General features: G+C 38.4%; 4 protein-coding genes across 5 annotated transcripts; 2 read left to right on the top strand and 2 right to left on the bottom strand.

Moving 5' to 3' along the window:
* Positions 1–25418: 25418 nt before the first annotated feature.
* On the bottom strand, positions 25419–30283 carry inab (internexin neuronal intermediate filament protein, alpha b). Its single transcript, XM_041984161.1, has 3 exons — positions 28837–30283; positions 28157–28281; positions 25419–28025 (listed from the first exon to the last, which is right to left on the bottom strand). Exons 1-3 carry the CDS (start codon positions 29944–29946, stop codon positions 27755–27757), a joined length of 1506 nt encoding a protein of 501 aa, XP_041840095.1. The 5' UTR covers positions 29947–30283; the 3' UTR covers positions 25419–27754.
* Positions 30284–35353: 5070 nt separating this feature from the next.
* On the top strand, positions 35354–60699 carry nt5c2b (5'-nucleotidase, cytosolic IIb). Its single transcript, XM_041984158.1, has 18 exons — positions 35354–35574; positions 36868–36987; positions 42114–42187; positions 49644–49761; positions 50081–50176; positions 50267–50358; positions 50486–50543; positions 51150–51243; positions 51774–51827; positions 51950–52033; positions 52173–52214; positions 52313–52420; positions 53560–53626; positions 53746–53916; positions 55118–55169; positions 55516–55576; positions 55878–56054; positions 57735–60699. Exons 2-18 carry the CDS (start codon positions 36887–36889, stop codon positions 57972–57974), a joined length of 1689 nt encoding a protein of 562 aa, XP_041840092.1. The 5' UTR covers positions 35354–35574; positions 36868–36886; the 3' UTR covers positions 57975–60699.
* A 1943-nt stretch (positions 60700–62642) lies between these two features.
* On the bottom strand, positions 62643–137447 carry cnnm2b (cyclin and CBS domain divalent metal cation transport mediator 2b). 2 transcript variants are annotated; one of them, XM_041984149.1, is made up of 8 exons: positions 135823–137447; positions 95690–95833; positions 92704–92841; positions 78419–78588; positions 74064–74157; positions 70702–70764; positions 67401–67579; positions 62643–65911 (listed from the first exon to the last, which is right to left on the bottom strand). In XM_041984149.1, the coding sequence occupies exons 1-8, from the start codon at positions 137318–137320 to the stop codon at positions 65624–65626; spliced, it is 2574 nt and encodes an 857-aa protein (XP_041840083.1). In that variant the 5' UTR covers positions 137321–137447; the 3' UTR covers positions 62643–65623. The 2 variants fall into 2 exon arrangements, with proteins under 2 accessions (XP_041840083.1, XP_041840084.1); XM_041984150.1 differs by lacking the exon at positions 70702–70764.
* Positions 82218–84764, top strand: LOC121639018. The gene is made up of 2 exons (XM_041984166.1): positions 82218–83983; positions 84695–84764. Exons 1-2 carry the CDS (start codon positions 82792–82794, stop codon positions 84739–84741), a joined length of 1239 nt encoding a protein of 412 aa, XP_041840100.1. The 5' UTR covers positions 82218–82791; the 3' UTR covers positions 84742–84764.
* Positions 137448–138906: the final 1459 nt, after the last annotated feature.

Raw genomic sequence — 138906 nt, 5'->3', positions numbered from 1 at the left:
CAAAGAGTACTGTTCAAGACCATTGTTTAAACACAAGAAACTCTTTCAAACATCAGCACATACAATACATCAAAGCCGCACAAGAGAAAAAGCTTAAAATAAAGAAATACAGGCCATAACAGCAACACCAGCATTGAGAAATAGATAATAAATAATGCACATGCAAGAAGTTGTGCAAAGGAAATTCTGTTTTTAGTAGACTTTTGGGGGCATTCAAAGAGAGTTTTTAAGTTAAGTTTTATTTTAGAGCTAATAGTTAAACCTCTCTTAGTGCACACTGGGGATTGATAGAACCATTTAAGTGGTTGGTTATGCTAAAGTTAATTGAGATGATGCTTGGGAAAAAAATGTGTACATTTGCGTTTGGTAAAGATCTTAAATGAGTAATAATAATAATAATAATAATAATAATAATAATAATGCACATCTGAAGGGCTGTTTTCCTTATTTTTAAATAAGTGGAATAAAAGCCCAGTTTATCTAAAGCATTTTAGAAATAAGTGACTTCATATGGGATTAAAATAGCTTTCTTATTGAAAAAAATCTCTGGTTTTCAAAAGAAAAAAGTGTACTATATTTTAATACATATACATATATTTAGTCTTATCCAAGCAAGAGTCCAAAGATACTGACTAGAATAAATTTTCATAAATATCATAAAGCAGAACCTCTAACCTTTTACAAGTGAAACCAACAAAGGTTTCACATATTAGCATGACAAAATTAGACAGCTAACCAAAATAGATTTTCATCAATCAATTAAATTATCAGTATATTGATCTAATAAAGTAAAACTGAACTGGATGTAATCCCACAGATATTTTCTTGTACATATGCTTTTTTTCCCCCTATTTTTATAAATGTACTTTTTTGTACCACATGGTGGCACTTTGTTCCCACTCATTCCTTTAATAGTTGGGTGTAGAATAAAACAATGTGTTTTTATAAATCAGATAAATAAATCTAAAATCTAATGTATCACCTGTAAAAGGCAGATAAGTAAACAAATTATAGTCTCTAAAGACTCACTCTACTCACTGTTCTATGATTACCAAATTTGTGAAGAAGTAACAACTTTTATTGTATTTTATATTAGTTGTATATTGCAGTTAGATGTGCTTCTTCTGTGTAAATGAACAGTGACTGTGGTCAGTTAACCAACAGAGAGCTATGATTTATTAAAACAGTCAAACAGCCTCCTCCCACACACACCCACTAACACCATGAGTGCAGTGGGGTAATGGCAGTCCCCATTAAACACAGACATCTATGTCTAAAATGGTGCTCTGTTCCCAAGATGATGCAGTATTAAAAAAATAAATAAACTGCTTTTAAAACAGAGTGCATTCACAACGTAACTGGTATGAGCAGAAGTTTTAAATGTGTTTGTTCATTTTCTTACAGTGAAATTTTTTGCCGATATTTTGAGTCACTTAGATAAAAAGTTCCACAAAGCTATAGTAATGCTTTCATAGAACCACGACTAATACAATTTCCTACAAAACATTTCGGGGTCACTTCATATGGAGGCTTTAGGAAGCAAACAGGGGAAAACATGAAGCAAAGATACTCAGCAAGAACTGATCCAAGGACAGGGGGGTTACTGTGACTTTGAGCTCATCCAGTTATTCACAAAACAACCCAGAAGCAGATACAGTTTTACAGTATTTCTAACTGAACTTGTCCTCTAATTCCTGCTTTTCAGGCAAAAATCTTTTCATTTCTGATTGATCTCGTCTTCATTTAAGTTTCTCTGGTTCATCAGATCTCTTAATGCCAGCATGAGATTTGATAAGGTGAGGCGTGTATATGATCTTTCCAACTTTTGTCTTTCAAAATAAACAGAAGCACTTGGGAATTTTTATACTTTCAGCTCGTAGCAGAGAAGAACCACATGAGTGACAGAAACCATGTTAAAGGTATTAAAGGTGTTGACTTTGCATTCTGCTGAAGGTGGATTTCTGGCTGTACAGAATAACACGCCTCCCTACCTCTGTGAACATGCTGTCAGACACACTTCTGCACTGCTGACTGAGCATATCTCAGGTCAGGACTGCATCTCTTTTCATTTCAAGGAGGCCATCAGCAGAAAATAAAATAAACTAAGCCAGGTTTTTATCAAAGTTTCCAATATTCTTTTTAAATGAAAACTTGTTGTATGTACAATCATATAAGGTTGCAATTTAGTTGTATGTACAAGACATTCATACACTCAAATATGTATTTTCCGATAGAACCACTTCTCACAAACTCAGGTGAACATGGATCAGCTCATCTGCTCTGTCATGACAGTGATAATTCAGCTGGTTGATGCTGACGGTGGAATAAAAGACACAGAAGCAGCAGGACGTTGTATAACACTGCGGCTACGCTGCTCCATGTGAAGGAGAGGTGGGGGTGGTGCTTGTTGGTGGGTGTACAGGAGACATTCACATCAGCAGCAGCAGTTCAGGGTGTGTATAACAGTGCAGGAACATTGTAAAACTGCTAATTATAGAGAAAGCATGCTCCCTCATGTGATGTGTAGACTTGACAATTTGACTCTAGATGGCTGACATCTTGTCAGCCATCGCTGCGGACAAGCAGCTGGTCAGGGCTGTAAAACATGTCAGTCAAAAAGTTGTTGATTTATATTTTTAAGAGTTAATACAGCAAGTTAAAGCCAGCTTTGCAGCATCAAATGCTCAACACCCCCACAAAGAAAACAGTGACAAGGTTTTTGTTAGTATTGGACAACTGCATTGCAAAGACAGGGAAAGTAATCTTCTCCAGGTGGCAGCTCACAAGTGCTGACATCGATTCAGTTGGACCACAGTGTGGTGGAACAAATTGTGTAGAAATGAACTTGTAGATAATCAAGTTACAGTGCAGTACAATTTTGAGGTATTGGCACAATACCACAAATTAGCTTTCTGAAAAGGTTAAAGCTTTAAGATGCACACTCTGTTTACCACCTGGGTCAACTCACATTAAACATATACAATAAATGTAGATACTTTTAATGCAATTAAATATTTTTATCTATCCCAGTGAGGGAACAGTTTATTCAGATTTTTGCTTTAAGTGCATTTGATATTAAGGGTAAATGTATATTTTATCATGTGTTACAAACAGCAAGGATCTTGTCTTTCTTTTCATGATTTTTCACTTTTCCTTTCCCTTTCATGCCCCACCCCGATTCTCCCTGATGGACTCAGAGGCCCCCACAATGCTGCCATGGCCGCACCCTGGGAGGACCCAGTAGAGGGGATGAAGAAGGTATTTCTCGTTACAACTTTTCTGAGTTGTTCTGTCAAACCGTGAGTGATTCTGTCCTTTTTCTGTCCATGTAAAGCAGCTCTTGTGCTCATCACCCTGTTAATAAAATGGGTGAGAGGGAAAGAGAAGAGAGGCGCATGTTCAGTCTCATCCTCCCTTCACACCTCGGTGATGGTTGGCTCGGTTCCTCAGTGTGTGCATGTGTCAAAGCTGGAGGACTCCCACCATCCCCTGCTCTGCTCTGACAGAAAGCAGCAGGGTGTGGCTTCCCCACAGAGGCAGGTTTGTAGGAGCACACAGAAGAAAAATAGACATTTTCTTGCTTCTTCTATAATTCCTGAAATTCCTCTTGCTGTAAAAGCACAATATGCAATTTGATTAGCAGTGTTTTAGAGGTGTGCTCTTTTTTTCCTTTAGCAATTTTCTCACAATTGTTGATGCTGTTACACTGTAATGCCTACATTTGAGTGGCACATTGCTGACATCACTGACCTGCATCAGTTATTTAAATCAAAATTATATGACTTGTTTTCACATGGTTAAAGCTCATTATGAGCAGCTGGGATGTTGTGTCCCCTCCAGCAGTTACACTTGCAGTAAAAATGGAGGGAAGGGTTGATGTGCTAATTAGAACTACTGGCACCAATGTCTGAAAAGCACAAGCAGGTTTGGCAAACTGCTCATTTAGATTAAAATTTCAGAGAGATGAGATTGTTATTTTATCGTAAAGATTTAAGGCGTAAGCCATTAAAAAGAAATGCAGCCACAGGGAATCCTGTGTGCACCCGTCCTTGTGGTGTAGTCCTGCGAGAGCAGATTTGGGTGTGGCAGATTTTTCATTGCTTTTTTTTTTTTTCCTTTCTTTCTTTCTTTCTTTTTTTTCTGTGCTTTTTCATGGCTTTGAGAAAAAATCTAGTCACGCCATGTCTGCAGGACATAATCCATTCATTCTAAGAAATTCAAAGAGAAAAATTGTTTATACTATTGAGAAATTACAATTACAGGTGGTTTTTATTTTTATTCAAACTCCAGCACAGTACCCTTGGCACTCTGCTTCCGTGAGATGTTAATCCTTCCTTGTTTTTTTTTTTTGTTTTTTTTTTACAACAGAACTCAACTGTAAATCAGTGAGAAAGCATATGAACAAGGCAATCCGTTATTTCCTGCACAATTAAAGGAAGCACCTTGTTTTGTTTGTGAGGATACGCTTCCTGCTCATTTACTGAAATGGTCAAGAAACACAGCGAAGTCCCCCAACTGAGATGTACAAGTAAATAATTCATGAGGTGCGACTCAGAAGAGGGAGAAAACGCCCTGCGAGGAAGAGAAAGGAGAGGAGAGACTGAGGAAAGGATGAAAGGAACAAAGGTTGGTGGTGGAAATGGGCATGGTGGGTGGGATGGGGAATAGGTCGGGAAGAAGAGGGGTGGGGCAGCACATTTGGGAAGTGTAAGAACAAGACAAGACTGGTACCTCAAAGTCAGAGAACATATGGTCAAAAGGAGAGGAAGGGAATCGTGCATGTGAGGGGTGACATATAGGGGTGAGAGGCAGGCGTAAAGGAAGCGGCAAAATATGTGCTGGATGAAATGAAAAGCAAATGAAACGAGGTCACAGTAAAGCAGGTGTTGTCTAGTTTAATCATCGCTGAGGTGATGTGGCAGTTAAATGAAACTGCAAGTTGTTTTTTTTTTTGTTTTTTTTTTGACAGATTTAAGCTGCTTATTTGCTGCATAATGTTTATTTTGATTCACATAATAACCACGTTTTCACCTTGCAGATTTAAGTTTAGTCCCCACTGATTCTCTATCCACATGAAGACCCTCTTTCACACCAGTAAAATCACAAAACTCTGAGATGGAATTACTTATAGCAGCCTTCAGTTCCACTTAAATCCATCATTAAGCAAAGATAATCTCCTCTAAGCTCTAAAATCAAGTTAGTTTTGTGTGCGCTTTTTTCTCTCATCCCTTGTCTTGCAGAAGCTGTTATTTGCTTTGCCCCATGCGAGCTAGTACGTGCAGAAATGCATCTAAGTGCCTTTTGCTTATCCAAGTGGAATAATGGGTGTGAAGGCAGAGATGTGGCACAAGAGATCTCCATTTTGGGGAAATGGAATGTGGCGAACCTGCATTATTCAGTACTGAGCTAACTGGAAGGCTGAATCCGTCACGCAGTTTTCAACTCAGCTGGTTTTACACGGTGGAGGTGGCTGCCCAGGCTCGTATTGTTGGTTATGGAATAATCTTTGTTAGTTTGAATTGCTTCTTGATTTTGTGTGAAACTAAACTAATGGGTAGCGTCATATCTGTTTTACCAGTATGCAATGAGTACCAGTCATTTCAGCTCTCTCTTTGCTAAAAAGTGAACAAAAAAAGTTAAATTATTCCCTCAGTAGGATCTCTCCTTTTCATTGAGCGGTTTCTTTTGCTCCATTAGTACATTAAAAAGACACCTTATCTCACCATCTTAGGACAAGAGCTAACAAAGCTATTTACAACAGAAATAAAAGAATCACGCTCAGAATCTTCATTTAAATCACTTTTTAGTGTTTAACACATATTTTTAGCGTGTTTTAAAGAAGAAGTGTATAGCCTTTGAAAATCACTGGGTGTTGCACTGAAGCTGTAAAATCTCACCCCAAAATAAAATGAGCCAAAAACAAACTGAACCGAAACTTGGAGCTCTTCTGGTCTTATCTTTCTTTGTGGGAGGCATTTTAGCCATTGAACAAACTTTATAGGCAAGGCAAGGCAGTTTATTTGTATAGCACATTTCATGTACAGGACAATTCAAAGTGCTTTACATAAAACAAAGACATTACAGATATTTAGAACAGTAAAAGGCAGCAACACATAATCAACACATAATCACAATAAAATAATAAATTACATTAAAATGATTAAAATCAGGATAAATTAAAAAAAAGTTAACATGCAGATTTCATGCATAGGCACATGAGAAAAGAAATGTTTTTAACCTGGATTTAAAAATGTCTACATTTGGGGAAAGTTTAATCTCCACTGGCAGTTTGTTCCATTTGTTTGCAGCATAACAGCTAAATGCTGCTTCTCCATGTTTAGTCTGGACTCTGGTTTGGACTAGTTGACCAGAGTCTTTGGATCTAAGAGTTCTGCTAGGTTTATATTCTCTGAACATATCACAGATGTATTCTGGGCCTAAACCATTCTGGGATTTGTAAACAAGCAGAAAGGTTTTAAAATCTATTCTGTGACTGACAGGAAGCCAGTGTAAAGATTTCAAAACTGGTGTGATGTGTTCAGATCTCTTAGTCCTGGTTAAAACTCTAGCAGCAGCGTTCTGGATGAGCTGCAGATGTTTAATGCTCTTTTTAGGAAGTCATGTTAAAAGACCATTACAGTAATCAAGCCTAATGGAGATGAATGCATGGATGGGTTTCTCTTGGTCTTTCTGGGAGACTAGACTTTTAATTCTGTTGATGTGTCTGAGCTGGTAAAAAGCTGTCTTAGTGACAGCTTTGATGTGGCTGCTGAAAATCTATCAACACTCCCAGGTTACGAACTTGGTTTGTGATTTTAAGAGCCCGAGTCTCCAGGTGTTTACTAATGCTGACCCTCTTCTCTTTGCTACCAAACAGAATAATCTCAGTTTTGTCTTCATTTAATTGTAGAAAATTCTCCTTCATCCAGGTGTTTATTTGCTCCAGACACTGACACATTAAGTCTATTGGACTGCAGTCATCTGATGACAGAGACACATAAAGTTGTGTATCATCTGCATAACTTTGATAATTAATGCTATAGTTCTGTCATATTTTACCCAAAGGGAGCATATACAAGTTGAACAGAAGAGGCCCAAGGACTGACCCCTGGGGGACTCCACAAGTCATGGCCACTCGCTCAGATTCATAGCTGCCGATCGTAACAAAATACTCCGGCCTTCTAAATAGGACCTGAACCAGTTAAGAACCGCTCCATATGTTCTTACACAGCTTACACGGCCATGTTTTCACAAAGAAAGAAGTAGAATCTTGAATATAGTGCATATTTCACCTTTCACGGTAAGGGTTAAGAAATTAACCCTTAACTGTGTGTTGTCCTGTGTATTACATTGGGTCATGCTACAGCTAAACAGAGAATACAATGCTTAACTATATAAAATACATGTATACATGCACACTGGTCACTTTATCAGGTCCACCTTCTAGTAGCTGACTGGACCCCCTTTTTCTCTCAGAAATACATTAAGTCTTGCTGCCATAAATTCAACAAGATGTTGGAAACATTTCTCAGAGATTTAGCTCCATATTGACATGATGGTCCAGTTGCTGCAGATTTGTTGTCTGCACATCCATGATGAGAGTCTCCCATTCCACCACATCCCAAAGCTGCTCTACTGGATTGAGATCTGGTGACTGTGGAGGCCATTGGAGTCCAGTAAACTCACTGGCATGTTGAAGAAACCCACTGGAGATGATCTGAGCTTTGTGACATGACGCTTTATCCTGGTGGAAGTAGCCATCAGAAGATGCTACACTGTTGTCATAAAGGTATGGACATGGTCAGCAACAATATTCAGGAAGGCTGTGCTGTTTAAATTATACCACGTTGGAACTAAGGAGCCCAAAGTGTGCCAAGAAAATATCCTCCACACCATTACAACACCAGCAGCCTCAACTAATGATGCTCTTTCCACCAAATTCTGACCCTTCCATCTGAATGTTGCAGCTGAAATGGCAATGTTTTTCCATCTTCTATTGTCCAGTGTTGGTGAGTCTGTGTGAATTGTAGCCTGAGTTTCCTGTTTTTAGCTGGCGGGAGCCACTCAGTGTAGTCTTCAGCTGCTGTAGCCCATCTGCTTCAAGGTTGGACATGTTGTGTGTCCAGAGATGATATTCTACAGACTTTGGTTGGAACCAGTGGTTATTTACATCTAGCATCAACAACCAGGCCACGTTCGGTCACTTAAAATCCCCTTTCTGATGCTGTCTTTGCAAGTCGTCTTCATCATGTCTACATAACTAAATGAGTTGCTGCCATGTGATTGGCTGATAAGAAATTTGAGTAAACAAGCAATTGAACAGATGGATCTGATACAGTGGACGGAGGGTGTATGTGTTATCCCATCATCATCTAGAAAAGACTGACTACAACCATCTGGTCCCAATCATGTGTGGAGTGCTGTAGATGTTCTGATTGATCTTATTCTAAAACTGAATTTCATATTAGGAAGTACTTTTTATTTTTCCCACTTTCCTCTTTCTCTCTGCTTGCTGTTTCTCTCTGATCCCTCCCACGCAGTCTCTGTCAGCAGAGATCTAACCAGGCACTTAAGCAGCCCCCCACTCCAGGTCCCTCACAGCACAATGTTGTGCACCACAGTTTCTTTATTACTATAAATAATGCAGACTCCATCTCAAACTAATAAGGCAGCACGACACAGTCAGGCAACATAACAAACTCCTGCAAAGACAACAGTAGAATCCTATTGAAGTATTTTGATTCAGAGTATTATTTTACTCATCTAAAACTGCTTCTCTCCATATCACGTCGTATATTACATCATCATTGTAATGGATGTTTTTGTAAGTTATCATTTGTTGTTTCTGAACATCTTCTTATTATAACATGTTGCCTTTTGTAACAAACAAGGTGCTTTGTTCTAATCAAAACCTCTTCAAAATAGCCTCTCCTGATCAATTATCTCTCTCTGCGGTCCAGTGAGTGTGTCTAAAGATTATCACACACACGTATGCACACACAGTGACTGACAGCTGCTGTTCAGATAAGATAAAGGGGCAGCTTCCAATTTGTTAAAGGTCAGTTTTCTCTACTAAAACCCCTTCTGTTGAAAGAAAGCCCACTAAATCAGCAATTACAATTTACAGCCCCTAAGAGTGAAAAATAATTTATATGTTCTTTGTTGATGTTGATACCATTTCAAGTACAGTTCGCCTTGTGTGTGTGTGCAAAGGTGAAAAAACTAAAATAGTTTAAAAGGCCACAATGAAAAACAATTTCTATATTTCTCTGAAGAAGATGCACAGTGTCCCCTGATCATCTAGAATAATTTATGAAAGATTATTACACTCCTTCTGTGAGTCACACTGGCACGGATGTTTTCAGAGGACATCCAGGTCAACAGACAGGCTGATTCAGATCCCCCTCCCCTAAGAAAGTGACCTTCAATGAATTCATGATGTCTCTTAGTGGCACCCAGACTAAATCCTAATCAGCTCTGTAAGCCTGTATATCATAAGAACATTTGTACTTTGACCAGACTTGTACATTTTCTCCTTGTTTCTTGACTATAAAGTAGCACCTATTCTTTCCTTAGGATGAAAACAAAAAGTTCATGTGGGAAATTACACACATAAACCTTGTTATTGTTAACGTCTTTGTCCTCCTTGAGGTGTGTCCGTGTTTGTGTGTGTGACAAAAAAGAAAGATGGTGGACCAGGTCTCTTTTTGTTGCCACCATTAGATGTCATCAGAAGGGGGTGGGGTGGGATGATGGCAGCATCCTTGGGGACGGAATGACCTGTGCAAACAAAACAACAGATGGATGCTAAGTGGTGCAATCACAAACTGGTACAAATACACAGAGGAGGCCACACATGGGGTCACACATGTAAATTCATATATGTGCATATTTAGATACCCAGAAAGGGACACTGCTCAGCTCCATCTGAGTGCAGGTTTGATGGGAATTTTTTATTGTGCTATGTTTGTTAAATGTGACTTCTCTTTTTCTTTTTAATAACTTTAAGTGGGATACTACAAAAATGATTTAGAGATTCTGGGTTCATTTGCATACAAGATGTTTTCTTTCATACAAGTACAAACACATATGTTAAAAAAAAACAGCACAAAAAGAAATTAAATGAGTCATATGTTTCTTTTTCATTGTTACTATGTGAATGTGTAATCATCTAATCCACCAAGAAACCAGAGTAAATACCAATAGGAGAATATTGGAGGGGATTTTGAAATCTTTTTGGGGCACTGCCCTCAGGTTTAGCTGTGTTTGATCATTCCACATGAAGCTCCTTCCTTACTTATACCTCGTTTAAAGGTGACTGGTATTATATAATGATAAAAAACTGAGTCAGAATAAATTTCTGACTTGAAATTTGAATGAATAATAATAGTTTTAAAGTGCATAACAATGAGTTTAATGGTGATATCTAAATATTAATGAAGTTTTCCAATAAAAAAAAATGCTCTCAGTGTTGAGCTCAAATCAAGTGTCAGTGCTGCTTTTCTCAGTTTTTTTTTTCTTTTTTTTTTCTCTTTCTATTAATTATTGTTTTCCTTTTGTAAGCAGCTGTTTTTCCACCATCAGAACAGCTGCTGCTGCTCTGTGTCTTCCCTCCCATCTGATTTAGAGCTTACACCATTCGGCTGTTTTCATTTTCCCCAATTTACAGATACACCGGGGTGACGTCTGATCTGTCTCTTTCATTATTTATTGACTATTGTTGGAGCTTCTTATAGCACTTAAAGTTCTATAGTTGTCGTCACCTTGAGGGACATGATCTTGGCTTTACCTGTCTGATGTGATCTATCACACACACAGGCGCAGTGCAGTAGAGGAGAGGAACTAATGTGATTATACAAAACAACAAAATGTAGAAAAACTCACTGAGCTGATTTTTTAAAGTCTAGTTTTATTTTTGCACTTTAAATTTTTATACAAAAAGTTGTTAAAACATTATAATATACTATCTCTAAAAACAAAAAAAGAATTAAAGAAAAGGCATGCTCAAAATGTTCAATTTTCATCCTATAATGTCAAAAGGTGGATATTTTGTATATTTCATCTTCAAATTCTTAAAAAGCACAGAATTTAAACTCATTTAACAATATGATGTCCTATCAGGATTATATTGCTCCAGGCAGATGGACCCTTTCCTGGTTCTGAGGGAGGTTTTCCTTCTTGTTAAACAGGGAGGTTTTCCGCTCCATTTTCTCCTCGTGCAGCTCAGGATGCAGGAGTGAATCAAAGAGAAGATTTGATGCAATCTGTTGGTTTCCTCAGCTAGGTAATTATTTTTAGGAATTAAGTTATAAAAACAGCTAAAAGTAAATTGGACTAATGTGGATCATAGAATGAATCTGTTTATATTGGACTATAATTGAAATAAAAATTAATTGGACTGAACTGGACTTTCCTGTAAAATGGTGCTGTATAAATAAAGCTGAATAGAATTATTTGTATTTTAGGTGTAGTTTAAAAAAAGCTGTTATAAATCAAAATACAACTATACTACTTTCCCTGTTGAAAGATACTGTATTTTGGCAGTTTTAATCTATTGAGTTGAAAATCATTTGGAAATTAGAAAATGAAACATAAGCAAATTATTCTTTGTAATTTATATGATGTGTCCTGAGCAATAATGGGAGCATCTTCAACCTCAGAGCCTCTAATTGTGTCGTCTCATTCAGCTGAAAAGATAAAAAGGAAAACAGTGAATGTCAGCTTGGGAGTCAATTAGAGAATCATCTGATCCACAATATAACCTCATGCCCCACATTAAAATCTCAAGTCAAAATATCCATCCAAAGACAGACTAACATATTCAGACAATTGATACATGTTCTCCCTGTCTGCACAATACCTGACCTTACAAGTCTCTAAACTGCTTTCTAATTAAAAGCTGCATTATTGATTGGTTCTCTAATTACGGGTTGTGAGCTTGCTATTGATCTGCTTTCTATAGATGCACACACACACATCTACGCAGCCACACACAAGCACATGCATTTCTTCATATCACCCAGCCTGATGTTTTTGTAGTATCCAATTCACAGACAAAAGTAAATATTTTAGCAGTTTACGATTGTCTAAATGAGTCCTCAGCCTCAAATCCCGAGAGCTCACAGCGTGCTGACGTTCTGAAATACAGTCAGCACAAGATAACGGATGCTTTTGGTGTTTTCTAACTGATCAATATCTGTTTATGTGTATGCAGTGACACAGTATATCAGCCTCTGGGCAGAATGCTAGCAGGTGGGGAATGACTCTAGTCAGCACTTTGGGAGACGAGTGAGGAGGCGGGAGGTTGGAGGGACAAACACACATGCACACACACACAGGCATGCATGCATGCATACTGTAGAATGTCTTAGAACTGCAAGTAATTCTGGGGTTAAGAGCAGCCAGGAGGGTGGAGCAAGAGATGCAGAGGTGTTCAATGGTTTATGGTTCTGAATCTCTGCTATATCTGCAAACTACAGCACTCTAGTTTCCTGAGGCAGACAAAAGGAGGAAAAAATGCTCAGGATGAGTAAAATCTAAATTGTCATTACTTTATTACTGGATTGATACAGGTGTGTGTTTAGGCTTTGTCTTTATATTTTGCTGTAGACTAAGATATTGGTGATGCCTAAAGGACAGGGGGTCAAACCCTCCATCATGGTGTGACAGTAGGTCCCTTAAAATAAATCTGATAAATAACATGTTTGATAAATGATGCTATTGATTACTGACAGTATGTGTTACTCTGACATGCACTGTAACTATGTTTTACTTAATAGGAAAACAATGGCTCTGTTAACTTTCATCTCAATGGTTCAATAGCTTGGGGAAATCATGAACACATAAGGCCATGCTTTGCTGCCCCCTAAATGGTCAAATTTTGAATTATATCTTATCATTTTCTTTCAACCACCCATGACTAGCAGTTCACAATGAACAACTCACTTCCTTAGAAATCCGCACCAGCAGTCCATCACTAATCTTAATGCCTTTTCTTCATGCTTCAAGGTTTATATAGATATTGTTTTTTGTGTGAGCTCATGGGAGTGAGGTGATGATAGCACTATTACTTTAGTACCACCCACCTAACACATAGGCTGAACAGAGAGGCGGGGGGCTGCAGCGGTAACAAGGCAATAAAATCTGGTTGCCACTTTACAGTCACTTCAAAGACAACTTCAAATGCTAACTGTAAAATAAGGAGTATATTTTATTAAGCATTTTAAACTTTAAGTAAGTGGCTTTTTAAAAATAAAAAAATAAAAAATAAAGATATAAATGTAACAGAGAACAGTCATGTCTGCTTTTCCTCTAGTGGGTAACGAGCTGGAGACTGTTAGGAACAAAGAGGGAACACAATGTGATAGCCAGTCACAGGGCTACTGTATATGCTATTAAAGGTCTTTAGATGAAGTTATCTGAGAATTTTCACATTCATTTTATGACTTACAAACATTTTAGATCGAGATTAGACAAATGTCTTAAGTTTTGATCTTTAAAGAATCACATGTTTAATAAAGTCTGATAATAATTAGTTATTAACATTCAAGCATAATGCAACTAAGCTTAAGTTAATTTAACAAAAAGACGGGACACAAAGGGAAACAAGCAGCCTGACCACTTTGAGATAATAAAAATCTCTTTGCTCAACATTGCAAAAAAAAGCAACAAAACCATCATTTAATGCTTTGCACCATCACACACTTGATTTGTATAAATGCTTGTGGCCCAACACTAGCAGGATGTGGAAAGTGAATATCATATTGTAGAGACACTGGGAGACGCAGAATGTTGACTAAAAGGAGGACATGTAAGGGAACCAGTTCTTATAGAATACAAGAATCTGGATTTGATGCAGAGATTAAGCCAGGCGGGACCTGCTGTTCTTTCTTCAGTGCATTGAGAATAACAGATATTACAACTTGGGTGGTATTAATACAAATACAAGACAATAAAAATTTATCTTAGCATTTCCATGACAGTGATGACATTCCTAGAACATTTCAGAATTACAGCGCAAATGTGATAAGAGGTCGCAGACTCTAACCCATTGCATTAAAAAGCACTTTTATATAGTTTTAATCCTGATAACAGACGGCTGCGCCCATCTCTTAGTATGGGGTATAAATCTGTTCTGCTTATAAATGGTATTGAATGTGTGCCCATTTGGAGCAAAATTGTGGTAATAAACATACCAATGCATTGTTGGTATATTCTTGATGACTGTAAGTATATAGTTCAGTCATAAAATGCCATTCTAAGTTGCTGTTGTAATATTTCAGCAGGTTTGCCTGGTTTTGACATTGGTGTTTGGCACATTACACTAACAGCATCAACAGAATGACAATTACATTATGTATCACTGAGCTCAGCATCAAGTCTCCGCAGGTCCTTTGATGATAAAAAGTAATTTATTTAAATCTTTATTAACATGAAAAGAAACACGTGTTCACATTGTATCATCTTTTGGCTTCCTCTAAACAGTTTTCTCTTGGTCTCTTTGTCAAGAGGACATGTTCAAAGATGGCTGACCTTCATGTCTTTAACGCAGTGTATATACTTTGCATTTTTATGAGCCACATGCAAGAAGAAATATAATGCCACAGTATCAGGCTTAATGTGTCTCTCCTCCAGACACTAAAGGCATTTTTGCAAATAAAGAAAGAGACCACTTGTATTGATGTACAGAAAGCAGAAATGATAGGCGGAAGATGGTTTGATCACCTTCTATACAGGTAAATGCAAACAAGCAAGTTTTCTCCACTGTCCCACAAATCTGCCAGCTGCCAGCTCTCTGTGTCCCCTACACAGCTGCCCTGTGCATGTCTGGATATCTGAAGACTACTCTGTGAGCATTTGTCAATAATATGGTGTCTGGAGGAAGGTAATCTTTGCTACTCCAACCCTACTGCTTGTAGCTCTTGTCTGAGGTGGATGATGTCCCTCTGCATCACTGTTCTGTTTTTATCCTCTACTACACATTGGTACAGAACAGCTGAGGTTGTGAGATTACAAAAGGACACTATTATTATCAAGATTAATTTATAAGTCATAAAGTGACTTTACTTTCATTTTGGTGATGGAAAATAAAGGAAAACTTTGAATATAAACTGTGATGAGTAGAGAATCAAGGATGCTTATTATTTAAGCAAAAACCTTATTAATTCTGTGAAGACCGAGTTGTTGCTGTGTTTTTTGTTACTAAAATGTCTGCTTTAAAAAGTTCTATGAGAAAATACAGTGATATACACACACCAGCATGTATGCAATACATACTGGTATGTATTGCTATTAAAGGTCCCCTGTTGTTCCTGTGACATTATAGTAACAGTAGTCTAACCTGCTTTAGAGTTGGCTTGAAATGGAAAGGTCCTGATTTTTTAGTGCAAAAATAATACCAAAACAGTTTCTTTGCTGTGGAAAAAGTAAATGAACACAGAATTTAATGATTTGCAAATGATTTCCAAAAGTAATTTTAATCCATCAAACCACAGGACAGTTTTTCAGTTTGCCTCAGAGCATTTTAGATTGACTTTGGTCCAAAGAAGTGTTTGATTTGAAGTGTTGTGACTGTGTTCACAGATGGCTTCTTGGGCAGAGGTCCCCAACCCTGGTCCTCAAGACCCACTATCCTGCAGGTCTTAGATGTCTCCCTGCTGCAACACATCTGAATTAAATTAAACGGCTCTCTGACAAGTTCTGCACAAGTCTGCTAATGAGCCATTAATTTGAATTTAAAAAACAGCTCGTTCACCAAGTATACAATAGAAAAACAATCGATTTATTTGGTTTTGGGTTTCTGTTTTTACTTTGGTGTTCTAAGCTACAATGGTTTTCACAAAAATCTGTCCGGATTGAGCAGCAGGAGAGGCAGCAAGATATCCGATACTGTGCGCTACACCGCGTCTCATGTCACTTCCTCTCTTTGGTTCACTGGATGGTCCGTTTGATTTTACACTGCGAGCAAACAGCACCAGGGTTCGGTTGAAAGTGAACCGAGACCCCAGGTTTTCAAGCAAATCAAAATTTGCTTCTTTGGTTCATACCAGAGTAAGAAACTTTCACAGTAATCCAAACAAACCGTATCTATGGAAGTGGACCAGGGTACATTTAAAGTGGGTAAAACACTTAACTCAGCTACAGGATTGTACAGCGATCTGTATTCATGAACAATGATTTCTGGAAGTGTTCCTGAGCCCATGCAGTGATTTCTTGTGGAGAATCATGTCTGTCTTTAATGCAGTGCTGCCCAAAATTCCTCTTGAATCGCTGAATCTGTAAATAGTGGGATCTTCAAAGTCCTCAGGAGCATTTTTCTGAAATTGTTCCACAAAATTTAGACTGAGTTTGCCTCAGATTGGTGGACCTCTGCTCATTTTTACATCTGAGACTCTTCCTCTCTGAAATGCTCCTTTTATACCCCCTGTATTTCCTATTTCCTTAGTTTGAAAGGAGGGAATGTAAAGTTACAATGCCATTGTGCTGGATGCAAAGTTATTGATATTTCTGGTTACTTTGAGCAGGTGTCCTGTTGTCTGTGAGTTGTTGTGAGTTTGAATGTTATGTACTTTGATAATGATAATGTTGTAATTCAGTTAATTTTGTCAAAACCCCAGAAAGAGGGAGAAATGTCAGCAGCTAATGGGGATCTAATAAAACAAACAAAGAAACCCCTTCAAAACCAGTACAGAGATCACATAAAACTAACTGAAGCCTTCTCTAAGTCGCTGTTTAATTACGTGTTGTAAAAATGGTTTGAAACATAACTGGTTTGTCTCATTGTATCAACAAATTGAAACAAACCCATCCAGTTATTTAGTCATTTCAGAAGTATTTTCCTTGTGAAGGGAATAATAAAACTATTCTATAATAACATAGATCCAAGCTACTTTTTTAAAGCAAAGGACTGAAAACAATGAAAGAGCCTAGAATATAGATTAAACTGGTATGATGGGGATGGGATCAACACAGGAGGTGCATGAGTGTAGATGATTGTAATTATTGCACCCACCTTCGTGAAGTGATTAATTTGTTTACCAATTGATTTGGGGGGGGAAAAAATATTGAAAACCACTTAACATTTAGCTACATAGCCATAAAGTAATGTTCACATTTTACTGAGAAATTAATGCTGTCTGGTTATTAATGGCCATATCCACAGGGCTTGAAGATTAATGACTGAAACACGCTCCACCTGACCTCTCAGTTTCACATCTGAGCAGCTGCAAAGGAAATTAAAACTCACTGCTGTGACCCAAATATCCTTAACATAAAGTGTTCATAAAACCATAGAGTTGATTAATACATGATTTGATATTATCTTTTGAAATATGGTTTATTCTTAAGTACAAGTGATGGAAACTATGCACCAGATTCAAGAAAGGTTTTCAAAAGTAAGGGAGCTATTTCATCACATAGGGAGCAGAGAAAAGACAGAAACTAAAACCTAGAACATGAAAAAGTCTTTTCAAACATCAGACTGTCTGTTTCTAAGCAGTAAAAAATGTAAGAAAGAGAATATTCAGCATAAAAGCACATCAGAGGCATGATCCTCACTGTAAAGCTTCTAGTTCTTTTTCAAAGACACTGACTGTTTTCACACTTACAGAGAAAAGCTTTTTTGGCATCTGATCTAGCTCAGCCTTTCGACGGTTTTCAGTATGTTCCCTTTGCTCTCAAAATGCTGTGTCATAGTGTGCAGGCTGGATACTGAAAAGACAAAAAACAAACTGGAAGGGCTCAGCTGTTCTGTCGTGGAGGCAGTGGCAGCACACAACTCTCACCTCTCAGTGCCGAGGGAACATTTTGGGACATTATGTGATCTTTAGAGACATGCAGGAAGCTAAACATTTTATGTGCTATATCAAGGAGACAAAACAGATGTGAATAACTAAAACATGTTTGCCAATTTATTCAATTTGCTGACTTTTTTTTTTTTTATTTTTATTTTTTTTTGCAGATGTTGTTGAAAAATCTAATAAAGATATAATAGAAATAAATTCAGAAGCCAAAAGATTTAGATTAAAACTGTTTACTTGATTCAAATTTGACTCAAGATTGCTTCCATTAATTCTGCAGGAGCTGCAAAGTGCTGAAAGGTTGATGGAAGTAATCATCCCACTGCGTTGACCTTGTTTTGCTGCTGCAGCCTCCATGGCCTCCTCCAAAATAACAACTCTCAGCTGAACAGTACTTCTTCAAATCAGTGGCTAAACCAGCTGAGACACTAGAAGTATGAACTGATGCTCCAAGATAACGCTGTAATTCCTCTAAATGAAGTTTATCATACAGTAGGGATACAAAGACAAAAAAAAAAAAAAACTCAGAATGCCTTATTTCCACTGGATCACAGCACTGAAGTTTCATTTAAAACTTTAACAGGAGAGGGACCTCACAGCGCTCTTTCTAGTTTTCGGTTTCATATGTTTCAAAAATCTGCTTCTCAAGCTGCCTTCCTTCTCCTCCTCCTCCTCCTCCTCCTCCCTCAACGTTTGATTAAGACAGTTGAAATCTAAAAATACCCACCTTTTAATATTTCATCTAGTTTTAGGGAGGATTTTTACATCAGACTTTTAATCACCAGAAGATCACATTTTTCTGCACCTGAAGAAAAGACTTCCACATAAACCCTAAAGTTTATGTAGGATCAAGCTTCAAAGTGACGTGTTGTAAATGGTGAATTTTACATGTGATTTCAGGCTTTCTAGGCATGAAGTCCAGAGCTTAATTTGCAGAGCAACATTGGTAAAGATACCTGAAGAATTTCTGAGCTTCAACAACCATCATGGACACAAATGTCATGGCACCATTGGACTTTCATTTATTTTTGTGGGTTGTTTTTATTTATCTGGAGTAGAATGATTGTATTACATGAAAATGGTTTGATAGATCTAATTACAGATACAACAACAACAACAAAAAAAGATTCAGAGAAGTCTATTGGAGTCAACAAATGCAAATTACAAGGTCATCACTTCCAACAAATGTATGTAAATACAAGCTACTTGGTAGATGCAGCCAAAAAGATCCAGGCTATCATACTTAGTTGAGAGAAATCTGGTTTGGTTCATTTTAAAACAACCAAGCAAGCAGCATGTGGCATCTACTAAAATACCAGGAAGTTTCACATCCCCATAAAACCAAAACCCTCATTAAACTCTGCAAGCCAAATGGATGAGGGGGAAATAAAACCTCCTTTATTAAAGTTTTATGACCTGGAGATGGAAGTAGCACCTGGGACTGTTCTGTTGAGCAGATAGAACAATGGAGGAGAATTAATGTCAAATCATCAGCGGTTAAAACTTGGACATGATGTTCTTACAAGAAAATGACCCAAAACAACAGAAACAGCAGGTTGGAATAGCTTTTCTAGCCATAAACCTTCCCAAAATGAATTAATTACTTCAGAAAAGAGCTTGTGTTGTTTTCTGGTGTTGATTAATCTGTGTATTATCCACTAAGTTCTTCTAATCATCTAACAGTTTGTGTGTCGTATCTGAATACCTTGTCAGACTGAAAATCTGTGACTGTGTTCAGGTTTTTAGTATGTGAAAGCTTAAAATAAACACTCCATCCCACCCTTTGCCATTAGTCTATTCAAATGGTGGACTTGTAACTGTGTTTTATAAACTACCCTTAGAGTCTTGACTTGATCAAACATTTTAACATGCATTCAAAAACTACAGGAAAAATGATAGAAAACTCCAAATGTTTTGTTCTGTTTATTTATTTATTGGTTTATTTATCATTAGCTTTCCACTCATTTAAACTGTGTAATAATTGACCAATATCTTTTTACAAATCTAAAATAAAAAAATGTAAAAACATAAACCTGAAATATAAATGTGGACAAAGAAAGTAGAGAGTGTGTCAATATTAGATTAAAAGTCAATTACCTTTTAATCTGTACCTCCTAAATGAAATTCTCTGTAGACATTTAAGGAACAATGGAAGCCCAGCCCACCCCATTTTCTGATTAGTGAGACAGACTTGCAGGTAATGTAATTGTATTTTTCAGGTTGAATACTCTCAGTGCCACTCAACTATCCTGACACAAGCTTAGGAGGTGTTCAGCTGAAAGTGCCTCAACCTTCCCCTTTGTTCAGGGACAAACATCCTCCTTTCCTCTGTCTGTTTGTCTGCCTGTCTGGCTCTGCTGGTTCCATCTCTGCTATAAATAGCACCAAGAAAAAAAGAAAAGAAGAAACACTGATGTCATGGTTAACACAGGGAACGCTACGTCACACAAAGGCCCTAGCTCAAAATGAATCAGCACCTTTAGAAAACAGCTAGATTTGGTTGAATCATGAAAAATACAAGACAAAAAGCTCTTTTCCTGATGGAAGTTCCTCATCACAAGGTAATATTTAGCTGCCAGAGGTTTTAAGCTGATCATCTTATATGTGGCTAAACTGCTTTCTTGAATTTGCTTTCTTAGCTTTGCTCTGTTCCTGTATGTCTAAATAAGCTTTAATCCCCTCAGACCTGTCTGGACGAGAACAAGCTTTGTGTCTGAGTTCTCTCCCCAAGGCAGCTGCAGCTCAGCAAGACGCTAGCAACAGATTCTAAGGCAACAGTAACTCACAAATTAACACTTTCTTCACTGGGATAGAGATTTAGATATGCAGGGCCACCTTGGCTGAATTATACTAACATTTAGAGTCTCTGCTCAGCACAACACAAACTAAATTAATATTCTGGAATTTTGATGGTTCAAAATGATGATCTGATGAATGTTGATTTTTCAAATCCCAGCTACCTAACCTGGATCATGTGATGTTATAAGCTAAGTCCATCATGGAAATGGCAGAAATTCATCGTAACATTTTGCTCTTACATATAACCGTGGGAACCTGTAAAAATGGTAATCATGGAGGCGACAGTCACTTTGTTAAAACAGCAAGAATCTAAGCTACAACTACATGATCCAGTTTAATTTAAACAGGAGGCTAGCAACCCTGCTAGGTGGCTTTAAAGTCAACTACAGCATGAAAATGTGGGGATATTTAGCCTGTAACCACTCTTGTTTTGCATAGGAAGATACAGTATAAGATTGAAGAGAAAGGGAGATATTTCTGATTTTTTTGTAAAGAGGAAGGACACAGATCAGGCCCAGACAGATCCCAGTCCCAATGTCAGCAGCCCTGACAGACACTAACACAGTCATTGTGGTCATTGTGGTCAGACACATCCAGACACATCCAGTCTCAGACAGTAAACCAGAACTACCAGGGAGGGTCGTGATTTCCCTACAACTACACCTCAAAACCAACTTACCTATCATGGTGTTTTTGTTAACTTATTGCAAATATTTCCACTTGGTGATCCAGATCATTATTATATAGTAATACTTCTGTCTTAACCTAAACAGTAAAAATGTTGTTTATATCTCATAGAAGCCCACAAAGCTGAAAGCAACACTATCTGTGGCTGCTCCATCTACTCAAAGGAGGTTTGGTTGGATGGAGGTGTACTTAGAGGACTTTTCAGCTTGTTAAATTGTCTTGACCATGATATAGGAGTGCTTACATGAGACATTTTCCCTCATGCTGAAATACCAGTGGTAGTTCACAGGAGGGAAAAATAAGGTTTACTGAAAATAAACAACTACTATGACATTTCGTTGGGGGACTTGCTGGTTTGATATCGGTTTCATTTGTGTGTGTCAGCTCTGTAACGTGTCAGACAATACTACATGTTGACTTTTTAAAGAAACTATTAACATCTACAAAAGCTGCTGCATCTTTGCTAACTTCGGTTTTACAACATTTAGGCCACATCTAATGGCTCCAATATTTTCTCCCACAGACTGTGTCACTTGTCAATCAGAGCCTTTAGTTTTAACTTGCTAATTAGTTGTCCAAAAGTGGGTTAAAGATGAACAATAATATGTGGAAAGTTTCTGTTATGTGGAATAGCATTTAGCTAAATTTTAAGCTTCTTTGAGTATTTAGGTATGAGGGTTGTAACATGCACATCAATTTGTCTGCAAACCTGACATTTAAGTTAGTCTAGAGTAGCGAGATGGATTTGATCTAAAGATGCTGACAAACTGGTTAAATTTGCAGCAGTGGCCTGGCCACTTTTCAGTGTGATTCTCATTTCTATCATCACAGCCTCACATAGACACTTATCACCAGACAGAACATAAACGTGCCTTTCCCTCACCATGCCTGTTATGTATTACTTTTTTCTCAAGAGCGCAGCAAGGCGAACTTGAAGTGGGTGTATTGCCACTGTGCCACCTCTAAAATGTAAAATTCTAAGAGAAAATGCAGAATGTCTACATTCTGTCATTCCGAATGTTTGCAGGATTTGTGTAATGTGTAAGTATAAATATCAATGCTTAAATTATACAGTAACATTTGTATGTTTTAGACACAGAATAAGGAAAGCATTCTGGAAAATATTTTTTGGAGGGGAAAAAAATCTGATAGTTTTTATTCATCTTTATACAACAAACAGGCAACAGAAAAATGAACCACAGGATGACAGATATTCAATCATGTGACTTTTCTAGTCTCAAATACTTCTAGTAAACAAAGTACTAAAATGGGTATTGTTATAAAGTTCCTTTGTGGAAACCTTAATAAAGTTGAGCTATGTGGTGTCATAGACCCTCATGTTATCCAAGATAGGACTGGACAAATATCTGTTCATTTCAACACTTCCTCGCGCTATCAGCTGCTTCAGACTAGCTTCAACATGGCCAAGCAGATGAAAACTCGGAAAATATTGGAAGTCTACAATTTGCTGTGTGGATGGGTGAAAGCGGTTGGGATCAAGACCCATCATGACAAATTATATTCTTGTAAGTGCGCATTTTGGAGTTTTTAATGGTAATTGTTACATTTGTTTGGTATTTTGATGTAAACAAACCGCGACGACTGTTTCACTCAAGGTTTACGTGGTGATGCTGAGACAGAAAACAGCAAAAGTTTTATTGAGTGTTGGCTTCTCATTGACATGGTAACTGAGTTTGGGCTAACAATACTGCAAAACTTTGAAAGTCCAGAGGGAAATTTTTCTTGAAATGTGTAAATGAGAACTGGAAGCTTTTGGAGATGATAATGTCCGTCATGTCATCTTCCTCCTGTTTACACCTTCAAACAGCACAACAGCAACAACAACAATGGCATACCTCCATGTTCTGCTAGTACTGGTGAATCTTTTAATAAGTTATTTGGTCTCTTAAAGCCAAACTTGTTTTTCATGGTAAATTTATGTCGTCATTGAAGATATATAGATTGCATCTGGCAGATAATCAATACACCTCTATACAAGCATGTTGAACATGTAGCACACACGTGTGGTTGCAAAGTTTTGCTGACCACTAAAGGCCTGGCATGCACATTACATTGTTTCCAGTCCTATTTGCATTTTCTGTATACGCGGAGATATTTTTCATTCTGTAAATGCAACTTTTTTTAATATGAAAAGGAAAATGTTTTGTGTTTTTGTTTGGAAACGTCATCTAAACAGGGCCCTAGATTCTTCATAGGATCCTAGTCTATGTTGTCTTCATAAATAAAATAAATTACATCCCTGTGAATGGACAGAGAAGGACTCAAACCAACTTAAATAAAGTGATTTACAAACCTTAAAGTGATCTCTGCATTTCTGACATGCTTTTAGTCAACTCATTTTGATCCCAACAAAAGATTTGCAAGCTGCTTCTCTCAGCGTGTTTTCATAAAATCTAGTTCACTTTTTTATGACTTCACGAGGGAACCAGAAATAACTTTGATCCGTTTTGCAGCCTTTGGAACAACTTCATTCTATGCACAGCTAATAAGGTGTGTGTGGCAACACGTGAATAAAAGCAGATGTATAGTTTTCATGCTGCAGGATGAAACTTGGACCAATCTAATCCCTCATGCTGGATGACGGATGAAAATCCAAACATCTAAAGTGCATGAAACTGCTGGAAAGATTTTTTTTCCCAATTTTTGGTCACACAGATAAAGCAGTGCTGCAGTTGCCGTTGCACATGTGAAATGAATAGTAAAAATAGAATTTAGGGATGCTGCTTCCATTCCCAAAAACCAGCTCTGATTAGTCCGCTCCATTGGCTTAGGAAGGTCACGCCCACTATTTCATTTTAGCCCTCATATAGAAGAATTTCCTTGGAAATGATGAATTCCAAAACACCATTCAGAACAGTTATATAACTATACTGTACAAGTATAAATATACAATTTCAATCTTTTAATTATATTTTATGCGTTCACTCGATTATAATAAAAAGAAAATATTTACATGCTCTTAAAGATTGTTGTGGTACATTTTACATGATTCAATCACCGAAAAGGCTTTTCAGAGCTTGCTGTTCTGTACACGGTGGAACGCAGTGTTATGCACCATGAACATTTTGACAACTCAGGGTGTCTGAGGTGAAACTCAAAATAGAAAGTTGAAGCACTCTTCAAGCACCATGCAAAAGGAGGGAGAGTTGTTTCATAACAGGGCTTTCACAGTGACATCTTGCTTCAAGTTTTCTGCCACACCTTCCACTCAGCAGCATTGCAGGGGTATAAATCTTTGAAGAACTGCAATCTGCGTCACAAGGGTGCATGCAGTGCCGCGACTGTCCCACCCAGTTGGTGGGGAAGAGGAGAGATAATCACAGATGACCCATGAGGCCCTAGGCTCTTAAGGTGTGGTGCTCTGTGCGAGGAGCAGGGATCGGGGTATATAGGTAACAATAAGTGCAGCAGCTTGTTATCCATCATATCTCTAAGGGCACATCTGCTCAGCGGGCCTGAGAGGCAAAAGAATTAATTATTCACTTCAAGAAAGAGGTCAAGGTGACTCTGCTTTTTGGTCTGTACTGGTCTAAAGCAACTTTTATGTTCTCTGATTAAAATAGCTAAAGGATTTTCTTATAATAAAACTAGAAGAGAAGAACTGAAACTAGCAGATTACCTAATTAGGGTTTTTTTTCTCCTGTATTTCACACGTGTTTCATATGTTTTTAATTTTTTTGGATGCATGTCACTCCAGAAATGAAAGGTACATGTGGTATGATGCATCAGATCGTAATGGGTTAACCAGTGGTGATAATCTAGGTCTTTGTGATATTTTTTTTCTTTCTTTTTTCTATCATTACTCCAAGATTTCAAAAAATCCCTTGAGTTATGGACTGAAATATAACAAACAGCTGATACATTTAATCAAGTAAAATGATATGGGAAACCTCTCAGCTGTATTTGAAAGGAGTGTTTGTCACCACATAAGTGGTGTGAAGATCTGGGCAAGTTATTTAAAGTTGCAGCGTTAATATGATGCATTAACATACAGGTATGTGTCTAAGACTATATGTGCCTGAATATGACACATTGTCTTTTATATAGTTTTCTGCTGTGCATCCATTCTCTAAAATTAGATTTTATATGTGAAAGAGACACACCACAATCATGTGCAGTTCCAGTATTGTCAAGTCTTTATTGATATGGTGTCAAACAGCAATACATAAGCAGTAGTCACATTAAAGAGAATAGCATGTCAACTACATTCAGTCACTATGCTTTTGATCTAATGGCAACTATAATAAACACTAATGAAGAGATAATGATGAAAACACCCCACTAGACTGAATCATACACATCAAACACATGGCCAGAAGCTGCTGGTGTTTTAAGGCATTTTACATCCTACAGTAGTTGTTTTACAGTATGACTGAATATTGATTGTTGATTATGGATTTGTGACATATTGTATTTTTGGAAAATGATTTTCCCATGAATGTGCACTTAGAAAATTTTGGCAGTGCTGTAAGAGTGACATTGTTATTTGGTTTACAGTGTAAGGATAAAGGCTTGACGCTGGAAATCCGTTGTAATCGTGTGCATTATAAAATGCTATTAGCATCCTTCTAAGATTTTTTTTTTCTTCTGCTTTACACTTGAGTTAAACATTCCTTGAACTAAACTGGTCGACTTTCAGAGTTTGTTGTCTTCCTTTCTATTATTACACTTATAATAGGCCACGGTGTAGAGATACAAACAAACTTAGTACAGTACTAAAACACTTGTCATAAGCTTCAGGTAAGACAACCAAATCCACAGAAGCTTGCTGTACAATCAGTAGTTTTTTTTTTTTGTTTGTTTGTTTTTTTTTTTTTTTCCATTCATAGTGTGTGTGCAGTTTGTCAGGGCTTTATTAGCCATGACCAGCAGCAAGAGGATAAAATAGCTGTGTTGGAGCTGGCAGTGCACAAGCAGAAAAATACAAGCTCATACTGAAGGATTCCTAGAAGTGATGTCAAACTACAACAGACATTTTATCCAGTCATGGCCACAGTTAAAAAGAAAGAGGTCAAGTTGTTTCAAACACATCATGGTCTGGCAGGCTTTCACTAAACTTGATGTATGTCGAAGGTTGTTGGCACTATTTTCTTCAGGCTGAGTGATATGATTCTGGGGTTCAAATGTGCTCCATGAAACATGGTGCTATGCCGTCTATGTATACAATTCATCACACCAGCAGGGATGGATGATATAGCATCTCATGCATTTGTGCTAAAGCATATTTTACATTTAAGTCTCTAATGGCCTGAAACCTCTTATTACTGTCACGTTAGCATAATTTCATCTTCTTTTAAGTATTTTTACCTTCTTACCCCTGTATTCCTCATAGAAGATTGTGCAAACTGTTTATTATTACCAGCTGGTTTTTAAGTTAAGTGCTTCAAAGAGGAGTTCTTTCCTCATCTTTATAGTATCAGTAGCTAAGAGCTGTGATCAACTGAAGTCATAGCCTTAGAGTTACAACAGTAGCTTCAAATCAAGCCCACCTGTCAGTTATGTCATTAATAGATGCTGTGCATGATGATGGAGTTTTTCTTTAACTTCAAACAACAATATCATGTTGAATGAGTAGCAGGTTGATGAATTCCATGCAAGCATGACATTTACATGCAAGTTATGCTTGATTAATACATTATGTTTTGGTGCTGCTTCAAGTCTTGATCATTTAATTAGCCAGGCACACCACTTTTGCTAATGAAACATAATTGGTAAGTCAAAGAGGGTCGGTGCTCTTCCTCTAACTGGTTGGCCGCAGTCAACCCCCGATGCACTCACTGTCAAAGGATAAATTGTGTAAGAAGTGAATTAAGCTTTCACTAAAGAGACTATGCATGATGTCTAAACAAGACTATCATTTATTATAGTTTATTTGGCCTGTTTTGTTATGTAGATGGTGTACTTCCTCTCAGAGTTGTCAGTAAGACTATTTATATTCTGTAAGTGATTGCAGACCAGTACCAGTTGATGTGTTTTGGATCTATTTTTATGTGTAAATGAGCACCATATCTATCACACACACATGCTTCCCTTGGAATGTGTTCAGAGTACCTCACAGCTTGTGGTATAAATGCATGACCAGAGTTGTAATCTACTGTGTTTCAGTCTGACATTGGTGAGAAAGACCAGCTGAATGTTAAGTTATGCTGACAAACCGTACTTTTGAACAAGATGCTACCTATGTGCTTGTTACTGTTAAATGCTGAGTTTGTGAGAGAGAGAAAGAGAGAAGAGCTGTTCTGTGTTTTCTTATAACATGATGGTTTTTAAAAGAATTATGATTCCCTTTGAGTACACCTGTGAGGGACAAAGGGGGCAAAAATAATTGCTCCAACATAAAACAAACTGGTAAATCCTAACTATGCTTTTTAGGATTGGAGGTGAACAGAGGTATGGGTTTGTTAAATAAAGGGAAAGTTAGGGATCAAGAACAGGCTTACAGTAGGCATTTAGTTTTTCTGGTGGGTGGGGATGTCCTCTTGTTGCTTCTCCATCTTCTTGGTGGAGCCCACTGTCTCCTCATACACTTCACGCTGGGACACCTTGCCACCAGACCTGCTCTGCTGCTCCTCTTCTTTGCCCTCCTTTTTGGAGCCCTTGCCAGAGCTGGTGTAGATGCGGGTTTGGTAGCTGTAGCCCTGCCCACCACTGGTGCCTATGGAAGGAGTAGGATAGGTGATACCTGTTCCGATGCGGGTCTCCTCTCCTTCCAGAAGTTTCCTGCAGAGAGAATGGTACAGGGAAGGATTTACAGAAAATAGACAACAAGTTGAAGGGATAAAGCAAGGGAAATTAATTGAAATTACGCATTTTTATCTTCTTCAGTGTCACCTCTGGGAGAATAAGCTTACCTATATGCTGCAATTTCAATATCCAGAGCCATTTTGACATTCAGCAGATCCTGATATTCCCTCAGATGACGGGCCATCTCACTCTTGGTGGTCCTCAGATCATTTTCCAGCTCTGCCATATTTTCCTGAAGCAGGAATAGTAGACCAGAGTGCAACATTTTTAGTTAAATTTTAAGTTAAAATATTATATTATATTATATTATATTATATTATATTATATTATATTATATTATATTATATTATATGTTAAAAAAAATCCCATGACCTCAATGCATAATTAAGTCTTCTGTCAATTCTGTTGTTTAAATGTGCATCATGTGATGGAGTGTTTGAGTCATTTAGGGGTGAAATGAGTAGAAATGTTTGTCTTGCAACATTTTTCAGTCAAAGGGACTGAATGAGAAGCATAGCTGGGCTGATCTGACTCATTTAGATCATTTGTATGCATCCAGTGGGCGTTGTCAGTTGAAGCTGAGCGCGCTGTCTCGGGGAAGCGCTTCAGCACCACGGACAGAGCCTCCAAAACCGCAGCGTTTCCTTTTATTTTATTTATTACTAATTAAATGTATTTCACCAAAGGAAAGCATAAAGGCATTCAACCAGTGTGAATAAACTTTTGAGTGTGGTTATAGTAATTATATTAAGCTAATTTCAGTTTTAATAATAAATCCTAATATTACCTGGTAGGTACCAATCTCCATGTTGTGCCTGTCCTCCATCTCCCGAAGCTGCTTTTCCAGAGACTCGTTCGTTCCCCTCAGACTCTCTATCTCGATGGTCTTGGACTGCAGCTGCCTCCTGAACTCGTTCATTTCTTCCCTGCTGGCGCGGATGGCCTCGTTACTCCGGTTTGCCTGCTCGGACAGGTCCGCAAACTTGCTCTTGTACCACTCTTCGGCGGATTGCAGATTTTTGGATGCCATGGACTCATACTGGCTGCGGATCTCTTTGAGAGCGGAGGTGAGATCTGGTTTGGCCACCTCCATCTCAACAGACACCTGTGCAGCCTGGATCATGTCCGTCAGCTCGGCCACCTCTTCTTCGTGCACCTTCCTGAGGAAGTTAATCTCATCCAGGAGGGACTCCACTTTCTTCTCCAGGTCCAGGCGCACCATGGTAGCATCATCCACGTCTTTCTTAAAGGCCTTGAGGGTGGCTTCCGCCTCTTCTCGGGCACGGAACTCCTCTTCGTATTTCCCCCTCAGCTTCTGCAGGTCGTCATCAATGTTATCCCTCTCGATCATCAGCTGGGATTTCTCCCCGTTCAGCTCCTCGAGCTGCGAGCGAAGTTCGCGTATCTCTTGCTGGTAAAGGTCTGCGAGGCGCGAGGGCTCCGTCTGGCGCTGACGCAGAGTGACCAGCTCCGTCTCCAGCACTTTGTTGTGCTGCTCCAAGTTGCGCACTTTTTCGATAAACATTGCAAAGCGGTCATTAAGACCCTGCATTTGTTCCTTTTCGTTAGTGCGGATGATTTTAAACTCATTGTTGAGGACACTGCTCTGAGTTAGATCGAAGGTCTCCAGCGGCATGGAGAAGGAGCGGCCAGATTTTCTGTTGTATGAGCTCAGGGATGAAATGTTTGTTCGGGATAGAGAGGAGGACCGGTAACCTCCGCGTGAGGACATGCTCATCGCTGTGCGCGATGGAGAAGACGAATAACGGGGAGAATCCCCGAAAATCCTCCGGTAGGAGGAAGCGGAGAACACTTCAGATCCGTAGCTCATCTTCGCTTGCATGGAGACAGCGCAAAGCGGTGGGCGCGTCTCCTTTATATAGGGGGATCGACCCATCACTAATTAATGCTGAATGTTAACATCCGGGCTTGGTTCGTTCCAGATACATCAGGTGGCTGCAGATGAGAAATATATATATTTATATATTTTCGCTTTGGGAAAAATTTGTCAGTATAAAAAACATGACATTAGTCCACATGTGGACCCGCGTGGTCCGGTCCTTTTTGGTGCAGTGGTGATGCACCCGTTTTATGATCCTATAAAACTGTTAAAGCAAACATGAAAATTTCTTTTCCTGTCCTTTTAGTGATGTAATTTTATTGTTCTTGAGGGAAACTATCAACAAACAGAATCGCAAAAATTTACTTGGGCCTTTTACTCTTCTTTATTCTTTCCCCCCAAAAAATAACTTTGCATTTTAGTTCTAATCTTTTTTTTTTCCTATTCTTTATTCTTCATTTTTGATAATAGGCTACATTTTTTAAAATCTATATACTTTAGCGAAAATGACTGAGTGCTTTTTATCTGTATGCAAGTGAATGGTTTAAATATCTGGAAACTAGGGCGCCTTTTTAAAAATCATATTATAAAACCATGGTCTAAATACATTTTTACAGATAACATGAACTCATAAGAGCACATGCACATCTCATACCGTGATAATTAAAAAGTCATGAGCTCACCTTGAAACTTTTGATACAGTTCACGAAAAACATTAATCACAAATGAGAACTGCATTTGAAAAAAAATATATGTACTATATGAATAAATATTAAAATAACATTAGATTTGTTCACGCGTCTGTAAAAGACTCTGTAAAAGAAGGCAAAGAAAATAAAACACTTTTCTAAATATTAAAGTTACCTTTTGCGCAGCAAAGTGATCAACAAACGAGTATTTGCTGCCCTCTAACGGGGCCACAATGCAACCGGTCTGCACTCTGAACTCTGGGAGTAAATGCACCAATTAGTTTGGGAAGGCCGCGGATGTTTGTCTGATTCTCCAATTTAAGCATCGGAAGTGACGTTTAAGTTGTCATTTTACCTCATTAAAACAAGGACAAGGCGAAATGTGTCAAATCTCACAACATCTCAGAAACAATGAGACACATACACTGTGTTGTTATCACGGTTTGATTGTCTTAACTGTTCTTCCTGCTCATAAGTTAGCTGTTTTGAATTTAACTGTATTCTAATTAGTATTTGTATGTGTTCACCGTTTGGAACAATGAGGTGAATTATATGATGATTATATTTGGGAAGAAGAAAAACTAGAGTCATAAAGTCTGAGGGCTGTGCAAGCCAACATAAACTGTTATTTTATCACAGAGAGCTTTGAGCGTAGATTCTGGCTATGTCAATAAAAATCACTTATTAACTATCATCTTTTATTTCTATCATAATCAACTCTGTGCTAAAAGCATAAATGAAATATTCATTAGATGTGGTGCAATCAGTTTAGACAGTAACATTTTTTCTGTTTTCTAAAATAAAAAGCAGATTGTTTATATTTGTGCTATTATCTGATCAAATTCATGTTTAAAACAGAGTGAAAGAATGTTGACAATTCCTACTCTTTGAATATAGATACAGTCATTAAAAATAAATCATTTATGAAAGTTGTGTCAAACCATATAAAAAACAATTACCAAAGGTTGGAGTGATCCCAAGATCACAATGGCTTTCATAAGTGTGAAAGACAGAACAGCTAGATGGAGACCTCTCACAGTAGAAGACATGTGACAGCCTGTTTTGAGTTTGTCCAAATGAAATTGCTTGATAAGACCAAAAAAAAAAAATCGTAACTGTTCACACAGAATATACCAGTAGGCATGGTGGTAGCAGCAGCATACTATGGGGGTGCTACTAAGTGGCTGACATGTCCTTAGAGAAAATGTCTACAGTGCATGCGACTTTAAAACTTGGGCAATATTGACTCTTACAACATGACTATGATCTGCCTCTTTCATCCCCGGTAAAGCAGTTTCAGTAGGGTGGCTGAGACTTTCAGAGACTCTAGAGACATCAAAGTCAGAGAAGCTGGCATAAAAACTATGTTAGGAACAACATGGGAGACCACAGCATCTTTGCCCCAAGCAGAAAGGAACTTTAAACTCAAGGAACCACTGAAGGGAAGGAGAGGATTGAGAATGTTCCCCTTCCAAAAGTGGGGAGAAGCCAGCCTAATGGAGAGAAAAGCCATGGTTCAGGCAGAGATAAGGGACCTGGAGGAAGAGTGGAGGAAAGCAAAGACTGGGGAGCTAAGACCCCAGACAGCCTGGACAAGGTGCGAGCTCCTCAAAGTAACATGGGGTGACCTTTGGAGGCTGGAGCCATTCTGAATCTCCTTCCTCCTTAGGGTTATCTATGAAACCCTCCTGATCCCTGTGAACCTTAAACAAATAGGAAATGAGAGACATCCCAATGTGCATGTTCAGCAAGAGAATACAGATTTTGATAGGATTCAAGACCGCCCTTGCCCAGGTACTGATATCTAACAGGATGGAAGAATCAGGAAACATCAAAACAACAAACTTGTCAAGGGTTAGGTGCTAAAACCATCAGGACCCAAGAAGACCGTTCCCAGATGTTGCCCACACCACTTTCACACTAGACAGTCCTTTTCTCCATAGAATGAAAGAAGAACATGCACAACTAACAAAGGAATTGGCTGAAGGTTTTCTTAAAGTTGGCTGTGATGCTCAGAGAACGTTGCCTGGATTGTTGAGATGGAAGCTTTTCTAATTGTTCCACAAACGTTCGCTGAAGGTCACAACTAACTTTCAGAGAACCTTCCTTCAACCACTGTTTCCCTTCCTCTTCTCCACGGTCCACCACAGCTCCTTCTGTCAGAGAAAAACATGCTCTGCTTGAATTGCTCTCTCCATAAGATGTTGTCCCTCCTCGGCTTCTTAGTGAGGGCTTTCCAATCAACAGATAGGTCCTTTTATTCTCCGCATCAATAATAGCAGTTTGACCTCCAGTGTGGTAACTAAGAATTTTTAACATAGTTGTGCAACCCTTGTTAAAGAAATCTGGCCTAGACGCTCTCTCTCTCTATATATATACATTCATAGTTACATACATGTTTACACATATACACATACCTCCATACATACATGCACATATAACCATACACATAACACACAAATCAATGTATCCATTTATTGCGTCTGAAAATGGTTGGGAAGAAGTAAAACTTATTTAATCTTATCCCTTCTCCAGTAACCAATAATTACCCTTTATTATCATCCTGTTTTCTCCTTAAGGTTCTGTACTTGGACCAATACTTTTCACATCATACATGCTTTAATTATGTAATATCATCAGACAACATGAACTTTCATTGCTCTGGAGATGATACTCGGATTTTCTTTTCCATGAAGGCTGATGAAAACAATCAGTTTGTTATCTTACAAAGATGTCTTAAAAGACATAAAGACCTAGATGACGCTGACTTTTCTCTTTCTAAATTCAGACATGACTGAGGTCGTTGACTTTGGACCTGAAAAACTCATGATAAACTTTCTAGCTATGTAATTAATCTGGATGACATTAATTTGGCTTCCAGTACTGCAATGAGAACCCTTGGAGTTATTTTTTTTTACCAGGATTTGTCCTTTGGCTCAAATAAAAAACAGGTTTCTAGAACCACATTCTTCCACTTGTGTACTGTTGCTAAAATTAGAAACTAGCTTTTGTTTACATACAATTTTACCCTTTTTTGTACTTTTAATATTTTATAATCTTTCTGTATATCAAGCATCTTTTTTGCACTTTTTTCTGTCCTTTCCTTTCTTTTTTAAATTATTTGACTGCCTTGAAAAAGGAGATGTTTCCCAATCTTGTTGTATACAGAATAATGACATTAATTGGCATTCTGATTCTGATTGCTACTTCAAGATTGGACTGCTGCTATTACTTATTATTGTTCTGTCTCAAATATGCCCTGAAAAGTCTGCAGCTGATCCCAAGTGCTGCAGTAAGGGTTCTGATGAGAACTAGCAGGAGAGATTATATTTCTCCAGCTTTAGCTTATCTTCATTGGCTCCCTGTTAAATCTAGGTTAGAATTTAAAGTTCTTCTCCTCACATATAAAGCTCTCCAAGACCAGGCTCTATTGTATATCAAAGATCTCATAGCTTCATATATTCCCAACACAGCCCTTCACTCTCAGACTGCAGGTTTACTTGTGGTTCCTAGTACAATGGGAGGCAGAGCATTTGGCTATCAGGCCCCTCTCTTATGGAAGCAGCTTCCTAGTTTGGGTTTAGGAGGCAGACCACATCTTTATCTTTAAAATTAGGTTTAAAACCTTCCTTTTTGATAAATTTTACAGTTAGGGGTGGTCTAACCATCCCTTAGTTATGTTGACATTGGTTTGGACTGCTGAGGGACGTTCCATGAATCACTGTGCTTCCTCCCCTTTTCACCTTTCTGCTCTTTATTTTCCATGTATTACAACAGTATTGGCATCATTACCTCATAACTTGTATTTCTTGTCTTTTAGCATTTCTCCCTGGTTAAAAGTACCTGTTGGTCTGTCTTTCTGTCCTCTCCACCCCGACTGGTTGAGGCAGATGGCTGCCTTCCCTGGGCTGGGTTTGCTGAGGTTTTTCCTTGCTGTTAAAAGGAAGTTTTGCTGTTCCACTGCTGCCTACTGCCCCGTGCATGCTCAGGATGGGGGATTAAATCGAAGTCAAGATTTGATGCAGTCTGTTGGTTTTCCTTAACTGGTCTATTATTTATTATGAATGGGTTCAAATTTATTTATCGGTAAAGTGCCCTGAGATTACATTGTTGTGAATTTGCGCTATACAAATAAAGCTGAATTAAAATGCATTGAATTTAATTCCATCTTAAAAAATAAGTCATGATGCTATAATGCAGCTGAGTAATAATAATAATAATAACAATAACAATATTATTATTATTATTATTATAACAACAATTATATTATTATTATTATTAGTAGTAGTAGTAGTAGTAGTAGTTGTAGTATAATAATAATAATAATAATAATAATAATAATAATAATAATAATAATAATAATACATGTAATATATGCAAATGTAATAATCACCTGTTACATTGCAAATGAACTTAGGCATACGTATTAAAAGTATTACAAAATGGATTTCTTATAAATCAGAAATCGGAATTTACTTTGTTTAAAAAGAGAGAGGTGAGTTATTTGACATTTATACAAGGAAATAGATTTTAACATTCACTGTTTACCTTCACGAATATAACATAATTTATATTTCATTGTCATTCTAATAACGGTGAATATGACTATAACCAGGCTCAGTGCAATGATGCATATCTAAAGTGTTATGATTTATGGGATGGATTGCTTAAATATTGCAACGGGTTGTTAGAAAGGGTCACGTGTGACTGCCACGACGACATCTAGTCCCGCCTCTTTGTTTTACACAGAGATAAACACCGCCCTCGGAACGTCTCACAACAACAGCCGGCAGCATAGACTGTAGAGAGCGTACAGAGCACGGACACTCATCTGCTGCCTGGCTTTGCAAAGTACTCACCAGCGCTTTACCTCTAGCTTAAAATAAAAAGAAGACAAAAAAAAAAAAAAAAAACCCTCTTTCTCCCACTTTCACACAGCTCACAGCGCATGCTCAGACTAACCGTCGGCGCATTTGTTTTATTCAAGAACTCAGAGGTGAGTACAGTAATGTCAGTCACAGCTGACGGCAGTGGAAGTCTGCATCGACAGTTTGTGACTTCTGTATCTTTTTCTCCTCATTAGAGACAGCTAATGTGTAAGCTTTGCCCGGACACTTCTCTTCTAGCTACCCTTCTCACTAATACCATAAGAAAAGAGCAGCGTTGAGGCTGTTGAAGCGGACTGTTAGCTAGCTTCGCAGTTCGGCAAACAAGGAAACGTTGTTTGAAAACCGTGTGAACAAGGTGTTCTCTGCTGCTGGCTCGGCTTGGGACTTCAGTCGTAGCTTATGCTAATGTTTTCATACTGGATTTGATCATGTTGTCCCAAATAATATCCTGATAACGAAAAAACATTACGTGTATTGTTGTACTGCAGACTGGACCCAAGGAAAGAAAACAAGTGAGGATTCTGATTTGATTTTTGCTTTTGTGCCAGAAGCTCCTTCAAACCTCGCTGGCCCACGGTGCCACGACGGGATTAGCAAAAGGAAACAAACAGTAAAAAGACGGAGTTATTTATTTATTTATTTATATGTTCATGCACATATAGGACAACTAAACAAACAGGCGACAACTTAGCTTTGTTCTTATGTAAAGCTGCACATTGGTGTTTTCCTTGTCAAGAGGCAGCGTTTGTAACAGTTGACAGCTCTCATTTGCATCTGCGCTGTCACTAAGAGCAAGAAAGCTGATCTGTGCCCCTCTTCCTGCAGGTTCCGCAGTCAGGGTTTAATCTTAGTGTCAATAGGGAGGAAAAATCACACTCTCACACTGGTTATTAAAACTAAAAAAACTATATGTTTACACACAACTTTCCACAGGTTTATCGTTTGTCTCTTTTTTTATCAGTTTCTTTGTAATGTGATCTGATCAATATCCTATTATTTATTACTTCTGTAACCATAATTTAATAAGACCTTTGTGTGTTAAACTTGCTCCAATTTAAATTTTCCACTCACCTGATACGTTCAACTAGAGATTAGTTTATTATCAGATGGTGATTAGATCAAGAGGATCTGTTGTGTAACCTCTTTAAAGTTATCTATCATCCACAGTTTCTCCATATTAGAACTTTGATCATCATTTATTTTGTTTCTCTAATCTAAAATGAAGAATGGCAGTTATGAATCCATGTTGTATTCCACACCACTATAGCAGCTTTAAACTGATTTTATTTATTTATTTGTTTGTTTGTTTCACTAATTTATGTGTTAATTTAGGTAATTATTTGAAGAGCACTGAAACACAGTTCAATTAAATGAATCTGTGTTGCTTCTCCTTTTTTCAGTCACTGAACAGTTTTAAAGATGACCACTTCATGGAGTGATAGACTGCAGAACTATGCAGACCTGCCTGCCAACATGGATGGCCTGATGATGAAAAAGTACAGGAGGGAACCTTACCACAGGTATGCAGCACATTTGTACACGATCGCTAAAGCAGCTAGAGGATACACAATAGGACTTTATGTTTAAAATTCTGCAGATATTTAAAAAAACATAAAATTATTATGGAAAAAGTGACAAAAAAAAATCAATGACAATGTTAACTCTGAGGGGATTGAGGAATAAAAAGTAGAGTCACAAGCTGGGCCTCGCTTAATTCCATACGGGTTGACTTCACTCCTGCTGTATAATATTTTGGTAAATACAAACATGCCATTCTTTAATTTTCTGTATTTAGGAAAATTCTAGTAAATATGTATACTTGTATATTAGCTCGGGAATTAAAATCCTGGAAAACAACATAAAAACTGGCGTAAGTTAAAACGCCCCCATTGTTTATCATGTTTTTATCAACTTTTTATATGCCAAAACGGCCAACTATCTCTATACCAGAACCTCTGTAACTTAGCTCTGTTTCACTTCAGCACCATGAATCTTTGCACAGCTTATGTCCATATGTTGATTCATGGTCATCTTGAGTTTTTTGTTTATAGCAGCAAATTTTTCTTATGCTCCATCCTTACTTACTTTAACACAATGGCATCTGTGGTGATGCTTTCACCCCTGAAGAAATCTAACAAGTGTTATCATTAAATGATTATGTTGAAAACAAGATGGTTTACAGTTTGTAATTGTAAAGAAATTCTTTTTCATTTCAATCAAGGGTTAGCACCCTTGATTGCACATTTAGTCAGTTATGTCCTAGGTGGAGTTTTCTGGCTCCTGTGCAATTTTTTTTGCCTGATGGCAAAATGTCGGCAGCACATTAAGCCTGTGGTTGCTTGTCATTACATATAATCTACACTGTGTACGGTTTAGACATTTTTGGGCGTTTTAATGACTGCTGTTGCCGATAGACACCCTTGTTTCTGTATGATGGGAAACACCCTGTAGTAAAACTGACTGATGTAAGAAAAAGTTCATTTTGTGCTGCTGTTACGTGTTAAACTCAAAAGCATGTCCACAATGGGGGCTACTGTTTGTCCATACTGTTCTATCATATGTTGTACTCTTGAGGTTTTATGAAACCATCACTAATCTCTTAGGTCTGTTTGTGGTGTGCTGTCAGGACAAAAGTCACACAGCACATGGCCCCCTCCTCCCCTTGCCTCCATTCCCCTTGCAAACATGCAAACTGCCCCTCATGCAATGCAAAATTAAAGGACTAAGTTCCTGATTAGTTGAATCATTTGTGAAGTTTATCACACAGCTGAACAAAGATCGCTCCCTTTAAAGCACAAGCTCAGATGAAACACTGCACCCTGTATGTCACATTGCAGGGGGCTGATGACTGCCCAGCACAGATAAACCCTCTATCTCACAGAGTCCAATCACTGTCTTCATGAGATTACAGGGTAATGGAAAAAATCTGCCAGATTGTTCTATGCTGCATTTAGATGAAGTAAAAGTTATTAAAGGATACCCTTGTAGGTGTGGTGGGGCCCATGTGAGTTATTTGAAGTAGCACTGATGTCAGCAGGACCAAAGTTGAGGCTGACTGCAGTAACCATGCCGCCCCCACCCATTGTTAATATGGGCTAGTTTAGGAGAGGCACAAGTTATCGTTCATGGCTGTTCTTAACCTCCCACAGGCTTCCAGCAGAAGGTTATGTTTGAAATGTCAACAGCTCAACAAAAATAGGAACGATTTAGATTTAACTATTTAGGCACCGGAGTTTTTAAAGTTTTTAAGTTATACTGTAAATGAGAAAAAATACTGAATATGAACCAGAGATTATAGATTAACTATGTGACATAGAAGACATTAACTCCACATTTTTAATAAAAGTTGCTGAAATTTGTAATTTATCCACTGGAAGTTGTATGATTATTATTTTTTAAATGTTTTGAAAATAAGATATTTACAAGGAAGAGGATAACATCTCATATTTTTAGCCTATATCTTTCTCACTTTATAGACTCAGTTCAGGTGGTCAGGATTACTACATGTACTACACAAAGGTAGAGGTATGTACACTCAAGATCACTTCTAGGTTTTGACAAATGACTCTAATCATGATGTGAAGTATTGTATTTTTCAGTTCCAGATACCTGTGAATAAATGTTTTGTGTCTTTGTAGATCTGCTGTGATTTGTAATGCAGATGAAAATGATAAACAGAGGAAAACTATAGTTGAAATTACACTTATATTCTTCAAGAAATTTCTCATATTTGCTCAAAATGTTTTGTAAAAGAATATTAACTGAATGTAAACATCTTGACAGTCTACTTGCACTTCTTTGCAGTAAAACAAAATTGAAAAAATAGGATTTTATTGCTATTTAAAGGCTATTATGCTATCATTTTACTGGTCTGACCCACTTGAGATCAAATTGTGCTTTATGTGGCCCCTGAACTAAAATGTGTTTGACACCCGGTTTTATAACTTCTTAAAAAGTGGGAAAATAAAATAAACACTTTTTTTTAGTTATACAATAGAAAATAGCAATATAAAGGATATCTTCCACATAATCTCTTAATTTCATTATTTCGAACAGCTGTTTAAACATTTTTTCATTTCCTTTCTGCAGTTGTTCCACAACCCACCTCATTTTACTGTAATTCTCTTGTATTTTGTGATTGTCAAACATCTCTGCTCCTCTGAGTTCATGATTTGTTTTGTGAAGGCATTTGAAGAATATTCTGTGGAAAACTGTGATAGAAACTATTTGGAATCCAAATAACGAAGAAAGCAAATGTTAGTGGCAGCCCAACGACTGGTGTTTATACTGAGCCTGATCTGAGTAATGTGAGCAGCTGTCGCTGTAGACTCCAGCTTGCTTGATTCTACCTGACTTGTGATTGTTCTAGATGTCTTTGAGGGCCCACAAACATCACGCTGCACAACAACAACCCAGACTGACAGCACACAACAACAGAGAATGACGCGGAATGGCCACAATCATTTTTGCAACAAGTCAGAAAATTTCTGAATGACAAGAAAGCAAAGAGAGAGGGAGGGGGGCATTGTTTGTGGGCCAGAGCTGCCCTGTGTTGCTGGAGCAGATCAGACCAACGCAGAGTCAAGTTGAGGTTTAATTTCACTCAGAATGAATTGCCAATTGTGTCCTGGACTAAGCTCTAAATGGGAACTTGTTCACTATGGATCCGCTGCCAGGTATTTCACAACTTATTTAGAGATTGGACAAGATGAGGAGGGAGTCATCACAGATTAAAGACAAGATGTTTTTTTCTGTGTTGAATCTGTTTTGAGTTAGAGTTTGAAACTTTGTCTTTACTGTACTGTATTTTTTCATGTTTCTCTTTCATTGATGTATATCTTTATTTACAGTATGGTTAAATATTAGCTTATGGTTCTGAGATTAAGGTTATAGGTTATGAGGAACTCAAATACAGACTCGGCTCAGTTGCATTTGTTGAAGGTAAGGTGTGTAGCTTTGTGCCAGCATGTGTTCTGTGTCACTTAAGCTATGTACATGTTGGCTGTTGTGATAGTTTATTAATCCTAATGAGAAATTAAGTTGCTGTGATGTGTGTATACAAGTTAAGGAAATTCAGCTTTTGGGTGAAAGTTACAGAAAATGTAAAAAAAAAAAAGTTTATGCTGCTGTATTATATCACGAATGTAGGATATTTCTTTAGAACCATGTGATGAAAATTCCTTCATCTTAAATAATTTACTGAGATTAAAGGTGACAACAGTGAATGTCAATGTGTCATTAACTAGTCATGTTTTAGGTGTCATTCTAGGTTGATGATGTCTAAATATGAACAGGATGATGAAGACGAGCTTTTAGATCATTGAACCAGAACATTTTTTGTGGTTAATCACCTTGTTAAAGAACAGCATGTTATGAAATAAGGACTTAAACACTGAAAAGTTGTACATGTGGATTTAAAAGTTCACCTGTAAAAAAACATTTTTAGGTTCATTCTGACATACAAAAAGTCAAATATCCCTATCTTTTTGTGAGTAGTGTATTATTGACAATAACACAAGTAGTCTATTAAGTGTTTTCTAATATATTTAGCTTCTTGTGCAACATTTTGTTCAGCATCAGGGTGCCCAGATGAGTCTACACCATGGAGCCAATCTTCCTTGTCAATACGATCACTTTTTATGAGTCACTGGCTCTGATTCTGCAGCTCTGACATGGTGGCTGTTTAAATAAAAGTAATCATGGCACAACATTCTGAGCATAACATGCGGATGCAAATGTGCACCTGTGATTAAAATAGTTTTAGAAAAGTTAACTGGAATTTAATATAATAATGATAACACAATGAAAATACATTAGGGTTGGGCAATATATCGAGATTTTCTAATATATCGTGACTATCAGACGCAATATAGAATGAGGGAATATAGTTTATATCAAGATAGCTTGTTTTGAGTTAAAAGCTTGTTTTCTTTTGCGTTTTTGCACAGCTGTATTTTTGTTACGGTCAATGAAAAGTATTTTTTCATTAATTTTGTTTTAGGAGCATTTAATTTAATATAAAGCTCCTTTAATTTTAGTCAACTGTTTTAATGCACAGGGGCTGCAGATCCTTAATAAAAGTCTATTTAGCACTGAAGGCTGTAAATTAGAATTGTCTCTTTGATTACTTGACAAAAAATATATTGAGATGTGTGTCGTATATCTTGATTCAGGTAAAAAATATCGAGATCTAAAATTTGGTTCATATTGTCCTAATAAAGAGGTCATTTTTCATTGGCTTCAGCTTAACCATTAGCTCGTACATGTACTCTCCTACTGTACTCAGTTCTATGGGTTGCAAACATTGTGGTCAGAAAGGATTTGCTGGATAAGCCCTGTGATGGCACTATGGTATTCCTATATCATTAGTAACATAACTTGTGCATTGTGTTGTGTGTGTAATTTATATGATTTTGATTTGAAGCAGCGTTGTTGTGCAGTTGTGTCTGAGTGGATGATCAGCCACAGTTTAGACTGTAGGGATGTTGGGTCAGTATAGTTTGTTTAAAAATCAGATCTAGTTCGGTATATCTATGTTAATATCTATGCACATGCATATGAATGCATGTAATGTTCCTGAGACTGCTGAAACTGTGGCTGATGATCACGTTGCAGCTAAAATATTTTCCTTATCTTGTTTTTTCAGAGTCTTTGTCAACAGAAGCTTGGCAATGGAGAAGATTAAATGCTTTGGCTTTGATATGGATTACACTTTAGCAGGTAACTTGAAATCATTTTTATTTGTCACTACTAGAAAAGACAGAGTTTGGAAAATTGGTAAAATTTCTAAAAAAGAATTTCTTATAGATATTTACTCATTAAAGACTGTTTCGTGTCAAAATTGCAATTTTATTTTTAGTATATTTTTATAGTTAATTGTTAACTTTTACACTTCATGATTTCTGATGTTTTTGTTTATTTTTACCGGCAGTGCTGTGAGCTGCATTGATCATTACAGCTTTTAATAGACATTCATTACTTGCTGGGTCAACCAAATTTCAGATTAGAAGTGTAACATGTGCATTTGTTATGATTAAAAGAATTATTTCCAGCAATGCACACCATCATCGTTCTTTCAGGGTTTTGGAGTGTTTTTCTGTGCTGCCATACAGACTTGTTTAAATGAGTGTGTTTCACTTTTTAAGACTAACAATCTTATAATTATATTTTGAATAATAAAATGGAGCATTTATAGACTTGAGAAGGGTTTTAACTATTGGGGTAAAGTGACTGATGTCGCTGAGTACAACTACATGTTGAATGAATGTTGGTGTGGATGTTAAAGCACAGCGTGTCTTCTTTTCTTTCCCATATCTTCTTACCTGACCATCAGCCTCTGAACTACTGGCTGTTGGCCACTATGTAGATGAGTGGTCGTGACACACTGAGCTACACCATCAGATGTAGATAACACAAGAGCAAGCATAGCTCCCTGGCTCTCAAATTCATTTGTGTGAATATGTTCTTTTCTTACTGGCCAGTAACTGGGCCAGATGTATCCTTATATTTTAAGCTACTTTGTTCTGTGACTCAGCTCCAGTTTTTGGACTCTACACGTCTAAAAATAAAACTTCTCTGACTTTGAAAATCAGGTCACATTTGTTTGTTGAGTTCAGCAGTAGTGGCTCCCCTGAGAACAGGATTGATTTGTAATTCCTGTGTGGCTCTGTACCCCCATTTGCATCCAGAGTGAAAGAGATTCTGCAGACGCTCAGCTGTTGACATGATTCACTTTATGGGAGCTCATAACCAAGTGTTAATGTTTGCTAGAAGTGTGGCTATCATGTATCTTGGAACAGTTTTCATGCTTTAGCCACAGAGAGGTGCCTCGTCACATTTTTCTAGGGGGGTAATAACTGTGCGTGATATAGAAAGAGAGGATAAAATTAACTTGGTCTTCTTGGGAAGGGTGGGCGTTGCCGTTGGGGGAGCTGGGCACCCCTATGATATAATGGTAGGGGAAACACTGGGATTTACTTAATAGCAAAATGATACACAACCTAAACTGAAAAGAAAACATTACTGTTAATCCGTTGAAAACAAAGTTGATGATACTAATAACATAGTTTAATTAGCTTGAAACCATTAGCAGATTAGCAAACTGACCATTAATCCAAAGCAGTGTTCTTTGAACGAACATAATAGACATAACACACACTGGAACATCATAATACTGGGAGATATTTGACATGTTGGTGCCTCTGTTATTTTTGGCTGGGCTTAGCTGTGCAGCCCTTCAATCAACCATAAAATGGCCAGACTCAGATGTGTGTCATCAATGTCTGTCTGTCTGTCTTCATTGCCTTTATTACTTACCACCACTCGTTTTGTTTTTATTGCATTTACAGTAAAAATTTCTGTCATTGACTCAAGTACAATCATCTTCCCTTCACATGTTTTGCCTCTGTTGTGCTCCGTTATACAACAGCGTAGAACTAACATGAATGTAAATGAGATTTTCACATGAATGATAATTATAACTTTGGTTTGTAAAACTTTAAAACAAATACATTGGTTGGTAATACTTTTCATTTGAATCTTGTGCTTGCACAACTGTTTATAAAAAACCTGGAGGATGTTTATGCTGTTTTCTCATGCATCCTTTCCTCGAAGTGAAAAATAGATTATTGCTGTACAATGTTCACCATAAAAAGATGAGATCAAGAGGGAGCCATGCAACGGCAGGAGTGATTTTTTTTTTTCAGGCTAATTGGAGAGATGCAGGAAATCCACAAATCTGTTTGATTTTAATTCTTATTCCAACAATACAGAGATTGCAACGTGTATTTGGAGATTAAATGAGTGGACATTATGGATCAAACTGTGTGTACTATCACACAGAACATTTGTAGCTCCGCTGTGCTCTGGATTTTCAACAAAAGATTGATTTCTGAATCGATTAATACAAAAGTTACATACAAATATAATTTATATCTTAGCTATATATTTAGAAGTTGTAGTAAAACAGTGACATTTTCTATTATGTTGCACAATCATAAAACTAAATAAGGACCAAACAAAGCTGAAATTCATGAAAGAAATGCCAAAAAATATTTTTTAGACTTTTAAAAATGAATAACTGGTGTTACTTCCCTGTAAGGATTTGCTGGGTGTGGTGTGATCAGACATGTCTGTGCTGGCAGCACAAGCTTTGCTTCAAATGTTAGTGAACTCGGATTGATTCTGTACATGAGTTGCTGCTAGCTTATCTTATCTTGTAAATTATCTCCGCCAAGGCGGACGTCATGTATTCAGTGGCATTGGTTTGTAGCATCCATCCGTTCATTTGTTCATTCATTCATTCATTCATTCATTTTATATTGCTTATGCGGGGTCGGGTCGCGAGGGCAGCTGCCTAACCAGGGAAACCCAGACTTCCCTCTCCCCGGCCACATTCACCAGCTCGTCTGGGGGGGTCCCAAGGCATCCCCCGGCCAGCCGAGAGATGTAGTCGTTCCAGAGTGTTCTGGGTCTTCTCTGGGGTTTCCATGCCCGGAACATCTGACCAGGGAGGCGTCCAGGAGGCATCCTGACCAGCCACCTCTTCTGGCTCCTCTCGATGTAGAGGAGCAGTGACTCCACTCTGAGCCTCTCCCGGATTACAGAGCTTCTCACCCTATCTCTAAGAGAGAGCCCGGCCACCCTGCGGAGAAAACTCATTTCAGCCGCTTGTATTCGTGATCTTGTTCTTTTGGTCACTGCCCACAGCTCGTGACCATAGGTGAGGGTAGTAACGTAGATTTCTCTCTGGTATATCGAGAGCTTTGCCTTTTGGCTCAGCTCTTTATTAACCACGACAGACTGATGCAGAGTCCGCATCACTGCAGACGCAGAAGTTTGTAGCAACATCACTCAAAAAGTAAGGGATGGGTTTTGATTAAACTTTCAGGAAATCTCAGAAATGGAAAAAGGAACAAGTGATTTGAGAGGCGATCCAGATCACCACCTGGATACAATTAATTCTTTTAATTCTTTACTATGGGGAGATAGAAATAAACTGCCATTAGAGCTTCTAACTCAAAAAAAATGGCCACAATCATTGACAAAAAAAACAAAATGACAATGGCTTGGCGAAGGTCTACACAATCTGAGTGCTTCTAGTTCAACTTTTAATCGGAGAGGATCACAGACAAAAATACAATTTTCAGAGTTTAAAATCATTAACATCTTAATGCCTGAATTTATTCACAATTGTGTAAAAACTAAATATATACTGTAAAAAATAAGGAAAAAGAAAATCAAAAGAAAAGATAAAATACAGTTGCACATTTGATAAATTAATACCAATAAATTATTTACAAATAAATGACAAATAAATCAGTATGAAAATATATGCATAAATGGTAGTAAGCAAAAAAAATCAACAAGTGAAATAAATATAATAATAAATAAATACACAAATAATTAAACATTATAAAAATAAATGCAAAAATGCTAGTTAATAAATATAAATAGAATAAATTAGATTCATACGAATGAAATAAAAATAAGCAGTTTGTTGCAATGCTGTGACAGTAGGTGTCGAGGGGTTAAAGGTATTTCCATTTCTATCAGTGTAATGATGGATGTTCCTGCTGAGCTATTTGTGTTTTTTCCAGATTTACTTTTTACCATCACAAATTTTTTTTATACTCCATGTAAAAGGAGTTATACACTTTATGTTTTTAGCTCATATTGTTTAGTTTTGTTCAACACAGGTTACGCAAAACTCAAAAGATTAGTCAACTATGAATGCCTAGTGAGCAGTTAACAAATATTTACATTTTGTAAGGCTTTGTGAGAATTTGTAAACTAAATCAATATTATGTAGGACAACATTGCTTCATCTGTTCTGCTGCTCCTAAATGGGGGCACATACTAGCCTGTAGAAAACGTTGCTTTAACACATTTAGGCCTTGATTGCACTGGGAGATAATAACAGTTTTGTCCTAGTTGTCTAACAGACTTGGGGCTGGAATGTCGCCCCCTGAGGCGATGCTGAAGTTTTCTCATTTTTCCACAATATGCCTCATAGTTTCATAAATCTGTGACAAAGGCCTACATTTGCACAGCACTGGCGACAGATGAATTATAGACACGTAAGGTTGGTCTCAGATTGTAGATGGCCTCAGGTACAGATTGCTATGTGATTATAAACTTTCCCTGAATGAGGCACATGGATTAATAGTCTATTAGAAGAAGGGTGCAGATTGTTTATATGTGAGGGGTGTGCTTTACATGATGTGACCTGGCCTATAAACTCAAACAACATCACTGCTCTGTGATTGGAGCAGAGGGAGTGTAATAATCTGGCAAAAATCCCATCAGAGATAAAACATAACATATTTTTTAAGCTAAAGTCATGTCTCGCCCTACCTCTAAGTAGATATGTGTGTATGTGTGCATAATGACAGCATGAGAAATATGAGAAGGGGCTTACAGCAGGGGAGAAACGACCCAATACAGCAGAAATACAAGAATGTGAAGGACACAATGAGTAATAATAATTCTTTTTCCTGTACACACATAAATGCTGCAAACACTAGTTTTCGATCTGCTGACATAATTTTCCTGCATGCCTCATTTACTTAAATCTTCTTTATGGTACAACGGCTGTACCAAAGTCTTCCTGTAAACAAAGTCTCAAGTGTGGATTTAATGAAAAACAGCTTCATAAATCACTCCACAATCCATGGCTCCAGTTTTCAAATATCTAAAATGGTGACATCTTAAGTTACCTTTGAAAAGGATCCACAACAGGCCATGGGTGTCGTGTGACTGTGGAGGGGGAGGCGGGGGGTTAAGGAGCAGGGAGGCTTGTTTTCCAAGTTGCAGTAAAGTAAAGAAAAATTACAGATCAATAAATGAGATAAAGAGGTTGAGTTTTGTGCAGTACTCTTATTAAATCACAACCTTGATAACGATAAAACTTTACCTTTTATTTTTTTTATATGTATATGACAGTCTAAAGTAGTTATGGTTTGAAAATATATTTAAATTTTCAGCATTTAAATGTTTTTTTTTTTTTTTTTTTTTTTTTATTGTATAGTTTCTGTTTTTTTGTTGTTTTTTTTGTGTGTAAAAATGCACCAAACAGATTTTATGTAATAATTTTGTTGGTGGTGTGACATTGGCACAGGCTTAACAAGTCTTATCCGATTACCAAAACAGCCCGCTGTATTCTACCTGACCAGCTTGATTTGCATGTCAAATAATCTGTACTGTTCTGTCATCCAATCTATCAGACTATATTTATAAAGCTTTTTTGCACAATTTTGTAACTTTTAAGTGCTTTAAAGAAATAACAGAAAAAGAAAAAAGCCACAAAGTCTATTTGTGTCCATCTCACACACACAGAAATCATCCAGTTTAAGCCCACAGTATAAACTGAACTGTGGAACACTACCAGTGAGCAGAAACAAGAGATTGGGTGAAAATAGATAGGAAATAAATGCATGAAAACAGACTAAATATTAAAATACAAATAAATATAATATAGCAGACAAAAAAAAACCACAAAGCATAAATTAGAACTAAAGATATAGTAAAATATTTAATAAAAAATATCTTAAAAAGCTAAATTATGGAAAACCTTCAAATAAAAACCAAGTTTAAAAGAGAAGTTTTAGTTTGGTTTAAAATCAATATTTCCTGCTGTCCTCAGGTCCTAAGGAAGGATTTTCCAGAAACAAGGACCAAAGGAAAAGAAAGTTCTCCTCCCATTGATTTTAGTTCTAACTTTAGAAATTATTAAAATACATGAGGAAACCTAAGAGTTTTAACAGGCTCATAATGTAAAAGCAGTTCAGATAAATACTCAGGACTAAGACCATTAAGAATCTTAAAAACCAGTAAAAGAATCTTAAAATATATTCAGAACCAGTGCAGCTGTGAGATGTGTTTTTTGTCTCCTGTGAGAGCGACCACTGCATTAATGTCCAGTGCATGTAAAAAGAGTCCACAGTGAACCAAAGACAGAAAGAGTGATGATAGTGAAGGTGACAGAGGGGAAACAGCTCTCAAAATAGGTTTCTTTGTAGCACCTCAGATGCTCAAGAAGATTATGACAAGCCAGCAAAGTGGATGTACACTGCTGCTCTGGGCAGAAAGCCCAAAGCTCGAGCTTACTGGACGAACACAGTGGGGGGTGAACTGCAAGAGGCTACGTGATTATAATGCAGAACCAGGCTTTTGCTTACAGTCAGAGTGTCCACAAAGGAACAAAGTTTTACTGAGCCCAAGATTTTCCTCTAACTCTTCTCATTCTCACGATGTGCCTCTATTTGTAACGGGATTAAACTCAAGTGCACCCACACACATTTTGTAGAGTAGTACACAGATGTTTTTCCGTTTGTCCTGCAGTGCTGTTCTCACAGCTAACTGCCCCCTTAAGAATCATAAGCCATCTTCCCCCTTCTCTGGGGTCCTCTCTAAATCCTACTGGGAGGATAGAAAGTAGGCAACAACACAAGCGCATTCTTTGTTTTGTATTTATAACTTCTGACATATTCTTTTCCCAGTCTCAGATAGCGCTTTAATCCTCTGGCAGCCTTTTCTTAGCCTAGCATCAGCCTGTGTTTATATTTCCAGAGCATGGGGGGGGGGATCTGTCAAGTTTCTGCAGGGCTCATTAGAGCTCATGATGAAAGTTGAGTGATTTTTTATCTTCACACCTGATCCCCTTTCTTTGTGGATTTGCATGCCATACATCAACATCCAGTGTAGAAGACACTGGATGACAGCGGACAGGAGAGGAGGGGAGAATATGTTGTTATTGAAGTGTTGAGACAAAACTCAGTATCAAGTGGATTATGTATCCTTGGAAAAGTCACATGTACATGTTGTACAATGTGAGTGACCTCAACAAACTCAGTGTGACCTTCAGTGTTTGCAGTGTAATCAGCTATAGGACATGCTCCAAGAATGCATATGTACAAATATTTGGGTACATTTTCTGAATTTCAAAAAAATGGTTCTACCCCAAGTAGAGATGGCTCATGCAGATTTACTTCCCCACATTTTTGATGAAATTCAATATAGTCACTGAAAAATTTGCTCTACCAAACGGTAGGGTGGACTGTAACATGCAGAGTTTTAATTGTGGGCAACACTTTTTCTGCTTCATTTGATTTCTGGAGGAAGATTGTGAAGCTGGGAAAATTCATTAAAACTAATGTTAAATGTTTTTTACTTTTAGTGTATAAATCACCTGAATATGAGTCGTTAGGATTTGAGCTGACGGTAGAACGGCTGGTTTCCATTGGTTATCCACAGGAACTGCTCAGCTTTGTCTACGATCCATCATTTCCCACCAGGTCAGACCACTCTTACACTGCTCACACATCACATGGTACCCCTGGCTATAGGATCAATGCTTCTGCTTCTTTTGCCTAATATTGCAACATTTTGCATCCTTAAATTTTACAACCTACTTTGTTAATGTTAAGCAGAGCAGAGGAACCTGGTAAAGAAAAAGCTCATTATTGTAGTTTTACTTGGTAATTAGAAGGATTAACTGTAATCACTGTGCAGCTGATAACGGTGTCAGATGTTATCAATATGTGATAAATAAAGAATGTGCACTCACCTCTATGTTGGAGGCTTATACAATCATGTCTTTCCTCTTACTTTCAGGGGCCTTGTGTTTGATACCATGTATGGAAACCTTCTGAAGGTTGATGCTTACGGTAATATCCTGGTTTGTGTCCATGGGTTCAACTTTCTTCGTGGGTAAGCTTTTTGTAATCATTCACATTTTGAAGTGCCCAAATCTCTGTGAAAGTAAGTCAAAGAAACTAGAAGCTCCCTCCCTTTTTCCAGCCCTGACATCCGTGAACGGTACCCAAACAAGTTTATTCAGAGGGATGACACAGAGCGTTTTTATATCCTTAACACACTCTTCAACCTGCCAGGTAAGGTCTGTGAACACAAAAGAGGAGACGGTGAAACTGACCTAGAAAATTTACATCAGGAAATACTAGAATATTAACCATTTGATTGAGCCGAGCGGCTGACATCATGTCTCCTGGTTTTCTGCAGAAACCTACCTCTTTGCTTGCCTTGTGGATTTCTTCTCCAACTGTGACAGATATACAAGGTAAGAAAGTTATTGTTACAATTTCAGTCGCACAACAACAAGTTTCTGAGCGCTGCATGATGACACAAAGACAGTTGCAAGCCACACGGGGCCAGAGCGAGCCCTAACGCATGTCCAGATGACTCAGCTGCTAATCTCAGCTAATTCTTTTAAAACGGTGAAGAAATGGGACTTCAGTCAACAAGCCCTTCTTTTCTACTACAATTACAGTATTTATTAATCTGTTTATAAGAAGTTGAAAAGCATGGAGTCTCATCAGACTGATATAGGGAAGTATTTGTACTCACTATTCATGGAGATTGAAATCCTGATTTAACATTTTAATCTTCTAAAAGAGAGGTTTAATGACCTGTAATTTTTTTTTTTTTTTTTTTTTTTTTGAGAATGTAATCTAGAATGGCTGCATGTCCTTTGTCCTCTGAAACCTGGTTGTTGGTCTTTTAGGGGGAGAATGCTTTCCTGTTTGGCTGGGGACCCTCCAACAAGGGAAGGCTATCCCATTTAAAAGCAAACAAAAAAACAAATGTCATGTTTCTGAAAACCCTTTGTAAAGATACGGCCTGTCCGACGGCTGTGTTCGTGTGTGTCTTTGCTCCCCTCCCTCAGCTGTGAAACTGGCTTCAAAGATGGCGACCTCTTCATGTCCTATAAGAGCATGTTCCAGGATGTCCGAGATGCCGTCGACTGGGTCCACTTCAGGGTAAACTGAAACATCCACCTCACTTTGAGGTCAAATCAGCATCATGTAGTTTGATCAAAACATATTTGCTACACATTATTTGCATAAATGCATTATAATGACATTTTACATTAACCTAAATTAAATAAGACTACACATTAGCTAAGTAATATTTTTAATGTGTTTGGATCAAGAGTTTCCTACAACATTAAAAATATATATATCTTGGTGCAAGTAAAAATTATTAAAGTAATATCTGATGAGGAACTGTGCAAAAGTAGAAGCTAAAAAACGTGAACCAGAGCAGTAGTAGCGGTATTATACAGGTACATCTCTCAGGAAGTCATTGGCTGATGTTTATGATTAACATCTATCAATGGCTAGAATCAAGGGGTAACCCCCAAATTTAACAGAATCTGCATTTTTAGTTTATCATCAGACAAATCAATATTACCGTATTAGTAAAAGCGCTGTCTTTTGTTAGGTGTTTTTCATCAGTATACTGTACTAGCCTGCTTTGATTATCTCATCTGCTGTGCTTCACATTTCAGGGAACGTTGAAGGAGAAGACTGTGGAGAACTTGGAGAAGTACGTAGTGAAAGATGTAAGTACTTTGCATTCACCAGGCTTCTGAAAGAGACAACACGCAGCTTCTCAGACTCTTAAGGCTGGTTTGAAAGGATGTTTAGAGCTTGCCTTTCTTTTCTGCTTCTCTGTTCCCATCAGGGAAAGCTGCCTCTTCTTCTTAGCCGAATGAATGAGGTGGCCAAAGTTTTCTTGGCTACTAATAGTGACTACAAATACACTGATGTAAGTATATTTGAGTAGTTCTCTGTTTATGGGAAAATGCAGACAAATTACAATCCTATGTTGGTGGATTCATCAATAAAACTTTTGGTAATTTAGATTTGCTTTTGACTTGACTGTGAATCTGTTGTTTTTCTCACAGAAAATCATGACTTACCTGTTTGACTTCCCCCATGGTCCAAAGGTAAAATCTGATTTGCCAGTAAAAGGTAGAATACATATCATAAGGTCATAAAGTATTAACTGTCTACTTGTGTTTTTGTGTATTTGCAACCTCCACAGCCTGGTACCCCCCACCGGCCCTGGCAGTCCTACTTTGATCTGATCCTGGTAGATGCCAGGAAACCGCTGTTCTTCGGGGAGGGAACTGTGCTCAGACAAGTAGACACGGTGAGCAGACACAGAGGGGCTTCCCTATAGGTCAGCTTTCGGAGGAGTTGGGGCTATGTCAGTATTTTTTTTTTGTTTTGTTTTGTTTGTTTTTTTGTAGGAGTTCCTGCTATGAGAAATGTCTCTCCTCTTCCTAGCCTGATGGCGACTCATTGCTATTGTTGTCTGTCAGAACAACTAAAACACAATAAAAGAAATAAATTAATAAGGAAGGAATTGATTTGACAAAATAACACGGCAGGTCTGATCGATCCTAGCTTGGGGGACCCTTTCTCGTCGAGCACTGGCTCATTTCCCGTTCTCAGCTCTGCTAATTTTGGATGGAATAAACCATATAATTCAATTTTATTGTTTAACTTTAGAGTTTATTTTGCTTAATGCAGATGTGACTGTGGGATTGGTGGTGATGATGATGATGATGATTATTATTGATAATAATAATAATAATAATAATAATAATAATAATAATACTATTATTAGTAATTTATTACCAGTGTTATTTGATATATGACTTTGATTTTATCATGAGGTTAATGGGTTTATTAGTATATTATTAGTATTATTATATTAATGATCGCACCTACGTTTTACACCCTCACACTCACACCAACACTTTACATATTATCTTTGACTGCTGTTGTTTTTTTCCTCATGTCTCCCTTGTTGTGCCACTTGATCACTTTTTGGTGTCCTGTCTTGCATCATCAGTGTTTTTTATTGTTTTGTTACTTTTTTCTTGTAAATAAAATAAAGACAGTGGATGCAGCTAGAAGATGAAGGGCTAAAACCTGCACTGCATGTGAACACTGGTAGACGGAGGGGAACATGTGGATTATGCTCTGTGTTGTGTTTTCAGTTCAGACAGAATTAGCGAGAGCAGCATGTTTTTACTTACATATAAGAGAAAGGAGTTTGCATATTTCAGGGAAGTAAGAACACTTGCCTCGTGTGTGTACGTGGGGAATTAAGTTGCATGTTAGGGACTCATAAAGAATTATGATTTATATTTTTACTCGTTATGTGTCATAGGTGTTTAAGTCATCATTAGGAATACAGGCCTTACTTATGTTAATGAGTCCGACTCTGTTTCATGATTTCACCGTGGTTTAATAATGAGCTGTTTTTTTTTTTTATTTCAGACAACAGGACGACTAAAGATAGGAACCTACACAGGACCTCTGCAACATGGCATAGTGTACTCAGGAGGTAAGTCTCGATTCATAGAAGTCATTCATTCTTCGACTTAGTTTCTAGTTCGCCTTACTTGTTCGAGCTGAAAGAAAATGTAAAATGTATAATTAAAATATAATCTAATCACCCCTAAGGCTCCTCAGACATTGTGTGTGACTTGCTTGGAGCCAAAGGAAAGGACATAGTGTACATTGGGGACCATATCTTTGGGGACATTCTCAAGTCCAAGAAGCGTCAAGGCTGGAGAACGTTCCTGGTTATACCGGAGCTGGCCCAGGAGCTGCATGTTTGGACCGACAAGAGCTGTAAGTGTGGTGATAAACGTGCAGAGACTAACAAAGAAAAAATAGTTTTACAATCTCTTCATCCTCTTTTTTTCTCTATTTGCTGCATGTACCATTGCTTTGGTTGGATTATTTTTATTTATTTTTTTTTGTTGCCACACAGGCTTTAGAAAACAATCCACTTTGCAGCTGCTAAGGTGTACCAAAACCAAATCAGGTTTTAAGTATTTAAGAATAACCGTGTTATTTCTGCAAAACATTTTGACACATTCATGGGACAAAAAAGTTCAAGTCAAGAGTCAGGACTTGTTGGACCTCACATTACATCACATGATTGTTTTAATGAGACTGGACTGTGCGTGATGCATCAACAAATTATTGCAAGGCTTATTCTACTTTAGTCGACATTATTGGAGTCAAACTCATTGATTTCAGTTATTAAATAGCTTGAATGATACTCTGAATTTAGCTTGCTGCAGTTTAGTGAGATTATTTATTTGGATTAATTTATTGATTGAAGTGAATACAGAGATCTCTCTGTTTATGACCAAATATGAAAATAACAAATCGGTTGTATGTGGAACGCATAGTTGGAGAAAAGTATTTCTTAACAACAATTAATCAAAGCCTGTTTAGCATATTTAGGTAAAGCACATGTTAAGAGTTGTCTCCAGCAAAGTAGCCATGTTGTTGTGTTGGTCTGTAAACAAAAACATAATAATTTCCCTGTTAACGTCTATACTGCTGATGTCACGATTTAGATTTTCTTGGGTTATTGTCAGAGAAATAATCACGATTAGTATGTGTTAATTAATGTCACACCACTATAACTGTAGAAGCACATGAACACTCCTTATAGGTCTTCAAGTTTTATTTATTTCAGATTAGCTGCTATTTGAAACAAATAATACTGGAATAGTGAAAATGAAGAAACACGACTATGTATCTGAAATTAAATATGGTTTCTTCTACAAACTATTGCACACTGACAAAAAAGCTGTCAACCCCACACTGAGTTAATTATTTGAACAACAAAACAAACATTCCTATAAAATGTAAAGTTCAGTGAATGCATCTTCAGTCCATCACCTAGATTTTGGACAATACATCATGGCTGCAAACGCATATCTTAGAGTCTGCTAAGCTAGCAAAGCTTACAGGCAGAATAAAATACATCATTCAAATAATACAGTTTGACTCTCTCTTTATGTGTGTTTTCCAGCGTTATTCGAGGAACTGCAAAGTCTGGATGTTTTCCTGGCAGAACTTTACAAGTAAGAACTGCACCCTTGAGCCCCCCCTAGTCCGCTTCACTGTGTCCCATTTTATTCTCCACACTGTCTCCTGCACCACCATCCTGCTGCACTTTGCTCTCTGCAGCCACAGCGTCTGTTTGAAGGCATGTGTGCATTTATGTGAGAGAGAACAACGGGGTCAATAGGGTAAAGTCTGGAGGGTCGGTTCATGTGGGCTGACTGATAACCAGCTTCACTGACAGTATTTATAGCCTGGTATGACTCGCTGTTGCGCCATCTCTGACACACTACCTTTCAGCAAACTGAAATCTATATCCTACCCCCCACTCCCGTTCTCATCTTCACTCTGGTTGTTTCCCTTCAGACATCTGGACAGCAGCAGTAATGAGCGGCCAGACATTAGCACTATTCAGAGAAGAGTCAAGGTACGTTCCTATGGCAACAGAAGGCCTGTACGCATGTTTTTTTTAACACCAGCTGTCAAACAGGTCATTATTATACAACATGTTTAATAATTTTCCAGTTCACTACAGTCTAACCATGAACTGTAATTCACATCTTTAAAGAGTGCATTCAGCTTTTAGATGGACCGTGTTCACCACCTGTTCTCTTTCTGGCTGCTAAAATAGCTACTGATTCAGGTGGATCAATAAACAAACACAACTCTCTTGGAAAAGATAATAAACTCTAATGTTTCTTTCTTGTCTTTTCCATCTTTCCCTTTAGAAAGTGACCCATGACATGGACATGTGCTACGGCATGATGGGAAGCCTTTTCCGCAGTGGGTCCAGACAGACTCTGTTTGCCTCCCAAGTGATGCGATACGCTGACCTGTATGCCGCCTCCTTCATTAACCTGTTGTATTACCCCTTCAGCTACCTCTTCAGAGCTGCACATGTACTGGTGAGTATCAAAGTGCACAATAAGGGAATTCTTATTCGATCACAAAACTGTAAAGTTTAGGTTCAGTTCCAAGATTTCACTGATATAGAAACCAAAGTCTCGTCTCTTTAGAGTCATAATTCATATCTTTTTTTGTTGTCCTAAAACAGGGTTTTTCATTTAAATTAGTGTTATACACTCCCTATTAAAGATGTGTGCAACTCATTTGTGGACTGCACCATATTGGAGCCAGAAATACTATTTGACCACAGGATGTGATGAGAACATGAGGACGCTTTGCCACCCCTTGTGGTAGTAGTGACAGTGCTCACCTGCCACTGAAAAAGGTCTTACCTCAGCAGAACTGAATCCAGTCTAGATCTGTATGTAAACATTTTCATACCAGACTGTAAGCATGTCCATTTCAGGTGTGCTGCTGGGTATTTACACTCAAGGGTCTAAGGAGATTGATTTGCTTCAAGGTATACTCAAGTAGCCGTTCTTGGTTGCTGTTTAAGTTTATTGGCATTCAAAGGAAATTTAACTAGTCTGGTTGGATTTAAAATTTCTTTCCATTCATTACCCAAATATTTATCAGTAATAATTAAATATGAAATTAACCTCAGTCAGCATGTTGAGTTAACCTGATGAGGCCAGGCAGCTTATTTGTATAGCACATTTCATGTACAGGACAATTCCAAGTGCTTTACATAAAACCATTACAGATATTAAGAAATAGTAAAAGGCAGCAACACATGGCAAGAATCACAATAAAACCATAAATTACATTTAAATGATTAAAAGCAAGATAAATTAAAAAGTTACCGTGCAGAATTCACGCAAAGGCGCATGAGAAAAGAAATATTTTAAACCTGGATTTAAAAGAATCTACATTTGGTGAAAGTTTAATCTCCACTGGCAGTTTGTTCCACTTGTTTGCAGCATAACAGCTAAATGCTGCTTCTCCGTGTTTGGTCTGGACTCTGGTCTGGACTAGTTTTTTGGATCAAGAGCTCTGCTAGATGTATTCTGGGCTTGAACCGTTCTGTGATTTATAAACGATCAGAAGGGTTTTAAAATCTATTCTGAGACTGACTGGAAGCCAGTGTAAAGATTTAGTTAATGTTCTGAAGACAAGTTGTCTTGGTCTCAAACAGAGAGGTAGGTGAAATACACCATGTTTCTCTCTTTTTTTTATATATCTATACCTCATTATTAACCACATGAAGGTTTTACATTGAGAAAAAGTCTTTATTCTCCATATTGACATCAACTGCTCATTCCATGTCATATATTTGGTGTTGTAGTGTGAAGAGAGTCTAAATAAACTTTGGTTTAAAAAAAAAATCCAGCTGTAGCTCAAAGGAGTAAAGTGAGAGTGACAGTACACACATGGAGGTGGCGATGCAGCTTTAACCCAGCAGAGAAAAAGCTTGTGTTACACCAGTTCTTGCCCATTTGGCCCCATTTGAATCTCCAGAAACATGACATGAGACTAAATGGTTGTAGTTTAGAGTCTAGAGTACTATTTTTTTTGTATCTTTATTTGAATATAAATGGTTTTGCACATGTACAGTGTTTTTCTCTAAAGTATCTACACTCATTTAATAAATAACAGAGTGCTGATAGCATCAGGTTCCACGTTTTTCCATTTTTTTTTTTTTTTCCTTTCATCAAATGTCATTTTTTCGTCTTCACCAGATGCCCCACGAGTCGACGGTCGAACACACCCATGTGGACATGGATACAGAGTCGCCACTGGCCACGCGCAACCGCACCCACTGCAGCGACTGTAAGGACCTGGAGTGCAAACGCAACCAGCTTACCCGCTCCTTCAGCGAGATCAAACCTCCCAACTTGTTCCCTCAGACTCCCCAGGAGATTACTCACTGCCACGATGAGGATGATGATGAGGAGGAGGAAGAAGAGGAGGAAGAGTAATAATCTGGACCTGCAGAGATGAACCGTGCTCCTGTTCCTGTCGCCTTATGTTTCCCAGTATAGCGATCGCTCTAAAAGCGAGGCAGGAAGTTAAAAGATCTCCAGTGTGTTTGTGTGTAAATATATATGTAAATATATATTTACTGTACATGTCAAATACTGTATGCACACAAACACACACACACACAACACACAAACACACACACACACTGGAGGTTTCTGAGGAAGTATAACGGACCAGTAGCAGAGGAGATCATACGACTGTCAGAAGACCACATGCATGCTCGGTCCTCAAAACAAAGAGCTCACATCTGCAATCATCAAACACTAAATTTCATCATCTTTTCTAAACTTTTCAGACCTGCTTGTGCACTGAAATGGTTGTACTCGTGTTTATAATTTGATCTATCAGATGTGGTCATTATACTGTCACTTTAACTTTAACAAGCTAACACATCAAATGAAAACAAACTTCTGTGTCAGAGCAAAACATGTTTCACATGTTGAAGCAAAGAGGTTTTTTATGCTATGTGGGAGCAACTTTTAGTTTTTTATCTGTTCTGCTGTTTTTCTGCTCATGATAATGTTGTAACACGTATGTCGGAGTGAGTAGTCGGCTCAGACTGTAGCACCTAACTGATGGTAAGGATCTGTTGGATTTAATTAACTAGCAAAAAGGACTGAAGCACAAGTTGGCATCAACCTTATCAACATGTTGGGGGATAATTTGGTTGGGAGTTTGTGTCATTTTAAATAAGTGAGGCAGTTGAGCAAATTTTTTCTTACCAAGCAACAACAAGAACAAAGTACTGTAGCTGTATTTTATCTTTTAGTCGCCATGGCAACCTTAACATACAGTAGTTGGAGTGTAAATGAGTATATTGAAAGTTGTTCTTGCTTTGCACACGTTGACAGTTTGAGGCCACAAATTTTTTCAGCTCAGTTTTGGTCTTTTTTTAAAAGAGTGTTGGCGATGGAGGGGTTTCCTCAGCTGAGCTTCTTAAAGATGTGTAAATTAATTTTTGACAGGTATTCTGTAAGAGCACGAAAATGCAAAGACATTAAGCTTCTTGTGACAACTGGTTTCAGAGCTACCTTTAGTTTCCTGTTTATCTTCTTAGTTTTAGGATGTTTTGAAAAGTAACTGAAGCAGAGATACCAGCTGCATCCATGATAGCAAACATGCTGACAGTGTTCATTTATTCCTCCGTTTGCCTCTGAACACTGTGAGCTGATCACTTCATTATACTGAAGAGTCTGGCTTTTTGCATTTACTTTGATCTTTCTAACAAAAGAAGTTTAAAACTGACAACATTTTTTAAAAATTAAAAAAAAAAAAAAAAAAAAAAAAGTTGTTCCAGTGTGTAACATTTAGGTATGCCGAACTGGCACAAATACAGCCTCTTTCAATAGTGTTGAATTTTGAAGACGATTTGTGTTTTTTGTTGCCACAGAAAGGTGGATTTGTATCTACAAGCGGCGGTGATCCTTCCCACACTCCTCAGCCTAAAACTGACCGACTAAACACTGACTACAGAAGGACTTTAACCAGCTTTGCAGCCTTTGCAGTTTCTCCTTTTTGCTTGAAGTATTTGGCTCAATGCATTCTTCGGTTTTGCCACTAGGTGTCACTAAATCATACACACTGGACTTTTGATTTTTATTAATAAAAGAGAAAAAAATTAGATACTTAAACTTTGATTCTAAACAATTCTGATTAGTGCATTTTTATTTGTGCAGGAACTACATATTTTCAGTTTATGCAAAAAAAAGGTAGAATTGGCATCAGTGTTAACGATTTGGGTCCCAACAATAGAAGGAACATGCCGTCTACTTTTTGCATAATTTTTGGTTTGGCTTGAAGTGGACTGCAGAGAAGTTTCTATTTATCTGCAGATTTCTGTGATGAGTCTTCAGAAAGATCTTTGATATTTAAAAAGTATATTAACTGTTTTTCTTTTCTGTATTTTAACATTTGTATTCTTTTCTAATTTTTGTTTTTGTTTGACCTAGAAGAACTGGATATGCTACACGAGGCAGCTGCATCGCTAGTTAGTTATAGCTAACTGCCTGCAAAACTTGCATGTACAAATAATATCCGCTCTGCCGCGTTTATTTTAGCATCTGTATTACTTCTATGTGATTTTCAGCATTTTAAAAGTTTTTTTTTTTTTTTTTTTACATTTGTCAGTGTAGTTTACACTAAGAAAAAACTGCAAACCTGTACAAAATAAAGAAATCTTAAAAGTGAAGGGAAATGTGAATAGCATGTTAAGTACTAGAACTAAAATGTTAATTGTGATCAGCACCATGAGGTTCTTATTTTTCTAAGCTAGGGTTTTTAAATGGTCTTGGTTTACAGAAGTGTAAATAGACCTTTTCATTTCCTTTTCTTATCTTTTTTCCAAAATGACTTGTTTTGTTCATTTTTATACAGAAGTCTGTCACTCAGACTTTACTTCTTACTAAAACTGGTGAGAACATTTAAATTCTTTAGAAGTTTATTATCCATTGCTGTGGTGTCCAGAATGCAAATGCATTGACGAAAAAACAAAAAAAAACGAAGCAACATTTAATTTTCTAAACTGTAATGATGTTTGTTTTTATTCTTATCAAGATGTTTCTTTGGACAGTGTTTTGTTTCTTTGTTTCCAGAATTTTTTCTTCAGATTGTACATCAAAGCAAATTCCATGAAAATCTAGAAAATAAAGATAGTTTGTAATATTTTGCTGTTTTGTTTTGATTTTTTTAAAATATTAATCCTGGTTTAATTTTCTTGGTATCCCTTAATTAATAATCTAGATTTAATCTTTTCATTATTACTTAAGTAGATGATGTGTATTTTGTGTACTTGTTTGCTACACAAACACAGAGTGGAGGAACTACTTCCTAATAGCTGACTTACATAATGCCTTGCCACAAACATCCATCCTAGAGTGCTCTGCAACCGTTCAAGGACATAGGTGCTGTAACATCACTTATTTATAAACATGAGGTCAGCTTTCCTGACTCAGCATTTTATTGCTGTTTGTCGACTCAGCAGAACTTCTACTCTAAAGTAATCCTGACCGTAAAATATTAAAACACACCAATTTCATAGATTTGATTGGTTGTTTTAAACAAAAACGTATGACATAATTTATTTAGGTTCATTTGTGTTATCCATGTTGAAGTTCCGTGTTCTGGCCTGCATCAGAGATCGCATTTTTAATGGTGTGGATCAGAGGATTATGCATTTAATTTACCAGGCCGTATTTTACAGCTCAGTCAGATAAAGGATGTAAGCATGGTTTAGCAGTGAAAACTACGCTTGCTGGCCTGGTACTCACTGCTGTGAAGGTGATGAGGAGTGAATAACAGCCCCTCCAGACGATGCTCACTCACCCATCACGTCTCCCACTCAGAATATGAGCCTTTGAGGGATAATGAGTTACCACTCTTTGGTTCTTTCTCTGTTACACTTCTAAACAAAACTGTGAGAGACAAGAGGGGAATATGCTCCAGTCCTTCCATGTGCTCTACAAAATATTATTTGTAGCTGTGATAAAAAAAAAACAAACATTGGAAACTATGTTCAACTGATTGTCTTGTTGTGACTGAAGGCAGCATTTGATTGAGGACTCATTTTCCCGGTAGAACAATTGTTTTTCATCCAGAGGTGGAGTACTAGTTCCAATCACTGACCTGATTATTTCTAGTTTGTTTTTTGTTTTTTCTCTCCTCTTTCTTAAAGGCATACTATTTATTGTATAACATACTGTAGCAAAGTCTTGGCTGAGTCTTTTTTTTTAATAAATAGAATTTCACAATTTTCACTTTCCCTTGAATGAATGAATGAATGAAAAATACTTTATTAATTTCCTGGAAATACTAATGATATAATGATAGGATAAAAAAAATTATTATAACCGTTTTCTTCTTTGTCTTCTTTTTCTCATCAGTTCTTATAATGTTGGCTGTTTGTGGAGAAACTATTTAACTGGCAAATTATTATTTTTTTTTTTAATTGCTGCTGGTCGTGGTGTAGCAGTGAAAAGTGTGTGTCTGTGGTGTTAAGTGCAAGCACACACTGAAACCTTCAGGCTTATTTGTTAATCATTCACTTTTTTATTAAACCACCAGCTGGAGGAGGCAATGGGAATGTTGTGTTCAGGTAGAAGAAGCATGTTGAACAGCACACACAGGCAGCACTGAGATGGACAAAACACCAGGTGAACACACACACCTGCATAGCATTCACACAGTCGGAGAGTGGAGCGTGCATCAAGCAAGAGAAGAGTTTCCTTTTTTTCTGCATCACAGGGAATGTAAGCATCCCAGTCAGACCACTCAGCGATGTTTCTTGTTGTGCGCATCCATTTTTTTTTTTTTTCATGCTTCCTTTATCTCCCCTCAGGCACTAAGATCCACAATATAACTTCATGACACTGGAGTGATTGTCCCCTGCAGAGCAGAGTGGGACTGCTGCATAGGAGCACTTTCAAGTAAACAATAAGCAACAGCAAGAGCAGCTGCAAACAATGCAGACGTGCTCTGTGTCTGGTTATGCAACAGGGACGCCCCTCTTGGCGGGGCAGGCAGAGGGACTGTTTGTCCATGTGTGTAGTTTTCAGATATCCAGTCAAACACACACACACACACACACACACACACACACACACACACACACACACACACACACACACACACACACAATGAATTACATGAGGAAGCAGCTACCACCAGTGGTTACAATCTGCAACTGCGTTTTTAAGACAGATTCAGCTTCAGGACACTTTTTTCGCTGCGACAAACAAACATGTGAATGAACAGACTTAGAAGTGGCATCAACATCATCTTAAAGACTAAAATCTACACCCCTATAGATGCAAAGTAAACAGTTAATCTACTCTATGCTTCTTTAAGAAAACTCTTTTCTGTCTTATGAGGTAAAATAATAAGGGCAAGAAAATTGAAAAAAAAACAAAAAAACAAACACTTTCAAGACGTAGTTCAGCATTTTGGAATATGAGCTTACTTAACTTTTTCTTCAGGTCAGGTGAGAAGATATGTGTCTGATCTGGATACTTATGCCTGTTGGGCAGCTAATTTACCACCCTATTAGGTCATTAGAGGACAAAAAAGTCCATTTCCCAAATAATGACCATAAAAAAATTACAGAGGAATTTATTTTCCAAATTTTTTTCACCCAAATCTTTTAATAAAGTTTAGTCCTAATGAACACTATCAAATATATAAATTTTCAATTTAAATGGGCGTTTAATTACATTATGTAATCATTTTTATGAGGAAAAAAAATTAAAAGTTTAGACTCATCTTAAATGTTTTAAAAATCTGTGACAATATTGGTTTTGATCTTTAAAAAAAATCTCCACCCCTCCAATATGTATTATATGAGAAATAACTTATTTAATGTATATTGTGTTTTCATAAAAAATTGGCATTTAAAGGTTTCATATAATTTGAATAATTACTTATTTGGAATTTTTGATTAGGACTGAAGTTTGTTTAGCAATTTGAGCAAATAAATAAATATTAATCCGTAATATTTAGTAGGTTTTGGCAGAGGACTTTTTTGTCCTCTAATGACCTGAATGGGTAGTAAATTTGTCCCCAGTGTCCTGTTGATCTTTAGGAAAATTTGAAATTGTAACTTCATAGTTACTTAACTAAAACACTTTCCTTACAAAATATCATCCCGTGTGGTTGACACAAGCAGAATGAGCACAAAATGATTGAGGAAAGAACTTTCTGAAAGGACAAAAAAGTCCATAAAAAAGTCCCTCCAAGGGTTAATTTGAAGCTGGTTTCAAAAATGGTTACGATCCAGACGGGTTCAGTGTCTTCTCGTCTAACTTGACAATAAAGCAAGTAAAAGTTGTCTTTCCTAAAAAAATTCCAAACTATTCTTAAAAACGTGTGCTCTTGAAAGTGCGAAAATAAACTCTACAGTGCATCTAAGATAAAAGCAGAACAATATAAATATCTCTCTTTAATAGCAGCCAGCATCTGCGAAGAACATTTTAGATTCTGATCTGAATCAACTCAAGATATTAGTAAGCTCAGGTTATAAACTACTAGAGGTGAAGGGAGCTAAAAGCAAGTACAGTCTACTGTCTTTCATACTAACTGAATACTAACTCCAAAAAGAATTGAGCTGAATGAGATGAAAACCTCCCACAGACAAACAGGAAAAAAACAAACATTCATGAACATTAATGGTGGAGAAACATATGTATTCATCATTCATGGAGACATTTAATGTCGAGGTTGTTCTTTGTGGCGTTGATGGTGCTCAACATGTTAGATGAGGTCATTAATACTGTGCAATTATCAAGTCTGATTATGCTTAAAATTAACCAAAAAAAAAAAAAAAAAAAAGACACCTTACATGCATAGATACCTTGTTGGCACTTTTTCCCCACAACCCAACCCCACCCCCTTCCAGAACTACACTGTAGTGACAAGTAAAGGCATCATTAGTCCCACATGAACTCTACGAGACATCGCTGAGGTCAAAGGATGCAAAAACATGACAGAGACAAAGACAAACTTTTAACAAAGAGACTTAAAGAAAATTAACAATCTTGCTTGTGGATGGCTGCAGTTTAGCATTTTTCAAAAACAAATGTACATAAAATACATACATACAAATAAATCTGTCAATTTATAATACAGTTAATTATCTTATTCATAATCATTTCTTAAATAAATCGTGATTCATTGCACTTTGTTAAAATAATTAATTATATGATTTCTTTTAAAGGCAATAGTGTGATTTTTTTTAAAGGTGAAAAAGATAGTGTACCATAAGCCTGATTTAGGATAATAGTAAAAATAATAAGATCTGTAATATACATACTATATATGTAAAACACCCTCACCTCCTCATATACATGAATGGATGTTCATCCCCATATATGTAGCATATTCTTCTTGTTATGACACTCATACATGCTTGAATGCCAGTTAATTTCATGTCTCCACGCATACATATATACATACAATATTATAAAATAAATAAATAGAGGAAAACATTCTGGGTTCACGGTTGAACGGTTTCTTTCAAAGCGGTTTTTGGTTCAGTCTCCAAACCGTGTTTGGGTTTGAGTCTGACGGATCCACAGTCGGCTGAAGCTCCCTGAAAGATGTGCAGGAAGAAATGGGGAGTTGCATCTGTTTTCTGTGTGGGGAAAGTAAAACTGGGAAAGATGGGAGGAGCGGGGGCGGGGACCAAAGTCTTTGGCCTGAGGAGGAAGAAGAGCGGATGGTGTTGTGTGTGTGTATGTGTGTGTGTGTGTCTGCACTCTGGCAACCTCTAGTCCGAGTCACCGCGATGAAGAGTCCGATTGTCTCAAACAGGAAGCTTAGTCACAGGTTGTGTCCGGGTCGACCCTTCGTAAGAGGGCGTAATACAGCAGGGATTCTGACAGCTTTTAGGTGGGGGTGTTCTGGGCGACACAGCGCCCGTTTTCCCCACTGCCCCCCAGTGAAAGGGTCTTACTGACTGACTGACTGGGGGCTACAGGATGGAGCATGCTCACTCCTCCTGCCTCCCCAATTTCCCTCATCTCCATCTATGTCACTGCTCCATGTGTGTCCGTGAGACAGGGTGGAGGGTCTGGGTCTCCACCGGGCTCAGCGGGGTTTAAATGGGTCCCTCATTGTGGCCGCTGTGGTTGCTCCTCATCAGGCCAACACAGTTCTGCTGCTGGTTGAGCAGGTGGGCCGTCTCGTTGGCTATGGCGATAGCCACGGAGGGGGTGGTGCTGGTGGTGCTGGTGATGCTCGCCGTGGTGAGGACAGCTGGGTTGTCCACGCCGTCGTGGAGCTCTGTCAGCGTCAGCTCGATCTTGGTGAACTCGCTGTCCGTTGACTGGGGGGTCTTATCCATCCGCGATGCCATCACAGCGTTCTGGTACTGTTGGCGCGTTACCTAAACAATAGAAGATCTCATTTGATCACAGCCAAAAAGGTTGGTTGTTTCTTAAACCAAGTCTGTAAACTATCTGCCAACCGCTGAGCATCATCACAGTAACTTAAGTAGTGTTACACATTCAGGAAAATTAAACTAAAAAACTTTCTAAAACTGACTGGGGACTTACAGCACTTTAATATGTCCAGAGGTTCAAACAAATGAAAGTGAACAAATCAATCCTAATGATAAAAAACAAATCAACCAAAGTCGCAGCAGCATAACAACACCTAGAAAAAGAAAACACTGGTGAGCTCTGCAAAAAGAACAAAGGTCTGGGTCTCCAAAGGAAGAAACAGTGGATACTTTCCATGGCAAAGAAAAGTTCCTTCATAAAATCCAGTTAAGCGAAAAACACTTTCCTAGTGGAGAGCCGCCCAGGAGTTTAAATGATAAAGAAGAGAATTTGACCATAGCTACATCTGTTACCTGATCTCTGCCCGATCCAGCTGCATCTAATTGATTGCAAATAACTTCAATAAAAGCCCAGCAAAGTATCACTGAGGAGGAAAGTCCTTCTCTGGTGATACTTGTAATTGTAGATGTCAGGTAGCTGCACAGGTTTCTTCTCCAACAGTTCAAGTTTTGGGCAACAAAAACCAAAACAATGCAGGATACTTTCCTGTAGTACCCTGGTTTCTAAGCATAAACTTATCCATAAATGTTTAGTTAGTTAAATTAAGCATTTCTAATTTTACTTACTTTATTTTTCTTTATTTTCAAACCAATGTTTTAATAACTAGTATGTGTTTATTTAATCACTAATATATTAGATATTTAAAATGTTCCATCCGTCCATCCATCCATCCATCCATCCATCCATTGCAGGGCTAAAACTTAATTTTATTTTAATTTTAATATTAATTTAATTTAATTTAATTTAATTTTTAAGCCCACATAATACCATTTCTGGTTTCAGAATTTAACCAGTTTTACAATTTAGTCAGCAAATTTGTTAAGGAAAATGTTGAGAATGATGAGAATGATATTCTTTATATACCATTTTATTATTTCTACTGTATTTGCATTGTGCATTTAGGTTAGTATGGAAAGACAAACAAGAACACTTCACAGAACTGCAGTTGCTGTAAAGTCTGTTAAACCTGTACAAGTTTACTTTTTATGTAAAAGATGGATTTAAGCAGCATAAATTCTTTAATTGAAATTTCTTTTTTTCTTTTTTTTATGAAACGATCACAAATAACATACATTTGGGAAAATGAAAAGAGGCAATAAGCCATTAGTCATTGCTCAGTTATAATAAACTACTTTCAATTAAAATCTGTTTTATTATAAATTTGTTGTCATTTCAGTCTGTATTTATGTGTAGATTTAATCCATCTCTTTATGTTTTTTCTCTAAAAACAGACATCTTTCCTGTTCGGAAACAGGGTTGTGTTATCCGAGACGTGTTCAGCCTCACCAGTTCAGCTCTCTGGCGTGTTCTCACCTTTATGTACTGCAGGTCCGATCGCGCTCTGACAGAATAATCGGGTACGTAGATGTGAAGGAAGGAGTTGAGCTGGTTGTTGCTGCTGCCCAGAGTTGGAGTAATGGCGTCTATGCGATCAGTCCTGTTCAGAGAGTCTGAGTGGTTCAGTCCAAACGGCCGTGGAGGAGACTTGTTCTCTGTAAGAAGGTAAAAGAACCGGATGATGTGAGTAAAAGGCAGACGTCCGAGACAGTTCTAGAGCATTTACAATGCTGCCATGAGGATGATGGCACTGCAGAGACCCTCGCGTGGGTCTCGTGCACTTCTGCTTTTTCTTGTTAACTGAAAACTTAGACATGCATCTTAATACTGTGCAGGCCCAAAGATGCTAAAACTTAGATAATTAAATACAGGAAAAGAAATAACTGGATTTTTGATTTTTAAATAAGTGACTCACTTATACATTAATTTACGTGTTGCTACATTACATTCATACATTTATTTAAATCTGTAGTTTTGTGTCCGTGTGGTAATAGGCCAGGTATGTCTGACTCGGGTCTAGAACTGGATTGATCGCCTTGGAGAACCAGGCAGAGGTAATTCTGACCAAACCTACATGAGACAAACCAACTATGCCAGACTTTTAACTTTTATATCCCTATTTGTATAATAAGTATAATAACAAGTACAGGTACAAATCAAATCTGTAATTACGGATTAATTCTTTAAGTTAGAAAACACACACAGTTGTCCCACATTTTACACACTTACTTAAGAACCAATCAAAATCATCTCTAATCTCTAACCAATCATAGAGAGAGCTGACCAAACCCAGTCATCATAGTGCCTTAAAGCTAATTCGGTTTATGGAAAAATAAAACATTTAAGAACCCTTAGCAGAATTAGCTACTAGTAGAGACACGCTTTCCATCTCCAGAAAGAAAACTTTGAGTATCAATAAACGGATTAATCTTTAAGAAGGCAATGACAGTCGTGATGTCCCTGGTCAGGCGGTTGTTGCGGTTTTTTCCACACAAAGTAAAGTTTTGTTGTGGACATAAAGCATCTTGGCCCTCCTCTCTCTGTGACTGGTTACGGATGAGATAAGTCTGACTGGTTTTTGGGTAGGTGCCTGGAACAGAATTTAAGTTTTGTACTTGTAAAACTGCGTTGTGTTTTCTGACATTTAATATTTACTTGAATTTTCTGACCTGCTGAATTGAACAATTAATCTATACTTGTGGATTTGATTTGTATCTATAATTCCAATCCAAGCCAATCCATTTGTAAAGCTTTTTAAAAACAACAGTCAACCAAGGTGCTGTACACTGCAAAGGTAAAAGACAGCAAATAAACACAACAAGGTAAAAACTCATTATAACACCATAGTTTAAAAAAAATAATTGAATTGAAATAGAATATTTGAAACTATACTTGTTATTACACTTTCAAACATGGAGATACACGTTACAAAACTTATGTTCCTATCTTTGCTCCATACACTGGGTGTCTAGAGGTTGTGTTATGTGGTAACAGGGATAAACTTGGCAGATTTATTTACTCTGCATAACAAAAAGACACCGTTGGCTCAGTTTAGGTTAATTACAGTAAATGAAAGAGTGACCTCAGGGATATTAACACCAAACACTTTCTGTTTTCATGTTGGTCAGCTGCCTTCTAAAGTAGATAAGCCAGTGATCTCCCACTTGAAGCCTTCGCTGGAGGCCTACGGTTACTGGAAGTTTGGCACAGCTCATTTGTTTTTTATGGATTTGGTTAGAATTACATAGCTCATACAGATCCTGTTCTAGACCAAAGTCAGAAACCCCCATTTTATTACTGTACAAACCCAGAAATAGAGCAATAAATAAACATTTCTTTACATGTTCTTCTGAGTTTTTACAGATGGAATTAAAACGTAGAGTTTACAAAAACTCTATGCACTTTGGGTGTGAGAATTTACATCTCTAATTTAATCATGGATTAATAAAATAAAGTGTCAATCATTAAAAAGCACTGGCATTTTTACCGTGACATTTACAATATTAGCAGCAATTCATGGATTTTGTGTGGAATTATGTCATCTCAGACTGTAAAACGATGTTTAAAATCAAAGTTATAATTTCTTTGTTTAAAATATTTTCCAGATCTGGGCGATAACTTCCTCTTTATGACTAACAGAGCTGCTCAGCAGCTTCAGCAGCTGTTGACGTCGTCTGTGTTGGTGACACTTTTCCAGGTCAAATGTTAGATATTAGCAAGAAAGCTTGCTGCAATGTGTGGAAATCCAATTTTTAAACAAATCTTGTAGCAAGCAGAGTCTTATATGGCAGGTAATGAGTCGGGGGTCTCCAGTGATGCTGCTTCCTTCTATGTGTTACCAGATGGAAGAGTTTTTGTTTCTGTAATTTTTAATTAAAGCCAGATTATGTTTTCCACTTCTTAACGAAGCCTAGTGGAAATCACACACAACAAAGTGGAAACGGCTTGGCCAACACTAATGCTACTACGTGGACTGGAATGTATATAATCCCATGTTGGAATATGTGTGTTTGTGTGTGTGTGTGTGTGTGTGTGTGTGTAGGCAGCCAGAGTGCAGAGGGCCAAAGACACAGCATGTGAACTCTTGAGGATTAGTACTCAACTTTCTAGGGGCTGAAGGGGCCAGGTCAACACAAAAAATGGTGGGTTGGTGTGTTAGGAATACATATTTATGTACACACTGATACACACTCAACTGCATGCACAGCACAGCAACAAACTGGATGAAAAAATAAGTATAAACCATAATGTGGGTCACTGCTAAAGTCAGAAAGAGAGTTTTTTTTTGCTCATTTGCACAAACAAGCGTATGTGTTTTTGTTTGAGTGTGTGTGCTGTGTGTCCATGTGAACATATGTATATGTCTGTCTTTGTATGTGCGCTCAGCAGTGTCCAGCAGGGGGCTGTAGCTGCAGGTCTTGTTTATGTAGTCAGAGGGTTAAAGGTTAGGGGCGAGGGGGGCGGAGCCTGGTCCCACACTGGGGCCTCCAGTTTGCAACAGCATTCAGGCACTTGACTAATGGCTCAGGGGGTGAGGGCGTTAAAGTCTCAGTCTGAATCTGCTTTCCTCTTTCTTTCTTTGTTTTCACATGCACAGGTTTCCACTGCATGCTGCATTCAGGGACAAACACACTTCAGTCAAAATGTCACAGAATGAAAAAAGCTGCTCATGCACACCAGACGGACCAAAATGTGTGAGTTTAGACAGACGATGTGGGTTAAACTGCGACATCAAAACAGTGAGATGGGATGATATAAACAGAAAAAGCCACCGTACCTGGAGATCCTGCTAATGATTCTGCTCTACTGACTGCAAATGTACGAGACAGGGACAGGGGCACTTTGGACAGAGGGGAAGGATACAACAGAAGAGAAGCAAAGAAAGAAGAAGAGTCTGTCAAAGTACAGAAAACATTTTCACATAAATGCAAATAATCAACTTGGATTAAATCTGGAAGTTTCAATCAGGAGCAACGTGTCAGTCAGCTTCAATGATTAGAGCTTTAGGGTCATCATCAAGGCATCAACATCATCAAATGTTTGATTTCTGAGCTCAGACAGCAGAGAGCCTCACACGCAACTTCCAGTGTTTCACCAGTAGGTGTCTCTCAGATCCCACCACCCCGAGAAGCAGAGAGACGCTGATGATAGTACTGTAGTTTATGAATGAACTGAGAGGATGGAGAGAATCACTAGGTGACGCTTTCTCATTTTTGTTCATGACGTTGTGATGACTCTGATACCGGGTGATGGTGGGAGTTTTGCTTCTTACATAAAGGTTTTTTTTTTTTTTTAAATATATAACATTTTACAATTTCAAAACATAAGTGTTTCCTTGTTGAGTTTTCTTTATTTTATGATTAACATGATTATGTTATGATTTCATTTTTCTTTTATTTCTGTTAACTGGGTAGTCCCTGGCTGTTCAAGGCAGTAAATTATGAGGAAAGGGGGAAAAAAGCAAATATGGTGCAGGGAAAATTCATGTCAAGCCAAAGTATAAATTAACAGAAACATTTTTAACCCCTTTTTATTTCAGTAAAATTGTCCTAAAACATTTTCAACAGCAAACCCAAAGTAAACAAAGACTGAGTCTAGAATAAAATTCAGTAAGTACTAGATACTAGCGCTAGTAATCGTTTAAACAGACTGGTGACCATTATTATTTCACTGGTGACCATTGTTTTATTTCATTTTCAACAAACTGACTAAATTAAAAGCCAATTACACAAAATCACTTCAACAGAAATTAAATGAACTGAAATAATGAAAAGGAGCTGAAAGATGTAAAAACTGATGATATCTGCAACTTTATCACATCTACATTATTTTTCATAATCAAAAATCAATCATCACTGCTGAGGTTCCTGACAGTAGAAAATTAATAAAGTGTAACCATCCAATCCACCAAGAAACTCAGAGTAAAAATCAATAGAATATTACAGGGGATTTTGGCACAATCTTGGGGGTCACCACCTGCACGTTTAGCTGTGTCGCTCATTCAACAGAAGCATGATCCTTACAAGTTCTACCTCATTGTAAATGTGACTAATCAGGCTTTCCAACAATGCATAATACAACACCAATTGCTATTATTACAGGGGAGAAGCAAACAGACATAATTCTTTAATTCTATTCTTATATACACATATATATATATATATATATATATATATATATATACTGGAACAACAAGGTATCTAAAAAAAGTTGGATTTTGTGGCTTTCTACATAAAATCAATCTTCCATCTATAATTTAATTTCTGAATCATTTAACAGCTGCAGGACTGAAAGAACCATCCCTAAGTGTGTTCACCAGCAATTCTTTGATTCATTGTCATGAATCCTCAAAGAGAGGATTTGCTAGGTAAGCTAGGTTAGCTAGGTTAGCTTGGTAAGCTAGGTTAGCTAGGTTAGCTAGGTAAGCTAGGTAAGCTACGTTAGCTACGTAATTATTTCTTAATGAACAGTTATTACAAACTGGACTAATGTAGATTTGTTTTGAACCACAGGGAATTGACTTGAATTTGTTTATGTCTGTAAAGCTCCTTGAGATGAATCTGTTGTGACCATTTATGATGCCAAAATAAGTTATCAACTTTTTAACTTGGTAATTTATCAGTGATTTAAGTACTTCTGATCAAAGCTGAGAATTTAACAATCACATTGTTTTACTCTGAAGAGTCTCTACTTCGCAATGAGGAAAAAACACAGATAGCTTTTCACATTTATTTATGAAACTAGACCCAAATTAAACATATTAATGACAGACTCAGCTACGATATCTGCTTCCACTTCTTAAAAGTAAGGATCCAACTGTCTGGTAAACTTAAGCATATGAAAAAGACGTTGAATCAAATAAATCCGGATTAACATCTGTTAAGAATTTAGGAGTGTTAGGAATGGCAGAACGTGAAACTGAACTCAGAAAGATCAAATGCAGACCAAGTATTGATGAAGAGTTTATTAAAATGGCTAATAATAGCAGCTTTGTCAATTAAATATTTAATTTGAACCGGATTATGACAGTTTCAGAGGTTATCACAATTCTCTGTGCAATTAGTGACTCATATAATACTTATATTTGGGTTTTTCAGTCATTAAAGTAAGTACATTAGTCCTAGTATACTCTACAAGTCTCACTTGGGCATGTAATTTCTTTCCTTTACAAATAACTTCTGAAAAACTGTCTGTGAGCCAGGGATTTTCCCTTTTAATAGGAACATGATTATTCCAAATAGACAAGAAAATATTCCCATGAAATCAGATTAGATCTGCTAAAGTCATCAGTTTAACAGGGTATTTATTTCTGAGTAGTTCCTAGTGATCAAAGCTGTCACTGAAAATGAAACAGCTCAGTGTATTTGTGGTTGAACTGTTCCAATCAGATGAAATAAAGTTTGAGTTGTGCAAGGTTTGACAAAAATTCCTTTAAAACAATCTGAGCTCTCAGGTCATGTCAACCAGTATGGTCACTGTACTCTGAAATTGATTTTAAAGCATCCTTTAGTAGATAATGAGTGTCTATAACACTCAACCACAGTAATAAAAGAGTTCATTGATACACCTACTTTGGATAACATGGTAACTTTACTTTCTTTACTGACCCAGTCTGCATGATTTTATAGCCATCAACAGAAATTAAATCATCGTTTATAAAGTTTCTGATAGAATCATTCTGTCAGCATTTGTCTTTTTGCCAAGACTGCAATTATATTCATTTTAGAAACAAGACAAAAAGCATTTTGGTGTTTTCAAACCAGGGACTGCTTTAGTCTCGGACTGCACACTGTGAGTTCACTCTGAAAATGAGCTTTGCAAAACAAATAACAAAAAAAGGGGCTAAATAATTATTTTAATGAGAAACTGTCTGCTCTAAAAATAAAGAGTAAAGAAACATTCAGCACCACCATCAGTACTTGATAAAAATATGAATATTTATCATGTAGCCTCCTGTGTAACCTTTTCTCATTTATATTATGTAAAATATTTCTGATGGTAAACGGCTTACACTGACTTACAAAACTGAATTTTAAAAGTGTTTTTTTTTTTTTTTTTTATAATATTTTCCTCCAGATTTTTAGAAACACTGAGAAGCTGGATGATCACTTTATCTTGAGTCAGAGGCCAATATCTTACCAGGAGACACAGTCAGAGACATCATCCCGTAGAAGGAGAATGGTCCTGCTTCAAACTTCATCCCTTCTTTTCCCGCCTCCACCTCCACTTTCCCCTGCGATCAAGAAAGACAACCAAGACTTACTCCAAGAAAACAAAAATTCATACAGTATATCTTTACAGGTGAGAGTTATGTAATTTTTTACAGGGACCTGCGGCCGTCCTCTAAATGTCAGGCTTGAACACTATCAGAAACTTTATAAATAAGGAGGATAATGTGGTTTTTGGTGTATTATGTTAAAGTCAGTCTGAATGACAGCACAAAAAAAAGAAAATCCTTGTTTGCTCTTAGATCAAGTCCAGTGTGTCTAGTCCGAGACTGGTCAGGAAACCATCATGAATTCATAGTTGTGACAGAAAATCACAGAAAAATTTAAGTATTTAAGACTGAATGAGTGAAAAAGGTGAAGAAAAGATTATAGTTATAGAGGCATCTTTAAAGCACTTAAGAAAAGTCTCAGGCGAGGGCCAAAAGAAAAGCAAAAGAACATGATGATTCTGCCATGTATGTTGCATGACTTGAACCTAAGAGATAACCTGCAGGGTATATGAAGGGATGCAGTGCGACACAACTTATACAGTAAAGAGCTGATGAAGAATTTCCAGAAGGGCAGAGTTTCTTTCTAGAAATCCTGAGGAGGATTGAGTATCATGTGAATCTCTTGAAGTTCAGAAAGGTGCACTATGTCCCCTACGGAAAGCTTTATTAAAGTCTGAATTTCTTTACAATTATACTCTGCTCAAAAAAGATAAAGGGAACACTTAAACAACACAATGTAACCCAAGTTAATCAAACTTCTGTGAAATCAAACTGTCCACTTAGGAAGCAACACTGACTGACAATCAATTTCACATGCTGTTGTGCAGATGAAACAGACAACAGGTGGAAATTATAGGCAATTAGCAAGACACCCCCAATAAAGGAGTGGTTCTGCAGGTGGTGACCACAGACCACTTCTCAGTTCCTGCTTTCTGGTTGATGTTTTGGTCACTTTTGATGCTGGCGGTGCTTTCACTCTAGTGGTAGCATGAGACGGAGTCTACAACCCACACAAGTGGCTCAGGTAGTGCAGCTCATCCAGGATGGCACATCAATACGAGCTGTGGCAGGAAGGTTTGCTGTGTCTGTCAGCGTAGTGTCCAGAGCATGGAGGCACTACCAGGAGACAGGCCAGTACATCAGGAGATGTGGAGGATGCCGTAGGAGAGCAACAACCCAACACAGCAGGACCGCTACCTCCGCCTTTGTGCAAGGAGGAACAGGAAGAGCCCTGCAACATGACCTCCAGCAGGCCACAAATGTGCATGTTTCTGCTCAAACAGTCAGAAACAGAATCCATGAGGGTGGTATGAGGGCTGACGTCCACAGGTGGGGGTTGTGCTTACAGCCCAACACCTTGCAGAATGTTTGGCATTTGCCAGAGAACACCAAGATTGGCAACTTCGCCACTGGCGCCCTGTGCCCTTCACAGATGAAAGCAGGTTCACACTGAGCACATGTGACAGATGTGAGCCTGGAGACGCTGTGGAGAACGTTCTGCTGCCGGCAACATCCTCCAGCATGACTGGGTTTGGCAGTGGGTCAGTAATGGTGTGGGGTGGCATTTCTTTGGGGGGGGCTGCACAGCCCTCCATGTGCTTGCCAGAGGTAGCCTGACTGCCATTAGGTACCAAGATGAGATCCTCAGACCCCTTGTGAGACCATATGCTGGTGCGGTTGGCCCTGGGTTCCTCCTAATGCAAGACAATGTTAGACCTCATGTGGCTGGAATGTGTCAGCAGTTCCTGCAAGACGAAGGCATTGATGCTATGGACTGGCCCGCCCATTCCCCAGACCTGAATCCAATTGAGCACATCTGGGACATCATGTCTCGCTCCATCCACCAACGGCACGTTGCACCACAGACTGTCCAGGAGTTGGTGGATGCTTTAGTCCAGGCCTGGGAGGAGATCCCTCAGGAGACCATCTGCCACCTCATCCGGAGCATGCCCAGGTGTTGTAGGGAGGTCACACAGGCACGTGGAGGCCACACACACTACTGAGCCTCATTTTGACTTGTTTTAAGGACATTACATCAAAGTTGGCCTGTAGTGTGTTTTTCCACTTTAATTTTGAGTGTGGCTCCAAATCCAGACCTCCATGGGTTGATAAATTTGATTTCCATTGATAATTTTTGTGTGATTTTGTTGTCAGCACATTCAGCTATGTAAAGAACAAAGTGTTTAATAAGAAAATTTAATTCATTCAGATCTAGGATGTTATTTTAGTGTTCCCTTTATTTTTTGAGAAGTGTATAAAACTAAAATAAATACAGTAAAGAATAAGAAAAAAAGACAAAACTGGAATAAAATAAAATACAATTATGTATTAATTTTTTTATTTTTACTTCCAATTTTTTTTAAAAATGCCACCATCAGTAATTCTTTCAAAGTGTGGCGAACAACAATAAATTAACAAAGGAATCCCACAGGGCTCTGTTCTGAAGCCACTTGTTTTGTCCTTAAGATGGTTTGTTTCCATATACATGGATATGAAATTTCTTGGCAATTTATGTTTTAAAGTATGACCTGATACGGCCACTAAAATCAAAACCAAAAGTGAAACTTGAAGATTTCACTATCACAGAAAGATCAGAGCAACATGGACTCAGCTTTTAGCCATCTCTTTGCTAAAGTTTTTATTCCAAAGAGGAAAATCTGGAAGTATGCTTGCCCTGTGCTTCACTTCAAGGACTCACATCCACAAACACGTACACATGGCTGAACCAGCTGCCACAATACAGAACACAGAAGATTAGATTGCAAAGCACACGCAGAGGGTGAGAGACGAGGCTCTCTGCTAAGAATATCAACACACAGCTATGTTTTCACAAAGATCTATTATTAAGTCTTATGGAGGTTGCTAAATGCTCTGATACTTTCAGCAGTGTCCTGCAGAGCTGTGATCTCATCACCATCATGAAGTCATTCTGGGATTACATGAAGACTGGAAAATGCCAAACTTGACAGAAGTGTGGTAAATTCTCTCTGACGCTTGAAGCAACCAACCTGCCAAGTTTTTCTATCAAGATGAATTGGTTTCTACACATCTGTTGGATCACTTAAAGTCCACACCTAAAGGATCTGAAAACTCAAGTTTAAGAGTAATGTGTCAGTTTAGATTTCTTCCACTGCTCAGTTGTTGTTGGTAGGTAGTTAGTCAAACAGATAGTTTACTTTATAATTTATTTAAGAAGTTTAAGAAATCTGATTCCTACCTAAAGTCTGAGAAAAATGTTTAAACTATGAGCAAACATGCACATAATGATGCCTTCTAAGATGCTTTTTAACAGTAAAGTTTTCAGTGCTTTGTGAATCATATATAAGCAGTATCGACAATAAGCGGGCCTTTTATATAGACCAGCGATCTCCAGCTTCGGTCCTCCAGGGCCACTGTCCTGCAGGTTTTAGACATTTTCCTGCTTCAGTGGGTCACAGAAATCAAGCTGCTGGATTCATTTAATTTGAATCAGGTGTGCTGTAGAAGATCCCAGATTTATAATACAGGCACAATTTGGCTAATAAATATTAACATCTACGTGGGGGTGGGAGAGGCTGCAGGAGGAGTGCTGCTTTCTTTTCTGGTTGAGTTTTAATATCTTTATATGATTTTTGTCAAGGCTGACTTTTAATCTATTTATCGACACCATTTATTAAATGTTTTTTATGTTAAATGAACCCAGACTGAATACCTGAATAACTGATTTCCTAAGGTTACCAGGAGCCTTTTATTTGGTTAAGATTATATTTCTTACACTTTGTGGATCTTTAAGACTTGTTTGAACAACTGTTGCAAATTAGCTCAGGCTATTAATCCTGTGTTATGTGGCATTGGTACTTTAACGTGTTGCGTCTTTAAATTCAGACATATTTTAATCACTAATTATCTGATTACCTTGTCTATTATTTCTATTACAAGGCAAACTGAAGTACAATCATACATGTTGAGGATGACTAAACTGTGGAAAACTGAGATCAGTGAAAAGAACAGCTTGTAGTGCTAACATGTAGTGCAACATCTTTAGTATGATTATACAGAGTAGTGCTGTTTGTGACATGAGAAATATTTTATTTTTGTAGAAGTCACAAAAAGTATTAATAGTAATAGTAATAGGATTTATTTATTCTGTAGTTACAAGATACTTTCTTAATGTAAATGACAGAATAAATACTGTCTAATAATAGTTTTTTTTAATGTTTTTATTATTTGTTATGCAGAAATTCAAGGAGTTGGGAGATTCTTTCATTGCTGTGTCCTCCTTTTTGTTTCCACACACCTGTAGAATGAGAATGAAATAATCCACGGGTTTGTTCCTGTGGAAGAGGTAGTGCTCTGGTGCCCGCTTGTTCTTCTCATCATATTTCAGCTCCTGAATGACGTTTGGATGCTTCAACAAGCGCAGCAGAATCTTTTCTGACATCTGCACCGGTGCAAATGGCTCAACCTCTAAAAAGACACAGAAAGAGACAAACAGTTGATTTGTGATGAGTTCTTCAATGTTTTCTGACTTTTTAGAAATTAAATCATAAAAAGCATTTTATTTTTAAACTGGCAAGAGATTTCATGATCAAAATGCACAATAACTTAATAATTAAGATTCATGATCAGATTTATTCTTGAAAAAGCCGTTTCATGCAGGATCTGGACAGCTGTGTGGGGGTTGAAAGAAATGTGAAATTCTTTCACCAAAATGCCACAAGACATGTTAAAATGTGAACCAATGCATTTATATTCACCACAGTCACACATTTTCCCTCTTTCGGAGAGGATGAGTATATAGAACAAAGATTAACAGATGTTAACCACCTGTTGTACACCTACAGGTACATTTTTTTTTTTAGCTTCAGGAAAAACAAGTTTACAGGTTTTAAAACAGAAGCCATTTATTGTAGAAGTGAACCTAATTTTCAATGGCTGATATTATTATTATTATTTTTATTATTATTATTTTGTGCATAAAAAAGCCAATAACTGTTTATTGGCTAATGACCAACTACCCCTTCCAACAGCAACAGCCTCGCAGTTTAGGAATAATGCTTATTTTGTTCATATAAATTTAGCAGTGGCAGAGCTAGACTTTAATACATGAGGGGGCCAGAGGATCCAGAGAGTGGGAAAGAGATAATTTGGGGGCTTTACCAAAGTCAGGCACATCTCCCTTTCTCTTCATTCTTATTTATATCTTCCCATACAAAATAAGGCTGGTTACGGGCTATATTTCTCTGCATTTTAAAGCTATTGCTTACTTTAAAATCAGTTAGCAGCCTTGCGAGTCTACTGTATAAATTAAACTGAATCATGTAGCTCTAGCTTACTTATTGCTAAGCTATGTGGATATTGAGGTCCTCATTGAGCATTTTCAGCTCCAATGCGAAAACTTAACTGAATTGATGTGTAGTCCCCAAACACACTCACTGAAAACTAAATATGACACGGTTTCCTTATTATTTTAAAAAAATCTAGTGCTAACGTATAACTAGGTTAGCACTGCTACGTAGCTTCAGGCTAACATCAAGTTAATGTCCTTATACAACATTAACAGTGGTACTTGCACAGGGAAAATATGCAGCCAAGTCCATATTTTAAAGGATGACTAATTTGGGAACTACTTCAAAATTTGCATGCACACACACCTACACACACACACACCCACACACACACAAAAAGAAACTGGTGATCCATACATGCGTGCAAAGACATTTTTGTCCTCCTCTCTTAGTGACCTGTCAAACACCTGAGGTGGTACCTGGAGTCTCCAATCGGATTTCAGAGGCAGCCAGTGCATGCACTCTTGTGCATGTTTAAATGTATGTTTAGTATTGCTGTAAACAGCCTGTAAGTACACTAATCAGCCATAAGATTTTCCATCATACTGAGTACAGCAGATCCTCCCCATGGTACCAGAGTAGCTCCGACCTGTTTGATAAAGTCAAATAACTCCTGTAGTCTGTAGTCACGTCTGATACCAGGCTGCTGATTGGTCTCTGAACATGTGTAAAGAGGTGCCATTTGTTACACCACAAGCTGCATTACTTGGTGCAAATAAGTTTAAGTGTAGTTTGAAAAATGCAAATAGATATGCGAATTAGCAATGTGATTAGCTTTTCCTTAAAGAGGTGTGTAAATGGTGCCTATGGTGTTTAAGTCGTCATTCATTTTCTGTACCGCTTAGTCCAATTAAGGTCGCGGGCAAGCTGGAGTCTATCCCAGCAATTAACAGGTGAGAGGCAGAGTACACTTTGGACAGGTCGCTGTCCATCACAGGGCCAACACAAAGCACAAACAGCCATTCACACTAACTCCTAGGGAGAATTTCATGTGACCAGTAAACCTAACATGCATGTCTTTGGACAGTGGGAGTACCCGGAGAGAACCCACGCATACACGGTGAGAACATGCAAACAGAAAGGCCACTGTTTAAAACTTCCCCCAGCCGAAAAAGCAACCTTAATGCTGAGAGGCTGTGGTGCTAACCACTGCACCACCATGTAGCCTGCGTTTAAGCTTTAATATTTAATATTTACAGCTGTTATATTTTATAGAAGCCAAAAAAATATTTAACTATATAACCTCATCTTATGTATGAAACCTTGTGCAAAACTGTGACACGGTCTGTGTCTTACTAGGTCCGTTTCCATTACCCCTTGAACTGTGCAAAAACTAAATATCACAATAACAAGCAGTTATGGAAACACCTACATTTCGAAAAACCTCTAAAATGTTTTTACGCTCTCATGAGGAGGTTTTTTCAGACGTGTCGATGTAGAAGTTTATCGCAAAAGTGTAATGGAAACACTTTTTTCACATTTACACGTCCCTGGACAGATGCAAGGGGTCACGTGACCAGTTCATGTCAAACAAAGATGGCGGAGTATGAGTAGACGTGGGAGGAGACGGAAATCTTTTTACAAACAAAGAAAAATTAAACTGTCATCCTCGACTGCAAACAACAGTGAAATGCAAGAGTTTTACAAAGAATTAGAAATGTCCTTCCCCCTCAAAGTGGAGTCTTGCGGGACGAGATTTTACAAAAAATAACTGCTAATGCGCTAAACACCATTTAATGGAAACACCTGCAAATTGCAAATATGCTTTGTGTAAATTTTAGAAATATCACTTTTATTTTGCAAAATACTGACAGATAGTGAAGAGAAAAAACAAATTCTAATACTTTGAGCCTTAAAAATGAAGAGTTTACCCTTCTTCTGTAAGTTTCACACCAGTCTCTTCTAAAACATTCTGTTCTAACTTCTGTCTCTTTAAGCCCTGAAAGGCTATGTCTGCTATGTTTGCAAGCTGGAGTACATGTCAGCAGCCCATTTTTTACTAGCTGCAGTAAGATTGGCTCAGAAACTGGTACGAAGTGAGAAGAATGCTGTGCTGTTGTAGCTGAGTAAATTTGCTATATAAATTTAATAATCATTTAATTGTATGAACGTTCTCAAAACCTGTATCCTTTATTGTGAAGTTATTATTGTCATGTAGATAGCATTTGCTTGTTTGGTACTGTTGCCAAGGTTCCTAGTTGGCTGTTGTAGCAAGGGGGGGGCTTAATTAGCGACGCACCGTAGCAGTATGTGTGACGTTTTTCAGCCTCGCGGCAAAAGCTGGAAGACCATTGTGCGGGTAAGACGTGTTGAAACACTGTCTCTCTCTTTGTAAGCTAATTACTTGAAAAAGCAGCTTATTTTGGTTTAAACTCCTTATAAAAGTTATTAAATAGCTGCCGAACTGTATTTTGAGTTCTTTTCTTTGCATTAAGTTTTGTTAATGTTATTAAATCCGTCTGGAACTTTCCCTCGCTGCTTTCTGGCCTGCTGTAGGGAATGAGGGGAGACCGTGTTGATGTCTGACCGTGCTGCTGTTTGTATCTAACTGCCCCTCCTGCTATTTGCAGGTGTGTGTTTTATAAAACTGTTATTTTTTTAAATGTTAGCTTACTTGTTGTATTGTGGACTGCACTCTAACCGGAGCTAAATATTTGCGTGGAGAATTAAGAGGTTAACAGGGATCTTCATCTGACCCAAAAATACTAACTATCATTGTATGTTAAGAGGAAAATAAGTACATATTTCTTTTTGTATAACATTTTGATTTACGTCCATATTGACATTTGTTTATGATGGATTAATTAACATTGTTTAAAGTGTACTGACAACTTGAAAGCCATTTTTTTATTGTAGTTTTATTTGTAAAAAAAAAAAAGAAAAAGCTGGAAGACCATTGTGCGGGGAATGAGGGGAGACCGTGTTGATGTCTGACCGTGCTGCTGTTTGTATCTAACTGCCCCTCCTGCTATTTGCAGGTGTGTGTCTTTAATAAAAGTGCAGATCCTGATCCCTGCTGTAACATCATTCGTCAGCAACCATTCAAGAGCCGCTACATAAACTGGTGCCGTGACCCGGATTCATTGGTCAGCCGCTGCCGATCTCCGAGGGCTCAGCTGTGTGCTTGTGACGTCTGGGATGCCAAGTTGGTCGACCTGTGGATCCTAGGCTATTGAAGTGATTGCTGACATTCCGTACAGATGTATATGTTTAATATCATTATTCAAGAGGACATATAAGTGGTGTAATAAGTTTCTGTGAGATCTGTATTACTGTTTCAATTTAATTTAATTTAAACACTGCCACCTGTGTTGTATGCAAAATGGCAGGTAGAGGTCACAATACTTTCAATGTTTTCACACCGGTTATGGCAAGAGGGAGGGTTTTGTTCAACCCAGACAGTTTAATCCAGGTTAGGGGTCCAGTGACAAATAGTGGTGGACTATTAGAATCAGATGACGTTCCCCCACTTGAACCCCAGTTCTCTACCCCCGTTGCAAACAATGAAAGCACCATTCAGCAGTTACGTGATCTCATTGGTGAGTTAGGGGACCAGATAGGTGAATCAGTAGCCAGTCGCCTGTTAGCAAGTCAGTCCCAGCTCACCTCAGAAAAGCCTTCTGTGACTAAACCAGTTAAAGTTGAGGCATCAGATGCAACAGTTGACTTTTCTAAAATGAGTCTAGTAGTGAGACCTGACATTAAAGAGCCTCCTATGTATCGTGGAGATGGAGATGACAAGTGTTCAGTCCAGGAGTGGATTGAAATGATGGAGCTGTACTTGCAAAAGAAAGGTTCATCAGCCGAGGAGCAGAGGGACGAGGTTCTGGGACATCTTCTTGGCAGGGCCAAAAGTATTGTCAAAATTGGACTAAAGAGCTGCCCATCAGTCAACCCTGAAGTGATTTATGGCATATTGAGACGCTATTTTAGCGAGACACCTGGATCTTGTTTACCACTGGCCGACTTTTATGCCACTCAACCAATAACAAATGAGTCACCAGTAGACTACTGGGTAAGGCTTAATGCAGCCGCTGATGTAGCCGACAGACACTTGGAAAATCGAGGAAACAGAATGAGTCAAATGGATGCTGAGGTGGCCATGATGTTTATCAGAAACTGCCCGGACCCCAACCTTGCTTGTGTGTTTAAGTGCAAACCCATAAGTAAGTGGACTCTTACCGAGGTGCAGGAAGCTATTGATGAGCATCAAAGAGAACACCGGGTCAAAAAACCGGCAGCAAACACAGCTAAACCAAGGGTTCTCCAGATGGCGACTGCTGTACCAGTAATCACTTCTCCAGAACCTGAGATTGATCAAGTCCATGTAAATACAGCCAAAACCTCTGCAGCCAGTCCACCCCTGTCAAATGATGCAACCGCTTCAGAACCAAACGCTCTGGAACGTGTGCTAAGCATGTTGGAGAGAGTGTTGGAACGCACCAACCAGCCTGTTCATTCCTCGAACCCTCATCATCTCAGTCCAGCTCGTTTCACCCCTTGCCAAGTCTGTGGTAATAACACTCACTCAACACGAACACACTGTATGAGGGAAAGGAGGTGTTTGGCCTGCTTAGAAGTAGGACATCAAAAAAGGTACTGCCCACAAGCCACCAACATCCAGAGGGGGGCCGATCCATCTGATCAGGGAAACTAATTCACTCACGCTTGGGAGGGCACTGTGTGAGTGATGATGATGAGACCCTCAGTGAAGATATGCAATCAGTTTATGCAGAAAGCCAAAAGTCTGCTCCACCTGGATCAGTTGTACTGTTTCAGAACTTAACAAGGCTTGAGAAAGCTGACAGCCTTTTTTACACTGATGCACGAGTGAACAATAAAGTCACATTGCAAGCCCTTCTTGACACTGGTTCCATGGCCTGCACTATTAGTGAGGAGGCTGAGCTGCTGCTTAAGAATGCAGGATTAGCCTCAGAGCCCAACTGTAGCCACAGTGATATCGTGCTTGTTGGCTGTGGTGGTCTACAGGTCAGGCCTAAGTGCATTCATGAACTTAAGATGGAGGTGTATGGATTCACCTTCAGCGTACCTGTCTTAGTTGTTCCAGGGCAGAAAGATCAGCTAATCCTGGGCACAAATGTTATAAAGTACCTCCTGAAGCAGTTTAAGCAGTCCCCACACTTTTGGAATGTTCTGAGTAAGCCCGAGCCCACAGACACACCTGAGATCGTTCAGTTCGTTAACATGTTGTCTGGCATCCACAGATGGAGGGGCGACACCATACCAGATTCCATTGGGACTGTCAAACTGACCCAGGCAGTAACTCTTCTTCCAAAACAGGAGCACCTTGTCTGGGCTCGGCTGCCTAGCACATCTCCCCTTTCTGAAGGCAGCGCCATTTTGGTTGAACCATCAAAAGCACAAATCCACAAGAAAGACATCATTGTCTGCAGGTCAGTATCCTCCATGAACAGTGACAGGTGGGTCCCAGTCCGCATCCTTAACACCTCTGATAAAGCCATCACTTTAAAGCGCCACACAAAGGTAGCAGATGTGTCCCCCTGCATAGCCCTTGAAGATCTGGAGGTGACTCCTGAGCAACATGCTCCTGCAAAAGTTGGTGCACACCAGCAATCTGTGGACTGTGAAAAAAACAGTAACCCCAGTCCCCCTAGTTTGTCTAGTTTCCACAGCAATCTACAAGACTTAGGACTGAGTGATCTTGATATAGATTCATGCGAAGTGTCAGATCATTGGAAATCACAACTACTGCAACTGATCCAGGAATATGAAGATGTTTTCTCTAGGAGCAAGCTCGATTGTGGATTAGCCAAAGATTTTGTGCACCGCATTCACCTGTCTGATGAGCGGCCATTCAGACTTCCATACCGGCGTGTCCCACCAGGGCAATACCACAAACTGCGACAAGTTCTCACAGAGATGGAGGAGCGTGAGATTATTCGCAAGTCCAACAGTGAGTGGGCGTCTCCACTGGTACTGGTGTGGAAGAAGAACGGAGATCTTAGGATCTGCGTGGACTACCGCTGGCTGAATGCTCGCACAGTCAAAGACGCTCATCCTCTGCCTCACCAGTCAGACTGCTTGGCAGCTCTGGGAGGAAGCGCCATATTCAGTGCCATGGATCTCACCTCTGGTTTTTATAACATTGCCATGGCAGAAGAGGACAAAAAACTGACAGCTTTCACGACACCGATGGGGCTATATGAGTTCAACAGGCTTCCTCAAGGCCTCTGCAATAGCCCTGCAGATTTCATGCGGCTCATGATGAGTATATTCGGCGACCAAAACTTTTTGACCCTGCTCTGTTATCTGGATGATTTGCTGGTGTATGCCCCGAATGAGACAGAAGCACTTAAGAGACTTGAGACCGTTTTCAGTAGGCTTCGTGCTCATGGACTAAAACTGGCTCCCAAAAAATGCCAGCTGCTCAGGAGAAGTGTGAGATTCCTGGGGCATATTGTGGATGAAAGTGGTGTGTCGACTGATCCGGAAAAGGTCCAGGCAGTTTCTTCAATGACAGAAGCTGATGTTATGATGGAGGATGGTGTCACGCCCTCTCAGAAAAAGATCAAGTCATTCCTAGGCATGGTCATGTACTATCAGCAGTTCATACCAGATTGTTCCCGTATAGCCAAACCACTGTTCGCATTGACTGCTGCCCCCAAGGGAGGCCGAGGAAATGTGCGTGGTGCTGCTGCATTCAAAAAACTACACCCAAATGACTGGCAGGAGGAGCATCGTGACGCATTCGAACAACTGAAAAGTGCCCTCCTGGAGACTGTTGTTCTTGCACATCCTGACTTCAGTCGCCCATTCGTTCTGTCAACAGATGCTTCCCAGGATGGCTTAGGTGCAGTGTTATCCCAGGTCCAAGAGGGTGAAAGCAAAGCACGCCCCATTGCGTTTGCAAGCAAAACACTCACCCGTGCCCAAAGCAACTATCCTGCACACCGTTTAGAGTTCCTGGCATTGAAATGGTCTGTGTGTGACAAATTCAGCCATTGGTTAAAAGGACACGCTTTCACTGTTTGGACGGATAATAATCCGTTAACGTATATTCTCACTAAACCCAAACTTGACGCGTGCGAGCAGAGATGGGTAGCAAAGTTATCCCCATACAACTTTAGCATCAAGTACATACCTGGCAGTAAGAATATTGTCGCTGATGCCTTGAGTAGGCCACCCTTTGTTCAAAATCGTGTCTGCCAGAGGCTCCTGAAAGAATCATATGAGATGCTTCTGAAGGAGTCACAACAAGTCCAAGAGGGTTCAGTCCAAGAAGTGTTCAGAGTGAGTGCCAATCACCAGAGTATTCAATGTCCTTCTCCATCGCAGGACTTGGAGTGCTGCTCTCTGAATGATGGTGAAGTGTCTGCAGTTCTGGCTGGCCACACTGAGTGGGATCAGGGGCCCAAACAAAGAGTGATTTCATGGCTTACTCAAGGCTTGGGACAGCTAATTCCACCAGGCCAAGACACTCTACCTGTTTTTTCACTCCAAGAACTCCAGGATGCGCAGAGAGGAGATGGCACTTTGTCTCAGGTTATCCCATTTGTCATACGTGGGAGGCGGCCATCACGACGAGAGAGAGATAAACTGTCATTAAAAGCGCTTAAAACCCTGAAACAGTGGGACAAATTGAAGATGCTTGATGACATTCTGTACAGGGTGTGTAAAGACCCATTAACGGGGAGGAAACGCCATCAGTATGTGACACCTTCCTCTCTGGTCAGTCATGTGCTGCAGGGTGTCCATAACAATGCAGGGCACCAAGGGCAGAGCCGAACTCTGTACTTGACAAGACAGAGATTCTTCTGGACTGAAATGGAACGAGACGTCAGAGAACACGTTAAATGCTGCAAGCGCTGTGTTGTCAGCAAGACACCTGAGCCTGAAGGCAGAGCCCAACTTGTGAGTATCAAAACCACTGCACCCCTTGAGCTCGTCTGCTTGGATTTTTGGTCTGCGGAGGATTCTGGAGGAAAGAGTGTGGACGTGCTTGTGATAACAGACCATTTCACTAAAATGGCCCATGCTTTCAGATGCCCAAACCAGTCAGCTAAGCAGGTTGCACGCCAGTTGTGGGATAAATATTTCTGTGTATATGGGTTCCCTCAGAGAATCCATTCAGACCAAGGTGCAAACTTTGAGAGCCAGTTGATTCAGGAGTTGTTGCATATTTCTGGTGTAAAAAAGTCAAGAACAACACCTTATCATCCCATGGGAAATGGCCACACCGAGAGGTTCAATAGAACTTTAGGTAACATGATCAGAGCATTACCCCCTAGGGAGAAGCAGAGTTGGCCTCAGATGCTGCAGACGCTGACTTTTGCCTATAACTGCACTGCTCATGAATCGACTGGGTACGCACCCTTTTATCTCATGTTTGGACGGATCCCCAGATTGCCAGTCGATGTTATGTTCCATAGCATTGAAAGAGACAATGACATCACAGATTATGACAGCTATGTCAGGAAAATGAGAGATGATCTCAAGGAAGCTCTTAAGCTGGCGCAAGCTAGCGCCACTTCTAGCCAGCAGCGGCAGGCAGAACTGTTTAACAGGAGGTTAAAGGGTGCAGACATTGAGGAAGGCGACCAGGTTCTTCTGGCAAACGAAGGTGAACGTGGTCGCAGGAAACTTGCTGACCGGTGGGAATCCACTCTCTATACTGTGGTTTCCAAAGACTCAAGGTGCCACACTTACCGTATCAGAAATCCCATCACTGGTCAGGAGAAGGTTGTCCACAGAAACCTGCTTTTGCAGGCTAACTTTCTGCCGGTGGATTTGGATCACGAAACGGAGTCCTCTTTTGTCAGTGGTCCTGAATTGAGTCAGGAAGAGGAAGGAGATGTTGAAAGCCTTCTGCTGCCTGACTCTGAGTTTGATAGATCACAACGAACTGCTAGTTGGGTAGCAGAGGTTGCCTCTTCAAATGGCTCTGCTGAGGTTCGTGAATCCAGTCCAGAACCTCTTAATGACCCTGGAGTAACTAACCCAGATTCACAAACTGGTGACATTGCTGGAGAAAACACAAGGGTTAATGCTGAACCAGACGTCTGTGATGGAGAGGGTGCCAGTTATAAATTAGGCTCTCACAGTGAGGCAGACAAAGACTGCGACGGTATAGTGGATGATGTGTGCAGTAAGGGACAGCTGAAACCAAATAGTCATCCAGCAAATCAAGTGACTACAGGGGGCACCACTAGGGAGACCCTGAAGCTAGACAGACCACCAGCGAATAGTTCTGTAGGTCACATTAGAACAAGAGTTGGCAGGATTGTGAGGCCAGTCAACAGACTAATCCAGAATATGACGCAGAAGAACATACAAGGCAGTCGCCTGGTCGGTGGATTTGCCAAAATTATTTCTGTGTAGAGCTGTAGCAGTTGTGTGAAGCTATTTTGCAAATGAGTAAATATATACATTCTTTTTTGAGTAAGTTGAGTATAAGGGTAACAGTTATGTAATCATCAGTATGAGACTGTGTATACGGCACTTTCTTCAGCAAGCAGACTTTTGAAGTCCGGCCAGCTTCTTCATGTCACTTTCCATTTTGTTTTGGAGACACTTTTGTTGCATTTGTGGATGATTGTCATCAGAAATAACAAGTTTTACTGATGTTACCCTCAACTCGTACTCTAACTCACCCAGCAACTGTTTGAGAAGTTCAGGGGGGAGTATGTAGCTGAGTAAATTTGCTATATAAATTTAATAATCATTTAATTGTATGAACGTTCTCAAAACCTGTATCCTTTATTGTGAAGTTATTATTGTCATGTAGATAGCATTTGCTTGTTTGGTACTGTTGCCAAGGTTCCTAGTTGGCTGTTGTAGCAAGGGGGGGGCTTAATTAGCGACGCACCGTAGCAGTATGTGTGACGTTTTTCAGCCTCGCGGCAAAAGCTGGAAGACCATTGTGCGGGTAAGACATGTTGAAACACTGTCTCTCTCTTTGTAAGCTAATTACTTGAAAAAGCAGCTTATTTTGGTTTAAACTCCTTATAAAAGTTATTAAATAGCTGCCGAACTGTATTTTGAGTTCTTTTCTTTGCATTAAGTTTTGTTAATGTTATTAAATCCGTCTGGAACTTTCCCTCGCTGCTTTCTGGCCTGCTGTAGGGAATGAGGGGAGACCGTGTTGATGTCTGACCGTGCTGCTGTTTGTATCTAACTGCCCCTCCTGCTATTTGCAGGTGTGTGTTTTATAAAACTGTTATTTTTTTAAATGTTAGCTTACTTGTTGTATTGTGGACTGCACTCTAACCGGAGCTAAATATTTGCGTGGAGAATTAAGAGGTTAACAGGGATCTTCATCTGACCCAAAAATACTAACTATCATTGTATGTTAAGAGGAAAATAAGTACATATTTCTTTCTGTATAACATTTTGATTTACTTCCATATTGACATTTGTTTATGATGGATTAATTAACATTGTTTAAAGTGTACTGACAACTTGAAAGCCATTTTTTTATTGTAGTTTTATTTGTAAAAAAAAAAAAGAAAAAGCTGGAAGACCATTGTGCGGGGAATGAGGGGAGACCGTGTTGATGTCTGACCGTGCTGCTGTTTGTATCTAACTGCCCCTCCTGCTATTTGCAGGTGTGTGTCTTTAATAAAAGTGCAGATCCTGATCCCTGCTGTAACATCATTCGTCAGCAACCATTCAAGAGCCGCTACACTGTGATGAGAATAATTTTATTGGATGTAAATTTTATGCTTTGTAACTTTGGACCCTGTTAACATGCACAATAAATCTATATAACACACTGAAGGAAATTATAAAATGTAGAATATAACCTGTTAAAATCATTCAAAAAGAACACATCACATTTTTTCTTGCACAATCTGATTGCCCTGCAGCGAGTCAGAGTCCCAAGCAAGGCCCATTCAGTTCTTAGGGATCAGGGTCACCCCATGGCTTCTGAGTTTCCTGCTGCTTCTGTCAGGGTGCAGGTACATAAATGCATTACTAACAGATACAAGTATTATTTGTCCCTGCTGCCATTGCTCTGTTAAACAAGAACCTCTATTTTCTGTTTTTATTTATTTAGCATTATCCTTTGGCTAGTTATTGCGGTTTCTGTGTGATTGTTGCACCGATTGATTGCTTTACTGCTTGCTGTATAGCAAATTATACAGCATAATAAAGACTCCTTGAACCTTGAACCTTGCTATTCCTTTGTGCTACACGTGTACTCCATCACGGTACAAAGCATACTTTAACACATCAGTGAACCACAGTGTTGAACTTGGTGACACTGTTGTTTATTTTCAGTAAATCCCTGATACACCATCCTGCTGTGGTCAGTTCTCACAAATCAAACCCGTCACTGGAAATAGTCCCTAACAAATACAGTGTTCAGCACTTTCATGCAATTACTGAGGACTGGTTGAAGGTTTTAGAAAATGTGATTTTAGCTGAACTGGTAGCTTTTGTGAGACTTAACACTGCTGAGATGGTTCAGTTAGATTTACAGATTTCTACACACAGCACAGACACCGCCTCCATCGAGGTAAATGACCTTCTATCAGTATCTGACTTTCATTCTTTTAATTGTGAGCGCAGCTTTTGACACAGTAGCTGTTTTGAAGCCTAGGTCAGCATGAACAACTCTACACTTTGTCGGTTTTATTCTACTTTAGGATATTAACCTGCTCAGTAATCACAGCTAATCAATAATAATCTTTTCATTATTATGCAGACAACAAACAACAATATGTAGTTGATAAAAAAGGCTTTCTATCTAGTTCTTCCTTGATGTTAGCATTTAAATGGCACAAAACTTTCTTCTGGACTTCTCAGTCTCATTAAGAATAGATTTGGTACCTTGTTTTTAGAAATTAACCTTTGAAAAAGAGTAAAAACAGACGTTATTCTACTGCTGTCAGCTCCAGTAGCTCAGAATGCAGCAGCTAAGTCTCTGAATGGTCTTACAATCTCCTGGATTTTTGTCCACCTGACAGACAGGTGTGTGAGACTGAAGAGCTGTGTATCAGTAAGTGTTTAGCAGCACAGGAGCCTCACAGGGGACTATCCCCAACCTATATTCTCTACACCCTGCACTCCTCAGACTTCCAGTACAACTCTGTACTATCAACTGCAGGACTACTCTGCAGTTGTGGTGTGTATCGTTTTGTTGAGGCTAAATACAGCGAATGTGTGGACTCCTTTCGGGCATGATGTGGGAACAAGGATCTCATCTTCAGTGTAAACAAAACAAATAGGTTGTTTGTGGATTTTAGGAGGATCAGGAATAAGATTTTTTTTTAATTAAACAGATTATTGAATTGGTTCTGTTATAATTATTATTTGAAGCAAAATTTATTTAGATGTATTTAGTATAAAACATGCAAATGAAACCAGTATATTTCTAATTTTTTTGTATTTACACAACAACCAAATTTCAAATATCCTTCTGACAGTAATTTATAAGCTTCATTTTGATAAGCTGAGATTTATACAAGCTTGACAAGAAAATAAAGTGTTTAAGCAAAGTATCCTAACAGCGACTGGTCAGGTTCAACCACCTGTTGGGCCAATCAGCTCCTTCAACTCACTGGCGGTGATATGTGTCAGCTGGCTGCAGGCAACACCGAGAGGAACTAAACCCCCTAATAGCCTTTAGAGGAACTTAATCAACGCTTAGCTGCTAGGTCAAAGTTCTAAAGCAAATCCAAACGCAATGAGGCATAGTCAACCACTGCTGCTGTAGTAGAACTTGATTATTCTGCAGCCTGTTCCATTTCCCAAGGGAAAGCTGGTGAAATATTTCACATTTTACACTAGTAAGTACACAAGTATGTCGACTTGTGTGAGAACTGCGATCATAGGCCAAAAATGCTGGACGTGATGTCATTGAGGAACGAGTGTAAGCAAACAGGGTGGTGTTTTTAAAGCTGCAAGCTAAGATCGCAATGTGTAACCTTCAGAGCATGACATGCAAGCAAATAAACGCCTGCGTTTTTTGGGATCTGTGAACAGTCTGCAGACATCCCAAGAAACCTTCCACCTCGTCACACACACATGCATACCAACATGCTTGTTGTGAGTCTTCACACAGCTCATTCCCTCAAACACACATATTACAACAGATACTCATTCTACACACATACTCACTCCTCCTCCCTTACACTCAAAACTCAAAGCCTGTGCACACAAACAGCTTGTACACACACACAAACTTTCCCCCACAGTGAGGGACTGAGGGCACACTGGGGAAAGTCAAGCAGCAACGCAGCCCACTTGCCTGTTGCTAGGAAACGAAGGGTAGCCAGCAGAAGCTGAGGTGATATTTTAACCTTCATTTCATTGTCAGTGGGCTTGAAGGCCGAGAAATCCTGCTTCCTTTCCCGATGGGTGATTTTCTTCTTTGTCTTGTTGTCAGCTGAGGAGGAAAAATAAAAAGTCAGGCGCAAGACACAACCTGAAACTTTTCTTCCATCAGTAAAAAGATCAGATCAAGACACACCACAGATACTGAGCTCGTCGTCCCGGGTCACATGGTGTCTAAACTCCAGTTACCCAAAGCTTATTGCCTTTTCTGGAATCGTAGCAGTGGCGTCTTTCTCAGAAAAGGAGAGCTATAGTGAGCTTCATTGTTACGACATTCTTAACATTACTAAAAGCTGTATGTATTAGGGTAACAAACTAGTAAGTAGCATGGGACTGGGGACCTTACTGATACCATGAGTCGTGTAACAAAGTTTGGGGTGAAACATGAAAAATGGGAAGTGCTTTTCCAAAGCCTGAAAAATGACTGAAAAGATTTTTTTTTACTAGGTACTAACTTCAGCTTCATTTATGCTTCTTTGTGAGCTTTAAGACACTGACGCAATTCTGTATGTTGGATTTTACATTTTGATCTGTACAGGCATGATATTAGCAATATGCCATGCAAACATGGTAAAGTATGCAAATCTAATCAGTAATAGTTCTGCAGTCTGTGTCACTCACTCATGTCAGTGGGGTTTTCAAGGGGTTTGTTTCCACTGTTGAGTGACAGCTCTTTACTAACATTAAGGTCTTATCACTAATTAATTAATAAGCTGCAGCGGATCACTGCAAGAATTAAACTGTGAATACTGATTATATATTCTGTGTGTACTTTGATTATTTTTGTTTTAACTTGTAAGTAAAGCCAAGCTTTACACTATAAGTTAGTTATAACCAGATAGCGAGACTGTTTGCTGTAATTTTGGAGTTGTCTGCTTAGAAAAGTGTTATATCACTACAAAAAGAGAGATGATGATTGAAATATGGATCAGATTGCTTTTTTTTTGGTTTACTGAAATACTTGAATGAAAAACAAGCTTTTCAACAAAACAGATACTTTTGAGTTTAGTAAAGGATGAAGACCGGAGGCTATAGTAAGGGCTAACTGTAAACCCAAAAAACACTCCCAGCACACTTGAAAGAGGGTTACCTTGCTATAGAGCTCTGGACGTCACGTGACTCTGTTTGTTTACGCCACCATATTGGCAGGAAATTCACTTCAAAATGCACGGCGCTGGTATATATTTAAAAAATTCTGAGGCAGTCGGAGCGGACTTTTTACCTGCGGTACCCCGACATATACAACTAATTAAAACATTTTCCTACTAACAGAGAATCCCTTAAAGCTTGCAAAAGCCTGGAGGCGATTTTAATGGACACAATCTGGTTTTGTCAGCGGTGTTCAGATCTGGAGTCTTCCTGCGAAAGGATTGCCCTGTTGTCACTGGGAGGGTAAGTGCAATTTTGTCTTAATTAAATAAATTAATGTAAAATGTTCTTCCCTTTGCTCGTTCTCAGCTAGGGCGCAACAGCTATCCACCATATTTACAGTTTATTTAGCAGTTTAGCTGCAGATACCTGGCAGTAATTTGAACAGTGCGCCTTCCTGCCAAAATGGCAGTGTTTCGATTCAGCCTGTGCATGCGGGGATGGTATGACGTCAACTCCCGGAGCGCCATAGGTGATCGGAGCTCAGTCCTCTAACACAAACGTCAGGTTGACACACTGCCAACTATTTCTAATGTGATGTCAGTTTTTCTGTTTCTTTAAAAAAATGTTAAAGGGGTCATGGAAAGGTGTTAAATCATCTACTAAATTGGCAAGTTGCAAAAAAAAAAAAAAAAATCCCGCCTATGATGTTTGTATCAGAACTGCAAACAAAAAGTCAGACAGCACAACCAAGAGATCTATCAGCGTAATTAAGCGTAACTATGATGACAAACAAAGCAAATGTCTGATCAGATAGAGTATAGCAGAGAGAGCAAGCAAAGAACTGACCAGCACTATATGCAACTAGGGCTGGGTGATACGGTCTTAACTGATCGCAATGCTTGTAGGCTTTATTGCGATACGCAATATATCTTGATGTTTTTAAATCTCGACTCAAAAACAATGTGTAACTGCCGAATTCTACATTATCACACATAAAAAGACACTAATAGAATGATTCAATTAAACTCTGTTAAAAGGAAATTAATCATATTTCTGAATCCAGGTTTTCCACACAAATTGGGGCAATTTGGGACAAAATGTGTTGCGGGTGGAGATTTGGCTATGCAGAGTTTCTTCATGCTACAGAGGATGATATTTCAAGAGGTGTAACGGATTTTGTGGTACTCCTGCCAGATGATAGATCCAGTGTTGTTTTTTCTTCTGAAGTCCTCAGTCTCATATTAAGCTAGCTTGATGCACTTACGTACTTCTGCTGTACCCCGGTTCCTTTCCTGTCTCTTCTGATTCAAAAACATATAGGAAAGTTTCTGGATGGGAGGGGAGTGTGCTGTCTGTTGTGAGGCGGGTATTAGGAGAATGTAAATGATAAGGAAAATCACATGTAGAAGACCTAAAATGCAGCTGTCGCAATTTGTTTTTCATGTTAGCATTTTATACATCGCACATCGAACAACTCGCAATACATCAAGTAAACGTGATATATTGTCCACCCGTATATACAATTACACAAATCATTTGTTTACAGTTTTAATAAATTTTAAGTATTTTTTTCTAAAGTTTTTATTTTTTAATATTTAAAACATTTTAATTATTATGATACAAATGTGACTCCATATAATTCAGCTCCAACTTGGGCAGCAGCTGATTTTATTCATCTGTAGACAGTCTGACAAAATACAGCTCTGATAAATCTCAGTGAATTTCTTGTTATCTGTCAAGAACACACCAACTCATTTGATTTGGGCTAAATTCAGATGACTGTACGCTTTTTTATGAAGGAAACCTACTGTACAAGTCAGTCTCATCCAGTATCTCCGACTTGATGATTTCTTCAATCACGTCCTCCAGGGTGACAATTCCAAGAACCTCATAGAAAGGATCTCCCTCTCCTTCATTGTTCACCCTTTGAACTATGGCCAAGTGAGATTTTCCTAAGAAAACACACAGGTTATAAGGTTAGAGCCATAAAATCATAAAAAAGTTGTACATGAAGTTACTTGGGAATGAACAGGTTGAATCACACATGGCTACTTTATGTTAAGGCGTACTCGAGAGGGTGTGCAACAGTCACAATAAGGCATCTAAAATAATATATATAACTAAATAGAAACATTTAAAAGCAAACAACAGTCTAGACAATTTAAAAGATAGAGTGTAGATTTACACATAGGCGAATGATTATAAAAAAGTTTTAAAAAAGGATTTAAAAGTGTTCACATTTGGTTTCACTTGTTTGCAGTTTAACGCTGCTTCTCTATGTTTAGTCTGGACTCTGGTCTTGGCTAGCTGATCTGAGTCCTTGAACCTAAGAGCCCTCGTAAATTAAAATCCTCTGAACATATCAGAGATGTATTTTATGATTTGTAAACCAGCATTAGGGTTTTAAAATCTATTCTATCTCTTCTCTTTGTCATCTGGAGACAAATACAAAGACAAGGTTGCATATCACCTGCGTAACTGTGATAATTGATGTTAAAGTTCTGTAATAGTTGCTCAAAGAGAGCATAAACAAGCTGAATGAAAGAGGACCGAGAACTGACCCCTGGGGGATTTCACAAGTCTTAACCATTCAATAAGATTCATAGCTGCCAATCATAACAAAATAACTCCGGTCTTCTAAATAGGACCTGAACCAAAGTCCAACCCAATTTTCCAGCCTGTGCAACAGGAGTCTGTGATCTACAGTATCAAACACAGTGCTGATATCCAGCAGAACCAGGACCGATACATGACCAGAATCAGTAATTTAACACTTTGACCAGAGCTGTTTCAGTGCTGCGATGAGGTCGGAAGCCTGACTGAAATGTACCAACACAGTTAAAGTGTCAAACTGTTAACAATGTGGGAAAAAACACAGAAACATCCAGCCAAAGAGACAGTCATGGCAGATAGCTCCATATTTCATCATATCAGCCCCTTTGGCCCTTCTTGTCTCCACATCTGTGTTCCCAGGACCCTCCTGTGTTCTGTACCATCTGAAAAAAAAAAAAGAAACAAACTGCCATGTATGCAGAGAAGACTGTCAGGCAAAACACTAAACAAATTCTTTGCCGTTTCTCAGCTTGTGATCATTTAAAAGGAATTTTCCAGAGGCAGGGGCTAATATTAGCCCGTGCAAAATGAAGTTTCCATTCTGCCCTGGCAATATTCTCACCGAGTGAAAGAGCATACTGGGCAAACCTGTGTGATCAGATTGTCTCAAAGTGGGCCGTTTGCATGCAGATACACCTGGATGTAAAAAAAAACTGAGGATGCCAGTATGCACGTGTGCATGCACGTGCGTCAGGGGTGTACGTGTGGGTGTTTATATATAGTGAATGCAGGTACATCACTGCACTCTGATGCTGTTTCAGCTAATGTGTTAGGGGCTTTGATGCAGGCAGGCCCAGAACGAAAAGACCATTGGCTGATCATCCAGTGTTTTATTGCACTGCAGCACACTTATTCCTCACATCACTGCAACAGCACACTGAATTGAAGCAGACTGAGAGTCTGAATATGAGAATGTTGTGAGAGTGGGATGCAGGATTGAGGCTTTGAAGAAACATACTGAAATTATCATGACAGACTGGTTCCCCAGAGAGACTCATTAAACGTGTAAACACAGACATCCCCTGACAAGAAGAGTCTGCAAATGTTAGGAAGTATGCAAGTCTCACTTGGCAAAATACAGCCGTATTATTTCTATTAAGATGTGAATGACTTAGATAAACACAAATGGACTCTCAAGGGTTAAAACAAAAAGGCTCAGAACTCCTTAAGCATGCAGTTACTCTAAACTGCTAAGGGAAGGAGAATGAAGTGAAGCAGCCAGCACAACATGGCATAGTGGAACAGATCAATGCACACTTCCTCCTCTGGCATGACACCCACTATGCTCATTCAGGCTGAACACCTCATATGAAGTCTAGGTTTTAATGCAAAAGCATCATCTGTTATCTCACTTGACTGACAACTGAAAACATTAATCTGGAAAAAATAAGAAACTGTACAAACTTCAAATCAAATTAGCTAGTTTAATTAAATGAAAATGAATATTTTGACAATATGGAAAGCATACTACAGAATAGGCATGAGGTTTAAAGCATTCAAGTCTATGTGTGTTTTAACACAATGCCAAGGAGGAAAGACATCAGCAATTATCTTAGAGCAAGAAAAGTTGCAGCCTGGGAAGGGTTATGAAGCTATTTTTAAACACTTTGGTGTCCATCAGTCTACAGAGAAAAAGATTATTCACAAGTGGAAAATATTCAGGACAGCTTCCAATCTTCCCACGGGTGGATGTCCCAGCAAGTTTACCCTAAGGATAGATTGCACATTGCTCAGAGAATGTACTAAACCCTAGAGTTACATCTCAGATTACCCAGGCCTCAAGCATGTTAAAGTTCATGACAGTCATATTAGAAAAAGACTAAACAAGTATGGCTTGTTTAGAAGAGTTGCAGGAGAGAACCTCTTGTCTAAAAAGAAAAAATAAATATGGTTGCACGATACATGTTCTCTCAGAGAAACTGCAATAAACCCAAGTGCTACACCTCAGATTTTCCAGACCTGAAACAGCATGTTAAATGTTAAATTTTAGCACATTCAACTTATATTAACTATCAAGCACAATGATGAAGTGCTGATGATCTGGCCTTGTTCTGTAGCTACAGGACCTGGACACCTCAGTCCCTGAATGGACAATGAACACCTCTGGATACCAAAGTCTTCCAGAGTTAAATGTGAGACAGCTGTCTGACAGCTAAAGCTTGGGTGAAATTACTTAATGCCACAGAACAGTGATCAAAAGAGGCTAATCTACAACAGAATCATGTTGTTGACATGGTCCTATTAAAGTTTAGACCTCAACCAGAGAGCTGTGTATAAATGAATCCTACTAACCTCAAGCAAGTGGAGCAACATTTAAAAAAAGGGGGACCAAAATCCCTTTACAGTGATGTGAGATAACATCAGATAGCTTCATACATGTTACCATAAAAGCTACTGAATCATAGGGTGTACCAAATTAATTACTTTTTTTTACTGTTATTGTTAATCTAAAGTTGTATTTACCTATTATCTGTAATAACTCTAAGACCTCAAAATGACCAGATTTTTTTAAAAAACAATATTATGACAGTCTGATACAAAAAACGTTAAAATTGCATGTATTCATGATGGTATATTTGACTTTGTAAAGTCTAGGAAAGTCTTAAAATGTTGATGCACCCTGATCCGGGGGCTTCATACAAGTAATGTGAATTCCAACAAAGCTGACACAGAATTATTGGTGGTACTTGATCAGGCCACTTAGAGCGGATGAGTCAGAGCAAACAGCTTCTTTTTCACTGAAAATGTGTGTAAATGCTGATGCAAATGGCACTCAGTGAGCTGTTTTATGAGTGGTTTAAACGTTTTACTAATGGTGACCTTTCATCCATTAAAAGGTATTGTTTTATGAAAGTGCTAGATTGATTAAATAATGATAAAATAATTAAACTCATCCATATCTTACATTACTCCTGGTTAATATAATACAATCAAACATCCAATCAGAATAAAAATGTGCCATGTAAACACCTCACCTTATCCGACTGAATCAATAGGAAAGAATTTTCTATCTAATCAAGCAGGGTTGCTTAAACCTTTTCATGATCTGACCAACAGGAAAAAAAATAAGCATGTTTACACTTATTGTGATCGCTTCTGTGCTGTATGTTGTTTCTGTGCATGACTAAAACTCGTGGGGGTTAGGTGAACATTTTTCAGACAGGAAAGACTTGAAAAACTGTGGAATGTGGTGGATATAATATCTTTGTTTGAGACTGAAAGATTGATTTTGCTGCTTTATTACAACCCCACTGCTGAACTTTGCCAGATTTCTCACTGAGTCTCCCCTGTAACAATGGCTAATTCTGCATCTGCATCCTGTGTCTTCTCTGAGATCTCTCTAGTGAGTAGAAGTCAGTCTGGTGTTGACTCTTATCTTATCTCTCTTAATTTCCTCTTCGTCTAAAAGGAGGATCAGAAAAGCAAAAATTACTTCCAAGATACTGTACGAAATGGTTCTATCTTGCTCATATTCTTTAAGAGAAAATCTTCTTTGTCTTCTCTGAATTAATACACATTACGCATGTCATGAGCAGTCTGATCATATTAAATCTTTCCACCATGTAAACACACAACTGATTGTATATCATATAAACATGTCAGCTGGAATCTGATCAGATTGATTTAAATCAGGGGTGCCCAAAGTCGGTCCTCGAGGGCCGCTGTTCTGCAGATTTTCCAATGTTTCCTGCTTCAACACACCTGACTCAAATGAAATAGATCCAACAGCCTTTTAAGTTCTGCACAATGACTCGTCAATTTGAGTCAGGTGGTTTTGGAGCAGGGGCACATCAAAAACCTGCAGAATTGTGGCCCTTGAGGACCGGAGCTGGGCACCCCTGATTTAAATCATACAGAAGAAATGTTAATCTATGTAAAGTTAGCTAATGATGGCTATATCCTTCCTGGGAGATGATTCTGCTTTGTACAGCTGGTTCATTGCCAAGGTTTAGAAGGGCAGAGTTTTAACTGTTAGTAATGACATTCATCACACCTGTGCTGTCTGTGCAGCGACAACTCTTAAGTTTTCTATAAAAACTAAGGCCAATTATTGTCCCCAAAAAATCTGTGGTTTTCGATTTTACCTTTTCACTCAAAGTCATAAATGGAGAATACAAGATGGTAACTGAATGTCTGCTGTGAGACAAATCAGATGCTCCAGGAAAAATGCTTGTAAGTAAAGCTTGTCACTAAGAACAGCAAATTTTCACAAATGATCATTTACGAAGCTTTAAACATACCTAAAATCCCAGAATATTTGGTATCCCAGTTACAATAGCTCTAATTAATCCAGAGATCTCTTTAATACACATAAAATAATACATGCTTTAAATCTCCATGGAAGCAAAAGAATCACAATCACCTCTCAGCATTGTCATGACATAGTGAAGTAACTTTACTAAAAACAGTGTTCTCATTGTCACTCCACTTGTTACATGTGTGAAAAACTGGTTCAGCTTCATCAGAGCACAATTTGTGTTACTGTAACTTCACTTGTGTGGCATGAAACAAGATCTGACCTCTGACCTGTAAGCCGACTGAAAGTTGTAGAGGACATTTCTGAGATTTAGTACATCAAGTTCTGCTCCCCAAGCTATCACGTGCAAACACACACTCCCACACACAAATGCAATGGCACAAGTTGTTAGTCTGATGAGTTCAATGAATCACACCAGGATTGTTTGCTGGGAACACCTTCCAGGCTGCAGCTCAGAGGCGGTGACTTTAACTATCAGAGATGACATAGTTGGAATAGGATCAGCAGTAGCGGCGCAGGTCACAAGTTTAAAATAAGAAAAACACACACGGGATCAAACTGAATGGGAAGCTTGTCAGTGGAAATGATAGAGAAAAGCATGTTTATGTAAAGTTTAATGATGTTTGTTCTTGAGTCTGTCCCACGGGCTGCAATGTAAAGGAATGGAAATGTTACGGATTCCATGGAAAAGACCGCAAAGGAAAATCATTCAAGCAATGTTTCCTTTGTAAGATTCTTCATGAGTAGCCAATAGATCTGAAAATGGATGTTCAGATTGAATATTTACCCATAAATTCTGTACAGTTTGTTTATTTCAGCAGTACCAGAAAGTCAAAATCTGGTGTGAACATTCACAGCTCTCACACAATAAATATTAATAACTACTAGTTTATGTTCCTCATGAGGTGAAATCTAATAACTTTGGTGGCTCCTCTGCAAAGAAGTCTATACTTATCTAGCCAATGATGTACTGGCTCAAACAGATGGTGAGACTTGTATGACGAATCTCTTGGCATCATGACTGGTCTGCAAGAGTCCACCGGGTGTTTCTGAAGCAATCTGCATGCAACCCAAATATACCCAAAACCATTTGGTCTGAGCACACTGACTATATGTGCATCTAAATTAATCAGTCAGCAAAACATTTTGCTATACCAGACTAAGAAGTGAAGGAGTAGAAGAAAAAAACATGTTTTTTTTTTCAGGAGAACTGCTTTAATGATGTTGATGCTGTAGGATGCAGAGCGCAAACTAGCAATTTGGATGTTTAAGCCAGCCAAAAGATAGTATATACAGAAACATAAAGAACATAAAAAAAATCCAAAAAACAAAAAAAGAAACCCTGTATATACAAATAAGAAAGAGCAGGTGATCCTTTAGTCCTCTATATGACTAACAGAGACATAATGCACTAATTTACAATCAACAATTCACCTTCTGTGTCACCAATTCACCTTCTGTGCATGTTTCTGAAGGAAGCCTGAGCTTCCAGAAAGTAAACTCACACAGACACAAGAACATGCTCTTAAAAAGGACCAACTTTTCTAACCACTGTAGCAGTTTGTGCATGCAACTACATTCTTGCAAAACCAATTTTCCAACACATTAAACCAAGACCTTGCCAAGAATCCTCTGCAGCACATCACACTGAGGTTATAAGTGTGAGCAGGGAAACAAGGTAGAGTTATCATTAAGCTCAAAGCATTGCTGGATAGGAAGAGCCTCAGAGCTACTGGCATGAGAGGTAATCCATTTAAATTTCCTTGTTTATTAAGGATGATGGTTTGTGTTGTGTGTGCATTGACTGTATTGGTAGCTGTACAAAGTAAGCAATCCTGGTGTTAATCACAAGTTTGTTCAGAGTCAATGTTTGACAATATCACAAATTCTGCCACAATATGATTTTCATGTGATTCAGGAGCGATCCATGTGACCCGATATCACAGCTGTTTAAACACGACCACTTGGTCAGACATTTAAATGAAAAACTATTTGCTCTTTAAACAAAATTAAACTGCACTGCAAACTGGATATTTTCCTTTAAAAATTTGACATAATGTAAGAGAAAACTGAGGGAACAAATTTCTATTTGTAGGCATTAAAACAGAAACAAACAATGCTAATTCGGCATTCGTCTTCATCCTGTCTCTTCTCCGAGCTCTCTCCAGTCTGAGCCAGTCCAATGTAAACTCTTGTCTATCACATGCTCTGTCCCTGTCTCTCTTTTGTCCCTTTATTTCCTTTTATGATGTACTCTTGTATTTTCTCTCTGCTGAATCAGCCACAATGCATGTTCAAAACTACCAGTGTGTTGATATCCAGTTGTTGGTATGTGACAAAGTGCTGTAAGGCAATATGCAGCTGTCACATGATGCTCTAGGCTGGAACACTAAGTTGTAAAGTGTAATTTCTCAGCCTCAGGATGGTGCAGTACAACAATGACTTAAGGAATGTACATGATGACTGTCAGTGTATCAAAAAGAGTCACAAACACAGAGTTTCATAGTGTAAACCTTAGAGTCTAAAACCAAATATTTTGAGAACTTAAGACGGACTTTATAATAGTTACACACCATACAAGTGAATATCACCATTTTCTTCATCAAAGCAAATGTAAACAATTATACAGGTTTTTCCATAACAGCATTTTGAAAATGATTGCTGTAAAGATGTTTTATCAGTATTTTCAGTATAAATCAATGTATAAATGCGTTGTTACACCCCCCTGGTAACTAAACCCGGTACTGATGCATGTCAAACTACATCATTCAGTATTTTAATATCTCTGCAAATACAAAGTTTATTTGCAAAAATAGTAAAGGGAACACTTTACTGGGGGAAAAAAATCCCTTTCACGATGAATGTGAATATCCCTTCAAAATGATGCAGCTGTTGCTTTAAACCTCGATCAGTACAATATGTGAACATTATCTCTGTAAAGCCCAACTCTGAAAAAAGAAGCCTTAGAGAGCTTTTAGCACAGAGTTCAAGAGAGGTCTCCAAAATTGCCAAAAGGAAGTTTTTCATCAACATTTCCAAGAAGTTTTATTGCAGGGAATTTATTTACCAGGGTAAATTAATTCCTGGTAATATGTGTGGTTTTTGGCACACTACAAAGTTCCAGACAATTTATTCTAATCAGGCAGTCAAACAGACTTCAGCTGTTGTTGTCCTTCAACTTCTTAAAATCTTTTTTCTGTTTAATTAACTTTTCCCAAATTTGGTTTTGTTCGCTACATTAAGCTCTGCCAGCAGTCGGCTTTTCTTTCACACACAGCGCTGTTTCGAGCTGCTGACCAAAACTCATGCTAAAACATGCTCAAAAGACCCTGGACCTCAAGAATTCTGAGGAAACTGAAAAGTCCCGCCACCTTCTACAAGGTGTTTTTTTTTTGTTTGTTTGTTTTGTTTTTAAATCTCAGATAAATAAAAGAAAATCCTGCTGTAGAAAAGGGGAGTATTTTGGCAGTTTGGGACCATCTGTTCTCAAAGTCTCCCAATTAGGTTTTTAAATTTGGCAGGTGCATCAAAACTCTGAAATCCGCCAAATTTTTGCAACAAAACAGCAGTTGAACTGGGAAAGTCAGATTTGAATGACAAACTGAACGCTGCACGGTTACCAAAAATGCACCCATGTGAACTCACTCTACCTTTAGAGTCTTAGGTCTTTTCCTGCTTCTCTGTGTTTTACACACATACACACACACAGACACACAAATAAACACACTCACTCACACAGTAGCACTACTCTAGATCGTTTTGTCTTGCAAAGACAAAATACCACATGAGCGACAGAAACTAAAAAATAAAAATGCAGCTTCTGTCCTCCATAAATATATGACAATACAAGCATGTTTATTCATAGCGCCATAGCTGCTGTGAAGGCAGTGGGTTCTGTGAGGGCAGACAGGAGGTAGGGAGCGGAGGCTGACCTTCTGGACCCTGAAACTTGGCAGCAGCCTGAGGGAAAGTGTGTCCTTCTGAAGACCAGTCGTCTAGGGTCCCATAACCCACTGCTGCTGCCTGACATCTGGGGCTGTTTAGCTGGTCTGAGGCTGAATGCATGCTGGGTAGTCCAGCACATAATAGGGCCAAGGGTCAATTCACTTTCAGTTTCACCCATTAAACAGTTATGTTAAAAAAAATAACATCTTAGTTATGAAATTATTCACTTGTAAAGCATTTCTGAGTAACAGTTATGTCATTAGCCTTGTACAGTAAATAGCAGTTTGGAACTGGGTGAAGTAAACACACATGCAGAGAGGATTATTTTGTTTCCCTCCAGAATATAGCAGCAGAGGCACAGTACCAGGAAATGCTTAATCTGACTGATGAGACGGCTCAGATGTTGTTTAAAACATTCGCCCCGTTTACATGAACAATGAAGTCGAGCTACTGTACAACCATAGCTCCACTAGACAATTTAGCTGAGCCAATTCCCTCGCCCAAAACTACAACCACGAGAAAGGATGAATTTATTGACTTAAGTTTGTCCAACACATCTACAAAGGGTTTTATGACCCATTTCAGCTTTTTAGTATTAACATTTTTCCAGTTGACCTACAACAAGGGTGTCCAAAGTTGGTCCTCAAGGGCTGCTGTCCTGCAGGTATTCATTGTTTTCCTGCTCCAACTCACCTGAATCATTTTCAATGGCTCCGACAAACTATTAATTTCTGCACAATGATTTATTAATTTGAGTCAAGTGTGTTGGAGCAGAGAAACATCAAAAACCTGTGGGATTGTTGCCCTCAAGGACCGGAGCTGGACACCCTAGACCTACAACCTCACTAACTAAAACAGCAGACAAACTATTGATTATATTGACTGTTTCACATAAGTGCAGTAACTGGAAACATAATTTATTCTACATTTAATTTTATCGCATCAACTATAAGTGAAATATCCATATCTTGAAATAGGGCAAGCTTAGGTGTGGTCATCCGATTCAAGTCAAACAGCTCTTATGATCCAATAATACATGATTTTCCTTAGTATATACTTTGCTAATATTGTACAGCCTTAATGGCAAAATAAAAAACAAAAATGAGCATGAATCTAAAATTATCTCAAGTGTATTTCATCCTAAATTATAAAATGTAAACATCTCTTTGTTTGTTAGAGGAACACAAACTGATCTGTGCTGCACGACATAGCAACAGCCCTGAACCCATACAGAAAATAAAGTCCCCAGAAGGTACTGAAAAAATAAAAATAAAAATATGTCAATATGCAGAAATCAAGCAAAAATTGTCCCAATGACATCATGTAAAATTACTTGGAAATGACTCAGCTGAGGATGCATTTAAGTACGTGGCTTATTTTATGCTGTCACTAAGCAAAGCGACTAATTAAAGGACCTTCAACTCTTAATACCTGAACAGGGCCTAACACTCCATCCATCCATCCATCCATCCATCCATCCATCCATCCATCCATCCATCCATCCATCCATCCATTCATCCATACATCCATCCATTCATCCATACATCCATCCATGCATCCATCCATCCATCCATCCATCCATCCATCCATCCATCCATCCATCCATCCATCCATCCATTCATCCATACATCCATCCATTCATCCATACATCCATCCATGCATCCATCCATCCATCCATCCATCCATCCATCCATCCATCCATCCATCCATTCATCCATGCATCCATCCATGCATCCATCCATCCATCCATCCATCCATCCATCCATCCATCCCCAAATCCAAGCCTGAGAACCTTCATTCAGGCCTTCAGAGACTAACCGTGCACTCTTTTCCACCATTCCCAGCTTATTTATGGAATGCAGCTTTGTCATATTTTTCCATAGCGCAATTTCCCCCCTATAAATAGACATGTAAGACTCAGAGAGTTGGAGTGGGAGACTGAGGGGTCAGTGTCTGTTGTGGACACTCATCACTGTCCCCCCTTCCCTGTCTTGCTCTCCCCCTTTTTTTCCAAATATTTGAACACTGACAAATATAGTGCAATGTTAGGGTGATGGGAACCCACTGGATCTACCTCCGGTGCAAAAAAAGGAGCAGAGTTTCCACATATTCTGTCCCATTTTTCCACTGACATAAATAAAATTTTTCCCTGATCCCAGTAACATGCTGACTATTAACAGCTATTAAGTTTTCATAAACATCAAGACTGAGTGCAATGAAATAATCATACATAATTCTGTAGCTTGTCCTATGTTTTCTGGACACAGAAATAAAAGCTGCTGTTGGTCTAAATGTTTGTAAAAAAAAAAAAAAAGAAAGAAATTGTCTAAAGGTATTGTAGATCGTACAGATAAAATGGCAAAACTTGTGAGTTATAACATTCATAAATGAGAATTAGCTTTAAAAATGCTCTGCAAACTTCATTAGAACAAATTAATCTAGTTCTTTTTAAGTAAAAACTATTGTTCAACAAAAAAATTTTAAGAAAAATAAAATTTAAAACGTTTTTATGTAAATTCTCTCTGCAGGAATTTAGCTAATATTTAGCTTATGCTAATACAAAGTAAATTATTGCACCCAGGTTGAAAGCAAGGCTTCTAATTCATTGATCGTTCCTCAGTATTCACGCTCCAGCTTTTCAGTTACTCAGTAGTGATTGTTACTGACTTGAGAACATTTTGTTCAATTTATCACATCTGCGCTATGCCTCTGAAGGCTACACAAAAACAAATGGCACATTTGTTATTTACGATATCACCAACAAATTATAACATTTACATGATAACTGAGAAGTGCAAAACATTTTAAAGAAAAAAAACTCATTAACAAATATGAAAACAAAATTATATTTCAAATAACACATTCACAAATTTGAAAACATTTACATGTTTGCAAAAACTAACTGACAAAATATTAAACAGCTGTACAAGTGCCGAGACAAATCTACAAGTGGCAAAACACAAATACAATTAATTCATTCATTCTCTGTACCGCTTGGTCCGTTACAGGTCACAGGTAAGCTGAAGCCTATCCCAGCATTGCCAGGTGAGAGGCAGGGTACACCCTGGACAGGTCACCAGTCCATCGCATAGGGACAATCAACAATTCACCCTCACACTCACTCCTAGGGAGTCATCAGTTAATCTAACAAGCATCTTTGGACAGTGGGAGGAAGCCAGAGTACACGGGGAGAACATGCAAACTCCACACAGAAAGGCCACTGCCCTCAAGGTTCGAACCTCCCCACAGCTGAGAATCGAAGCCGCAACCTGCTTGCTGTGAGGCTGTGGTGCTAACCACCACACCACCGTGCAGCACACAAATACAAATCCTGGAAAAAAAATTAACCAAAGATGGCTCTTAACGATGACGTAATCTTGTAGAACAAACTAATTATTTGTAATTAAGCTATGAGTGGGAAGTGGGAAGTCAGCAGCTGTTCTTTGAGGTTAAGAACTGCACAGAACCTGCAGTTCTTGTCCTGTCCAGCGCCAGGGTCCCCAGACTCTGCTTCCTCAAGGCTCACATCATCCCGAATCCAGGTCAGTAGCCACCAACCCCACTGTACACAGTTTTGATGGAGTACTGCTTCCCCCACCTGAGCTGCCGTGTGGTGGACCAAAATATTCTTGAAGTCATCCGGAAGTCATTCTCCATGGCCTCTCCAAATTTCTCCTACTGTATGTCCGAGTTTTGGGGGGGGGGGGGGGGTTGAAGGTTATTCCTCCCAATCACGCCCCTCCAGGTCTCACTGTCATTGCCCACATGAGCATTGAAGTCTCCCAGCAGAACGAGGAAGACCCCGGAAGGGGGGAAGGGGCGCTCTCCAACACCCCTTCCATGGACTCCAAAAAGGGTGGGTACAATAAACTGTTGTGCGGTGCATAAGCACAAAAAACAGCCAGGAACCATCAAACACCTGTCATTTCTCAATGGTAGAACCATTACAAAACACTATTAATTCTCCCTTTCTATTAAACAATCTTTAAACCAGCATCAAATTTTTCAATAAGAACATTAATTTTTATATACATACATATACATATATTTTTGGGTATTTTTGAAAAGAACTGAAGATGATCAAAACATCTGAGCAAAAAAAAAAAAAAAAAAAAAGTGGTAAAAAAATATTATTCTGTAATTTTTTAATAGCAATTTTTGGGAGGGGACTTTTTTTTTGTCTTCCTTTGACCCGAAAGGATGGTAAATCATGAATCTGACCCTGCAAAAAAAAAAAAAAAAAAAAAAAAAAAAAAATGATTTTGTTACTAAGTTTTAGTATATCTAAGGCTGATCTGTACATTAAGACCACCCAAAATCTATTTTATGGAGAAAAAAAAACTCTTTTTCTTCTGTTTGTAGTTTCATGAAAACCATGACTTTGTGTTGGAAAATTGGCATTTAAAGGGTTAAAAATAATTTGAATGATTTCATATTTGGTATTTTTTATTAGAACTGAAGACAGTTAAAACATCTGAGCAAAAGAAAAAAAAAAAAAAATTATTCCGTGATTTTTTAATAGCAGTTGTTGGGAGGGGACTGTTTTGTCCCCCAATTACCTGAAAGGATGGTAAATTAGTTTTATCTACAAGGGTTAACACAATATTAAGGTGGAAAGACATCAGCAATGACCTTAGAGAAGCAACTGATGCTGGCCATCAATCTGGGAAGGGTTTTAGGTAATTTTTTTTTTTTTTTTTACACATAATGAGTGTGGAAAAAGTCCATAATTCTAGAGAGAGAAAAGACTACAAGTGGAAAACATTCAAGACAACTGTCAGTCTTCCCAGTAGTGGACATCCCAGCAGGTTCAGCCCAAGGTCAGACTGGAAAAAATCCAAGAGCTCAGACTCTTCAGGCCTCAGTTAGCATAGGGTCAGTCAATGTGTCTTTAATCTGCAGCTAATTTACAGCAGAATGGATGAAAAACAAAAGAATTCAGTTTTGGGTCCAGTCAAAGTCCACATCTTAACCTGAATCTGGACTAGGGTTAAAACAATTCCTAGAGTAACCAAAATGACGTGATTACAAACATCCTTTGTAAGTATTTGATTCAATGCTTTGTTTAATCCATAATATTAGTTTTTACTGTCACAAAGATCCATTTCAAACAAAGGAAAAGTGATAATATTGTACAGTATGTCTACTGTACAGCCAAACTAGCTTATCAAGGTAGCACAATGTTAAAGCTACAGCATCTCGGCAGGAAGCAGCCAGCTTCCACATCCAGTTAGAGCGAAACGTCTCAAATTAATATTTTAATCTAAATCAGTTTTTTTCCTTTCATAAATCCCATTGTAAGGTTGCCAGATACGCCATGCTCATATTTGATCTCCATCCACCCATCTTATGGCTTCAGCTTATAAGCTGTTAATATCAACTTGTACTTCACATGAGCATTTAACCAAAATCACAGATGTTGCCCAGTTTTATCAAACAGTGTGGCTTTTGCTGTATCAGCAGCACTAATTATGGAAAGACTAAGTAACAAAAATCTTTCTCAGTCAGTAAAGGTTGCTTTAGGTTTAGGTTCAGGTTCATTTATTTGTTTTAAATATTTATTCATAACTTGAAGTAATTTTATTTTGAAGTTACTGGATCTGTAGTTGTACTGTTGGTTGATGTAATCACTTATTTTATGTAGCTCATTTGATTTAATAAAGAGTTATTCTTATCATGTTTAGGGAAAATACTCTTGTGATCAACTGATTTTCTTAGTTGCACAAAGTAGATGTAAACATATATCATTCTGACAGTCACTGAGGGTAAAAAGTGATTTACAGGATGGTATGTAAATACTTAAAACCCCTTATTCAGAAAGGAGTCTGGCTCAGGGCAGGATGGTTTGCTATGGTTGGTTCGGTAAACCCTTATCTCTGTTGCATTTCCACAGCTAACAGTACCCTTAGGGCTGGGACATACTTGCTGTCAGTGACATGTCCGCATACATATCATGGCTGCCACGTGTTCCTGGTGTTTGTTTGGCACGTGGGCTGCTCGTGTCGACACGAAGTAATGTGTTGCATGCGTAAGTTGCAATATTGAGTGCTACAGGTGCTCATGTGAACAAGAGCATGAACACGACAGGTCCGAGGTAAACACAATGGCGGATAGTTTTGAAAAGTGTCTCTCGGACCTTGTCAGCAACTATCAGCATCTGTATGATTTTCCTTCCCTGTTGCACAATGATAAACAATCGTGCCTTAACAGTTGGCAACAAATTGGAAGCATTTTGGGGGTTTGATGACCCAGAAATACGATCTAACTGTTAGACTGACCTTTTTAGTATTTCAGAGTCCAAGTGCTGTGCATTGCCCCTAGCGATGACCTCCAGTATTGAGCGTTTTGGCTGCGTAGTGCTTCTGTCATTCACAGCAAGTATGTACACAAACATAGCAAGTATTATTCCAGCCCTTACTTGGTAGGCGAGGTATAAAACAGACTGCGATAGATGCATAGCCTACATATTAGCATGGCATCATAGCGGCGCAACTCCTTCCTTGAATTACAACGAAGAAGGTGCAACACAAACAAAGAAGGAGATCCAGCAGTTTGTGTTCTTTCTTTCTTCTTGGTATGTGGCTTTAAACAACAAAACATCCCTTGTATATTTAAACATGTTGCTGTTCTTACTGGACCGGAAGTGAGGATTATTTTGACCAATCAGTGGATTGCAGTGTGTCAGGCTCAACCCTTTAAGATCGGATTGGTATGATCGGGACCCCGAAAGAAGGATCCCACAAAAGCAGGATGGCTCAAATCAGAGATTCTGGCCCCTTCCCAGTTTTTGTCTTTACTATGGGAACACATGAAAATTTACAATACCATGTCCTCCCGTACCGAGCCAGAACCCTTGGTGGAAGTGGGCTTAATTTACTAAAAACACAGAAAAGATTAATTTAACACAACATCAACAACCTTACTAACATGGTTAACTGAGTTACTGAAATGGGGCAGTAATGGTAAATTACCGGAACCTCAAATCAAGTCAAAATCTGGCCACACTAGTTGGATTTATAATGAATGGAAAAGGATGTCCAAACTTCTGACTGGTACTAAAAACAACAACACAAACTGTGGACTGATCAGGTCAATGCAGAAAATCTTTCGTCTTTCAGCTGCTAACTGTAATAAGAGGGCTTTGGTCACTCTGCTGCTACTAGCCAGTGGTGTTTGACTTCACTCACACACACATGCAGCTCAGCCTCACTCACACAAACACACACACACACACGCACACACACTGCTGGAGTGACATTGTTGTTCATTCAGAGAAGCAGCTTGCTGTCGTAGCTGGCTGCGTTTGTTGTTGAAAGGTCCCCTGGGTGGAGATTCCTTTGGGCCTCAGTCATAAGGAGAGGCATCAATGGGGATAAATGAATGGGCCGGCCATCAGGTGCTGCTCTGTTATGTGACTGTTGCTGAATGGTGAGCACATCACACAACCACCATGAAAACAGACAACTTCAGAACTGTGTTGGCTACATTTATTTGATACAGAACACTACGAACCTCCATCGCTCCTCTGCTTCGGTTTTACTATAGACTGAAAACTAGCTACACATATTTATTAGCAAGGTTTAGTTGGTGATAGTAGCTATACAGCTGTTTATATAGTTAGTAGTTTCACTGGCTGTGGAACTTTGTGTGCTGCTCTTTTCCTGAAATTGATTGATTGATTGATTGTTAACAGGTTAAAACAGTGAATCAGATATAATGACAAAATGAAAGTGATAAAAAGGACCACAAAGCCAAGAAAAATATTTAAATCTTACTGCTTTGCTAAAGTTCTGTGTTACATTTAATTTAGGTCAAATGTAAATATATTACCTATAAATATAAATGTATAAGCAGCTACTCTACTGTTCCAAAGTTTGACTGGGAGTGTATAAATATATTAACTAAATTCTTATATTAAAATACAAAGTATGAATAGAAATATACAAGAAACCAATGACATGCATTCTATTCATATTTTCATAAAAGACCATATTTATAAATTTGTAATGTGAGAACAATAAAAACTATATTCATATAGTATTGGTGTTTGTACTAAATAACCAATGTGTACATATAGATACATCTGTATATTGTAAATGTTTGCTAATACAATTATACATATTATAGAATATGATGGAAATATGCAATAGAAAGTAGACCTTTTATATATATAATATCTACATGCATGCAAAATATAAAGTGTACCCCAGATAGGTGTACTATTGACTTAAATGAATAAGTCACTGATAAGCTTGATAAGCTGTTGGATCCTTTTAATCAGGTGCAACTGAAAGACTCTCGAGGACCTGAGTTGCCTATCCCTGAAGATTGATGTTTGGACATGGTTACAGCTTCACATTTGTAGAGGAAGCCTTTCAAAAAAGCAACCCCAAAAAAGGTGTGAGACACCTTGAAATAAATGTCAAATTTGACTAAATTCAATGATTCAATTCAAATGAAAACCTAGTTTTCTAATGACCTAAAAATCTTCTGTTCTAGATTTGAATTTATAAGTAACAAGTGCACAGAGATTCTCCAAAATATTAAACCTACAATCACAGACATGCTTATCATCAATATTAAAGATGTCAGGGAATCTATCAAAAATACAAATTCTAAAGGAAAAAAAAAAAAAAAAGCTACTGGACCCAGCGGATGCAGAACTTCTAGGGGGATATACTCCAAAAAAGTATGTTGCTTAGGACAAATACTAATTTCTTAAAATGTTCACTATGTGGTCTTTTCCAGAAGCAAAAATAAAATAAAATAAAATAAAATAAAATGCAAACAAGAGCAGCGAACAGGCACAGTCTCGTGTGACTGAGGAAAACCACATCAGGTAAAATATCACAAAGCAGCGTCAGCTCCAGCGCTGACATTAAAGGCATTTAGAAATGCCTCCACAGCATTCATAACCATACCTAAACCACTGTTTGATTACAGCTTGCAAAATACATTCAATATTAATTTTAGTATTTTTTCATTTGTCTTTAATGAACTCAACAAAACAAGCCTGATTGGTTAACAGTTCAGTTCAAAGTTTATATCATTTAAAATTCATGAACACAGCCAGTGTTGCTCACTACTTTAGTTGCATACATGTGCAGAGACTGAGACACATGGCTCCTCAGAAGCAGTTTTAAGGGACTTCAGAAATTTCTCCTTATCCTCTTCCAAAGATGTTTGACTGGGTCACAGTCTTGGTCAAAGCATAGTTTTAAAACATTGCAGTGTACTTTGGATTGTTATGCTAAAACGCAACCAGTTCCCACCAGTATGTCAGCCAGTTCTGTAACGACAGCCACTAGAGAATCTTCCACATGCACACATGTTCATTAGCAAAGTTTATTTTTGTAGTTTTATGACAAAGAGGGGTCAAGTTTTATATTCATTTACTCTCCTCACATATAAAGCTCTTAGTGACCAAGCTCCATTGGATATTAAAGATGCCATAGTTCCAGATTTTCCCAACAGAGCACTTCAGTCTCAGACTGCAGGTTTACATGTGGCTCCTAGAGGTTTTAAAAGTAGAATGGGATGCTGAACCTTCAGCTGTCAGGTCCCTCTCTGTAAAACCAGCTCCCAACTGGGCTTTATGAAGTAGAACCTTCAGTTATTAGGTCTCGTCGGTGGAACCAGCTCCCAGCTGTGGCTCAGAAATCTGACTCTTCAGTTATCGGGATCCCTCTGTAGAACCAGCTCCCAGTTTAACTTCAGGAAGCAGACACCCTCTCTACCTTCATGATCAGGCTTCAAACATTTCTCTTTGATTATTCTTACAGTTGGGGCTGGTTTGGTGACCCTATCCATCTCTTTTGTTATGCTGCTATAGGCCGAGGCTGCTGGGGGACGTCCCATGATGCAATAGGCTCCTCTCTGCTCTCTTTACTCCATCTGTTAATTTATGACATTGTTGTTGTCATTAATTTGTGTCTCTCTTTTCTTTAGCAGCAGCTTTCCCTGACTTAAGAGTTATGTTGCTCATCGACCCCTCTTTCCTGTCCTCTCCTCTCCTAACCGCCCTCCCTGGTACTGGTTCAGCTAGAGAATTTCCTTTGTGTTAAAAAGAAGTTTTTCCTCTTCATTGTGGCCTATATGTGCAGCTCATGATGGAGGATTGAATCAAAGACTAGATTTGATGCAATCAGTTGGTTTCCTTAGCTAGGGAATTATTTTTGTGAACTGGTTTAATTAACTTACTTATTATGAATGGACTATAGCTTTGGATTATGATTCTACTAAAAACAATTGGAGTGTGACTGTAAAATTGCATTGAAATAATTGTTGTGAATTGGTAATGTACAAAAAAGTCTAAAAATTCTGACCTTGAACTTCTAAACACTAAACTTTATATTTGTGAAATAAACCCACCTCTATTGAAGACTGTAGAATCCGTCAACACTCTCTTCACCAATTACACACCTGAAAAGACTCTTTTTTGGCACAGTGGATTTGGAGCTTTAAAACTCATAATTAATACCTCAAATAAAACAATTAGCTGGGGCAAAATCCTTAAAGCTAAACTGAGCTAAGTGCTTAATAAAATAAAGCTTCTGTGCAACAAGCTTTGAGAATGCAGTAGAAAACATGGACGTTTTAGGAACATCCTGTTCAATTGATGAGAAATGAGCTGAATTTTCACTGATTCATTCCCAAACGCAGACATAACAAGACACAATTATGCTCATGGCTTTGAATATGCACTGATTTTAACACTTAATATTACTTTTGTATTTCAAGATAAGCTTGAGAATAAATGTAATTTAGTCTCATGCATGCACAGTTTACAGGATGACTTTGGCGAGTTGTTTCATGGTACAAAACCTAGAACTTATAGGTTTGTAAGTAATACAATAACATGTAAACTCAGTAAGTGATAATGATTATTACATTTTCTCCATGCTGAAGTTTGTATTGTTTAAAAGACTGCAACTCTGCCACTGCTAGTATAACATTATTATTATCAAATAAACAACACAATGCCAGTGTTCATCACATGGTGTTACTGCATTTCTGGGACATTATTTAAAAAAAGTCTAAAGAAATCAAGATCTTGACCCCAAAATGCTCAAATGGCCATAAATCTCTTTCTCTGAACTTACTTAAAAACCTGCTGATTAACGATTAACTGTGTTAATACCATAAAACCAAACATTGCTCCAAACTAGTTTCAAATCGTATATCACAGCCTGTAGAAGCAAGTTTGTGCATGTTGTACTGACAACAACAGGTTTCTCTCCAAAGAAAAGAAATCAAGACTCACGCAGCAGAAACAAAGCCTGTAATCTGTAACTGAAGCAAGCAGGGCAGGGATAATACTTGAGGCTGGTGGTTCAGCTGTATGGGGTTAAGGCTGGAGGGTCAGCTGGAGCAGTGGCTGGGGCCTGCAACCCATAGTGGGGCTCTACTAGTAGTTCCCTCCCTTGCTGTTAGTAGGGAGACTCCAGAGAGGGCAGGCATACCAGGAGAACTGACTGACCTAAAAATGCATCTGTGCCTTTATCACAAAGTCACACAGAAACACTGAGCAGTGTGCATCAGTCCCGAGCTTCATACCCTGCTTCCAGGACTTTCCTTTAAAGTGGTTTTGAGCAACAGTTCTCTAGTTTTTGTGTTTCTTTTTTTTTCTTTTGTTTTGTTTTTTCCCATTAACGCTAGCTGACTATATTCAGAATGTTTATTTTTGGTCTCCCTATTTTTTATGCCTTTATGCTGCTAGATATAGCAGCATAATGGCCATTCAAAACAAATATGAACAGAATTTATACAGTACTTTGTAAAAACAACACACGGATCAGCAGTGACCAAGCCTTTTCTCATCTGCACATCATTTTGTCCACATCCTGACTTTCAGGAGAAAACAAATACTGGCATTGAAACAAACACACAAAAGAAACTATTTACATATTTACACTTTTTCCTCTTTTACAGTTATTTATGCTACTATTTACCTGCTATACTTACAAAACCAACTCTAACTCAGCTAGTATTTGGCAACACTGTGCATGACTGATTGGAAGAAAGTATGACAGGAAGTGGTTTCATCATAATTTCCAGGTCAAAATAGAGGGCTGTTAGGAACATAGTAGTGATAGTGATGGTTTTTTATTATGAAAATGTGACAAATATTGTGGATTTAGCATATAAAGGGTGTGGATAAACACTACATTTTGCAGCTGGATTGTAAACCTTCTGGATGTGATATAAAGCCTGGAAAACTTTAGTAAATAAGCTAAAGGATAAGCTATCCATCACAATTCCACTCACAGTCACAGAGTCACACTCTACCCTTCTGAAGAAAATGTTGACAATATAAGTGATTACATTATGGAGCACTGGCAATCTATCAGAGTTTTAACTCTGGCCTATGAGTCATTTAAGCATTAAAACTCCTAACTCAAGGGATGAGCTGTTGTGTGCACACAAAAAGAGTTAAGAACCAGTTTGGAATAGCATCTTAAAGACTGTGTTACTAGCAGAGAGAAAAATAATAACAAGCGCCAAAGAGATCCTCAAAAGCGCTAACAGCTGAAAACTTTCTGCATGGTGTGCACTGTGTTTGTACTTAAATGAAGAAAGATGATAAGTGAAAGACAGAAGAAGAAAAGGCTGACCTGAAACTTTATCTACTCTAGGAAAACTGAATCTGAAAATGATGTCCCGAAAAAAAAAAAAACCCATAAGCCCTGCAAAGACCTGAGAGATGCATCTGGACCTTCAGTTGATCCATCTACTGTTGGACAAAGCCTCATCAAACATGGTCTTCATGAAAGGGTGGCTGCCAAGAAGATATTTGACAAGGCTGAGGTTTGCCACATGACACAAAAACTGGACTGAAAATCAGTGGCCTGATAGAGGAAAAATTCTCTCCAGAGCCCACAGGGCTCAACATTGCTGGAACCATGTGGGATCTTCTTAAAAGGGAACTGGACAAAGGGCGGCCAACATCTGAGGAAGATCTTAGGAAAGTCCTTCAAGAAATCTGGAGAACTATTTCTGAAGACTACTTAAAGAAATGACAGAAATGTTGTAAAAGAGGATTCAAGCTGCTTATATAAAACACTGCTTTCAGACTCATTAGACTTAGATCAAATGTTCTTGTGCAATATAGCCCCGTTTCCACTAAGCGCTCTGGCTCGGTATGAGATGGGATGATACACATTTTTTTTGTGTTTCCACAAGCAAAAACTGGGAAGGGCTCCACAGTATCCGATCCAAGCCATTGTACTTTTTTGGGATCCTTCTATTGGGATCAGTTTACGGATCTGATCCTAAAGGGTGGAGCTTGACACACATTATGTTGTTTACACTCTGATAATACATATTTCGTGCAAGTAACATGTTTGAAATGGGTCAACATTGAGTTGTTTTTCCAAGTGGTGCCGAGTACAACAATCTGGTATTTCACTGTATTTCAAAAGCATAGTGTATAAGAATTATCTAGTGGTAAAGATTTACATAGAAATGACAAACACTGTTGTTAATGGATGGTGGCCATCAGCGCCCAAAATTCTTCCAGACACAAACAGGTTTTCAACTGTGAGTGGATACAGTGGCTTCAGGTGCAGCGATGACTGCACTACTGTCTTCTTCTATGGTCCTTCTAAGGTGTTACTTATACCAAACGGTGCTCCCACACCTATTAAAAAAAGCCAGTACTGCAGTTTAAAGCTCAGAGGGTTCTCACTTAACTCACAGAGTTGTTTGTCCATTTAGACACAGCGTAGTAAAAATGGTGGCACAAATATGGCCGCTGCCATGTATGTGGAGCCACGGTGAGTACATAAAAGTGACTAATTCCAAACAAATAAAAACATAACAGTTATTTTAATAAAGCTATTAAATACCAATAGAAACACGTTTTTATGACATACTAAATTGTTCTGTCAGTGACCTTTGATTTTATTACGAGCTGCACTTTTAAACACTCAGTGAGACTTTTGCGGCGCATTCATAATAACAACAGAATATAAATGACCAACTTAATTAAAACAAATTGTTTTGGTAAGTTAAAAAGGAGAAAAAAATATCTGCAAAGTGAAAAGTTTATTTAATCTAGTAAGTATGGAAACCCAACAAGATTTATAAATTAAAATTAAAATCAGCGCAGTCTATATCAGTGCTTTTGGTGTTTGGTTTAAGAGTAGTTTTTCCCCTTAATTTCACTTTGGCACTGTGAGGGCATGAAGTGGTCACATGCCCTTTGGAGAATGACACTTCATGGCTCATTGGCTTTTGCTAACAAATGCAAACTGGTGGCTGGTGCAAATTTCTAAGAAACTAAAACAGTGGTGTGAGAATTTTCCAAATGTTCCCCCAAACAGTTGACTACTTCTCAGCAGACTTTTAAAAAAAAATCCATAAAGTTTCTTCATTAATTAAATCATAGGACGTCGTCTGAAGAGTTCTGAGTCTCTTTCGCTTTTCACTGCTCTGTTCATTGTTGATGCGTTTCACACGGCCAGCTGAAATGAAAGACTACCACGGGTGAAGTCTCTGAAAAGTAGGCTCCATCAGCCGAGTGTAAAAAAGCGCTGGTGTCTTTCGGGCCTGTGGAGGGCCCGTCTTGGGCTTTTCCTCCTGCCAGTGAATAAAGAGATGGACAGTGTGCCCGGTGTTATCAATGAAGCCAGCCTCTTGGCTCTCCAAAAAGTGCAGCTTGGAAGGCGTCCATAGCAGGGCATTAGGCCTGGAGGTTTGTGTCGTTTGTAATTTATAACACTAAGGGGAAATGGGTAAGAGGACAATATGGAGAGAAGAGGGAGAGAGGGAATGTGGAAAGAGGGGGATGGGATTGCTGCACAAGCAAGTGGCTCTGCTTCCTTGAGTGTGCTGCACTGAGCCTGGATACTGGCCTGACCAAGCTACAGGCTTTTCTGCCCCTCTCTGAGGCATGGCCTGAATGGGACAGCTTTCTCTTTTGGCCAAAGTTAAACACACAGTAGGTAACAGTATGTAAATACACATATATAAGATGAATGGAGCTGAAAATATTCATTAATGTACTCCAGGTGAATATCCTTTAAGTCTTTATGTTTTATGTGTGTGTGTGTGTGTTTAAACACATGCATCTGTTATGAATCAAACTAGGCAAAAGCAAATACAAAAAATTCAGAAACTATAAGTTAACTGACATATTAACCTGTAGCTTTACTGATAATCAGAAATTTTGCCATGGACTATAAGCACTGTGAAGAGCAGTTTCCAAGAGCACAATGTGCACTGAATCTGCGAGGCCTGGACTGTGTCATTATGTTTTCAAATGAGATATAGAAATAAAAAAATAGTTAAAGTCAGCATAGCTTGATGTTGAATGTTGTTGAAAAGCAGTTTCCTTTGGGAAGCCATGCCAGTGTAGACCTGGCTTACCTTTACTCAATTATTCTGGCCGGTGTGAAATCTCATTAGTCTGCACTTCAAACTATGCAGAATCAGAAAAGGTGAAAACAGAGTCAGTGTCTAAATGGGACTGTTGCATGCATCAATTCAGCCATGTCGATCACTGTTGACTCAGAGGTACATCAGCTTTACCTAAAACAGGTCAGTGAATAAATGGTGCTGCTCAGTTCTTGGGTCACTATTCAGAATTTTGCAGAAACATCAATAGATCTATAAGCAACATCTTGCTGTGTGATGTAGCCTAACTCGTATTTGTATAAAAAGTTGGTAAGTACGATCTGAGGATCCAGCAGGTCTTTGTGTGGAGACACCTTTTAACCCTCTGATGCATGAATTTTGGGGGAGGAAGTGCAATTTTTTTCATTTTAAAATATTTTATTTTTACAGACATGTTCAGTGATGCTTATTTCTGTTTGTAATATTATTTGGCTTTTTATTTATTTTTTTTAGCTATTCAATAAAATTATTTATTAAATAATATTTTGTATATTTATTTGTTTATTCGTTTATCACTGGGGCAAACTTGGTATATACAATGTATGTATATATGAAAGTTTATAATATATTTATTTATTCTTCAGTGAGTGGCAGTGTATTTGATGACTAAAGACCACTGAAGTGGCTAAACTGCAAATATCCCATCCTCACACATGCATTTACTAGAAAACAGCCGTTAAATAATTGTCCACTGTAGTGGACACTATACATTAAAAAGGGCTAATGCCAGGTGTAAAATGGATGTTACATCATTTACAAATTGTGTGCAGTATTAAATGCCACAATCAATTAATTGTAAAGATCCATTAAGGATTATTTCTAAATCATATTGGCAGATCAGCACAACTTGTACATGGAATAAAAACAAAGTTACACAACATCCGTGTTGCTGCGTGTTAGAGTGGGAAAATATGGCAGAGGAAACGTTATTCTCTCCAAATAAAGGTTGAAGTGTGGGATTTGTTTTGCTTATGACATAAAAAGTTGCAGTTGATGAAAGAAATACATGAAATATGCTTCTCCTTCTGCAGGATAACCACCAGCGTTGTACAACAGAATAAAAGTAAATGTTCAGTAAGGGAGTTAAAAGATGCAAGAAGCCTTCCAAGTCCAGGTCGAGGTCATATAGCGTTTTCCATGTTTTGTCTTAGAGAAATCCAGACCTAATATGTAGTGTTTATTGATTGTTTACAGAGCAGAGGGGGATTTAGTAGGAATGAGACTATTTGGTTACTTAACTGTATTTCTATATTATTATGTTATTTTGGAATTAAAAGATATACAGCAAATAAATAAAACTTAAAGACCAATAAGTCGTGTTTATGTAATTTTTCACATTTATAGTATTGTGTAATTAACATATAACAATTGTTATAATCGTAAAATCGTAAACATTTCTCTGACAATAATCGTACCAAGAAAACCAATGATCATAGCATCCTGCGTGTATAATGATGCACTTGAAATGATTGGATCAAATCAGCATCTAATTAATGTCGGGGGTAAATGGGAACTAAATGGGGGGGGGGGTGTTGGAAAGGAATTTATTCAGAGTTTACTGCACATCAGACTGAAAACATGCCAACAGGATGGCTGTTAATCACTGCCTGGCTCTGCTAAGTCTCTGTTTACGACCACAAAAGCTTAGGTAGCATTGTTTTCATCTTGAGTGGGTGACTAAATGTGATCCTGGTGATGTTTAGAGTCGCCTGAACAACCATAAAACATGTTTCAGGTACTTCTGCAGCAGTTTAAATGCAAGTAAACGGATATCAAATGTTGTCAAGATTCCCATCTGTTTGAGAAACACTTAACTTTACATGTGTGCTGCTTTACGTTCTTAGAGCTTTAAGATGGATGCGATCAAACTGTCTTTAGTTTCATTATAATCTGGGTCGATAAAGGAACAGCTGGGACAGACCATTGCAGTGAGGCCTGATGCTCACAGCAAACCTGACATGAAACACAACTTCACAGATCTGCACATTCAGCTTCTCTGCCATCAACATCATGATCCGTGCATCATTCTTCTGCTCCTATAATCATCATACAGCGACACTAATAGCAGCAATTTCCGTTCATTTCATATGAGTGACGTAATGCACAACACCCAAATGACCATGATAATATCTTAAAGACATAACTACAGACAAAACAAGCATTTCCTCTTGCCAGAGACAAAATGAATTACTTTTTACATGAAATTATAATGAAAATCTAGAAGAAATCTAAAATGATGGCATGCTTGATAATGTTCATGAACTTTGGCTTTGAAGGCGAGCTTCTGGTCTAAATCCTGTCTGAATGCTCTTAACATCCATTAATCATTTCATTTAATTTCCCTTTTAAGTCATTAGAGCTGCCACTAAATTCATGATTTGGCATTTTATTCAACTCAGGCCAATAGTTTGTCATTGGAAATGAAGGAAAAACCCATTTCAACCTGTTCCAGAACAAGCTCACACCGCAAGGTCTTAGTCTCCTGTTATGGTAATATGGCTCTGCAACCACATCAGTCATAAAGTCTAAATAATCTGTTAACCAAAGGAAAAACACAGTCTGGTGTGATCTCTGTTTTGGGAAACAGCTTATTAAAAGCAACGTGGGGGTGTTTGCATTCTGGATTGCGTAACAACAAATTTTCCTCAGTAGTGCATGGCGACAGGTCCTAGGCAACATGTGCTGGAGGCAGACTCGGCTCCTTAACTACGCACAACACACGCACAACAAAATACATGATAAAAGCCGTTCTCCGAGAGCGGCCATCATCAGACGCTTCCAGATGCGAGTCACTAATGAGTCTGTGGATGTGCTATTAGGAGGAAAAGATGTGAGCCAACAGCAGTGCAGTGTTAATGAAAAAAAAACAAGAAAAAAAAACAGCGGGATTTGAAATGTGCTCAATGTAGTTATTTCACCACTTGAGACAATGCATCACTGTTTCAGCCTCTGAGGAATAAATTCTGAGCAAAAGAAATACAGTAATACCACTATACTTCCTACAATGGATGACTTGCCTCCTTGGCACAATGTGGGATTTATTCCTAACGGACTGCATTGTCACTCTACTATAAGCAGTCTATTGATTTATAAGGATTACATAGAAAGAAACCTGCATACAGAAGGAGGGGTCAGGTCATAGAGGTTTAGATCAAAAGGCTTCCAATAAAAATGAGGAATAAAAAGGAAAAGCAGCTACTTTGCTCTTCAAAGTGATATTTTGTATGATCACATTTTCAAGGCATCAAGGAGCTTCTTGTGATTTCTTTTCTTGTACCTTTGGAAGTTTGCACATGGGTTTATCAAGTGGGGCTAATTTGGAGGGTAAAGTATGTTCCAGCTAATACAAAATATAGCAAGCTGATACCAACAAAGTTGTTTGTTTGGTGGATGACAAAGCAGGAGTAGCAGGGCAGCGGTGCATAATGGCAAAACTTGCATTAATACAAGTTAGACTACATGCAAACCAGGCTCACTGTAGCTACACTCTGCAGGTGTTTTGAGGTAAATGCAAAGAGTACGTATATGCAGAGGAAAGAATTAATGCCAGATCAGACAGACTTTGGGAATGCAACGTGTCTTGATTCACACTCCTCAACCGTTTGACTAATCGGGTTTTAAAAGCCTACTCCATGTTGTACCAGAATCTGAAGAATGTAGGGCAATTTAAAAGCCAGTCCTGTAACACAGCACACTCAAAAGTTCAATCCAGTCAATATCTAAAACATCAGAAGTGTTTTTACTCGTCAAGATTGGAAACTTCAGGGAAGAGCTGCTATGCACTAAATATCCATCACTGCAAACATTTAAACAGAGAAAAACAAAAGTAACTCCGTAATTACGACGTGTGCTCACAAATTTAATGCTTTACACCATTAAGCTAAACAGCACCGATTGTTTGTTTGTTTGTTTTTTTTTTTTTTTTTTTGCTACTATTACTACTGGGTCTCACTAGAGCGATAAAGGTTGTAAATTTCTCATCTTTGACTCCAAAATTAGCTCATTTTCATTTCAATTAAACATTTTCTTGAATCTTAAATTTAAGCCGACCAGATGGGGAATACAAGGCAGAGATTAATCAGGCCACTGGAGCTGACCAAGTAGGGGCATGTCATGCATTCAAGGGTCCTAGGCCAGACCCAAACCTGGACCAGTTGTGTCGATAAGCTACAGCTCATGGCTGGGGAGTGGCCACCGAACCAGCCAATCAACTCTGCATTTCTGTTAAGTTGGACGTTGTGGACAGGTCTTTCCTGTAATTCAGATGTACATACAGATGACTTTTACCACAATAACTATTGCTCATGTTTCTTTATTGTTCCCAAAGACTGGCATATTTAGAAAGAGTCAAATCCATCCATCCATCCATCCATCCATCCATCCATCCATCCATCCATCCATCCATTCATCCATCCATCCATCCATCCATCCATCCATTCATCCATCCATCCATCCAGATGGAGCAGAATATCCGACCAGTCCTACTTATTGGGGACCCTTCCTTTGGGGTTCTGACCTTACCCTAAAGGGTTGAGCTTGGCACCCATTGATTTATCAAAAGAAAAAAACAAAAATCAAAACTGTTGGATGTTCACCATTCCTGTCCTTTCTGTCTGTGTCACATTCATTATAATTCAATGAAGGCATTGCACCACCAAGATATGAAGCTATTACACTATCCAGCTCATACCCTGCCTACCAGGTAAGGGTATGGTTGGCTGTGGTTGGCTGAGGGATTACTGAACCAAACCGCATCAAACCATCCCAAGTCAGACCCACTGGTGGAAAAGGGACTATAAGGTGCATACGCATCAATAGTCCGCTAGACTCTGTATGATTGGGAACTCAGTACAGTGGGGTTACAACATTTTTCTGACACAAGTTTGCTTTCACAATACACTATTCAAGTGAACTGAACCTTTTCAATAACCTATTCCCCTCCTTGCCAGAAGTGGTGCTGCATCAAAAATAACTGAAGGAAATAAGATAAACAACTAAAACAAAAACTAGCTTATAGCAACATCTTGTGCTTCCACTGCATACCGGTCTTGGGTTGACCATATTTCTATGAGAATTTTTACCATGTTATCACTCCTTGTGTGACCACAAGCTAGACAAGGAACCCTTAATAAACAGACCCATTTCTCTTTCAATAGTTAGCAGAGATCAAATCACACTTTAAGTCCCAGTTTGTGCAGTAGCATTCAGTAGCAATAACTGCAATTTCCAACCAACTGGTTATCCCCATATGTCTTTCTCCTCTTCTAAAGTTGTCATCAAAAGCCAAGGCTTTATAGCACATCTGCAGCAATTTATTTATTCATTTTTAGGCTAATTCAAAAACAACCATTCTTATTGTCACATGATTTTGCATTAAAACACAACTGTTATAAATATAGTATTTCTGCAAACATTAATGCTGACATGTAAACAGGAAAATTCAATCAATTCTAAAATGATATTGGATGTTTTCACCTGTTTTCACTGCCCTTATGCAGGAAAGATTAAATTTTGAAGCTTTAAGAGTACTTTAAGAAACAAAGAAAACTGTCTCTACTAGCAAAGAGTATGAACCTTTTACAACCTGAGACCTCACCTGAACTGTCTGAAATAAAAACTCTCATTTTGCTTTGCTTGATGTTATCAGAGTTGGCCTTTGCAGAGATAAAGTTTACATATCGTACCATGATCTGATAAAGATCCCAAAGGAATATTCAAGTTCATCCTGAGGGTGTTTCTTTTAGCTGAGCCTGAAACGTTTTTTTCATTTGTGTTATGTGCCATCTTCTTTTATTCTTTACCAGTAAGACATGTACTGAAATTTATACACCTTTAAAATTTCCCCGTACTATGGCTCCAGACATATTTAAACAGACTTGTGGTTGCAGAGATAAACTTATTTCATTATGGAGATGCAATTTTCAAGGCATGAAAACAGGTAAAAGGTTAAAAAGATATCAGCAGCAAAAGTTCTGCAAACCTTTTTAAAAAAGAGGCTTTTGTATTTGTATTTATTTATTTATAAAGGGGCAATCACTATTGATGAATATGTACATATAAACATGCACGATAATACCCAAGACTATTTTCCATCTTTTGTCCCTAAACAGGCCAAAGCCAGCAAGACAACGAAGTACATAAAATACAATTTAAAATAAACAACAATAAATAAAACTGCTGACACATAGTTATCTGTGACTTTAAATGTACAAATGTTTGTGTGCCTTTAAACAAGAACTCAAGTAAGCAAATAAACTATAACCAAACAACAGGTTCTATTCAGTTTTTTGGCCTCCCTTTCCTGGGACCATCTTTAGAAATAAAACCTCTGACAAATAAAAATAAATAAACAAGTAGTAACTATGGAGAGACAAGATATAGTTGTTTACATAAACAATGCAAAATACTGCATTTTTCTGACAAAATGAGCAGGAAGGACAACCAATGTGGTTTTAAAATTAACTGTATTTAAACAGACTTTAAATGAAGTGAAACAGTGTGTATGAACCTGTCACGGCATGCTGTTCAGCATGTACCTTCTACATGCAAGTCAGTGATTTTTTTTTTAAAGAAAGAAATTACATTCCACACAGAAGAAAATCTCCCACTAATGCCGTCCCCTGCAACACCAAGTATACCCAAATGCACACAACCTCTGATTCAGCGTAATTAGTTTTGATAAAGCAAATGGCTGGGTGAAGAAGTCTTGCTGAGTTCAAAGGGGTGTCCCTCATCAGGAAACATTAAGTGTTCTTACCAACACGATGCCATTTAATCCCAGCACTTGTTGCAGCGTTAGCACTCAAGGGTTACCAGGCAAACATTCCAACACGCTTTCTAGACATCTGCTATAAAATGCTCCATACAAACATCCAGAAAGAACTAAACCATTTAAGGCCAAACACAAAACTCTGGTCAGCACTTCAACAATACCAAATTACAAACAAAAAAGAAAGAAAAAAAGGGGTTTCACTTTAAGACAAAGTGCTGCACATAGAGGCCGTGAAGGCTGCTGAATCTGAATTAAGCATAGATTGGCCTATATTGCAGCAATCAGGGAAGTAGTTCAAGACGTGCCAGGTCTCATACACACTCTGTTACACCAGAGACTCCACTTTCAAACAGTAAAAATAAAATATATACCCATGGGTAAGAAGCAGAGGTTCCGTATAAGGTAGCACTTCACACTGGAAAGAAGCAGAATAACTAAATCATTCAACACTGATGTGGTCTGATGTGGAGACGAATACCTCTGCACAGCCTGATTTGAGCTCCCATGCCAGCGCTCCATCCCATTCCACTTCTCACAACTGATTGAGTAACTCTGACTCTCAGGAATATCGCGCATAACTCAACGTCAGGAGGGCAGCCAAATTCTTGTTTTTGACTCAGCTGCTTGGTTTGGTCCCAGATGGCACACACTGACCCACTCATTAACCGGTAAACCTGCAGCTTGACAAACAGTTCCTGGATGACAGTAATTGTTGCAGTCGCAAAGAGCAATTAATGAGGGGGCCAGAAGTTTCCACAGGGGTGTCTGTCTGCATTAAAAGACTCTTGCGTGAATCTGACTAAGGCCTCGCCTGGAGGGCCCGTCATAAGTTGGGTAAAAGTATAATATAATAATATAATAACATAATATATTAAGACATAGATAAGCATAATTTAAAAAAATATTATCTTTAGAGGAAAAAAACAACTTCTGTGTCATTTTGAGTTATAAACCTTAACCTTTTAAAACCACTGGATCATTGGCACCCCCAAGTTCTATAGCTTAAATGGTCAACAATATCTCCAGAACAGTATTGTTAAACTCTGTGGAGTAAGTTGTGATGGATTGCCTACCCTTTAGGTGATCTACATTAATTTTCTAGGCATTTATAACCCATCCAGAAAGTTCACAAAATGTTGTATTTATTCTTGTAAAGTAGTCTGGCTAAGATGGTCAAAGGAAGAAGGCAAACTCAGCAGTCCATGAACATCTTTAAGGTGAACTTTTTATTTTCCATCCTGTGTCCATAGTACACTCCAGAAAATATCAATGTGGAAACCTGTCACACGCCTCCTCTTTTCCTTCCATCAATAAATACACAAGTAGTGCGCTCCTGCTCACTAAGGGGTATGAACATATCAAACTCACCATGATGGAAATTTGAACACTCTGGTGAAAAGGACATGCAAATATTATCCAAGTTGGCCAGAACAATCTGCTTTAAAATGTCCTACTTGACCACATGATTGACACACCAAGGTCCCTCTGTGTTTAAACCCCTGAACCCAGCTGCTGCCCCTGGTTGATAAGCCTGACTTTGAATTTCTAAACTTGTGCCCATTACCACCCTCAGGCCTAGATCGTGGGCTAGGGAAACCTTTGTGTGCACGCCGTGCTGCCAGGAAAGCTTCTGCCATCTCAGCAGCTTACTTTGAAGAAGTGGGGTTCTGGTCTTTAACCCATGTGCGAAGATCAGGACTGAGGCATCTCATGAACTGCTCCATCACAATGACATCTCCGATTTGCTCCTTTGTTTTCTCTTTCTGCTTCTCATACAGATCCTTTAGACATGTCTGCAACTCTTTGGGGGCCTCATCATCCTTCACGGTTGTGGCCCAGAACCTCACAAGATAAGTCTGCACTTAACTCAAATTTTTCAAGCACAGCACCTTTCACCTTTTCATAATCCATTCTCTCTTCAGTGTCCATGGCTACATAAGCAGCTTGTGTGTCATGCCTGTCAAATTTAAATTTAAAATAAAAACAACCTGAAGATTTTTAATAAAAGGGCAGGTAAAAGAGTCCAGAGAGCCAACAGTACTGTTGCATCCTGCCAGCAGGTCAGTTTTCCCAACAGTAATGATCTCTTTTATTTTCATTTATGCAGAGAAAATTAATCTCCATCCATGTTTTAATGTCCCGCAAGCAATTCTGCAAATTCTCTATGCATTGATTTTCAGCAGATTTTGAAGACAAATAAATCTGAATGTCGTCTGCATAACAATGAAAAGACACATTATGTTTTTTAAAAAAATAAATAAAGTGAAAATAACATAGGGCCTAGAATGGAGCCTTGAGGTTTCCCGGAATTAAGTGAGGCCTCTGAGGACGAGAACTGCCCAAGAAGTACAAAAAAACTTCTATTTCTCAAATAGGACTCAAACCATTTGAGTACTGTGCTATTAACTCCAACAGACCGTTGCAAATGTAGTAAAACAATTTCATGATCCACCGTATTGAAAGTAGCAGTGAGATCAAGAAGAATTAAAACAGCAGAGGCTCCAGAATCAACAGTTAAAAGCAAATCATTATAAACCCGGAGAAAGCCTGTTTCAGTGCTGTGACATGACTTAAAACCAGACTGAAACTTCTCATGGAGGTCATTGAAAACTATCAACATGTCTCTTTTCTTTCCCTCGCAAGCTCCTCACCACTACTTATATACACAACTGAAAACACACCCGATATCTACAGTATATACCCATAAACCTTATTTTACACAGACATTAATAAACTAATCAAACTCAAACAAACCCTACCTACAAGAAAAGAATATCAGTTTTAAGACATTAATTCAAAATAAATCAGACATACAAATAAAAGAAAACCTTCCACTTGGTTTTACCCAATAATCTAATCTGTAAAATCAACCACACCTGTAGTTAGGAAGTGCTGGGTTGGCCACTCCCAAACACCTATCCTGCAAGGTGGGTCCAAACAAAGAGCAATATTAATATGAGCATAATGACACAATACCAACACAAACAACCCAGGATAGTAAGTGAGCAAGGTTACATGACAACCGAAAAGGAAAAGGTAAAGTTTAAACAAATATGGAATAATATAAAATATAAGGGACAAGTGGTGAACAGTTACAAACCCACCCACTTTGTCATAATTCTTTACATCATTTAGAAATAAAGTTAAGACAACCAACCAACTCTTCATTAATCCGAAAGCACTTAAATTCAAAGATCTAGCTGACCTTAAAACAGAAATGGTAAAATGGTAAATGGTCTGTATTTATATAGCCCTTTTCTGTACCCGGAATGATACTCAAAGCGCTTTACATTATACATCACATGCACCCATTCACACACCCATTCACACACTGATGGCGGAAGCTGCCATGCAAGGCGCTCAACCACAACCCATCAGGAGCAGATTGGGGTTCAATGTCTTGCTCAGGGACAACTCAAGATGAGCTCGACATGCCAAGGATTAAACCGCCAACCCTCAGGCTACAAGACGACCAATCTACCCACTGAGCCACGCCACCCGTGGATTAAAACAGAACAGTTCATCCACAATGTAACTCATTACAAGTACCTCCCAGAATCCAGGGTTTGTTTCAGAAAAGGAAAAGCAAATATGGTTTAAAGGGATTATTTATGTTCAAGAATATTTATTTAGGTTTTATATTGGCAGACTTTCATGTGATGCATTGAATATTAATTTATAACAACACTCTTCTAACATACAAACATAAAAATAGCAAAAGGGGGTAGGCCTTCAAAAGTTTTTAATTCTGCCTACTTTCTTTCTGCACAGAAGTATTTAAGAGAAATGTCAGGAAATTTTGATTATGAGCAGTTTGCTTTTGGTTCTTTGCTATTAAGTATGGAACTTCAATTTCATTTATTGCAATTCCCTGTTTTGCTTTGTTTGCTTTTTTTTGTCTTTTTTACCTTTATTTTCTTTTAATTTGCTAAAAAAAAAAAAGTAAACTTAATAAAAAATACAAAAAAATATATATATCAAACTTCCGGCCAATAAGTTTAGATTGACAACAGTTCCAATCAAGAGCAGCCAAATATCAACAAGTGAGCAGTAACTTCTATGTCTGTCTGAAAAGAACAAAGATAATGGTCCTATATGGCTGGAATAAATCCAAAAAGATGTTTTAAATCATGATGATACCAAAAATGAGCTGAGTTAGCGTTGGTTTTGTGTGGACAGTAGGTAAATAGTAGCTTAAAAATTGTAAGTAGCTAAATAAAAAAATGAATAAATAACACCTGGAAAAAGTGTAAATATAAAAATAGTTTCTGTCGTGTGTGTGTTTCAATGCCAATATTTTTTTCTCCTGAAAGCCAAGACTTGAGAGAATGACATGCAGATAAGAAAGTGCTTGGTCACTGTTTATCTGTGTGTTATTTCTACAAGCACTGTTAGTAATAAATTGTGCTTTCTTCTTCTGGTTGGCCTTTATAGTGCCATATCTATTGATACACTCATTTAATATCATTTTAGTCTCATAATCTGACAACTGAGGCTGTCTTGAAATAATAATGTATGTATGTTGACTGTAATTAAAAAGGTACAATTTTACATTAAAATGGCTTGTTAAGAGTGATGATAAAATGAGCATTATAGTGTATTATTTTAGGTATTTAACTAAAATCATCACCAGAAACTGCCAAGAGAAAGTAATTAGTAAAAAATTTAATCCAATGCAAAGTAACAGTCTGAAATAAGAGGCATGTTGGTTCTTTTTTTATTTTTTTTTTTTTTTTTTGTAATAGTCTCCAGACAACTATGCAGCTCTGCAAGTGGCATCAAATTAATTAACAATGACTTAGAATACAAAGCACTTTGAACCGAGCGTGTGCTGTGAACAGAGCCAGATTGACTGGAAACTTTGATCCCTACAACAGTTGCTTATGACTTCCATGAGAGGCTGAAGGCGAATTCCCTCTGGTGCACCGCCAGCCACAGGAACACTCGGACACAGCCGCTGAACATCAGAGCCGAACCGAGACAGCAGGATTCAAGTATGCTGATAAAATGATGTGAGGATTCTGTGTTTGTGTTGGTCTTTTAGTGGGATGAATAACAGATAGAAACGTTATAGTACTGTATTGTAAAGTAGCAACACATAACTTTGTGACTGCTCCCAAGTGGAAATGGTGGCAGAACTTAGTTGTTCAAATGGGAATCATTTAGTAGAAATTATGTAATCATGTTGGATTATTTATTTGCAAACTAACTTCTTTTGAGATTTTATGCCCAAGGGAAAATAAAATAATGTTTTTAGCAGCTATAGAAAGGGTGAAAGGGATTAAGCTGGTTGCAATCTAGCGCCTCATGTCACTAAACTGTTAAAATGACTGCTACTTTAAAGTTTTGGCATCCTCATAGACATATGTGCAAAAATAATGTTGCAAATGAACATTTTGTTTGCATTAAATGGCCAAAATAAATGCACAATTCCATCAAGCACCCAGGTAAGCGTTTAAAGGTGTGTCAGGGTTATTACAGCTGATAACAGTAATAATACTGAGTGTATTTTTTACTAACCAAAGTCTCTAGTGGTTAATATAGATCAATATTTTTATCATTTAAATTTGGAGTCCACCAGTGAATTGTTTTACAGTGGATGACACCAAACTGGAACTTTTGGGTGAAATGTGTGGAGAAAGGAAAAAGTGCTGCTTTTAACAACCTGTCCCATTTGTAAAAGATGGTGGTGGTAGTATCAGAGTTTGGGTCTGTCATCACCTGAGCTCATTTATAGCTAGTGAGTGTTTGAATGCTGCAATATGAATGCCAATGTTCCAGAAAAAATAAAATCATATTTTGATTATTAGTGTAAAATGAACTTGTGTGTAGTAATCTTTCTAAAGAAGTCATGTATTCCCACCAAGAATACAAACATTGGATAATCAAAGGATTTTTTCTATGCAACACACTTCATCTTAGCTCATGAGCTAAAGGCAATTCAGTGTTTAGAGTGTCCGGGCAAAGCTCTCATTGAAGCAGACACACAGGGATGCTTAAAGGTTGTCTGTATATTTCTAAAGCACTAAAACATAACAGCTGACCAAAGTGCTGAACAATAAATCTAAGTGTCAAAAACAAAATAACCCGAAACAGCACAAAAGCACAGATGAAGGGCGGCAGCTATAGGAGCTATAAACATGTATAATAATAGTGTATATATGAAAGGAAAGAATTAAGACAAAGAAAATGTCTGGATCCTGCCTGAGCTCTGAAACATCACGGGATTGCAACACAAGTCTGAAAAATACCTCAGTAAGCAGAAGAGACAAAAACATTGGCCATTTAATTTAATCTGGGATTAAGAATCTGTGAGTGACACGGGTATGTTAACCTGTGGGACCGGGAGTTAATGTAAAGACGAAATTAGGGTCAGATGTTTTCAAAGACTGGGATGATAATCTAGGTTGGGTTGTTGCTCCAACACTATATAAGTAGAGAGCTCTGTCTGAGCTTTACAAAACCTGTTACTGGAAGCTTATAGTGGCTGATCAAATTCAATTTATGAGTTGTTGATGCTCATCAGACAAGATAAGGTTAAAGACCATCACTGCTTAAGAGTTTGAGCTCCATCCATTATTTGTTTGACAGTGAATGACAACAAACTATAACTTTCTGGGAAAAAAGTGCTTCTTTAAACATAAAAAATAATAATAAAAAATCCTGTCCCATCTGTGAAACATGGAGGTGGGAGTATCATAGTTTGGGTTTATCAATGAATTTTGAATTATAGCAGAAAACTCTAAAGTAATTTGCTGACCCTCAACAGAGCATGTGCCATACAACACACCGTTTCCTTAATGTGCTGAAAGAACCAGGTGACAGTTCTAAATTTCTTCTAATAGAAATGCAGAGAAAAAGCCTGCAACCAAAAGTTCATGCCAGAAAATCAAAACATCCCAGGTTTAATTCCTACACAGCAGAATTTATTTAAATGATTTGAAAACAAAATAATTACAAGAAAAATCTGGCTAAAAATAACAAAAGTAAAAAAGACTGGAATAAACTAAACTAAAATGATATATTCAATAAATTATTAACAATAAATAAATTAAACAAAATAATAAACAATAAAATAAATATTTATATATATATATATATATATATATATATATATATATATATATCAGTAAATGAAACCAAATAAATTAATTATATAAAAAATTATTCTTTTCAAAGGCAAAAAATGGTTTGTTTCAAATTTGCACCAAAAGGCATGAAGGGGTTAAAGCTGTTCTATCTGTGGGTGAATGGATCCCTCCAAATGGATGTGTGGGGCTGAACAAAACTTGGTGCTAATGTTTAGTGGCAGTTCCCACAGCACAAATATATAATTTTGCATTTTATAAACGGCCATCTGAGTTCTGATCTAATTTTAAGATTCATGTAAAATCTGAGTTTTGAGTCATATTTCTGCAGATTCTTTTTATAGAGCATTCTGGAGAACTCAGGCACTTTTAAGCACCATTCTGGTTGACATACATGCTTTAATGTGTGCTTATTGAGCATGGTTTGTAAGCATAAAAAGACTTAATTTTGACAAAATTTTTATTTTTCCTTATCCTGCGTCGGCACAGTCAGTGAGTGCATACAGATTTATATTCTGAGTATCGAAACAAAAGGTTTCAGCCATGCTGGGTAATTAATCATTACTATGCAGCTCTCCATGAATGCTCTCCTTTAAGATAAAACTTTCTCTTTTCAATTTGCATGCCAACACACATAAACACACAGTTACACAAATTAAAAGATATAAATAAAAAATCCAGTGCAGCATTGTTACACAGAATATACTCATATCAGATGTTCAAAATCACATATGTAAGGAGGAGATATTTCTGGAGACATGTGGTAATAATAGTACTCCAATAATATAACATCAGACAGTCCACTTCCTGTGTTTACTTAGCGGCTGCATATCTGCAACTAGTCAGCGGGGATGAAAACAAACACCACCACCACCACATTCCCAAATAGTATATTACATAATGCTAATTTGGCATGGACCTAATTTCTGGTAATGGAGCTGAATGATTTGCTCTGTTTTTCCTCCCAATTAATCCTCTTAAAGCAAAGTGATTACTCTAATGAGCACGCAAAGCATCCATCATCCTTTTTTTATTTTTATTTTACATGTTTAATATTGATAAAAAAAAATCAGTTGCTGACAGGTGTATTCCTCCTATAGCTACATATTTGTACATAAAGAAAAAGCTACTGGAATAACTCAAGTCAGATGCAACTACAAAGAGGGTGATGAGATAAATTTGGGTGAGGTAAACGTCTTTCTTAATTGACATGCACATAAGAACCCACTTCGGGGCTTAAGGGTGTGAGTTTGTTATACATTATCCACACAACTGCATTCCAGGTCTGGACTAAAGGAGTTATCACCACCATCACTCAGATGCAAGCACAAGAGAGGTAGAGACGGATTTAAACAGGTTCTCAAACAAGATGCCCCCACCTGATAACCTCAGCACAGTCGTTGCACCATTCCCACATGTCCTGATGCTTACAAATCAACGGGAGGGAGAGATGAAAGGAAGAGGAAAGAGTGAAAAAGAGTGTGTGAACATTAACACTGAATGGAAGTGATGGGGACTGATAAGAACACCTCCTTCTCCCTCTGTACAGGAAGTGACCATGGCAGCTGCATCTGACTCCTGATGATGATTCAGGGCCCTGGGAGGCAGAAATCCACGTTTCTTTATTTTCCCTCCTTCAATACGAGCTTTTTTTTGTATAATCTTGAAGAGAAGTTAAAAAAAACATTCTCTTCAATTAATTCTTGAAAATCAGGTTTTTAACCTGCAGATGTACCCCAGGAGTTAAATGCAGAATGACAGGTCAAGCAGAGGTTCTCTGAGTCATTAACTATTTTACCTGTCCTTACACAAGGAGCAGGTGAACGAGCAGTCTGATAAACACTTTCAGATGAAAGAGAAGCGTCTCACCTTTTTTAAACTCCTCCAGCATCGCATCCAGCTTGGTGTCATTAAACACAAAATGCAGCGGATGGCTGTAAAACTTTGTGATGGTTTTGAGCGGCGTGCAGTCATCCGGGTCAACAAAGGCCAGGTCTTTAACAAAGAGCAGATCCACTATGTTGGACCTCTCGCCCTCAAACACCGGGATGCGCGTGTAGCCGCTCTTCATTATTTCTGACATAGTGTTGAAGTCCAGGGTTGCATCCCCGGGGATCATAAAGCAATCTCTGAGCGGCGTCATAACGTCCTCCACTGTCTTAGTCCTGAGCTCCAGCGCGCCCTGGATGATGTTCAGCTCCTCCTTCACCAGGTCATTGTAAGGGTCCGTGACTCGCAGCATCTCCAGGAGTTTCTCCCGGTTGTACACGGTTCCAATCTCCTGCCCAAGCAGGTAGTCCAGGAGCTTACTCACCGGGTAGGAAGCAGGGAAGGTGAGCAGCATGAAGAACTTGGTGAGGAAGATGGTGTTAGCGCCCACAGCGAGGCCGTGTCTGGAGCAGATGGCTTGTGGCACAATTTCTCCAAAAATGACAATCCCGATGGTTGACATGACCACCGCGATTAACCCGGACCCGGCGATGTCATCCAGCAGGATGGTCAGCGTGGTGTTCACCAGCACGTTCCCGAGCAGGAGCGAGCAGAGTAAGTAATTCCCTTGGCTTCTGACTGGCTCTATTTTTTTGGCGTAATTCTTCTCCCTTTCCGTGCCGCAGTTCTGGACTATCTGGAGCTCCATGGGGTCCAGAGCCATGAGCCCCAGGTTCAAGCCGCTGAACATTCCGGAGAGGCAAAGCAACATGGAGATAAAGATGACCTGGAGCCAGAAAGGCAGCAGAAACTTTTTCTCCTCTACTACTATCACTTTGGTGTCATCCCCGTCGTGGTAGATCCAGGTGTTCTCCGTCCACGGGTCGTGCATCCCCGCCACCGCCGGTGTGGAGGTGGCGATGCAAAGGTAATACGCTTTACTCCTTTCTGTCTTTCGCAGAGGTTTGACCTCAATTTCTACTATTCCGGATGTTTTTCGATTTAGAATGATGTTGGGTAATATAATTATATCCGAAGTCCTAATTCCGCAGGGATACGAGCCGGACGAGTCCTCCTGGCTCTGGTTATCCCCTGAGGAGCTGTCAAAGCTTCCTACAGACCGGCTCCGCTCATGTTCCGTAAAAGCAATTTTGGACCAGGTCTCGTTGTTGATGTTCTGCCCGTACACCCTTAATTTAACACGAGACCTCTCGCTCACGCGCAGGTAGCCCTTATCCATGAAGGAAATGTCGTCCGTGTCCTCCAGTCGGAGTCCGATGATGACGGTCTCCTCGGACCCTTCCTTGCCACTGGTCGGGGTGACACAACAGCCACTGACAGTTAAGAAAATCATCGCTAAAGCTCGGACCCGGTTTAGTGACGCCATTTTTGTAGCAGTTGGTGCCTGGGATAACGGATCTGCCATATTGATAAACATTGGCAAGCAACCTCCTGAATGAAAAGGGCTGTTAAAAATCAGAGCCAGTCGGAGTCCGCCTTCATCTCCGCCCAGGGTTGCCGTGACTTGTGCATCGGGACCTGCTCGTTCTCACTACGTGTACGACACTGATGACTCGCGAGCGCAGGCCAGCGGGCCAGCTCGTGCTTCTCTTGATGTCCCCAAGACAGGCGACGGGTATGGCCAATCAGGGGCGGCAGCTAACTGGGGGGCGGGGCGTCCGCAGCCTCCTTGGCGAATCAAAATCCAAAACAAGTGCACCTCATGTTAAGAGGCAGACAGAACCCTGTCTCAGAGCATATTATACGTCCTGCACGAAATTACTGCACAGTATTCACCAACACGACAAATATATCTGTAAATAAAGTTACTATGTTCTCATCACAGATTTCTGGAGGACTAAAGAGGTTAAAATGTTGGATACTAAGAAACACAATTCTGAAATATTTTAATGACACAAAAAAGTGTTTCTTACATCAGTTCATTTTTTTTTATCCCTAAGCTTTCTCTTGGCATGTAGAGCTGACTGCCCAGGTTTTGGTCCCTTAAGTAGAAGAACTTTATTTATATGGCACATAAAAAACAAACATGGTTGCTAATGAGCTGTACATCTAGAAACACAGGCATTCCACACACAGCCCGAGATTCTGCACATCAAAATATATTAAAGACTTAAAAAGTAGAACACTACAATATAGTTAACTAAAATACACTAAAAGACTAAAGTACAGGTAAAGGAAATCAAAAGACTAAAATACACTAAACAAAATTAAAAGGTTAAAGTACATTAAAAGACATACTACACAATTCTCATGCTGTGCTAAAGTAAATAAAATATAGAAAAGTGAGAAGAAAGTAGTACACACTATTTCACTTCCAAGATTTTTTATTTAGGGAAAAATAAGAAAAATCTTCTTCTTATAAGGTGTAAAACTCAGATAAGTGCAACCTCAGATTAGCAGTAGCATAATGAAAAGACTTAAGCAGTCATTCACAAGAACTATGAGTCAGTAGCAGGTGCTGCAAATGCCCTTGATTAATTGATTATCATTATCAGTGTGAGCGCCTCTATAAAACCATAAACGTTTAGGAAGTTTGCTGCTCTGCAGCATCCAGGTGTGTTAACACATTGGCAAGGACAGACATCAAGATTGCTCTTAGAAAACCAATTACTGCTGCATGTCAATCTAGGAAAGGTTATAAAGTCATTTCCAGTTCATTTGGTGTCATTCTGCAGAGATTATTCACAGGTGGAACACATTCAGGAGTGTTGCCAGTCTTCCCAGTGGCATACGTCACAGTAAGTTCTCCTTAAGGTCGAATCATGCAATGCTCAGAAAAACTGCAAAATTCCCGGAGCTACATCAGACTCTCCAGGTCCCAGTCAGCATGTTAAATGTAAAGGTTCAAACACCAAACAAGTATGGTTTCCATGAAAAAGCAGATATAGAAAGTCTCATCTTGCTAAAAAAAACAAACAAACAAAAACAAACAAAAAACGCTAGCACAATAAAACCAGAAGAGTTCTAACACATTGTCCTTAGGACAGATCAGACTGAAGCAAA

The sequence above is a fragment of the Melanotaenia boesemani genome, chromosome 4 (assembly GCF_017639745.1).
Source record: "Melanotaenia boesemani isolate fMelBoe1 chromosome 4, fMelBoe1.pri, whole genome shotgun sequence".
Classification (NCBI taxonomy): Eukaryota; Metazoa; Chordata; class Actinopteri; order Atheriniformes; family Melanotaeniidae; genus Melanotaenia; species Melanotaenia boesemani.
The sequence above is the reverse complement of the archived record's forward strand: the minus strand, read 5'-3'. Positions and strand labels throughout refer to the sequence as shown.

Bases quoted from the DNA above. Each gene is read 5' to 3' on its own strand.
- LOC121639018 (XM_041984166.1), top strand. From the start codon at position 82,792: ATGGCAGGTAGAGGTCACAATACTTTCAATGTTTTCACACCGGTTATG. The intron at 83,984-84,694 runs GTAATAACACTC...TGGCATCCACAG, and splicing joins CACCCCTTGCCAAGTCTGTG to ATGGAGGGGCGACACCATAC.
- inab (XM_041984161.1), bottom strand. From the start codon at position 29,946: ATGGGTCGATCCCCCTATATAAAGGAGACGCGCCCACCGCTTTGCGCT. The intron at 28,282-28,836 runs GTAATATTAGGA...TTCCTGCTTCAG, and splicing joins TGGAGATTGGTACCTACCAG to GAAAATATGGCAGAGCTGGA. The intron at 28,026-28,156 runs GTAAGCTTATTC...TTCTCTCTGCAG, and splicing joins ATTGAAATTGCAGCATATAG to GAAACTTCTGGAAGGAGAGG.
- cnnm2b (XM_041984149.1), bottom strand. From the start codon at position 137,320: ATGTTTATCAATATGGCAGATCCGTTATCCCAGGCACCAACTGCTACA. The intron at 95,834-135,822 runs GTGAGACGCTTC...GTGTTTTCTTAG, and splicing joins GCTGGAGGAGTTTAAAAAAG to GAAAATCTCACTTGGCCATA. The intron at 70,765-74,063 runs GTAAGATATTGG...CTCTGTCCAAAG, and splicing joins GTCTCTGACTGTGTCTCCTG to TGCCCCTGTCCCTGTCTCGT.
- nt5c2b (XM_041984158.1), top strand. From the start codon at position 36,887: ATGACCACTTCATGGAGTGATAGACTGCAGAACTATGCAGACCTGCCT. The intron at 42,188-49,643 runs GTAACTTGAAAT...TTTTACTTTTAG, and splicing joins TATGGATTACACTTTAGCAG to TGTATAAATCACCTGAATAT. The intron at 52,215-52,312 runs GTAAAATCTGAT...CAACCTCCACAG, and splicing joins ACTTCCCCCATGGTCCAAAG to CCTGGTACCCCCCACCGGCC.